The 141225-nt window shown below is 30.5% G+C and overlaps 18 protein-coding genes and 1 long non-coding RNA gene across 44 annotated transcripts; 13 read left to right on the top strand and 6 right to left on the bottom strand.

The window, feature by feature from the left end:
* The first annotated feature begins 27909 nt into the window (after window positions 1-27909).
* Window positions 27910-34394, top strand: Mnr (Membrane-bound Notch regulator). Its single transcript, XM_088182357.1, has 5 exons — window positions 27910-28018; window positions 31328-31392; window positions 31702-31845; window positions 33005-33707; window positions 34089-34394. The coding sequence occupies exons 2-5, from the start codon at window positions 31335-31337 to the stop codon at window positions 34141-34143; spliced, it is 960 nt and encodes a 319-aa protein (XP_088038483.1). The 5' UTR covers window positions 27910-28018; window positions 31328-31334; the 3' UTR covers window positions 34144-34394.
* Window positions 34395-35173: 779 nt separating this feature from the next.
* On the bottom strand, window positions 35174-37487 carry LOC148238706 (membrane-bound acylglycerophosphatidylinositol O-acyltransferase frj-like). The gene is made up of 4 exons (XM_088205453.1): window positions 37284-37487; window positions 36206-36497; window positions 35982-36136; window positions 35174-35543 (listed from the first exon to the last, which is right to left on the bottom strand). Exons 1-4 carry the CDS (start codon window positions 37485-37487, stop codon window positions 35319-35321), a joined length of 876 nt encoding a protein of 291 aa, XP_088061579.1. The 3' UTR covers window positions 35174-35318.
* Window positions 37488-39184: 1697 nt separating this feature from the next.
* Window positions 39185-49983, bottom strand: LOC148238705 (membrane-bound acylglycerophosphatidylinositol O-acyltransferase frj-like). 4 transcript variants are annotated; one of them, XM_088182328.1, is made up of 10 exons: window positions 49631-49938; window positions 47050-47315; window positions 46833-46981; window positions 46263-46474; window positions 45569-45754; window positions 45369-45504; window positions 40267-40678; window positions 39985-40196; window positions 39544-39919; window positions 39185-39465 (listed from the first exon to the last, which is right to left on the bottom strand). In XM_088182328.1, exons 1-7 carry the CDS (start codon window positions 49897-49899, stop codon window positions 40625-40627), a joined length of 1272 nt encoding a protein of 423 aa, XP_088038454.1. In that variant the 5' UTR covers window positions 49900-49938; the 3' UTR covers window positions 39185-39465; window positions 39544-39919; window positions 39985-40196; window positions 40267-40624. The 4 variants fall into 4 exon arrangements, with proteins under 4 accessions (XP_088038454.1, XP_088038443.1, XP_088038471.1 ...); XM_088182317.1 differs by lacking the exons at window positions 39185-39465; window positions 39544-39919; window positions 39985-40196; window positions 40267-40678 and adding an exon at window positions 43663-43921 and having other exon boundaries at window positions 49631-49983; XM_088182345.1 differs by lacking the exons at window positions 39185-39465; window positions 39544-39919; window positions 39985-40196; window positions 40267-40678 and adding an exon at window positions 43663-43921 and having other exon boundaries at window positions 46263-46461.
* A 2900-nt stretch (window positions 49984-52883) lies between these two features.
* On the top strand, window positions 52884-57161 carry LOC148238704 (acylamino-acid-releasing enzyme-like). Its single transcript, XM_088201324.1, has 15 exons — window positions 52884-52970; window positions 53128-53210; window positions 53281-53492; window positions 53553-53719; window positions 53793-53944; window positions 54004-54141; window positions 54204-54333; window positions 55265-55410; window positions 55478-55655; window positions 55720-55835; window positions 55899-56049; window positions 56139-56276; window positions 56345-56642; window positions 56708-56920; window positions 56990-57161. The coding sequence occupies exons 2-15, from the start codon at window positions 53199-53201 to the stop codon at window positions 57087-57089; spliced, it is 2151 nt and encodes a 716-aa protein (XP_088057450.1). The 5' UTR covers window positions 52884-52970; window positions 53128-53198; the 3' UTR covers window positions 57090-57161.
* An 8-nt stretch (window positions 57162-57169) lies between these two features.
* Window positions 57170-63807, bottom strand: l(2)41Ab (lethal (2) 41Ab). Its single transcript, XM_088201310.1, has 17 exons — window positions 62713-63807; window positions 62507-62645; window positions 62235-62324; window positions 62039-62171; window positions 61821-61978; window positions 61508-61752; window positions 59962-60104; window positions 59800-59900; window positions 59550-59732; window positions 59247-59492; window positions 59013-59187; window positions 58737-58945; window positions 58548-58667; window positions 58391-58486; window positions 58150-58329; window positions 57926-58084; window positions 57170-57864 (listed from the first exon to the last, which is right to left on the bottom strand). Exons 1-17 carry the CDS (start codon window positions 62811-62813, stop codon window positions 57625-57627), a joined length of 2718 nt encoding a protein of 905 aa, XP_088057436.1. The 5' UTR covers window positions 62814-63807; the 3' UTR covers window positions 57170-57624.
* Ttc26 (tetratricopeptide repeat domain 26) lies at window positions 62991-66621 on the top strand. Its single transcript, XM_088201337.1, has 10 exons — window positions 62991-63016; window positions 63090-63230; window positions 63288-63530; window positions 63591-63766; window positions 63829-63975; window positions 64063-64186; window positions 65444-65623; window positions 65706-66059; window positions 66125-66231; window positions 66294-66621. Exons 1-10 carry the CDS (start codon window positions 63014-63016, stop codon window positions 66496-66498), a joined length of 1680 nt encoding a protein of 559 aa, XP_088057463.1. The 5' UTR covers window positions 62991-63013; the 3' UTR covers window positions 66499-66621.
* Window positions 66622-66873: 252 nt separating this feature from the next.
* LOC148238701 (uncharacterized) lies at window positions 66874-69281 on the bottom strand. Of its 3 annotated transcripts, none has more exons than XM_088201364.1 (5): window positions 69214-69281; window positions 68377-68441; window positions 68240-68326; window positions 68101-68183; window positions 66874-68023 (listed from the first exon to the last, which is right to left on the bottom strand). In XM_088201364.1, the coding sequence occupies exons 4-5, from the start codon at window positions 68179-68181 to the stop codon at window positions 67040-67042; spliced, it is 1065 nt and encodes a 354-aa protein (XP_088057490.1). In that variant the 5' UTR covers window positions 68182-68183; window positions 68240-68326; window positions 68377-68441; window positions 69214-69281; the 3' UTR covers window positions 66874-67039. The 3 variants fall into 3 exon arrangements, with proteins under 3 accessions (XP_088057490.1, XP_088057479.1, XP_088057501.1); XM_088201353.1 differs by having other exon boundaries at window positions 68240-68315; XM_088201375.1 differs by lacking the exon at window positions 66874-68023 and having other exon boundaries at window positions 68101-68315.
* Window positions 69282-70060: 779 nt separating this feature from the next.
* Window positions 70061-74391, top strand: LOC148238700 (uncharacterized). Of its 2 annotated transcripts, none has more exons than XM_088200822.1 (5): window positions 70061-70129; window positions 72289-72353; window positions 72417-72483; window positions 72545-72627; window positions 72705-74391. In XM_088200822.1, the coding sequence occupies exons 1-5, from the start codon at window positions 70111-70113 to the stop codon at window positions 74274-74276; spliced, it is 1806 nt and encodes a 601-aa protein (XP_088056948.1). In that variant the 5' UTR covers window positions 70061-70110; the 3' UTR covers window positions 74277-74391. The 2 variants fall into 2 exon arrangements, with proteins under 2 accessions (XP_088056948.1, XP_088056956.1); XM_088200830.1 differs by having other exon boundaries at window positions 72404-72483.
* A 1548-nt stretch (window positions 74392-75939) lies between these two features.
* On the top strand, window positions 75940-78869 carry LOC148238699 (uncharacterized). Of its 4 annotated transcripts, none has more exons than XM_088200858.1 (5): window positions 75940-75983; window positions 76977-77041; window positions 77111-77179; window positions 77238-77320; window positions 77395-78869. In XM_088200858.1, the coding sequence occupies exons 3-5, from the start codon at window positions 77143-77145 to the stop codon at window positions 78562-78564; spliced, it is 1290 nt and encodes a 429-aa protein (XP_088056984.1). In that variant the 5' UTR covers window positions 75940-75983; window positions 76977-77041; window positions 77111-77142; the 3' UTR covers window positions 78565-78869. The 4 variants fall into 4 exon arrangements, with proteins under 4 accessions (XP_088056984.1, XP_088056966.1, XP_088056992.1 ...); XM_088200840.1 differs by having other exon boundaries at window positions 77104-77179; XM_088200866.1 differs by having other exon boundaries at window positions 75940-76131.
* Window positions 78870-81697: 2828 nt separating this feature from the next.
* On the top strand, window positions 81698-84415 carry LOC148238698 (uncharacterized). Its single transcript, XR_015811745.1, has 2 exons — window positions 81698-82196; window positions 83727-84415. It is a non-coding gene; the product is annotated as an uncharacterized LOC148238698 (long non-coding RNA).
* Window positions 84416-86187: 1772 nt separating this feature from the next.
* On the top strand, window positions 86188-91060 carry LOC148238697 (uncharacterized). The gene is made up of 6 exons (XM_088200802.1): window positions 86188-86231; window positions 87287-87351; window positions 87410-87485; window positions 87548-87630; window positions 87708-89454; window positions 90469-91060. The coding sequence occupies exons 1-5, from the start codon at window positions 86213-86215 to the stop codon at window positions 89025-89027; spliced, it is 1563 nt and encodes a 520-aa protein (XP_088056928.1). The 5' UTR covers window positions 86188-86212; the 3' UTR covers window positions 89028-89454; window positions 90469-91060.
* An 874-nt stretch (window positions 91061-91934) lies between these two features.
* LOC148238696 (uncharacterized) lies at window positions 91935-97494 on the top strand. Of its 6 annotated transcripts, none has more exons than XM_088200772.1 (6): window positions 91950-91991; window positions 92962-93129; window positions 94072-94136; window positions 94199-94274; window positions 94337-94419; window positions 94495-97494. In XM_088200772.1, exons 3-6 carry the CDS (start codon window positions 94116-94118, stop codon window positions 95128-95130), a joined length of 816 nt encoding a protein of 271 aa, XP_088056898.1. In that variant the 5' UTR covers window positions 91950-91991; window positions 92962-93129; window positions 94072-94115; the 3' UTR covers window positions 95131-97494. The 6 variants fall into 6 exon arrangements, with proteins under 6 accessions (XP_088056875.1, XP_088056898.1, XP_088056908.1 ...); XM_088200782.1 differs by having other exon boundaries at window positions 91977-91991; window positions 93020-93129; XM_088200765.1 differs by lacking the exon at window positions 91950-91991 and adding an exon at window positions 92374-92789 and having other exon boundaries at window positions 92861-93129.
* A 2844-nt stretch (window positions 97495-100338) lies between these two features.
* Window positions 100339-105775, top strand: LOC148238695 (uncharacterized). 9 transcript variants are annotated; one of them, XM_088200727.1, is made up of 9 exons: window positions 100339-100382; window positions 100776-100840; window positions 100905-100983; window positions 101047-101129; window positions 101207-101266; window positions 104437-104501; window positions 105044-105119; window positions 105192-105266; window positions 105354-105775. In XM_088200727.1, exons 1-7 carry the CDS (start codon window positions 100364-100366, stop codon window positions 105048-105050), a joined length of 378 nt encoding a protein of 125 aa, XP_088056853.1. In that variant the 5' UTR covers window positions 100339-100363; the 3' UTR covers window positions 105051-105119; window positions 105192-105266; window positions 105354-105775. The 9 variants fall into 9 exon arrangements, with proteins under 9 accessions (XP_088056853.1, XP_088056842.1, XP_088056860.1 ...); XM_088200716.1 differs by having other exon boundaries at window positions 105192-105271; XM_088200734.1 differs by having other exon boundaries at window positions 100339-100403; window positions 105192-105271.
* Window positions 105776-108880: 3105 nt separating this feature from the next.
* LOC148238694 (uncharacterized) lies at window positions 108881-112040 on the top strand. The gene is made up of 5 exons (XM_088200666.1): window positions 108881-108949; window positions 109169-109233; window positions 109299-109374; window positions 109445-109524; window positions 109590-112040. The coding sequence occupies exons 1-5, from the start codon at window positions 108931-108933 to the stop codon at window positions 111828-111830; spliced, it is 2481 nt and encodes an 826-aa protein (XP_088056792.1). The 5' UTR covers window positions 108881-108930; the 3' UTR covers window positions 111831-112040.
* A 1569-nt stretch (window positions 112041-113609) lies between these two features.
* RpL29 (ribosomal protein L29) lies at window positions 113610-114326 on the top strand. Its single transcript, XM_088200653.1, has 4 exons — window positions 113610-113650; window positions 113807-113865; window positions 114007-114071; window positions 114146-114326. The coding sequence occupies exons 2-4, from the start codon at window positions 113829-113831 to the stop codon at window positions 114284-114286; spliced, it is 243 nt and encodes an 80-aa protein (XP_088056779.1). The 5' UTR covers window positions 113610-113650; window positions 113807-113828; the 3' UTR covers window positions 114287-114326.
* Window positions 114327-115206: 880 nt separating this feature from the next.
* Window positions 115207-116988, bottom strand: Nthl1 (Nth-like DNA glycosylase 1). 2 transcript variants are annotated; one of them, XM_088200641.1, is made up of 6 exons: window positions 116368-116988; window positions 116241-116303; window positions 116033-116179; window positions 115754-115924; window positions 115526-115685; window positions 115207-115464 (listed from the first exon to the last, which is right to left on the bottom strand). In XM_088200641.1, exons 1-6 carry the CDS (start codon window positions 116746-116748, stop codon window positions 115235-115237), a joined length of 1152 nt encoding a protein of 383 aa, XP_088056767.1. In that variant the 5' UTR covers window positions 116749-116988; the 3' UTR covers window positions 115207-115234. The 2 variants fall into 2 exon arrangements, with proteins under 2 accessions (XP_088056767.1, XP_088056758.1); XM_088200632.1 differs by having other exon boundaries at window positions 116386-116855.
* A 2128-nt stretch (window positions 116989-119116) lies between these two features.
* Window positions 119117-123008, top strand: LOC148238691 (uncharacterized). The gene is made up of 12 exons (XM_088190605.1): window positions 119117-119281; window positions 119390-119500; window positions 119636-119726; window positions 119796-120524; window positions 120828-121179; window positions 121325-121516; window positions 121580-121728; window positions 121788-121928; window positions 121991-122180; window positions 122240-122447; window positions 122505-122724; window positions 122791-123008. Exons 1-12 carry the CDS (start codon window positions 119205-119207, stop codon window positions 122890-122892), a joined length of 2562 nt encoding a protein of 853 aa, XP_088046731.1. The 5' UTR covers window positions 119117-119204; the 3' UTR covers window positions 122893-123008.
* Window positions 123009-130230: 7222 nt separating this feature from the next.
* Window positions 130231-133719, top strand: Sqor (Sulfide quinone oxidoreductase). The gene is made up of 8 exons (XM_088191343.1): window positions 130231-130459; window positions 131002-131107; window positions 131174-131398; window positions 131461-131661; window positions 131738-131947; window positions 132771-132957; window positions 133025-133197; window positions 133260-133719. Exons 1-8 carry the CDS (start codon window positions 130356-130358, stop codon window positions 133392-133394), a joined length of 1341 nt encoding a protein of 446 aa, XP_088047469.1. The 5' UTR covers window positions 130231-130355; the 3' UTR covers window positions 133395-133719.
* An 87-nt stretch (window positions 133720-133806) lies between these two features.
* Window positions 133807-137957, bottom strand: LOC148238689 (uncharacterized). Of its 3 annotated transcripts, none has more exons than XM_088191315.1 (8): window positions 137740-137957; window positions 137343-137636; window positions 136674-137135; window positions 136336-136603; window positions 135884-136276; window positions 135635-135816; window positions 134259-134370; window positions 133807-134184 (listed from the first exon to the last, which is right to left on the bottom strand). In XM_088191315.1, exons 2-8 carry the CDS (start codon window positions 137570-137572, stop codon window positions 133954-133956), a joined length of 1878 nt encoding a protein of 625 aa, XP_088047441.1. In that variant the 5' UTR covers window positions 137573-137636; window positions 137740-137957; the 3' UTR covers window positions 133807-133953. The 3 variants fall into 3 exon arrangements, with proteins under 3 accessions (XP_088047441.1, XP_088047450.1, XP_088047458.1); XM_088191324.1 differs by having other exon boundaries at window positions 137343-137651; window positions 137925-137957; XM_088191332.1 differs by having other exon boundaries at window positions 137343-137651; window positions 137801-137927.
* Between the last annotated feature and the right edge of the window lie 3268 nt (window positions 137958-141225).

Genomic DNA, 141225 nt, shown 5'->3' with positions numbered 1-141225 from the left:
GCTTCTGTGTGCCGGCGAAGGGGTTAAATAAATAAGCTGCCATTACGTGCAGGTCCGCCGGTGACATTACGTCCACGTGCGCTCACCGATGGAGAGCTAGTGCTTAATTTTCAGAGGGCTGGAAAGAATAATTAAATCAAAATGCGACTAGTTTATTTTAACTCCTCTTCTGTGACCTGTGGGGTCAGAAATCTTTTTTATTTAATCTTTGATCTTATTTTTTGACAATCTACTACTTTCACTGTTTCTATTAATGATAAGTATAGTGCGTTCTTTATCAGGTCCCTGTATTTTATGTCAGTAATTACTATTTATATATTATAATTGATAACCTTAAATAACTATTTTTAGTGTTTGCTACTAATTTTAACTTCAAGGTTCATAATTATAAAACACAAACTGAAGAGTTCATTATATGAAAAAACAGTTTTTCGCTTGATCTTTATATTTATACATTTACCATACACTAAACCCCCAATAACACGGTAAATTGGAGACGTGCTATTTGGGTGCCCGTTACATTATATGTGAGCGAGACAAAGAGACAATAACTCAGTACACTCGCCTGATTCGTTAGTCTGTCCAAGATATGAACGCTCATTGCTACAGTATTGGTGAGAGAATATAATAGGGTGACCTTGTGAAATTTAACGTTCAATTATTTTTTCCTATTTTAATTGAATTTGTTGAAGATAATGTAAAATATCACTTGATAGCAGTTTTGGAATCACTCTCCAGGTTGAATATCTGTGTAATATAATATTTTTAATAAATACCAATAGAATATTACAGGAATTGTTCTATTGATTACAAAATAACACAACATGACAATAATTTAAAATAAAAATATAACATATTATAATTTTTAATTCAATTTCCAACGTATGGTCACCCTACCATTAAAACAGCCCGAATTTAGTACTGGTAACGTTCTCCTATCAGTGTAAGCAAATTCGCGGAAAACTGTATATGTATGCATGCATGCGTACACGCACCCTTGTTTCCAACACAATGATGATGAGCGTTAACATCTTGGACAGACTATACGTATTGCAAAAAAATTGTATGAGTACTTTCTAGTCTCCCAACTATACGCACCCAAATAGCATGTTCCTAATTGAAATTATTAAATAAACCTAATAAAATAATTCGCGCGTTCAATTTAGAATATTTCCTACCCTTAATATTATTAAATGAAAACATCTAATATTTGACATACTAACAATATTATGGCTTAAGTTAATAAATGTTTACTGACTCACGCATAGACATTGAAAATATGATCCATATAACAACACATGATTGCCTAAATCTAGCTGGCATAAATATCAGATTTAAAAAGAATCAGTGATCAACCAATCCAAATAAAAAAAAATGTATTTTGGCGTTGTTTTCAGCACCTGCAAAATTATTTTAAATTGTATTGCATAAATACATTTTTAATCATTGCAGGTGTATGCTTCTCGAGCAACAACATGATTTCCGTCAATCTCGATCTACTGTCACTAATTTTATGATTTTTTCTAACTTTGTTTCAAGATCATTGGACTATGGTGTACAAATAGACGTTTTAAACACAGATTTTAAAAAAGCATTCGATAAAGTTAATCATGCTTTACTTGTAAAAAATGATCTAATTTCGGGTTTTCTGAAGATTTTTACACCTATTTTTATTTACATCTATTTTTATTTACACCTATTTTTATTTACACCTATTTTTATTATTTTTTTTTTGTTTATTTATTTTTTTATTACTTTTTTTTATTATTTACACCTATTTTTTTACACCTATTTTTATTTTTTCCTGTTTTTTACACCTATTCTCAGATTACTTGAACGATATAAGACCTCTACTGGAATACCTCAAGAATCCAACTTGGGTCAATTGCTGTTTCTTTTGTTCATTAATGACATAGAAACAGCAATGTATCATTCAAATCTTTTATTTTATGCAGATGACTTGAAAATGTTCAAGAAAGTGTGGTGGATTTCGGATTCCCTCGACCTGCAGGAGGATCTCAATTCTTCATCCATAAAGAATTGAGATCCTCCTGCCAACCTTTGAAAGCCCATTTCCAAGTGGGCTTTCAGAGGCATTTCAGTGTAAAAAAATGTCACACAATTTAATTTTCAAGGTCGTCAGTGCCGGCAAAATATTCCTACCATCTCGGCGGATATATTCTAGACAGGTCTTCTTTTATTAAGGATTTAGGTGTTGCTTTCGAATAATGTTGGAAATCATTAAAAATGTTTGGTTTTATCTTAAGAAATGCGCGCTACTTCAGAAATTTAGTATTGCGCACTCTTTATGATGCTCTAGTCCGCAGCATACTAGCTCTATTATTTGAATTGTAATGAGTCAATGTAATGAATTAAAGCTGGAAAAAGTACAGCATTAATTCCTTCGATATATATACTTGAAAGGGCAAGTTTACTTCATAAAAATGTACTTCTTTGATTAATGAATTTGTGCCTATGGGTAAATAATATGGTTTTAGGAAAAAATCTTATCCCTCGAAATGAAATTTCGAATCATTATTGCGGAGAAATTATTCACAATAAACTAATTGATTTTTTTGCGGAAAATGTGAATAACGTATTTATAAATAAAAGACTTAAAGGCTATTTATTATTCTATCATAGCTCATTGCACACTTGATATTTCTCGTAAAGAACAATAGTCCCTGACTATCAAATTTGTTAACTCATCATTAGTGACTCAACAGGTTTTTGGTCTTAGCAAAATGTTAATTGAAATTTATAATAAACATAATCTTGAACTTGTAGGAATCAATGTTATGATAATGGATCAAATATAAAAGGGAAAATGATGGAATTTAAAATTGAAATCCCTTAGCATTTTATATGCCTTGTGGTAGCCACAATTTATATATTATTTATGAGTCTTTAACTTCAAAAGATTATTCGTATTATTTTTTAGTATCAGTAAATCAACGAAAAAAATTGTGCAACACGCGCTAGAAGGTAAAAGTAAACAATGTAAAAGCAGTTCGATATCAAATTGCCAAAATTTAATCACTTTATCTGAGACTGAGAAATGTGATCCAAACATTAAACAGTTAGCAATTACATTAGCAGACAGAGCAATTAAAAGATTTTAGTTTTCACATTGCTTTAGTTGTTTGATACAACGTCCTTTTTCCGATAACTGTAGTTTCTAAAGCTCTTCAAGCAAAGGAAATGGAAATATCGGAATGCACTGGTATGTTCATTTTTTTTGTTTTTTCTGAATGAATATAAAAAAATAGGTTTAAAAAGCCATTACAGATTTAGCCAATATGCCCTAAAAAATAATTAATCTAGTGAAACGTAAATTTGATGAGAATGCAATAGATGGACTAATCGTTTGTGCGGGAAAAAAATTAGGAGTTAAATTTTTGAACTCATTTTTGGATACACCATTGTGTCAATAAGAAAAAGGTTTTAGCAATTATACAAATTGAGGTTTTTGTATAATGTAAAAATAATACTAAAAAAAGGAGAGCTTCTTAAGTTTTGTATGAATGTACAGGTTGAATCACATTCAATTTAAAATATATTATTTATGGTACTCTACGTGATAAATTAATTAGTATACGTAGTTTTCTTTCAAATAAAGTGGTTGCGATGAATTAATTTTATTAAAATTTATAAACCAGCACAGCTCGCAAGATTTATTTTATATCTAAATATTTAGATTGTTATGCTAATTTTATTGACGCTGGATTCTCAATTATTTGTACTTTTTAACTATTATAATATATTTGTAATTATTTTCTCGATTTCTACCAATAATTATTTATTCAATCAAAAATTTAAAAAAAAATACATATTATTTTCTTTAATATAATAAATATTGATAAACAAAAATTATTTTAATTAATTAATAATCGCTATCGCTAACTATTTTAATTTTATAAAATATGCAAAATACAATGCTATATAAATTACTTAAAAGTGAGGGCATCAAAAAATAAATGTTAAATTTATTATTACATCATTTTTAATCAGGGACTTTCAGCTTTTTCAAATCATCAGAATTAAGATCAGCTGCTATTGAACTATTATTATTACATCAATGATTTGCACATAAATTAAAGAACCAAAAATAATTTAACTGCGATAGAATTATTGAACTAATTAAAATAAAATCCTTACACAAAATTGTAACCGAACTTTATAAAAATTTGCGTATTACATCTGTTTTTGAGATGACAATTATATTTTTTAAATGATGGCCCAATTTTTTCGAATCTTCATATATGTAGTGTAGGAACGATACAGGCTCTCGTTTATGGGTACCTCTATCTTGAAACTCGCATAATTACTGTGACCAAAAGTGATTATTTAACAATAGTGCGATTACACAAAAGCTTTCGTTACGGCTAGAACTAAAGGGTTTCTTCAAAAATAACACGCAAAGATTCTCTGCTGCATTGAATGAAAATTTCTTTGTTATGAAACGGTCACGGAAAACAATATATCACTGGAAGACAAATAGCACCGTATTGATACAATACGATCTCGGGGATATCAATCAAGCAATTGTCACGATTGTGATTGGTCAGCAAACTTTGCAGGACTGAATACATAAGGGCAGTCACAGGCTTCAGCAGACTATAATAAATCACCAGATCCAGAAGATTCCCGTTGCAGTATTCAACCTTGAACAATGCCTTTCAAGCAAATGTCGCTTTCTAAAGGCGTATACTTATTTCGCTGTTCTAAGAAACGAGTAAATCTATCGGCTTAATGATCGCTGCATGATTGTGATTGGTCAACGAGCTTTGCAGACTTTGACTGCTATGAGGAGAAGGCAGTCATAAGCAGTCACTTGCAGACTCGGGCAGAGACTCGAAGAGACTAGCAGTCATAAGGGCTCACATCCTGACTTCACCATACAAGCACCGTAGCAGAGAGGGATCCATTCCGCTACACTGTCACTGCCACGTTACCTACAAGACCTCTGAGAATTTTACACTGACAACATTCCTGCGCCAGCTTCTTTGTCACTGTGTTGTCTGTCGCAATATATAACATGGAGCTTTTGAATCAAAAAGTCGCTGAATAATTCATTCTAGTTTTTTAGTTTTCCATATTTTGCATCTTTTATTTTATTTTCGCATATTTATCTTAAAATTTATTTTTGCATATTTCTCTTGAATTATGTTTTCGCATATTTATCTTTAATTTTATTTTTTTATAAAACGTCATAATCAATAATGTTGATTTATTCGTGTGTATACAAATTATTTATTACGATATGTATGTATGATGTATACATACCATGCAAAAGTTAATTCCAAACCAAGTTGCTCATTTTCACGCTCTAATACAAATAACATAAGGAAAGTTTATTATATTACGTTTACCAACACATGTTTATATTTTTTCAAGGTAACTAACTCCCAGCGGCCCAACAGCGCAGTTTCCCCCGTGTTCAGATAGGTGAAAAATATTATTCTTGTTATTGTGTGTTTTGTCGAAAGCGATGAGATGAAGAAGATGTAGCAAGAGAAAAGGCACAACAAGACTTCAAAGAAAATAAGAAAAAGATAGAGATCGTTGCCTCACAACGAGAAGGTGCGTAATTGCGCGTTTGGCCTTTGTTCACCCGTATCGCGTTTTATCCCCTACCTGTGTGTGCGAAAAAGTCCATTAAAAGGCAGGTCAAAGTTTACAAGATGAAAAATTGGCGACGATAATCCGCTTTTAAACTTTCTCGCGTCTCACGCCCCGGTCGCTTATTTTGCATGGAAGCCGCGGCCTCTGCATCGTTTTCCGAATAAACTTACTTCGGAAGCTGCAAAATTGCTCTCTTTTGTTAGCATGTTTAGTCCATTAAAATATAGAAATTCAAGGTGACGATGATTACTTTAACTAAGTACCCTTCATGGATAATCGTCTCATAACAGCCGCTAATTTAAATAATATAATATAAAATGAATACTAATTATAATATCTAACTTAAGAATATTTATTTTTATTCAAATAAAACGTTTATAAATATTGTCTCTCTTGAGTTTCTTGTCTACTAAAGTAAAAGTCACTCGTCAAAAGTACTATGTAACGTAAAAGTTGAAGAAAAAAATTAGGTCGTCGATAAGAAAACTCTCAGGGTCTTCGCCCGCCCAACGAGTTTTCTTATCACCGCAACCCTCCAGCTGCTTTAAAATTCGGACACTCCTTTGCTGAAACCTTCCCCGATGACACATTACGACAGTGGCGTCCGTGGGCGTCGGCAATGTTGAATAATTTATCCGTGAAAAGTCACCCTCCATCATCAGGGATGAGGGTTCGAAGGAGTCGACCCTCGGATTTATGGTGGTTAGGTGGTTTGTCCGCTGAAAAATGACAAAGGGACAGACGACGGCAATTACGCGGCAAGCAGCTAAAAAACACAGAGACAAAAGCGTTAATGTAAAGATGTGTATTTTTTGCCTTGTTTATCGCCATTGTAGATGTTGTGATTTTTTGCATGAAAGTTTCCGAGGACAAAAAGCCCTTTGTGTCGCTGGAACAGATTTTCGCGCGTTATCGCAGTTTTATCTGGGAAGGCGTTAACGTTGGTAATTTTAACTTTTATTTGATATAAATTGCTCGACCTGATAATATTTTATTTAAAAAATATAGAAGTCTACTTATATTTTCTGTTGAATATATGTAACTCATCGAAGTAATATTTTTGCCACAAAAGAAGCTCTTATTACATATAGAATTACATACTCTATTTTTGCCTTTTTTGTTTACATTTTGTTTAAATTTTCAAATTTAAATTATAGACCTTAAAAGTCACAGAGTCTTCGCTGGAATGTCTAGGTGTATTATTGTCAACTGTAATGTGTCGTTATTTGGGTTTGCAATACCAGTAATATCGGTATTATGGTAAAAATCGACCTTTGATACTACCGGTAGTACCAAAAAAAAATATTTTTTTAATCCGTACATTGTATTTGTTAAAAACAATATATTCTTGGCTTAGATACAATAAATTATGCCTACTGTAGGATATCAGTGTTATCGACATAGGATATCAAAGAATAATATATTGGTTAGAAACTTAGGAGGCATACAAAAGCGGTAGATAAAAACATAATCTTTGATATTTTTCTTGACGTATTGTTTCAAAAGTAGAAAGATTTGCCGTCCGCATTTTTAAAAATATTTTTTTCGACAATGTAATGATTTAATAAAAAGTGAAAAAATAAATGGGATGAAAAAGTTTTTGTATACAGTCATATGATTGATTTTTATTGGTACTCGTAGATGACACAATAAAAGATCAGCGTATAAAGTATTTTTAAAAGTACCTGAAAGTAAGAAAGATTGTGCAGAAAGTTAAATGCTCCTATATGTCAGCAACTTAAATTGATATTTCCCCTGTTTGTTTATTATATTCCAAAAAAATTAAGACGACAATAGTTACCACAGTAATATATTCAAAGAAAATGTTGGTTTTTTTCATAAAATTCGCAAGTATGTATTAACATTCAACAATATATTACAGAATAAACTAAATTCCTTCGCATATCAAATATTTGTACATGTTATAAATAACATTGATATATGTGACACTATTTTATTACAAATTTCAATAAAACTCCTGATTTGTCAATATGACACATACAAAGAAATTTCCATCGAAATTCACATGAAACTCGCCGCCTGTTTCTATTAGTGTGTTTTATGCAGAATAATAATTGAACAGATGACACCCTGCAGCTGAGAGTTGCATTCGTAGCTCGTTCACTGGACATATTCATAATTGCACTTTCATTTTGCTTTGACTACGAAATTTCGCGTTAATATTAAATTTGACTCCCGTTCTGTTCACCAACCTCCATTAGGCTAAAGCATGTATTATTATTTAGGTTAAATCTTAAAAATCTTTGAAAAAATCGTAGGTACATATATATTAAATAACATGTTACAGTGGTTGCCAAATTGTTTTTTGTCATCGGAATCGACTTTTTACATACTAAAATATTCACAAGCTACCTATCAAATTCACCAAATATTTGGCAAATCCTTCTGAGCTAATCGGGTATAAAATCATTTATATTAAAATCGTTAACATTTGTAACAAGAAAAACAATATCAATAGTTTTTCGAAACTTGCTTTTACTAATTTTGATTCTTTCATCGATTCTGTGGTTGGTTTAATGGAAAGTTTGTACTTTTATTTATTATGCCAAATCAATAAAATCAGGGGGGAAATTTGATAATGCTTGAGGTATTTTTGGTGTGAATATTTGCCAAGCTCACTTATTTTTTATTTTATCATTTTAAGATAAGCAAGCTGACTCACACAAACACGTGGATCCTAAACAGAAAATCAAATATTCAAGGCATATCTTTAATTTTTAATATTCATTGTCAAAAAAATCTGACTTTCAATGAAATTTCATTTTCAAAAGCTAAATTGTCCAAATAAATTAGATCTGGAAATTACCTAGCAATTGTCCTCATATTCATGCTATTCTTAAATGGAATTATAATACTTCAATTTGTATATATATATAGTGAAACGTTCTGAATTTCAAAACCATGCATTTTTCCAGATTTTTTGTGAATGGTTTCTAATGTTTGGGAATATGCCAAAGCGTTTAACCATAAGGTCTCGGATCATAACTAACTCCTGTTTTTTTTAATATATAAATACTACTAATCAAAAAAGCGATTGTATTATATTCATATTCTCGTCCGACAAATCTCGAAATCTTTACAAAACTAACTTCCGCATTAACCACCTTACATCTGTGTGTAAAATCAGGTCTTGTTTTTTTTTGTCTAATTTCATTTGAAAAAGTCGCCGTTGATAATACTTTTTTTTTCAATATTTGTAATAAATATCTTGGTAAAGTAAACTAATTGAAGAATAACGCAGTGATAGCTCAAAATAATTGGCAAATCCTCTATTAACAGGGCATGTCAATAATTGAAACAAGGGACAATAGCCAAGCACACACGTACAGATCTGCCCGTCGGACATCTGACGGATCTGTCCGGGCTTGACCACAGACGCAAAATGTCTGAGCTCGGACAAATTCATATCGGACACCAGATTTACGTGTTTTTAGGTGAAATTTAGTTTACAATATATAATGTCTCACTGTGTTTGATAATAAAAATGGCAAAAATACATATTCAACGGTTATATTGAGTGACCGATGGGTCATAAAGTAATAAAACCTTATTTAGATCTTTTAGACCGAGAATTTATTGAACAAAGTTGACTTTAGAAAATAATTTGCATCGTTTAGATATTTGATAGCTTGCTCAAAAAGAAGCGAATTAATCCATATTTTAGTTATTGCAACTTTTATTTTTCATATTTCACTATTAATTTGAAATCGTTAAAACCCAAAAATATTTATTTAAAATGATTTATAAAAATCGACCTATATTTTTTTATCAAAAATCGAATAAAATACATCTAAACCAAAAAAGACGCAAAAAACAATTATCACTTCTCAGAAGTCAAAAATCCACGTCAAAAGCAATAAAATCGCACCGTCTCCGTCGGAGTGGGAACGCTCAGCAACGAGGGTTCCATGGTTTTATTGCTTTTGACGTGAATTTTTGCCTTCTGAGAAATTATAATTGATTTTGCGCTCTCCTATTGACCAAAATTTGGTTTCGAAATACTTTGTTCAGCCCTTTTATATTGAAAGTCTATAGATATATTGGTAAGGAAAGCTATCATATTTTTAAGCATAGTGTAATATCGAAATGCAGACACACTGTGGCTTATTTTCCCTTGAGAGATGAGTTGCACTTGTGCTAATGAAAGTTCTAAAATTATAATTAGTTTTAAAACTTTTTCTAGGGTTTGGGTTTGAACAGCAAATGAGCGTTTCGCAACTGTCAAATTGAATTTCATAGATATTTTAGAGCAGCATATTAGCGCCTATCAGTTAAATTATATTTTCGCTAGTAGAAATATATATACTGGTGAAAATGTATTTGGACTTAATTAGTGAAAATATAACTTTACCAATTACCAAAATTAATTGCCTTGGGCAAACAATTGCTGATGATAAATGTTTTTAGACCTGATCTAACTTGAGAGCAAAAAATAGATCAGGATCAAACATAGCTTATTTTAAAACAGTTCATGTAAATGTAAATCTAGACTAAATCAAAAATCTGCCCACATTGACTTTTTAAGCTGAGGTTTTGATATTTACATTATATATCTGAGCTTTGGTTATTTACATCATATATCAAGAAGGTTCACAATTCTTTTATAGTTTTTAAAAAATAATGAGAAATCCCTTGGGACAAGGATACTTCCTAAAACAATGAAATTAAACAACGCAAAACAGCAAATATTGGGTCACCGCACCTAGACGTGGCGGCGTCATTGTTTTTTGGGTCACTTCCTGTAGGGAGCTTTCCCCGTGTATGAAACATTGCGGAAGAATATAACGACCCTTGAGCCTATACACGACTATCCATAATGGATTGTTATGTTTCGTATATCTCAGCCGTCGGTGCGTAATTCGAAATCGATTCTCAGCCACTTTGGGCATATATCAAACGAAAAGATGTGACGCGAGCAAGCAAAACACGTGCCACTGACACATGTTCGGAAAAATCTTAAAATTGCTTATGATACACACTTTATGTCTCAAAACTTTTCTGTCATTAGTACTGGCGTCGAGATTGAGAGAAGTTGTTTGATCAAAGTAGTAAAAACGAGATGGAGTGAGTAGCCGACAAAAAAATAGATAACAAAAATTAGTTACAAGGGTCTATCTTCAGTACCGCGATAAAAAAGAAAACCTCTTTGAAGGGTGAAAACTCATTTACGACTTTTTACAATTTCGATGAGTCGTTTAATTACGTTTTGACAGTCGCATTTTATATCAAACAGTATTTCTTCGTTTCATCTTAGCATCATTACGTTGATTTCATAAATAAATCAAGTGGCTGTTTTATAAACGACTAATTTTTAATATGATCACACAAATAATAATTAAAAATATATTTAATACTTCTAGGAACATAATTTGATAGTACTACATAAATTTAATGCAATTGCTTGATAATTTTTCTTTCTCTCCGAATGAACTCTTCGTGGTAGGTGTAATTCTTCGATTTGGACTTTAAAATCATTATGAATGTATTTTTTATATAAATACAGAGACTATTATCGTATATTAAATAAAATTTTATATTGTAATTATCTTATTACTTTTTTTATTTACAAACATCTGTGGCTAAAGTAACCGATCGCAAACAAGACCAAAAGCTTTTCATTAAGCTTTGAGGGCTTCATCCGAGAGTCGCGAAATTCGCTCTTTCCATCGGGACCTTTGCCTGGCTTGTAGGAAAAAAATCTCTACCATCCACACCCTTTTTTCTTTGTTCTATCACAGTGACTGTCTCCACTCGTAAACGTTGAATTTTTTAATATTCCCCTAAGTGTTGTTTGACGGGCGAGTTGATGAGGCGCTTTAAAACGGACGCTCCTGTCGATTTAATCGCCGGGATTTGGCCCTTTGGACCTTTGGTCCGACAAATGCAAATGTTCGACGATCAGAAGACAATGTCGATTGTCATTTTCAAATTAACACGTCGATGTTGGCGCTTAGCAGCTAGCTATTAACATTTTCAAGTGAAGATACATTGATTGTAAAACATTGATTTCAAAATGCTTTAACATGTTATATTTTTTTGACTCTTTTGACTTTTTAACTCAAGATTCCTAATCCAGGATAAAAAATATATAATAAATTCATGGTTAAGGTTATATAGTTTAATATATGATTCTCAAATATCTTAAATGTATGATTATACATTTTTGTTCGCATTATCATTTTAGGTTTTTAGCAAGACTATGATGATTATAAAAAAATATAATCTTGCAAATTTAAAAATATGGTTCTTAATCACATTAAAAATAAATTATTGCGGGTTATTGATTATGAAAATAAGATATAGATGGAAAAATTAAAATCAAAGAGATTTTACAAAATAAGGTTTATTAGAATCAGTGTCAGCGATTTATAAGATATTGCCTATCTATTTTTTATATAAAATATTGCAGTAACACTGATAATGAAACGAAAAAGATATGTTCAAATAAAGTTAAAAGCATATAAAAATACAATTTATTACTAACACGATCATAAAAATGTAGCCTTATTTTTAAGATATTTTACATTAGATCAAAAATTATCCAGTTATTAATTAATCATTTTTTAATTTGTTTTTTACTCTTAATAAGTTATTTCAAACATAGATTTTGTCAGATTTTAAAGCTTTTATATTTAAAAAAAATATTTAATATTTTATTAATTTATTTAGCTAAAATAGCTAATTTATTCAAATAAAATAAACATATAAAAAATAACATATGTAAATAAAACTTTAATATTATAATTTATTTTTTAATGCATAATGGTATTCTCTTATTTTTTTTGCTCAGGAGAAACACATATATCTCTAATAACATATTTAGTACTACGAGGGAACCCGGCTGTCATAAGCTGGGTGCCCACCCGAAGGGTTGGACTCGTAAAACATTATTACCGGTAACGGCAGTGGTGCACGCAATTGATTTCATGTAGTTATACTTCTGTCCTTTGAATATTATTATACAAATTCACACCTCCGTACAATTTTCTCCTGGCCGTACTCGTTTTCTTATACCTATTTATCCTGAAATTACTTCAATTTCTAATATTAAATCTATGTATATCTATATTTATTGTAATACTAAGGTAACATATTATTTTCTAACTTGTATATTAATACTTAAAGATTCAGCTTTAATAATCCTTGAATATTCAACCATTCCAATATTTTAATCGTACTACTACAGCTACTGAATCTATTTTTTATTTAAAATTACTCCCATTTCCCTAATTTGTAATATTTTTTAATGTTTTTATTTTTTAAAGCTATTTTTTTCTTAATATAAAGTTATTCTTGCTATTATTATTAGGAGCTTTTATATTTAATAAAAAAAATATTAGCAATTACTAGTTTCTGATTAATTATTTTATTAATTCATTATTTACCTTACAATTTAAATTTATTTTTAAAAATTTGGTTTAAAATACAGTTGTCTAACTTTCAAAGCTTTTTTAAGCAAAAAAAATCCTGTTAAAAACAATTTATATTACTAGAAAAATAATTTGAAAACAATATATAGTTTTCTGCATGTATTAAGTGATAAGTGTACTTTTAAGAAAGTGTTAAGGAGCTTTTCGGGGTTTTTCGTACTAATTTATTTTTTATTTGTTTGGTGGACGGGAGGTGTCAGGTGGTAATTAGACACAAATTGAGCCACTGCAGGAGTATTTATTAAAGTTTATAGAGTTTCTGAATGATATAAATGAGTGGTCGGAAGATGAGGCACTGCCGGTTGTCGTCTTTCCTTTTTGTTTAGCCAAAGAACGCGTTGCCCTCTACCGCCGTTACATCAGTGTTACCAGAGTGCCACTTAGTTTTGGCCATAATGAATAAATAAATAAATAAATATGATCATTTGTAACATATTTATTTATTAATATAATCTGTCCCTTTTAATAATAATGTTTATTGTGAGTGTAAATAAGTGGGTGCTTTTGAAGGCAATGTTCCGTATAACTGCTGAAGGAACTTATACCTGAAATAAATTGGTACATTCAACTTAAGCTACTGTAGTTTGGTTCAGATTCATTGTTGGAAGTCAATTTTTTTTTATAAATATATTCTTGCTATGATTTTTCCTTCCCCCCCCCCCCCCATCTAACCACTCCCTCTCGGCAGGCCCGTACTTTACTGGTAGTGAAGTGCAGGATCTGAACTCTCGTTCTAATAAATTATATGAAAAGTCAATTTTCTTTCACTTACTATAATAGCTGATTTTTGTGGTACTAAAATTCTTATCTCACAAGTTTTAGTTTTTATTAGTCTCACGACCTGTTTTTTTCTTGGGACTTATCAAAAAATATAGTTAGATATTGTTTTTTAAATTTTGCATTTGTACTTATTTAAAAACATTCATTGTAATAAAATTAAATTAACTGTCTATTGTCCTTAAAACAATTTTTTGTGTATAAAAAAATCCATTAAAATTTAAATCTTGGATAGACTTTTCATTCATAAAATATATAAACCACGCCTCACAGCGAGATGTTTTGTATTTATTTTTCATTAAAAACTTAATATGAATGAAATAAAATATATTTTTTTACTATTTTAGTAACTAATGACTTAAGGTAGTAGAAAACCGCAGAAAAAATCTCTGCAATACTCAATAAATAGTGAACCTAAAAGAGAATCTCGTCTCAAAGTATGACCAAGATTGTATTGTGCATAATTAGCAAACTTTTCAATTAACTTTTAAAAATCATTTAGATGGAAATGCATCAAAGGAACAAACTTGAAAAGGAGCTCCGAGTAGGGAGGTAATATACGCTTTTCTTTTGTGTCGTGTACATTTGAAAAGCGCCTACCAAGATTGCACTTTTAATTAGATATTCATTAAGTGAATAGAGTCCTGTGGACGAGAGACGGTCTTATTTGAATTAAAAAATAGCACCGTAGAGTTTTAAATCTAAATTTTCAATAAGTTCTATCGGCAAACATTGAATAATGGAATTTAATAATGTTTTTACTGAAAAATGAAAATATCTCTTACGTAGATTTTTAATATGCTGTGGAAGAAAAGTGTCGCATTTGCGGCGATTAGGCACTCGGTACCTCCAGGCAAAACCTTTGCCTAATGACGGTTAATGGGAATTAGGTATTCCATTATCATAAAACATTCATTTCGGCAATCTAGCGAAGGCCGGGCAGCGGGACTTCGCAGTCAGAAAAGGGAAAGCGCAAAATTAAGTCATTTTTTCACAGCCACCAAATTATGCCGCGGCATTTGAGCGCGTTAAGGTGTAATTTTTTTCGGGCTCTAATAGAATGGCCGTTTTCTTTATCAAATTCGCTTCGGCGATAGCAGAAATAAAATTAATTTTTGCGTTTATTTCCGAGCACTTCAAAGGCGCCAAAAATAAAAAAAAAACGTCGAGATAAAGCGCGAGAATAACCATTGTTCGGACGTAATGTTTTCAAAAATAATATTTGCCAAACGAATATATTATGGTAATGAAAATTATTTTTTATTTGTAGAATGAACTTTATAGAATAATATTACACTTAATATATTAACTGTAAAAACCTAAGCGACTATGTATTAAATTACTAGGAAAGTAACTGGTTTCGTATTATTTTTTTCATTTCATTGTATCCAAGTGAATTTTTATTTTATTTTAATATTTTATTACAAATCTGATTTTCTAGGTTTCCCTAATGTGTCATGATGACAACTATACAAACAAGTATTATACAATTAAACCATGTATTTATTATCCATTTACAAAATAAACAGAAATATTAGTATATGTTTGAGATCAAAAAAACGTAAACACAGAGTGATATCATTCGCTCTCTGGCACAATGACTTAAGTTTATATTTATTTAAAATCTCTCTTTGCTTACTAAATAACTTACTTTAATAAATCATTATGGCAATTTATTTTAAACAAAAATGTAGAACTCAAATAAGTTTTTAGTTATCTTTGATTTATTTTTTATAATATTTATATAACTTTTACATAATAAATGTAAGTAAATAAATAAAGATAAAATAAAATCAATTTCGCAGCAGAAATATATGAACGAAAAATTGTGTATATTTCGTTTAGAAGTCAGATTGCTCTCGTTATAGTCAAATTTAACGACATGCTTTCGCAAAGGTGAATCGAAACAGTATGAAAAAAAAAGATCAGCGAATATATATTATAACAGAAGGATAATGAATGATGTATTTTTTCAGAAAAAATATATAACAATAACATTACTAAGGTAAATTATATTATGTTCGTACTACAATAATATAATTATATTTATATTATTGTGAATTTATATTTTAATAACTCTTAAGATTTATATTTTTCTTTGGTCCATAAATGAAACTAAAGTAGATAGAAATCATTGAAGTTATAATTAATTTTTTTTATTTAAAACTTATGCTAGACGATTGTACAATTATCTTCACTAATTAAATTACCAGCATGGCGCGATAAGGGATAACTCATCGATTGAAGTTTCTGTTCTACCTCTCAGCCTATTTTGATATTTTGAAATAATTAGTTATAACTAAGAATTTCGCTTTCCAGAATTAATAACTTCGTACTGGTTTACCATAAGTTTCTACACTTTTTGTATCGCTTCTAAGTGAGAACCACAAGAAAGAGGTGCGCGGGTAACAACGCGTGGGAGTTGGTCCTTGGAAATTTAGTCGCAATGTATCCCTTAACGGGGGAACAACGCATGTTCTGCGTAAAACAGTTTTACAGAAACAACGATTATGATGTTATTTTCGGCACCTGTTTTGTGCTAACTGGTGATTACACCGTGTGATCAGTATCAATCAAATTATGGCTTAGGAAATTTAACTTTAAGTAAAAATAAAACCGGGCGTACACGAAGTAGGAGAGGGAAAGATAATGTCGTGCAGGTAACGAATCTGTACGAGAAGATCCGTACTTGTCGACTCGCAAGCATTCTGCTGCTATAGCGATAGCTAGAGCAAATTTGCGTCGAATTATGAAACTTTTTGTATCGCTTCTAAAGTGGATTTTGCAACGCCGATAAAAACCGATAATTAGATTTTACGAAAAAAATTCTTTAAAACGATGTTCGAACGGTTCACAAATTTGTTGACCTTTTTTCTTGAATTTTTAAAAGTGCACAAACTTTTGGCTCACCCTGTAAAATATCGAGCTTTAAATTCCTGAATATTATTGAGAAATCTCAAAAAAATGTTAAAAACTACGCCTCATAGGGCCAGCCGCCGGAGCTTCGCCCTTGGATGGCTAATCCCACTAAAAATGAGATTCAGCGGTGACTAAAGCTTTACTTTAAAAACTAGGCACTTAAAATGATTGATGTCACTATGGTGTCCAAGTGGTTGTTTTTTTATAATTATTATAAAAATTTTAAAAAAAAATATTATAAAATGATTTTCAAATAAATACTTCTTTTGACCCTGCGCATTACTTTTCTTTCAAGTTTCTATTGTACATAAACTATGAAAATCTCACATCTTTGAAATTAAACGTAATCATAAAGCAACACATCAAAATGTATAACAATATCTATCTGGAATATATCATACTTCATCAAATCAATCAATTATTTATAAGCAGATTCCTTTAGTCAATAATTTGTTTCTTTTACAAGCCTTTCAGTGTTTATATATTTAATATATGTTACAGAGAAGGTATATTCTCATTGGTGTTTTAGTTAAATCATATCCGAATACATTTTTACAGTAGATATAATACTGCTAGCTGAAATGTAATTTAACTGAGCAAATAAAATAATATGCTTCTCTGAACTATCGTTAAAACTTAATTTAACAATTGCGAAACGTTCATAAAATTTCGTTTAAATCCAAACCTAACCTAAGCATAATAACCATTATATCAGTATTATATTCATTTAGGTTCGCTATGGCGACAGTATAATGACACATTTTTAATGATAAAATAAATTGTTTAATACAATTTAATTGGCTTTGTAAGTTGTAAGTGAAATTAAATTTTTACTAGTAAAAATATGATTTTACTGAAGAGCATATCATCTGTAATTGTTTCTATGAGTATCATTTTCTATTGTTACGTATTTATAGACACGTATGCTTGGTCTCCTTTAAACCATAATATTTCAGGACTAAGAAATATTAGAGAGACTAAGGATTAAATTTGTAATTTTAATATTACTTTTATCGCTAAACCAATTTATTTTAATTTAAGTTTATTCTTAAGAAGCCATGAGCTCTAATTATTGTATTAAAAAATCTCAAATTCTATCAAAAGGTTCAGGTTATCAAAATGGAAAACCACGTATTTTGTGCCATGTGATACATTCCTTTTTTACTCCCCTTTTGCCTGTCAGTGTGTTTGACAGTATCGGTAACGAGTTTTGATATTTGATCACATGCAAAAAAAATGAAATTTTGTATAAAAGTCTATTCAAATCAGAAAGGCAAAACTCTAAAACAAAAGCGAATGTAAAACATTTACGTCACTGAAAAAAATACTGTATGAACTGAAACTTTTTATTATAGTTCTTGAATCAGTTCCAAAATTAGCTATTCATGTATTATGTGCGAAGTTTTAATAATTACGAGGAAGTAATTAAATTTATTAGTTAAACAATTTTTAATATTTACCAAAAACTTTTTTTTAACATCTTTTGAATAATAATAAACCAAACACAATATTGTATATAAATATTTCAAGTGCTTATTCCATATTTTTTATATTTTTTTTTATGTGTGGTTGATTCAACTAACTCTTTACCGATTAAAAAAGAACGCATGCGACCTTTTTTGTCTTCAATAGTTAAACTTTTTTTAGCATCCTAATATAATAATAAAAAATAAATTCATATTTTTAACTTTCTTTCCCCCTCAACGCTATGCCTGTGCACCTGTTGCACAAATTGCAATGGCCCCTTTACGCCAATGAACATACAACTTAAATGTTATTAAAACGACGTAATTAATTGAGGTTCAATCAGTGATCAATCTCAACAAAAACCTTCTCAAATCGATCAACAGTTGTTTCCTCTTGGCAGACAATAAAAACACCGAAGACAATCAAACTTTTCATCAGCCGAAACACAAAAGAAAAAAAGAAAATTATACCATTTTTATCCGGAGGTGTGTTTTTTTTATTCACCGTTGATGGATACATTTGTTTGAAAATTTTCGGCATAATAACCCCATTTATTACCCTCGTCCATTGAATTTGACGATGCTTCGTGGGTGAAATTGTTATTATTTGGCTGGGTCATCCATCACGCGCCACTGACACCGCGGCCGTGACATGAAAAAGAACCGAAAGACAAGGATAGAGCATACGCTTCTCTAGGACGAAGGAGAGAGACGGACATACGAAAGATCGGCGATGGGTGGCAGTCTCGGTTTACGTTTACGCTATTATTTGTCGTTATCGTATTTATTTGCAACCTGCCAAATTTACATCGTTAATTTGAAATAAACGACGCGATAATTACTGAAAGTTTAGACCGAGAGGGAGAACTGACGAGATTAAGATTTGCAACATCATTGAGATTCATTAGAAGGAATCTGGAGATAAATGTGAATTAATGAAAAAGCATAACGTAGTTTTGTGCTAATTATCATTTTGAAGACTGATTTAATAAATATAACTACTTATATTTTTAAGTTTATAATGCGTCACAGTTAATGGCTTATAATGAAAAAAATAGAATTTCAACATATAATATAACATAAGAGAGGGAAAATGTCAAATAATTAAATGCAATAATACGAATCGAGCTAGCTCCTCGTAGTTGACATTAAATATATCTGAAGTGTACAGTTTCATTGCGTTGGTAGGTCCTTCTTAAAATCGTCGGTACTTGTTCTTGAACGTGTGTCCTGGAGTTAATGCTCAAATAGGGGGCGAGGTAGTAGTCTGAGCGTCATTGTATAGTAGTGTCGAGGGTATCTAGTCTAGTTTTGTACCGCGTTATATACACCGTCGTGCGAGTATTTACACCCGGTACTTTAAAGGGGATTATACGTATGCAAGCGTACTTCTCGATCCGCGGACACGGTTCGCGGGACTTCAGACACGCTTGAGCCGTATCTTTTGGCTTGTGACAAAATGCCAGTCGACCACACGCTGGATGAGCATAGTGTGGTAGAGCGGGGGCGGAACATATGAGGTTAAAACTCAAACCCTTGAGGGAGTGATCTCTCGGGCGAGCAAATTTCTAAAATATGTTTATTAAATTTAATATTAAAGTTCAGTTGTAAGTCCAGATATTTAACGCTTGTTTTCTAACTCTAGCTGGAATTTCACGCGGTATCAAGTTCTCAATATTTAGTGAAACAATATAGCGTTTACTTCTCAGGTATGAGCGTATTAGGCGCAACAGATATTTAGGGGTTTTACATTTGTATAGTTTATGAATCAAACCGTCATGCCATTCTGTGTCGAAAGCTTTTTCTATATCTAACATTAAAAAACCCGTAATATTTTTTATATTAAAATAAGCGTATATATGCTCTGTCAAATTATTAAGTAAATGTGTTTTTGAGTGATTTTTGCGGAAACCAAACTGTTCGTTAGTAATTTTATTACTCAAAGATTATTTTAAACGAATTTTTTTTTTAATTTACTAAATGACGGTATTAAACTGATTTTTTGGATCTTTATCGAGTTTTTTATTAGATGAAGACCCAAAAGACAGGCAGGTGTTAAGAGTATGTGATTGCTTTGCGCTATCTATACACATACATACTTTTAGTTAAGATACAGGAGATTATTTTGCTTGCCTACTCTCGACGCAGCAACCAAGTAGTTAGATTAGATTTATTATCAACATATTTTGGATTTTAAGCAGGTGTAGATTTGGCAACACTGCATTATTCGTATGCCACTTACTGCGCTTATCAATGCGATACAAAAATCATATCCCCTGAACGGCTGTTGGTATGATAATCTCACATAAAAATTCACTTGTCAGTGAGTCGTAAAAACTAATTGCATTTTCGTTTATTGCGCTTTTAACGCGTATATGCAACAAGTCAATACATATCTCTGGCTAGATGATCACACATTTTATTTTTGAGTATAATATCTGAAGCACGGTGTGAAACCAAAATAGACTATGTAGTGGTCCATTGCTAGTATCGATTGATCAATCGATCACAGCGATATTTACTCTAAAGATTGAGCGAATGAGTGAGCATCCTAAATTGGACAATATAGATAGACCAAATATTTTGCAAGGCAACACTCAAATAAATTTCTACTACTTTCACCAATCATGAGACAAAATATTAAATTATCGACAAGCTGTGGGTAACGCCTTATGTGATTTCATTGTCATTCGCTTTCACAGTTATTCGCTGCTAGGATAAACAAGCTATAGTCAAGAGTTTTAGTTCAGACGCATACTTTGATTTACTCAACTGCTTCTTTTTTGAGATACCTATATTAAACCAAATCAGACATTTTATATTTAATGACCTAATACGTTAATTATAAATAAAATATATTTTTAATTATATTTCTGCTTTGAATTAACTTTTTCATAAGACGTTATCAAGAAATTTTAATAGACTCTTAGCGTTACGTGTTACTTTTTTTAATTTTATATTTTTATATTAAACAAAATAAATAAACAAAAAACGATCCTACTGCAATCTCCCTCGCCTTGATCAAACTACTCGAGCCGTCTCGGTTCCGATTCGCGCCGTGAACTTTTCTTCCCTTTTTTCCGGCGCGGAAAAGCAAAAGCAAAGAAAAAACTGGTAAAAGGGCACGGCGGAAGAAAAAAGTGTCGGGTCGATATCTTTTTTATAAATCACGCTCATTTCCTGCTGCGAAAAATTCAAAGCCGCGAAAAAAGCCATTACGGCGCCAGTCAAAATATTCGCGTAATATTCGCTAGGAATGATGTTCGAAATTTATTCGGTCCGCGAGGGGGAATAAATCTTGGCAACACCTCGCCGAGAGCCGAGTCTCTCAGGTGGTGTGTGGGTGTATCCGATACGATGGGTCCATTTTTGCATGCAGGGGTCGGCGGTAATCGGCTCGCGAGCCCCCAGAGGAGACCATCGCTCAATCCTACTTTGTACGTGCCAATAGGAATAAGGGCGTTTTTGTGATAGACTACATCGAATACCTGTCAAATGTATAAAAGGTGGGATAAATCAAAAGTGCAAATGTACAATGTATGTTGAAGAAAATGGGAAATTTTCCTATGAAACGTTACTATTTGTAAGAATGTAGTTGCGTTAACAATACAAAAACAAACTATTATGAAAATCTGTTTATCTTAGATATATTTTTTGATAGCACTAATCAAGTGACCTAAAGTTGAGTTGGACTTCTCTTGGTTAAATTCCAGGTTAGAGAGCGCTTGAAGATCTGATACTGTAAGCTCTAAAGTGGACGTTCAAGTGTGAATTCCAATAGAATTGTACCTAGGAAAGTCTCAGAGGAATACTCAGACGAAGTTTACAAAAAGAATGATTTTTTGCTGCCCACGTTCCCATATTTATATCCACGGCCTCTTCAATAGAAGATTTTATTGTTTGCCTCTTTTCGGTGGGAAGACCAATTACAGAAGGGTGACGAATTTTTTCGAAACAAATTGCCGTTGGCCTATGAATAAATTACGATTGACTATTTTGAGGATTTTTGAGCCACCAGGCTTTCCAAAACCACAAACAAAAATAAATGTGGCAAAAACTTCGATAACCGTTTATCACCACTAAACAATGTATCACACCTATTGAAATAATAACATTGTTTGATGGACAAATAATCATTATAATTAATACCACACCACAATAGATTCTTTAATGCATACTTATGCTTCAATAAAGGGGAAATTTGACTTCGTTTATTGACTCAATTTGAGAATCACTCACTTCAGCTCTTCAAGGACTCCAGTGCTATTTCAGCGTCTTACTGGCTAATAAAGTGACACTATTAAGCATCACAATCCAAAAATCTGATAGGTCCTTGACATCCGTTACCATTATTATTCTGATTAGTCTGTTATTTTTCGATCATATCACTTAGTATGTAATTTTATAATAACATTAACAACATTATACACTCAGGAGAGTTAACTGTCGAGTGTTCTTAAAAGCAAGTCAAATAATGTATGTATGCGCACTTGAGCGCCGATGTTAAGCTTTTGAAATATGGCTTTGAGTATTTCGTTCGCGCTGAGAGCACTTCACATTTTTCTCATCATACAACGGTGTCTTCACACACTCTTATAATCTCTTCAGCGAAAATACGGACGTAATTTGATTCCCGCCACCCCTGCCTACCGGCTTTTGTCTCGAGAGATTCTGGAAGAAAAGTCGACGTAATAAAGGGGGGTCGGGGCCCGGCGAAGAAAGCTCCGAAAGCCCCGGAGGTCCCCTTAGGTGCTCCTGCTGTTTCGAATCCGGCGTTGAATACCGATTTTTGGAATTGTCGGCGGTAGGTGGAAAGGTCCCAGCGGTTGAGAGCCGATATTGGTTTAATAATGATGTCGGGAACGTGTCTCCCCGAGCCGTGGCGGAAACAGCGATATGAGATTTCCGTGGCGAGTGCTCCCCCCGATGTCGAATATTATGCTGGTTATGGTTATGAAAATGTAATATGAGAGAGAATATTGTCACGAGTAAATATGCTGCGAGAAAGTAAACGCTTTCTGTGAATACTTTACATTGATATAATCATCGAATTATAGATAATTAAAAAAAAAAGTTTTTAATCTACAAATATCAATTTAACACTTTTTTCCACAACTTGCTGGCATTTTTAAAAATTATATGACAACCAAATGTTATTTTATGCATTATTATTCAAAGCGTATTACATAAAAAAATTTTCATGTATAAGATATTCTCCAAAGAGAAATTCATCTCGTTTAGAGACACATATTATAATCATACAATTATATATTTAATTTCACAGAGGAAAAAACTTTATTCTACATGTTACCTAAACATGTCTAAAGAAAAAAATATTTGATAAGTTTATGTTTCCTCATCCAGGTGATTACTGCTGTGACACCTGTCACTGGAGAACGTATGTGTGCCAAATGCTCGGTTTTGAATCTGCGCATGATTCGCTCGCCATTAGGCCCGGCACTCATTTATAAACTTTTCTTTAAATTAAATAAACCTCTTTAAGTAAACCTGTTTATCTAAATAAATGTGGGGCCAGATCATCAACGTTCTACTTATCTCTGCAGTAAAGTGATAATTCTGTGGTTAATTCTGACAAGTTCCTAACATAAGTGTTCTGCCCTATTTTCTCAGATTGCGAGTAACTTGGATTAATTTAACTTGATAAATCAGCAATATCTCGCAATGATTCTTCTTGCAATAAAGACATACCTTTTGGAAAATAATGCTCTAGATAATGCTCATTCCCATTCTTTAGAGCAGTGTTCTTAACCGGTGCTCCGCAAGCTTATTGTCAAAAATTAATGCCGATACACTGTCATCAAGAACACACAAGAAACGCCAAGAACGAAAGTGTGACACGCTTCATTGTTCTTGCAGCGTTCTCGTTCTCGTTCGTTCCCGGATCGGTGTCTATATTTTGTGCCAGAAAACAATAGGGTTTCTCACTTTTTCAATTGTTTTTTGGAATACGGTCGAATTGAAAACGAATCGTAGTGTTTTCTCAATATTTCAGTATCGCTATCAGATTCTGATTTAGTAATCTTATATGTGCTATTTATAACAGTATAATTGAAAACATATTTAATTCAGATAAGTGAAATATTTTCTATTAATAAATCACTTATTTTATAAAATTATAAGTATAATATTAATTTCAAAGAAATACATTTTTTTTGTTTTTTTTTGTACCGAAAATAATATATCTTATTTGTTGAAAACGATATCTTCATAACTTAGAATCACGAAAAAAAAAAAGCAAAGAATAAAATTATGCTTATTCTAGGATATTAACATGTGTAGTTTTTTGTCTAACGTCACAATCTAACAGTCACAGTAATTTTGCTAAGTAATAGAGATCGGCCCCATTTTTTGACAGGGATGACTGGCGAAGTGAAAACAAAAACTGGTATTACATAAACGAAATTCTTCTACTATTTGTACATTTTTATCTTAATTCAGATATATGTTTCAATAATTATATTTTAATAAATTAATGTATTTAAAAAAATATATTTTTTTTTTGGAAAATGTATTTTATTTTTAAAAACATTTTTTTATTGGAGAATAATGCAATGTTATTTTTTTCTGTTACCAACTAAAGAACGGTTGTACTAGACGATATAATTAAAATAAGTAATAAATCAAATGTGTTGACTGGAGTTTTTTACACCAAACTTGATTTATCTTTTATGTTTTTAAGTAAATAAATATGAAAAATATAATCTTTTTTTTTAATGTTTTAACAAATAAATAATTTTGCTTTTTATTACCTTACATAATTGAGAATACACAAAAAAATCCAAATTTTTTTTAACACCTTTAACATAATTTATTTAGAAAATGCAAATCTCATTGAAAGGATTTGTGCCCCTTGTCAAGAAAACTACTCACAGTTTTTTGCACCAAAAATCTCTAATGTCAAAACATTACCAGCAGTAATAAAACTTGTACTAGACCAAATTTTAAATATTATAAACTACATAAAAACGAGACTTTCAAAAACACGTCTTTTAAAAAAACTTTGCATATCTATGGAAGCAAAGTACGAATGTTTGCTTTTGCACACAATTGTTAACTTTTTTGAATTACACAAAACATTTTTTATAAATTAAAATAATATTCTACTACAAATATAAACGAATACTTAGAGTTGGACTAATTTTCGAATAACGAATGAACGATATTCGGATATACGAATATTCAGATTAAAATCTTTAATATTAACCGTATTTTGACAAAGTGGCCTAAACAATTACATTCTAAATGATTATATGATAATAATTACTAAATCCAATTTTTCTAAAATATGTTAAAAAGGATTTTGGTTGTTATATTATATATATAGTACATACATATATAAATATACAGTCAAGACTGAAATGAATACGAAAACAACAGCAAATACTTGATATTTTATTGGTTGTACGAACCTGAAAATATAATTTATCGTCTCTTATGGCATTACCTTATCTCTGTTGCTACCTCTGTAGTGTCTTCTTTAAACTGAAAACATTGCACCCCAGAGGCTCGCGGGAATAGGAAAACTTCAAGTCGAAACAAATCTGAGAAGTCTAGCGATTTTAAAACAACTGTCAATTATTTATTTCTCCGAACCAAGTTAATACACATTTTCTCAACAAATAATCTACATTCAATTTTAAAATGTAAGATTCTTAAACCCTATGTATAAATTATATAAAAAATGAAAAGGAAAGAACAATTTTATATGATTATGCTAGCAAACGATACTGCGTATCGCCTCCGTACAAAAATCTCCGTGTCGTAGGGCAAATTCAGTGGGAAAACTCGATCAAATTCATATAAAGCCGACGACGGGTGGGAAGAGTACGTTAAAAGCTTTTCCCAATAATCTGGTTTAACACTGCAGGAAAATAATTGCAGCCTCCAGCGGGGGGTCCAACGGAAAAACTTTAAAGTGCGTCAACTCCCCTCTGCGCAGCATTGTAATCGTGCATATCCACAAATAGTGCTATTGTTCACTGGATAAAAGCTTTCGATTTCAATGGAGAATTTCAAATATGCATCAATAGATATAGTATGATACATATGTTTGAAGATAAAAGCGACTGTCAACCTTTCGAACCTCATGGATCATAAACTCAAATGTTTTCATCTTGCGGACCACTACCATGATTTTTATACAAGTAACATTTTAACTATATATTTTTTTTGTGTGAAGGATGTTATTTTGTTTACAATTGATATTTGTGCAAAAAATATACGATAATAAAATATTAACCTATTTTCAATTCTACTATATTAGGTTTAATAAAAAATCTAATATATAAAGTTGATTTATTAAAATTGAATATATATTTCTTTATCTTCTAATAGATGTCACTAATACAGAAAACATAACCTTATATTTTTATTATTAAAATAATAAATTTAATTTTATATTACATAAGTACACTAAATTTAATAAAAACGTATTAGTTTATTTATTATTTTTTTAATAAAAAATATACAATTAACAATGCATATTGATTTTTAGTAAAGTTTTAAACCAATACTCCTAATAAATTATATCAGTATTTCCGATTAAATATTTTTATATTTACAATATTTATTATGATATATTCATTTGCATTTAAAAATTGTGTTGCATAAAGATATATAAACAAAAGTAGAGAATTTTCCATTCGGATTACAGCCATAACATATTTTAACTTTTCAAGTGCCGAAATTCTTTTACGTTATCTATACCTAATGGTTTTTGGCATATTATAAATGATATTCATAAACACTAGTATGTATACGTTCACTAAAAACATTCTAAATATATAAAAATTAATTTAGTTGGACGTAGACGCATTCTGACGATTTTTATACTCCCTTATTGGATCTTTGCCAAATATAGCATTTCATAAAAGGTGTGTCCAAACTGTTTACTTTATAAAATTGACGGATATATTTTTAAATACATATAATATCAACGTCGCAATAATCAGAAATCTGTTGAACTTTATAAATAGAAATAAAAATTCACGATTTGCCATTTTTCTCGAGAATTTCTTGAGAAATAATTGTCGAGAAGAAGCACTAGGAACATACAAAAATGAATCTAGAAAGTACCGCAAAAAATATGAGTTTACCTACAAATATATTTTGTTTATTAAGAGTTTTGGTTTGCCATGGGTGAAAAAAAAAAGTTGGCGAGCACTGATTTATCGAGATATTTTCCTTCTTGGTTTATTCTATACATTGCATTATTGAATTAACACACAATAAGTACATATAATTGATTTATAACAGCAGTTTTTTGCATTTATTATAGATTCCGGTTTTGATTTGCAGTCGTTTTAAATCTTTTTTTGCCTACTTTTAATCAGACTAAATTGCTGAAAACTGAGGTTGTATATGTAGCGTGGGCATTAGCTAAATTTTACTTATGAACTATGCAAAGTACAAATAAAGTATAGCTATTTTGAAAATACGGCATTCAAACAATAAAAAGTGTCAATTCCATTTTAGTACCTATGCATTTGTTTTATAGTATCAAGTAAAACGCTAATTTATTTTTAAATATAATAAGCTGAGTACGCGAATGTCGATTGTGAAACTCTGCTGGATGATCTCAGACGCCTTCTCCCACCACCAGATGCTTCGATTCAAGAACTGTGTCACGTGGTGCACAACATTGGAACCGCAGTTCGCGTTGAGTGTGTTGTCGATTGTACAACAGCAATGGTAGTTCAGTAAACAAATATCCATTCGAACGCGATCGCCATTTAGAAAGTGTAGTGCCGGCGTTGCAAGGTGTGTGCCATTGTGTCTATTTTTGGATAATAGTTCTACAAACTACGATTGATTTTTCTAATCTCCTGTGGGTAAAAAACAACCTTCTACGCTACGGCATTGATCCGTGACGTAGCAATGTAGCGGATGTGACCATGGAAGTGACCCCTACACTTTTGCTGAACTCCAAATATGTTTATTCTGGTTCCATCTCAAAATACCCATAAACTGATACAGAGACGAGTGCGTCATTTTAACCCAAGAAGTCCCGTTTTTTTATGAATTTTATTCACTTCAATATCTATTAGTCAGCTTTGCTTATAACAGTAATTAGTGATGGAAATATGGTACAAATAATATAACTGTGCGATATTTTCTAAAATTAAAAAGGTTAGCAATCATCTAATTAAAAATCAATATATTAACGCGAATGACGTGACTAATTATAAATTGAGTCATGATTAAGTCAAGTATATTTTCCAGCAAGAACATCATATTATTTTTTATGTCAGAAACGTAAACAAAATTGAGCGCTTTCGATTGTTGCATAAATCAGTTTGTTTAAAGAAAAAGTGTGTCAAAGTTTTCTAAAAAAATATGTGGGAGTTAAAATCCTATCGATAAAAAATAATATTTTAGTTAAATCAATGTAACAATAACATTACATTAGCTATATAGATTTTTGTCAAAAACGAGTATAACTACGACTTAATTTATTTTGTGTGTCAGTAATGAAAATGTTAATTGTACTTTTAATGTGTGCTAAACAAAAATATTTATGGTAGCAATGATTTTAATATGGGTGAAAATTATGTTATGTTTTATGCATCTGTGGAAAAATTAGATAAGGGTTTTATTAAAATTAAATCTTATCTTTATGAAAAAATATTAGAGACTGGCATGTATAAAAAAAATGTTAGCTACATATGTCTAATGAAAATTGTCTATTTATTTAAGAAAGATGTTCAAATGGCTAAACTAAATATTGAACAGATTAATGATTAAATTGTATTTTCTTCTCGTATTTTAGCATTAAATATCTACATATGCGTGTACTTATATATTAGTTAACACTAACAATTATAATTTCTTAATATTTCCCATTTTCGAGATTTTTCGAGAATGCTTAAGAATGCTTTGATAATTTTATCAAAACAATAATAATTTCTAATTGAAAACATACAGATACTATGTATTTACATACATATTTATTTATTTATTCTTAAAATCTCACATAGCAATACAGCTTATCTTTATAAAATATGCAAATAAAACTCATTCACAAGTATAAACAATATATTTATATTAAATACATAGTTTTCAACAGATATCTATTCAAATTTTCTAAAAAATAAACCTTATAAAAATCTCTAATAATGAGCAAGACTATTCTGCCATCTTATTTTAAAATAGCAATTATTCAGAGAAAAAAATTGATTGAAAAAATTATTTATCCAAATTTGCTTTAGTAAAAAAATTAACTTTGATAAAAAAAGTATTGAGAGGAAACCGAAGAGACTATGTTTTATAACACATTCAATAACTAAAAATATGTATTTAAAACTTAAAATAACATACAAAGTATATATTACAATGAGCAAATAGGTTAAACTCAGCAAAATTTGTTCATGTATTAATCAATTATTATTATTATCCACAACCATGAAGGTTCAAGTTGCTTTACATATTAAAAATATAATGTATTACAGTATACAATACATACTATTTATATACAACAACATTTTCACTACCGGCTTTTAGCAATTAGCAAATTTGTACCTAGCTATGTCATAACTGAGATAACTTCAAAAATTAACATATAAGAATGCGTCACCTTCTTTTTTTCAATGCCATGATTATCAATAGCTAATTTTATCAATGAGACTTTTTGTTTGTAAATGGTCGTATATATTAAATTTGTATCAAAATATGTGTCGCACTTAATAAATATGATTAAAATACACAGGTCATTAGATAATAATTAGGTCATCTATTTATCACAAAGTTTAAAAATATATATACATATCTATGTTATGTTATAATTCTCACTATTATCTAGTATTTTATTCACTCATTTATATGTTTTTCTTTCAATAATAAGTTTATTTTTTACAAATTACAGCGATAAGCCACTCGGTGATTAAATTTATGATTCCTATATATTTAAAGGAAAAAATTACAGTGATACTTGAAAATATCAATATACATACTGGCATATATATTGTCTGTGTGTTACATTTTTAAAATATTTTGATATTTAAAAATTTAGGCAAAAATCGTTTGTCCCATTCCTGACGTTCGCAACATTTCATGAATAAATAAATAATGATATAATTATAAATCAAAATACGTTTAAACTATTATGCTGTCCTGTTTACAATTATTTACTGGAACTGCGTTCTGGAGAGTTTCTATTTACTTGATTTTAATTATATTAATAACATTGTAGCTTAATCTTAGCGAGAAAATTTATATTTTCTTCTAACAATTTAAGTATATATATAATTAAAAGCAAATATCTTATAATAATGGGTTAAAAGTTGACCATTAAATTTACTTCTGCAATCGTTTATTTACCATTGTTGTCACAAACTATTGATAATTGATCCACGGCCATAAAATTGACAAGCATAACCAAATTTTCAACCATAAAAAAATAATTGCAGGTTCACGACTGAGCTTCGATATACCAAACAAGTTTTTCTGTTTTGACCTTCTATATATTGTAGACGTATTCTCCTCATACAAAATTCGCAATAATGCGGAACAATTATCTTAACATTCACAGATCGTATCCAATGTAAAATACAAAATAAAACTGAACAACGTAATCATTATATACAAACAATAACTCGTTAAAATGAAAACTAGTTTACTTTAGTCACAATGAAAATTTATATATGGAATTTTCATTGACGTATTTTTCAAAGAATTGTTAAATTTTATTCTACGGGTTTATATTTCTTGGTCACCGTCCAAACCAATTCGCTCTAACATAAGAACAAATTTAAACATTCCATTTGATTCGAACCATTAAATAGAAAACAATTTTGTGTGTGGTTTATTTCTATAGTGTAAAATTGCCCTTGGGTAATTTATTCATTGTAACATATGCAATTGTGTTCCATTATTGCGCTCAACAGGATGACAACAATTATTCTATAGAATTCAAGCTAAAGATTTGAGGTGCTAAAGTTTCATTCTAAATATATTTATAAGGCATATTTTTTATCATTTCATATAATCGGTTAACTAAATTGTACAATTATACAATGTAAATTATATTAAAATTATATATACCACAAATAAATATTTCTTTATCAATTTCAGATTAACGATGTGGTCAACGTTGATTGTTTGCGTTTTGACGGTGCTTTCTGTTAACGGATACTCAAGTAAGTATTTTTATAATTACATATGGTTAATTAATGTATCTAATCAACAAGTAATTCAAGTTTATGAATTTTTATAGTATTGTGTTTTTTATAAATATACAATTTACAATATAAAACTTCTATAAATATAAGATATTTTTACATATATGTATGTAGACTATAAATATTACAATAAACCAATTTATCAAACTTTAAAACCATTCAACAGTTATCTGCGTGTTTATTTAATAAAACAACCAGATTAAAATGTTAATATATATATATATAATACTTGTTAAGATGTATACATCTATTTCTTTAATTTTACAGAATATGGTAGAACATGTAAAGACATTGGATGTCTCAGTAGAGAAGTGTGCATTTTAGCTGAAGATCCTTGTTCGTTGGGAAGAACTTCAGACTGCGGTTCATATCCAACTTGTGTGAAAAAAACGGCTGCTGATGGAGGCGGAGGTTAGTTTTTCATAAATAGCACATAATCAAAAAAGGTTGATTCTAAAATATATAAAATTATACACAAATCATTATATTATATACACTGTACAGTTAATTTAAAATCACTTTTTACACTATTTAACGAAAAATCACTTCCATGTTAAAGTAGATTACTCAAAAATCCTATGAATTATTAATATACTTGTAATGTATTGTATTTATTTTTTATAATTCGTACTATAAAATTATGTAAGTGTTATTCATTACAGTTAACAGCTGAGTGAAATATTGTATACCTTGTAATGAAATACAAAGCTTAAGCAGGGATGTATTGGAATTTCAGCTATTAAATTGTTGGCTGGCGTAAATATACTTCGTACGTCAACCAGCTTAAATCTTTAAAACAACGTTTCTTCGCCGGTTGACTGTTAAACCAATATTAGAGCTCTTAGGATGGAGTTCATGTTTTTCTTTTAGAACTTTGATTGTGCAATAACCCACAATATTTCTTAAATCATTTTGGGCTCTGTTACATATTATATTTATTGGGCTCTGTTACATATTATATTTATTAAAATATATTTTTTACTGCGGGTCTTTTGAAATTAGTTTATGCTGATGTCTGAAAATACTTAATCCACAACTTAAGCTAGATATAAATGTGTTTTTAAAGTATTCAACTGCTTTAACGGTCGAAAGAAAGCGGCTACTTTTTTTGGTCTTTTAAGCGTTATCTTGGTAGTTCATATTCAGTTTGGTGCAAGTTCGGCAGAACTTGTTTATTCTAAGTTGAAAGCGAAGTGGTAGTTCTGGATGAAGTACCTGAATAAAGTGTCTGAAGACAGTTATTTAATACGGCAGTGTCCTTACGTATTAACCCTTGAAGAAATTAAGAATTTTAACGTGTCATCGGTCCTTTGCCCAATGTTAATTGTATAATACAGATATTACTAGACTTTATAAATGTAATGATAAAAAATATTTCATCTTTTAAACATTTATTAGATACCGTTTGTTGAACGTCTGTTAAACTGTTGAACGTTTATCGAACTATTGTTCATGCCGGCAAAGGAAAAAGTTTTTTCCATCACTGTGATACTTTTGGACTTAACAATACATATTTAATTAATCTCATGTGTGAATTGTGTATTTATAACTTGATTATTTATTATTTCAGATAACCAGAATGTGCCTGTAGTAAAACCAACGACACCTAAACCCATAGCAGAGTTAAAACCGCAGGCTCCTAAATTTGACGACATCCCCAACTATCCACCTCCACCTCCTCCCAGAAACCCATATGGAGGCTCTAGCAATGGTGGTTACGGTTCAAACTCCGGTGGCGGAGGATATGGTTCGAACAACGGTGGCGGAGGATATGGTTCAAACAACGGTGGCGGAGGATACGGCTCCAACACCGGAGGTGGTGGATTCGGATCTAACCCTGGTGGCACTGGAGGCTTTGGAGGTTTCTCCAATCCGTTTAGTGGATTCAATTTTGGTGGGTCAAACACCGGTGACAAGAACTCTAATCCCCTTACTTCTTTCCTTGGCGGAATATTAAGCAACTTCACCAAAGGCATCCCAGCACTGAATCCAGGTCTTACCAGACCTGGACTAATAGATAACCGCAACTCGAACAACAATCCTTATAATCCTACGTATTCTAACAACCCAAGCAACGGACAAGCGTATCCTGGAAATCCAGGGTATAATAACCCGTACCAAAGACCTGGTAGTTACTACCCATCTTACAGTCAACCCAATCAAGGGCAAGCAACTCAACAGAATGGCTACATTGCTAAAAACTACGGTCAAAACAACGCTCAAAAGAGTGCAGCGACTACAACAAGACCTTCATACGGATGGGTTTTCAAAGGGTAACTATCCTTGCCATATATTTGTAGTGATTCTTTCTTCTATTAAACTATTTTAACCAAAAATATTAATATATCACATTAATGTACGAACAAAATATAATATTAAAGTACAAATACAGTATTAAAAATTTGTTCATTTTACACATGTATATATTATTAAACCACTGAGCTGTGTATTGCTTATATTTTGTAAATAAACTAATAATGCTTTTTATATATTTATTTTTTTAACCTGCTTTTTATTAATCTGTAGAATTGGTGAATGGAAACCATACTTACTACTGATATAATTTTTACACTAATATATTTAATTAGTTCTGCACCCTACTATATATACTATCAATACATAAGAGTTATTAAATTTTCTATATTTTTTTTCAGATTTACAATCTTCTCCATGGCCATAATAAGTTTATTAACAAACAAAATTTTATAAACCCTCATTGTATATTATGATCAATATTAATAGTATAATTTTAAGTTCTTTGTTACCATTTATTATTAAATATTAAAAATATGTTACATCTTTTATTGTTTATACAGTTCCAAAGCTCTTTTTAAACTCATAGTTTTATTTGTATATATCAGGAAGGAAACTTTACAATCATGTTAGCGATAAAACCAATTATGTAAAAATACCTAATTGGTTGATAAAGTAACCACAAATAAAATATTTTGGAAGAGTGATGTATTACTATTTTTTATAATATACATATATCATATATCAAACATATATATTCCATATTTTTTAATAAAATTATATTTTACTTAAATTTTCCATAGCAATCAATAGAATCACTTCTGTAATATGAACTACAATGTGAATAAAAACTGGTAGGTAATATATAGAGTTAAAATAATAAATAATATATTTAAAGTCATATAGCAAAAATGGCATTCCCAAATATCCAAGAGATAGCATTCGCATAATCCAGATTGATAATAAAAATAACTTCAAAGCCTAAAAATTAGATAATAAAATAATATATTTAATTACATCAATATTTACAATATATTAATAACAATGTATAAAATTCTTATGCCACAAGCATTTTTAATCCAAATTTTGACTTTCTTACTATAAAAATCCATTTTTTTTACTTTGTTGAAAATAATTTTAATAAATTGTATTTCGTATTATTAATCATAATCAGTAGTTTAATGCACAATGAAAAGTATTTACCATTCCTTTGAAATATTTTTTCATCTTCCAAAAATAGTTCATGCTGCTAGCATACAAATTAATTAACATAGCTGTTATATAAAATCCAGGATTTATTCCATGCCATAAAGCGCTAAATAAAAATGTAGCTATCACACTAAAAATGTTGTTATTATATCAAATATGTTAAAAAATACTGCATCTTACAAAAATATACTCACGCTGTACTTTTTCCCTTTGAGCTTTTCAATAAGTTTTTATATATCAACGACATCAACCAATATTGGTAAGTCATATTCCAAGTCCTTATAAATACAGCTATCCATGGAGTTGCTAAATTTTTGCTTACATCAACACATTGTATAGTTTTAAAATCATAATCTTGTTTTTCATATTCCTCTTTTGGGCTAAAAATCATTATGTTTTATATAATTTAAAATCGATTTATTTCATGTTACTAACATATTTTTAAGCTTGACATAATTTTCTGTTGGTCCATGGCCACATTTATTTTTTCCCTGAACTGGATAAGCCCCAAATCCTGAACAGCAGCACACAAGTTCAGATATCATAAACACAGAATACATCCATAAAGAGTAGTACTGTATTTGTAGAACGCCATACATGATTTTGTACCATAAATGTCTACTTGTAAACTCTTCGGTAAGTATGTACTAAAAAACCGTATTGAATTATATTATAAATTATTTAATTATCAGGCCATTCATTTTGAAATTTCCGATTTCTAATCAAAAGTTTAGTTTTGTGAGATCCACCCACTATAATTGGGCAAGCATTGTAACCTCCTTCAACTACTACGCGTTTATAAGCGCAAACTTAGGGCACAACATATTTTTCAGAATAATAATTTACAAGCTTAGGCTACAGCTACGAACAGCCGCTTCCCTCTTCACATCAACCTTGGTCCATCCAAAAAGACCGAAATCAATAGATCATCCTGACCTTGAAAACAATTTAAAACACAAGCAAAAACATACGTTTAAAAAATGATCAAAGGGAAATATCAGAGATATCGACTCTCAAATGTAATAAATTATTTATAATACAAAGAAATCGGATATTTTGTACTTAATCATTTTATATTAAATTACCTCGATTGACCATATACGACCATGCATAAAAAAATGTATAACCAAACACAATCCAATCTTCCAACTCCTTGATAAACTATAGTGCCAGATATTGGAATTTGAAACAAATTTAGTATTAATGAAGTCATCGTAAGTTCTATATCGATAAAACACTCCTGTAAAAGAAAATATTGTTTGTAAAAAATATTTTTTGGAATGAATAATATATAAAATAATATTCTCACCTGCAAGTATTCCAATGTGACAAAATGAAAAATGAAGAATATCTTCAACATTAGGATCGGTAATATAGTCAAAATTTTCGTCTGATCTTAGGAGTTTTTGTGTGGTAGAGCATTTATCAAAGGATAATCCAATAATTTTGGCAGAATAGGTCAAATGTATCAACGTTATTGGCAAATAAATATTTGTACACTCTTCGTTATATATTAATTTAAATAAAGTAATGTAGGAGATTGAAACAACGGTTGTGGCTATGTGACATTTCCTGAAATCATAAATATTACTTACAGTAGTCTGCAAAAACCTTTACAAAAAATCACTTCTCGAAATCATAGGAATTTAAAATAATTATTGTTTGAAATTTCTTCTTGGAACAAGTTTGTCGTTAAAGAGGCGAAATATACAGCGAAAAATGTCTCCAAACAACTGTGTGAGATCCAGAGAAAAAAATGATCTAGGGGTACTTCATATATTCCGGAGTGGAAGGTATCCACTTTTACAACTGATTTTTTTCTGGATGGAAGAGCACATTAGACCAATTCATGACTACAACATGATGAAGGTTTTTGTACCCTGTTAATATATATCATGTATATGAAAATAGTCTGTAATGATTTTATTTAATCAATGTAAATAATTAAATAAAATTAAAAATATAGAGTATAAGTAAAAATACGATGAAAGTCTTAAATTGGCCCTGGTATAGTACTTAATACAATATCCTTGAAACATTATTTAAAAAAACTGATTTCACTACCCAACAAGCATGCAAAAAATTATAAAAGTGGCCGAAAGAGTTTACCACGACGGGGTGCAAAAAAAACTAATATTTTACCTTATTACTATTTAATAGTAGTAATTTTTGATTTTAAATTAATACAAAAATTTAATAATAAGTTTGAAAAATATTTTTTGAGCAAATTTTACTGTTTTATCTTTAATTTTGTTTTTTTTACTTACTCATTTTTAAAAAGTATAGTTTTTTTTAAAATACAACATATCTATAGTTGTACACAAAATATTATAATTTTACAAAATATGTTTATTACATACTCACCGAAAATTAAGTTTAATTAATACAGCGTTCATGATAATGCACACCAAAAAATGCCATATTTGCCATTGATGCCTGTGTAAAATCAATAAAAATCCAAAAATGCTGGAGCTCCATTTTCTGATTTTTACGTTATTAATTTTTCTGTGCAGAAGTCCAAAAATTATATTAAACACTAAAAGATATATTCCGTCCGATGAACTGTTCGCTATCTTGTGTATGTTCAACATTTTTGACTGTCCAGGTTGTTTTGACTCAACTTATATAAAAATCTATAAGGATATTTTATATAACTCGTTTTTAATATTAATTAAACAACCTTTAAGAATTTTAACACCTTTTATGTATATAATAAAATAATATAAAATAAAATGTTTTCACACCTCATAATAAAATCTTGCATGCATAAAAGCTATAGAAAATATTAATAAATCACTGCTGAAATATTGTCTCATAATAGTCTTACTATGAGACAATAAAACCTGTTTTCCAAATAAAAAAAATTTTCGTTTTTTTTAAATATTTTAGTAACAATAAAAATTAAACTTCATAAAATATAATTTATATAAATAATATCAATGAAATCAAGTTTTAAGTTTAAAGTGGACTATATGATTAAAAAGATAAGCTTTAAAATTTCTCAAGAATTTCGTATATATGATTTTAAACATGTAAATTAAAAATTGCGTAGAACCAAAACAAGACCTTTGGGTTATTTCCAAACACAATTTATAGATTTTAATTATAAGTAATTTTAAAGTGTGATTAAAACAAATTTTATTTCTACATGACTTACTTAAAATATTGTAGATGTATGATTTTGCTCATTGATTATTATAAAGTCACTCTAACAACCATTTAAATAAACGAAAGAGATCAAAAGTTTCGATAGTCAAGCCAGACAGTATTTTCACAACAATGGAAAAGAGATCTTGTGACCAAACACCTGCATAAATAATCAGAAATATTTCACAGACCATCTAATAGCATATCCGTTCCAAGACGTTAATCGCCCACAATTACTGCTGAAAAAACTATTTTTGCTTTGAAAGGATGCGTACGAGACAATAGTTTTTACCCTGCGCATATTACTATAGTTATTCACCTTTAGGTTACCGATCGCTGGAGTGACCATCTTGATCCAACATTTCGTGGGTATCTCCAAAAAACGTGGGTGTCTTCTTTTGCGATTCACCAGAGTTGTCTCGAACCAGCATTATAAAATATGTGACATTTAGTTACAATTTTAACAATTAATATTAAAAAAAATACATTTGTTCATTCAATTCATTATAATATGTACATAACCACATGGGCGCAAGCTGGCGAACAGTTATTCATAAACTGAATACTTACCCTACGCTTATCGTATCGTATCAAATGTTCTATTATTTTTTTTCAAATCGGTGACTTAAAAATTACCTGGCTTGAAAAACCCTCAACCGAACTGAGCTGCAGCTGACAGTTATTGCGTGTATTCTCTGGCAGGCTTCTCTAATATTTGGATGATTTATCGGAATTTCTAATAGTGTATCTTCTTTTATTTCTCAGACCTGCTGCGCTATTTAAATCACTTTATGTGTCACATATTCCCCGCCACAAAACTATGATCTACTAAACTCAATAAAAATATTATATAATAATGATGTAGCGATTCATAAACAACACCAGTCAAGAGACACGAGACAAGCACATCTGAAGTCTTGCGAACTATGCCCACGAACCTAGCAGCTGTCAAAAGAACGCCGCATTCCAAACACTCCCTCCAACGTGCGAAGTGAGTATACAGACGATGTATATTATGCGGTACAAAACCGAGCTATACATAGTTCCAAGAACTTCTTCGTACAATTAATTTACTGATGCCACCAAAGCCCAATATATATAATATAAAAGTGGAGAAAATTTTTGAAAAATAAAAAAGCGATTGATTTAATTTAAAGTTTATTTTTGAAAGTAAATGTTATTTTTTTATTAAACCATACAATACCATTATCTTTTTTAATCTCATCAGTCACTTTTTCTTTTTATGATATTTAAAGTCATAATTCCAATTACGTGAATTATAGCATGAATTATTAGTAGCGCAAAATTTGTAGTTAGAAGATATCTTTCTATATCTTCATAATCATGAATCAAAAGGAAGGACATTGAATAACCAAATAGGTATATTCTCATGACAACCATAATCATTAAATATACACCATTCTAAAGAAAAATAAATAAAATTATATATTATAATAAATAATAATATAAAACATATTTATAAATAAATATAATTAATACCCATTTTTCATTAATGCATTGTGAGATTTTCCAATAAACCCTAGAAGTTAACGTAGATAAAACGATTAAAACACCAGCCAGATAATAACCTGGAGCTGTAGAATGCCACAAACAGCTAAACATTATAGTTACAGTCATTCTAGAAACATAAGTTACACTTAATTATAATGTACATCTGTATAATGTTTTAATAAGATAGGAATAATACGCCATTGTTTTGTTGTAAATCTTCAAATTGTCATATATACAAAAATGTAACCAATATTGACAAGTCATGTTCCAAGACTTGACCATTGTTGCTACCCACGGTGTTGCTATAACTTTGTGAAGATCTATATTTTGTATAGTTTTTGAGTCATAGTCAGTTTCTGAAAGCCTAAAGTAGTAATTTTAAAATGTTAGCTTTAGAATGTATATTTTTTTAGTATATACACTACTTACTCTTCCTCCAATTTATTATAGTTTTCAGTGGGTCCATGTCCGCTTTTATTTGCCCAAGTTTTAGGATACACTCCTAAACCAGACATAATACAAACTGATTCGCCCAGCATAAAATAAGCAATCATCATCCACTGATAAGCTTGATATTGCAACAGAATATAAAAATTTTTATAAAGCAAATTTCTCTGAGTGAACTCTTCGGTGGACATGTACTGTAATATTAACACAAAAGCTCAAATCTTCTTGAATTATTTATTAAATAATTAATTAATAATTACTCACGTTCAAAGGCCAGACTTCACCGTGTACTTTGAGGTAAATAGCATAACAAATGCACCCAACGAGAGCCCTGAGCATCAAGGATTTTAGGGGATTTACTTTATTCACAAACCGAGCTTTGATAAAATCGTCGAAGGTCCTGAGCCTGTAAAACACCCCTCCGCAGAAACCTACATAGCAAAAAGTGAAATGGAACAGATCCTCCATTCCAGGAGAGATAATTTTACTATTGCGATCTTCTTTGGTTTTGGTGAAAGAATTGTGGATCTCGAACGCTACACCAATCAATTTGGCCATCAAGGCCATGTGTATCAGGTTCATTTCTGCATATTCGAATTTGAGTTTATCATGGTTTTTGTATTTAAAAATCGTCATGTATGTAACCATCATCAGCATTGCCACTATATGGCATACCCTGGAAAAAGAAATGTATTTGAGTATGTGTTTATAATAAGAAGATATGCGTTGATATATTATAAAGTTAAATATAACAGTAACTGATACTGTTGAAGAGTTCGACATTAACAGGTGTTAATTGCTTAACCTGTTCAACGCCCAAAAATTATATTCTTTAGAAAATTATATTAATATACTAGTTCACTTTATACATACATATTATATTCAAGCAAAAGCTAAATGTCAACAACCTAAATGCACTATATATTTATTAGTGTACAAAAGTGAATTTTAGTTGTTTATATTTATTTTCCTATTATTATAATATTTTATCCAACAATTTTATGTTTTTTGAGAACCCTAAAAAAACATTTAGTGACTACTTAATACATTGATTAATAACTATTTAAGTTGTTTTATATTTTTTAATTTTGTATATAAAAAATATTTATTATTATTATTATTATTATTATTTTATTAATTTATTTAGCTTAATAGCTAATCTTTACATCTAACACATTTAGTAAACATATATAAAAATATATAAAAAATACATAACAGAAAGAAAAAATAAAAATATACAATAATAAAGTCTTAATATTATAATTTATTTCTATATGTACGAAGGTGTTTTTTTATTCCATTTATGAAACCCGTTATATTTTTGCTGTTTCGGATTTCTCTTGGAAGGCTATTATATAAATCAAAACCTCCGTACATAATTCCCCTAGCCGTACTCGTTTTCTTATACTTAATTATCTTTAAATTTTCTCTATTTCTAGTATTATATTTATGTACATCTTTATTTCTTATTAAATACTTATTAAAATATTCTGGTAACATATTATTTTCTAACTTATATATAAATACTAAAACATTCATACTCAGTATTTCTTGAACATTCAACCATTCTAATCTATCAATCATACTTTTACAATTAGTTAATCTATTTTTATTTAAGATTACTCTCATTGCCCTATTTTGTAATTTTTGCAACATTTGTTTATCTAATTTATTTAACATATTTAATAGTGTTGCACAATAATTAAAATGGGGCAATATTATACTATTGTAAATTATTTTTTTTGTATTTATACTTAATATATTTCTTAATCTAGATAATAAACCTATTTTTCTACTAATTCTTTTTAATATGTAATTACAATGTTCTTTAAAATTTAATTTTGTATCAACAATTACTCCTAAATATTTTATATTATCCACTATTTCTATACTAGAGTTATTTATTACTATTTTGGTACTATTATCTAACACATTTTTATAATTAATAAACATACATTTAGTTTTATTCTCATTTAATTTAAGTACATTATTCTTTAACCATATTTCTAATATACTTAATTCATTATTTAAATTATTTACAATTTCTTTAATGTTATCACCTATGCAATACATTAATGTGTCATCCGCAAATAGATGAATTTTACATTTTTTCACGTTATTAACTATATCATTAATATACAAAACAAATAACAATGGTCCCAATTTAGACCCTTGTGGTACTCCATAAGACACTAATTTCTCTTCAGAATATACATTATTTAATTTAACTTTTTGTTTTCTTTTAAGTAATTATTAAACCATCTTAAAACTATATCACTTATACCTATACTCTCCAATTTCTTTAACATTATTTTTCTGTCTATTGTTTCGAAAAAATATTTATAAAAATAAATATTTTTTGTGAAATATTGTTGGTATTTAGAACAACGATTTTTTTCATTATTTCATATGTATATCAGCCATTTAATACTTAATAGTAATAATATGGTAATTAAAAATAAATAAAAATATATCATCTTCCTTACATTCAGTATAACGAATTTTTTTCTTCGATCCTGTGAGCTTCGCTATACTGAGGTTTCACTGTATCAGCTTTAATATAATTTGAATAAATCGTTTAATATATCAGCTGTAATATAATTTTATTTTTTCAACAGGGTTTTTCGATATATGGTTTCAAATGCCTTTTCTAAATCTATAATCACTGTTTATATATCTATTATATTTCATTTTTATCGTGTTTCTTGTGATAAAATAAGTTTTATGGCTTCGTATTCGTTTAATACTCCTCTCAGAATCCAGATTAAACGGATTTCAGTACTCCGAATCTTTCAGTTGACGCGTCACTACATCCTCAACGATTTATGTTATTGGTAGGATAATTCACATGATTCAGGTTCACTCATGGTACTAATAAAACCATTGATCAAAAAAAAAATTTGTAAAGCCGGACAAAACTGTAAAATTATCTTACTCTATACTGTAAAAGTTTGTTATTTAAATTCTTTAATATTATAATATTAGTAAAATTGACGAGGGAATAATTAATTATAAATTATTGAATTGTACATTTGCCTAATCCAAAATTGCCAATAACTAAATTATCTCCATCGATAGATAATAAGAACTTAATATACAAAATGGTTGCTTGAAAAACCTTATATATTTTCATATGACATATATATAAAAATATTTATTACATGAATTATTTGCTTTAGTTTTTATTTACACCGTTATGAATGGATGAATTCTGAAGCAACACTTCTATCGATCCACTTGAACATTATTTATTATCAGATATTCAATTTATGATAAGAAACCTCTACATCGATAAATTATATAATGATGCCGTTTTACTTACTTGTGTCCGGCAATGCTAATCGCACCGATAACCAAAACGCTAAATATATAAGTGCTCCAAAATTGTTGACCGCACACAAGTTTCAAGATCAGAATTCCAAAAAGCGTCGACGACCATTTCCTGCAGGTCTCATCTTTGATATTCCTATGAATGAGTCCGAAGAATATGACGCTGATTCCATTGGAATTATTTAATACTGACTGAGCAGCACAACGATACAAATCCAACATTTCAGAACCGAAACTGACTACCGTTAGCGTCGGTCCTCTAATATGTAAGAACGTTTTCTTTTTTGATTAACACTAAACGCCTTGCAGCAAATGAAAGAAGTCGTTGTAAACATTTAACAAATTTATTTATTATAAAAATACAAAAATAGTGGAACTATGTCTAATATGTCTTTATCTTATTATTAATTATTGACAATATCAGCAAACCAGACAAGTGCATAATCATAATGAAAAAATATGGCAAGTACATCACCGACGACTGATATATTATTATTTTGTCCAAATCCAAAAGCAGGAACGACATTGTGCCGAATCCGATTATGTAAAATTGTATTACGTACATCACTAGTGATAATACATTTTTCTTCTGCAAAAATACATTTTAATAAATTAAAAAATTATATACAATATGTATATACATTACATTAAAGATACACTGCTAATAAAAACACTATCGCAAATTTAAATCAATAAAATTCTATGTTAATTTTGAACGAAAAGTGCAACCACTTCCCATGAATGGTTTATACGTAATTCAGAAATCACAGTCAGTGCAGCATCATCTTACGAAAAATGTTAATATATAGGTTACACACTTATAAATTATCTTGCAAGTCGGGTCACGTTTATATAATACAATCAAATCATCCATTTAATAATTGTACCACTCAATGAAGGGAGGTCTAAAAACAATCAAAATTTCAAAAGCGTGGATGCAGATATAATCAATGACAAATTCAATTTCGGCATATGATACACAAAGTTGGGTTTTATATGTCTAAAACAATTGATTTTTATGTCAAAATGAGCATTCGGGATTGCCGTCCAAATGGCCGTTTGTAATTTGGTCTAGTGGCCAATGGCAACCTTTTCTAAAACTTGCTGCACTTTTGTAATTGGCCGTTCTATCGAAATATCAAACTATCAACAACAACCAACAATCACTTTCTCTGACACTGCTACTGACGTTCACACTACAACATCCACTTCTGAGTTCAAAGCATCGAAATTTCAAGAGCTCTTCAACTAGGATTAATATCGTATGAATTTCAACCAAAAGAAGGTTGATCTAAATTCAGACCATTGCAGATTGCAGACGCCGCCGCTTCTCTCTTCGCATCCTCCGCTCAAGCTCGACGCATTATTAACACATATTATTTAATTGCATAAATCACGATAAATAACGATAATATCAACGAATAATACGATAAATAACTTAATAAGAATAAGTTAAAAGTATCCCAAGGCAACTAAATTAAGAACTATGTTACATATATATATATAAAACGAAGCTTATTACATTTATTCGTCTTATTAGATTATGTTGACTTTTTGTGTTATATACTTTAAAGATCAGTTCACGTACTTACCAATTAAATATCTGTTATTAAATATGTAGTGAACCTTTTAAACCCTTATTTTCATATGTTATATATAAAAAGATTGTCACGTGCAAATTTTTTTATGTCTATTACAACACTTTACTGGCGTAAACGATCGCTTCGTTTGTGATTATATCTCCCTACGCCATTATTTGACACAGATTATCAACGTCAAGTGTGATACTATATAAGTTTATACGAATTTATTGGGTTAGAATATCAAACTATCTACAGAGCCAATTATTGCTCCTTTCATCACAATATACAGTCTATTACATATTATAGCTTCATCATCCTGATAATAAATTAACTTCACTCTCAGTCACTTACATCTCCTAATGCATTATTTTGACTAATGTAGATGTATTAATATATTATTAAATCAATCTTTGAGATAATTATATTACCAAGAATAAAAAATAAAGAACTTACTATTCCACCGATCCTCTCGTGAATATCTAAAAATATTTTTTCAGTAGGAGCATACATAGGCAGCATCAGCATTGAACTTTGATACCCAAAATCAATTCCGTGCCAAAGAGCACAAAATATTATAGTTAAGAAAGGTCTGTAAAAAATATTATTTCAGAAACAGCATGACAAAATTAATACGCATATAAATTCACAAATACCTTAAAGGGCCTAGAATTTTAGTTTTCGGAATAGATCTATAAACATACACCCCCATGAAATATTGTATGCATTTATTCCACTCCATTGTGTATTTAGTGATCCACGGTGAAAACTGAATATAACGCGGATTAACGTTACTGATGGTTTTAAAGTCGTACTCCAACTCCTTAGCCTCTTCGTAAGATCTGAAATTTGGCAAAAAAAAATATGTCTTAAATGAAGGTTGGAGTACAGAGATTTAATATATGCTTTGCTAAGTTTGCGACTAGGCGTCATAGATGCTCGCCCTTGTTGTGCGGAACGCGAGTAACTTTTACGATAAGTATTCTAGAATATTGAAATTAGATTTTTTCTTGCTACTAGAGATGATTCAGATAAGAGAAAATACGTATCGTGTCAGTATTTATATTGAGTATTTAATATAACGCTTTTTAGAGTTTCTGAGGGGTGGTGTCGACAATCCGTCGATGGTCAGCGATTTTGATTGCACCCCTATACGTAAGCGCTCGTGTATGTTTTTCTTACAGCTTCTTAACGATATTGCCTTACCCAATGATGATTTTGGCATTAGTTATGTTGCTATGTTATAAGCTGGAACAATTTATATGATTCAATCTAGCTGACCAAATATTTCATGCACATTTTTAATAATAATTGTCGGTTGATTCAAAATAAATATAAGGCTTATCTCACGTTTGAACCAGTTTGGTGTAGTTTTTCGATGGTCCGTGTGCACTTTTGTTATGTCCTTCGACTGGATAAGCTCCAAATCCTGAAGCTATGCAAATACATTCGGACAATACTAGACCGCAATACATCCAAAATCTGAACTTTTGAAATTGTAAAACAGCAAATGTCAATTTGTAAAGTAAACTCCTTGTGCGAAACTCGTCTGAAATGGCGTACTGGAAATTATTATAATTTATTAAATAATGTAAGTTTTAGACGGATTTTATATTTATTTTTATCACCGGTTTAGTACTTAGCTAAATTATTTTTTGTTCAAATTAAGACCTCAAAGTAATAATACTACAGAAATATTTATGAATATCTCAATAAACAGATGTTTTAGAAGTCATTCACTTCATTATCATTAAAAAGTTATGTCATTGCTTATCAAGCTATATTTTTAATGAAATAGAATACGAAAACAACACGGTTTTATAAATAATGGAATAACCCATTAGTATAGTAAATATTTTGTTATTATTCCTCAATCATTCGCTTATTTACATCCTTATGTGTCAGAAAATCATCACTCACCTCAAGAGGCCAATTATTTTGAAACAGGGCAAACATGATCACGTAGAAAGGCATCAACATCAGCTTTTTCTTGTATTCGTCATTATTTGAACATTTCGCAAACGGCAGTCTGATGAAGTCGTCATAAGTGCGATATCTCACATATGGACCTAAAATAAAGAACTTTCACTTAGTCGATACAAACCATCAACTTTTCCTTGTCGTTCTGATAACCCACCGAATATGGCACCAAAGAAAGAAAACGTATAATGAAGCAAGTCGTTAAAACTCGGATCCACGGGCAACGGATCTTCAGACTCATACAGCTTCTTGACATTCTCTTGAGAGTTGTATATTTCGAACGCAACTCCGCATATCTTGACAGTGGCCATCATAACTATCAGACCCATGAAGGTATAGTTCTTGCGATCTTCGTTGTGTATGCAAATTCTGAAGATTGTGCTATACGCCATCATATAAGCGAGAGCGATGAGGTGACATTTTCTGAAAGGATAAAACGTCATTCATTCATAAGTATATTTATGGCCGTTAATCAATCAAGGTTCCTTTCGTGGTTTCCGTGTATCATTGAAACTTTTAGCACTTTTTCATAGCCTCACAAAGAAATATTAGCAACTGCAGCTGCATTACTTTATTTTCATAATCAATGCTACATGTATAAAAATAGAAAAGGTCATTTTAAAGTGACTGTCAATGCCGTTGACAAATTATTCAATTACAATAGTTAAATTATGAATTGTATACTACAGATAAAAAAATTAGCATCTTCAATTTACGTGTGATCACTCACATTTCACTACTAATTGGTTTAGGACGATAATGACACTGTATTACTAGATATGGCTCATTGCAACTTTTTTATTCTTTTTTGTGAAGGTAAAGAAAATAATTTGACATGTAGTAAGCATTAAATATAAGCTTTTTAGAAAATGATAATAATTTACGCTATGAATTATAATCTTTCATTGCCAAAGAAATCTTTTTAAATTGATTAATATACCAAATGTTAATATGAACCATAAAAAAACAAAACTATAATTCAATATAAAAAATATGATATTATTACTGATACATTTTATAATAAATAAATATTATTATATTTTATACAAATTACTATGTATTTAGAAATCTATGAACATGCAACGATATAGTCAGTTATTTGAAAATAAATTAAATTATATTTGCTTTTAATCATATTTTTCTGACTCACGCTGTTCAATCGATTTGTAAACACTGCTGATCGTCATATGAACTTGAAATTTTGTGTAACAGCAGGTGTGTAACAGAACTAATCCGGTTTCGAAAATTACATCATAGTGTAAACTAAAGAAACGTTTACTTTATATATATTAATTTACTCTTGTAAGCTAAAAAATTTAAAAGGCAGTAAAGTATAATTAATTTCAAAGTTTGTATTTTTCTATATTTTATGTGTGGTTTAATCCTTCTTTTATCATTTCTATAAATAGAATTGTTCGATATGTTGATTATAAGCAATTTCTCAACAAAAACAATAGTTGTTTATTATAATATAATATAAAGTTAGGTAATATTTTTTTGTAATATTTATGAAAATTCATTATCTTTAAAAAAAATTAAATTATGATTGCAATAAAATTATTTGCAATATCAATTATAACAGATATAAGATCATTGTAGATAATATATTTTTTGTAATCAATATTGATAATACAATTATAAGCGATGAATTATGTTATTGTATTAAAATACAATCAATAACTTCTACTAAAAATGATCAGAAATAACAAAAATAATCAAAATCATCTGACATATGTACAAATCGAACATTAATAATAAGATAAGATAGAATAAAATATTAAGAAATAAAAAAACAACGTACATTGTTTCTAATAATATCATAAGTATATAAGATGAAGAGGAACAGTCCGATAAAATTGCCCTGCGGGACTCCAGTTGTTAAAAATATATTGTATCTATAAAGCTATAAAATAAATGTCTGGTATTATCCGAATTAAGTTAATTTAATGGAGAACCACCGCATCTGCATTTAACTCTTGACAATCACTTCAATAGAAGTAGCAATTTAACATAACAAATACGTGATTAAAAATTTTGGCTTTCTAAGAAGTTGGTGTGATATAATCGTATCTATCCATAAAACTGTGTAAGAACACTCAAAAAGAGTACCTGTACAAATACAATTAAATGCGTTGCATATCCACAAAAAATCCATAAAAAATATATAATTTCCAAATCTACATATTTTTTAATCACCGTAAGCAAATAGTCTAACTAAATATTTATTAGACAATAATCAAAGAGAAAATAATATTTCACTGTATACCACAGCAGTTCAACATAGGACCGTTTTTGTTTATAAAAGTGACGCACCATCTGAAGTTATGTACCTGCATCTCTGCATCTTCTTAAGAAAATACCTATTTCTAATAAAAAATATTTGAAAATAATGTGATATACATCGTAAATTTGATTCTAAAAAGATTGGGAAACATTTTATAGAAAAACCTATACAATGTATTACTTCACAGCTAATATAAAGGTAGATATAATTAATATATCCATAAAAATAAATTCCGCGTATTATAGGTACTAGATTATAGAAGGTCATTAGAAATCATAGTAGCGCCGAAGAATTTTAGTAAGATTCACAAATACTTCCGTAATATATTGATAGCACATAAGATCAAGGAATAAAAATTATATAAACAAAAATGCTATCTTTTATATTATATAATGTGAAGCAGTAACAGCCTTAATGCAATATATTATATATTATAAAATGACTTTCATCTTACCGTTTTCCAGTGATTTTTATTATGAAAGCTCCACCGATCACAGCTATAAATAAATGGATAAAATGCCATCCCATTATGTAGCACATGGTTAGCACTCCTAATACAGTCCCGATCCATTTTCTCAATTCAATTCCTTCGACTTTCTTGTAGAACAACGATCCAAATAACACAAAACATATGCCTATTACGATATGGACAGAATCTGCAACGTCGTTTTTGTATCCCTCGTACTCAATACCCAACTTTTGAAATATTCTCTCACCGTCCATATTGGACGGTCCACACGACCATAGATCTCAATCGACACTGAAGTAAATTTATTATAGCGGCGATTGTGAAGTGTGCCAATTGGAGAATAACTCGAATGGTTCTATAATAGCTAATCTCCAAAATACGAGGTCGAGAGTGAGATAAACAAAATACGAGTAAAACAAAGGTTGCATTTAGTTTTTTTTTTAAACATATTTAATGGGTCGCTTAGCGACCATTCATAACAAAACCTTTGATGTTTTTGTATCCTAAACTTTAGTCATAGGCTATTATCCTTAGTTTGAAGAAAGCCATTTTTTATAGTATTGTAAAAAAATGTGTATAATGTGGTTGTGAATTTTTGTATAACGTTTAAAAGTTCACTTGCAATGGAAAATCAATATAAAAAACATTTATCATTGGCAAATTTATTTTTACAGATATGTTGTTTTTTATAGAAATAATTAATATATCCGCCAACAGCTTTAAATTTAGGTACAGTTTATGCAAATACTAGATACAGGGCTCGGCAACCTATGACCCGCGGGTCACCAAGTGACCCGTTTGATGATTTGAAGTGACCCATTTCAGTTCTGCAAATATAATTTTTTTAACGTGTTACGATGTCACGACTAGACCACATATATGGTTGTTAGGACCAAAAATATTCACTGACCCGAATAGTCTTTTTCATAGTTACATTTTAATTACTTTGACCCGCAGCCAAAAAAGGTTGCCGAGACCTGTACTAGAACATACTAGTTTATTCGTTGTCTCTGTCGCAGTCTCCAAGATCACAGACTGCTTCTAAGCTAGACCTCGTCTAACGTGAAATGGATAGCGGCTACTATATCGATCTTCTACGGATCAACTTGGTCGATACTCGGCGTAGCTCCGCTTGGTGCGAGTCCGTCTAAAATTGTGGGTTCTTCGCTACCCTTACTCTCGATCATTGGGCCAATGCGATAATTCTGAGCGGAAAAAGAATATTTGTTACTATCTGTTTACCATCTTGTTATAATATTTTGCGTAGATTTAGCAATGCTGTTGCTTCATTAAATGCGTCTGTGGGGTATAGATACTAGTAGTCGAATTCTATCGCAATCTACGGCGCATTACAGTGCATTTCTACAAGTGCTTCTAATCCGCTCTCGTGACTAATTTAATCATTGCAACAATCTGGGATATTATCAAGATAGCTTAACAACAGGAATCTTCAAACTCTTAAAGTAGTTACCCCAACATCAATTTTATTGCAACGATGCTAATATTAAAATTTAAAATTTTGCATCCCCAGAAAAATATTTTAATTAATTTTTACTATGTAATGCACATTGGAAACAAACGTGCTTTATGTTAAACGGTGATTTTCACTGGTCCTTCGAAGCCCCATTAAGAGAATTTTGGCGCCCGCCCTCCAGGGGACGCTATTTTTAGCGGAAATAATACGAGGGTAATTCTAGCGATTGATCGACTTTGATTGAGTACTGTTTTTTAACTGTTTTTGTGTACTTAATCACTCCATTTCTACAGTATAAATAGAATTCGATACACGTGTGTCCTAACAGAATCAATGTTGAGGTTAGGAGGAAGAACATCGACTATTCATCGATTAGAGAAGTTAAAATAAGTGGCTATGGCACTTCCTATCCGTATTATTTATTTAAAAAAATATATATTAATCACTTGATAATGTTTTTTTCATTTGCTTAATAAACTTTTATTACTACTAACAACTACCTAAAAAGGAGGCGTACCTAAAAAAGATATCCTGGAACCGAAATTTTCTTTAGATGTAATTTCGGCAAAAATAGAAATACAATATTTTATAAAACAAGAAAACGCTTTGCTTATTAATATTAATTTTCCGTGCTATCCTTAATAAAATACACAGAGAAAGACAAAAACGATTGCTAGTGGGTAATATCAACTGATAATACCATAAAAAATATTTATTTATTGAAAAACTTCTTGCAACATGACATGCGCTAGCCCAATACGTTACAACAGGAAAACATAATCAGCAATTACAAGTAAGTAGTAAGACAACAGACTGAAATCATAGTATGTAAATCGGTAACATAATAATGCCACTATGCATGTCTTTAATATAATAATATTTATATGTAAGATTTGGAAAATCTATGATTTGCTGATCGATAAGAATTATATATATATTTTTGGGTTAGAATTTTAATACGGTTGTGCTCAGAATTTACATTAGATGGGTCCGAATTTATATTAAAAGATAAGAATTCGTCGATCAGAATATTAACGCCCAGAATATATATTAGATGGGCATAAATTATATTAAATGGTTAGAATTGTATTGACAGATAGTCAGAATCTTTTTTTTTTTAATTGACAATAGTGTTCTCTTAATCTTATTGCTGTAGCACGGAAGATTGTTACAACGTTACAGCAGTTCATTACCATTATCATTTTCAAAGTGTTTAAGGCCAACTTGCTTGGTTGGACTCGCAACATTGTCAGATGTCAACACAACAAGCAAATCGTGCTCTTCGCCACCGCTCTGTCGTTATTCCAGCTTCGTTTGTCACTCTGAATACCTTCGTGTCCTACATACAATTAAATAGCTTCATTAAGAGTTATTTATGGGGTGTTCAATGTTCTGACCAACGCACGCTCGCACCTAACCCGTCTTAACAGTTTTTCTGCGAGCGAGATATTTTATACGATATTTCTAAAATAAATAATTTATTTATCATTTATATTGGATAAATGTTACAATATTTTTTTAAAAAACATGATCTTCCTATATTTTTATTCTGAGATTATGAATTAATAATTAATATTAAAAAATAATAAAACAGTGTAAGATATTTTTTAACGTGTGTAAAAATTACCCCACATACTGACCTTTTTACACATACTTAAAAATAAATGTTATAATAACAAATAATTTTAATATTAATAAAAAAAATATTAAGAACTTTCACTTATGGCCATTACGTAACGTTTTATGGCCAAGTCATCACCTAGCAGTACTTTTTAATGTTTTATTTGACAGATGATTCTGCGTTTTGTCGTGAGAGTAAATCCTGTTTAGTTTAATATTATTACATTGAAAGTAAGTTTTTCTATTGAATTGTTACATTATAATTTATTATTGCCATATTTTAATTTATTGTTGTCATAATTTGCGGCTTTGTCCATAAAAATAACACTTATCATTATTTAAACACCGCATATCATATATATTTAGATTTTTGTTGTTATCTTTCTAGCTGATATAATACGATAAAAAGTGACCACTTATTGTTAGTGTTTTCCAATATTTTCACTGAACAACAACAAAATGTCTTCTCAGGTATGTATTTAGAAAAAATTCAATAAATAAATTTGAATTTATTAATTATATAAATGTGTATTTATTTCAGCTTGATAAAATTGTATCCATATACCGGAGCTTAGCTCAGATTCCTGTTTTGGCTGGTGCCAAAATAATGAAAAACGGTACTTCGATAGTATCCAATTGGACCGAAAGAAACATAGAGACCAGCAAGAGTACGAAAATACTGTTTAGCCAAGTAATAGATGAAGACTTTAACATTGTAACAGACTTGGGCTTTGGCATTGATGTCAGCAAGGAGTGAGTAATAATTGACTATGACAATCTTGCGCAGTATAATAATCGTTAAAATGTTTACAGGTTAATTGCGGCTTTGTCGCCGCATGAGAACTTTAGAGCGTGCATTAGAGAAGATAAAGATTTAAAAGATAATAAAAAGCAATACCTAGAAGTGTGGAGGTCGAGACAATTGCAACATTGTGTCAATTTAACAGCTTTGGAAATACACGGAGATGTTTACGTTGACTGTAAAATATTTCACATAGTATGTATATTTAATGAGTTGATTGACTACAAAAATTATATACATTGCATTTTTAGCTGAATTTGGTAGTTTAAATTGGAACAACGCTGAGAGTAAAATAGTTTACATAGCCGAAAGAAAACTCCCAAAATCTGAGCCTTTTTATAAAAGACAGTCTATTAAATCGAACAATAAAGCAGCAAATGACGATGATTCACCTCCTTCGAAGGTTATTTCATTAAAAATAATCATAAGTGTGCATTTTTTTTAATTTACTATACTTTTTAGGGTACGGAGTATGATTATAAAGTAGAATGGGGAGAACAATTGGTTGGAAAACATTTATCTACTACGGTGGTTTGCGATATCAACACTGAAGATTTCACAGTAGTCGACTGGATTCCTGATTCATTGTCTCCCGGACAAGTATGATAATAAACTGTGAGAGAAATGGTTTTAGTCATTCAATGTTAATTATATTATTACAGGTTATTTGGTCACCAGATGACTCGTCTATGATAGGAGTAGCATGGGAGACTGAACCGAGAAGATTCGGATTGATATTCTGCACAAATAGGCCTAGTTTTATATTTATGACAAACTTGGATAAGATGTTTGGTAAGTTAAGATTTGAAATATAATAAAAGTAAATTATTTGCATAAAAAAAATTAAATTATGGTCATAATTTCTTGAGAAATAGAAAATTATATTTTATTTTATCTCATGAAAATGAGACCACTTTACTGCTTATTTTTTAATTGAATTTCTCCAAATAATTCACAACAATAGTTAACAAAAAATAGTAACGGAGCAATTTTATTCCTACTGCATTTCAGATATTTCTGAGAATATTTTATTTGACAAATCATATCAGGTTGTCTCATAAGTCTTAATAGATGATAGTCGTTTGTAGCAATGTCTGAAAAATACGGTGGGTGAGAAAAGAGTTCCCAAGAAAATCCATTGTTTTTTTTCTATTGTCTTCATGGATACATGTGGACTTAAATTACCCTTCTTTAATTTATAAAGAAAGATCGTTTTTATGGTCTGAGTCGCTTTTAAACAAATTAGTTGGGCACACTATGTGCTGTCGTAATTGCCTACCTATAATTCAATAACTCATAATGAATTACGCCCTTTATATTCCACCAGATGCATAACACTATCTTATTGGGATGTAATCCTGTTCTTGGGGTTGGAATTGTGGGTTAATTGCCGCCCAACCACTGCCTTTTACATTGCGTGTTAGAGTAAAGGATCCATTTCTCATCTTCAGTAACAATTCACTACACAAGATTTTCCTCAGGCAAATTATATAGATACCTATATTCTGCAAATTAACACCTGTGACATGTTGAGCTTGTTCTAGCTTCTGTGTCGTTAATCTGATTTTATGGCAGCCCTAATTCCTCACTAACAACCCGTAAAAAAAAGTTTTAGCTATTATACAAGGATCTCAAAGAAGCTTGCTTCTAGAACTTCATAAGCATCCATCGTATGAATACTTTTTTTCCAGCTAACCAATATGTTATATATCTATTATTATAGTTGTAATATCAAAGAAGGGGAAAGCTGTTCGTTCTCCTAGATTCAGCAGCGATGGTAAATATTTAATGTGGATTCAACGGGATGTAGGAGGACCTCATCACGGATGCCACGAGCTCGTTAAAACAGCTTGGCCATTATCGGAAGAAGTATATAATTATTAAATACATAATGTAATATTATAAAGTGTATCTATTTAGATATATTATATTTTAGCCAACGATTGAAACTGTGATTGATATTGTCCATAATGAAGTTACAATTGAAAGTGGTGAAGAGTTTACTGGTATATATTCTCAAGCTTTACCAAAGAGATTGTTTGCAATGGATGGAAGAAGAGCACTGTTTTCATCTCCTCAAAAAACTGAAGTTCGTTCATACGTCATAGATATCGGTATATAAATCAAATTATAAACTTTAATATTCAGTGAATGTGTATTAAATTATTATCATTTCAGAGAGTAAAAAAATGATTGATATATCCGATAAATCGTCTAGTTACAGCACTACCATAATTGACGTGCATCAAGATATAATTTTGGCATCTAGGAGCTCACTCAGAGAGCCTTCTCATGTAAGCTTATTACATATATACTCGGACTGGTCAAATATAATAATTTATGTATTATCGTTTTAGATTATTATTGCAAAATTGCCGGAAGCTGGAAAAGAACACAGTATTGTATGGAAACGTCTTGAAGAAAACCCTATATCTGTTCCAGAGCCTATTAGATCAGCAAAAATTGAATTGCTACATTTGGAGCATGAAAACTCAGAGGATGCCGTCAGTTTGTATCTTTTTATTTTTTTGAAATACGAGGGCGAATAAAAAATCGATATTTTTTGCTTTTATTGACATGTTTGTGTTTGTTTACAGAAACTTTTACTGCTTTATATTTCGGCAATGCCAATAAAGATAGTACTCTTTCTCCGTTGGTTGTATGGCCTCATGGTGGACCGCATTCTGGCTTTGTAAATAGCTACAGTTTAGAAGCTGCCTTATTTTGTATGTTAGGTACGTATGACAGATTTTATCATTTATACTATCTATCAAACACATTTAACCGTCGATTTACGTTATAGGATTTTCAACTCTACAGATTAATTTTCGAGGATCTACAGGTGCAGGTCAAAATTCAATTATGTTTCTGCCAGGAAAAATCGGAAACGCTGACGTAAAAGATTGTGTGTTGGCGACAAAAGAGGTGATAGAAAAGTTTTCAGTCGATGCCGAAAAATGTGTGCTCCTTGGCGGCTCTCACGGCGGATTCCTAGTCACGCATCTGAGTGGTCAATATCCGGATCTTTATAAAGCAGTAGTATCAAGAAACCCCGTTATAGATATAGCATCAATGAATAATTCCACAGATATTCCCGATTGGTAAGATAGTAGATTATCGTGTTTTTATTGTTCGATATGCTGTAAAGCCTACTTTCTTTATTCAGGTGTCACTTTGAAGCTAGACAAAAAGATTTCAACGATGTGGGACCGATCGACGAAGAACTTTTGATCAAGATGAGAAAAGTATCGCCACTGGTTCATTCGCATAAAGTGAAAGCTCCTACTCTTATGTGTTTGGGATCGAAGGATAAGCGTGTCCCTTATTATCAAGGAATCGAATACTATCATAAGATTAAGTCGAATGGATGCAAAGCTCGGTATAATAGCTTAGATGAAACTTAGATTCACAAAAATATTAAATATTAACTTTTTAATCACTCTTTCAGGATGATCGTGTATGAAGATAACCACTCTTTGTCCACTGGAGTCGTTGAAATTGACTATATGATAAATAGTGCAATGTGGTTCATTGAAAATTTAAAATAAGATTATTCGATCGATTTTTATATAACATTGTATGTTTTTACTTATTATCCTCAAATAAAGTGATTTAATAAATAATATTATTTTTTCATTTAGTTTCAATAATTTATTTTGATTACATATTTTTATTAGAACACATTCTGAGAGAACATTATAATTTTTAACTCCCCTATGGAAATGGTTTTCGTTTTTTAAATTGTTAGAGAGGGGTAACGAAATAACTTGCTCTAATCCCAAATTTAAAGTCACATTTCTATATACCCCAAAGCTAATATAAAATAAAGTTATCGGTCTTAAAAAATTGCATGTGAGTTATATTATATTTAATTATAATTTGGACAATTTAAATTTTTATCAATTATTATACATTACAATTTTTCCTGACTAGTATGTTTAACATTTTAAATACAGTATCTTTTAATATAATAGAAATGCAAATCTAGACGAAGTGCCACTAAATACAAAACTGACGGTATAGAGAATTTTAAATCTATTTTCAATACAGGGGCATTAAATTTTCTCAAAAAATACTTATACACTATTCATCATCATAAACATTCAACGTATTGATTATACGCATCAATTGTAAATAATGTTCTGGCATATCTTGCAAAAGCTTATGAACAAACGTTATCAGCTGAGAGTTTATATTTTTCTGTTTTTCATGCTCATTGTTGATATTTGGTTCAGATTTCACGTTGCAAAGCCTCGTTTGTCCACTTAATATCGCAGAACAGTGCTGTCCGTATCTTTGAAGCCGAATAATTCTCTCCAAATTCTGAACAAACAATACATAAACCGAAATTCAAAAATAAAGTCATTAACAATATCATACAAACCTTTTGCTTGAGAAGCTGTCCGTCTTCTATCTGCTTTTGTAAATTATTTATATCGTTTTGCAACTCAAAGAAGTTCTCTTTGTTCTCACTCATCTCTTTCAAAAGTTGCTCTTTTTCGTTTATCATTGCTTCTATCTTATTTTTATTTACTTCTATTTCCTATAAGACAAAATATATTTCTTTGCAATCTTAAAAAAGATAATAAAAAATATCTTAAAAAATACTTGTGTGATTCTTCTTATATCAGAGCGTTTCTCTTTAATTTTTGCCACAAATGTGTGCCTCGAAGCTAACGATTGTGGACAAGCCCTGGCTCTATTTGCAGCTGCTGCTCTTCTCCAAACGGACTGAGCCAAATCATTAGCTAATTTAGATGCCGTTGAAGATAACTGTTGCTCTCTAACCTAAAATACCATAAATAAAGCATAACATTACATTATTATTATTTATTTAAAAAAACAATACCTGCATTCTATGTATTTCAGTTTTCATTCTTCCAACAACGCCTGTTGTACTCTTCTCTTCGTCTACCTTCTGCTTGGTTTCAACTGCCATAATACCCTATATCAATGAACACATTTTTTAACAATTAAATATAAAAAAATATAAACAGAATAAATACCATCTTTTGCCACGATATAGTTTCTCTTTTAAGTTTGCGTATATCTTGCGCTAATTGTACTTTTTCATCCTCTAAGCTTGCAATTTCTTCCTCCAAAGACATTGCTGCGATTTCAGCATCCTATATTTTCAATAATATATCTGAATACATTATAATTTGATTAAATATTGATGATAATAATATAAATACTTTTAGTTTTGCGGTATACTCCAAAGTGAGGTTGTGAAATTTTTTTTCTAAATCTTCATTATGCTCCCTATCCTCGAACATTTGCTTTGAAAGCTGGTCGATTCTATTTTGTAAAACATCAATGGTTCTTTGCATTGTATTAGCCTCTTGTCTTTGATTATTGACAACGTTCTCCAGCTTCATTAACTTATGATCCAATACCTCAATTTCTGTAATAATATTTATACACACGTTTAATTTTAATTTACTCTATAAATATTTTCGACGAGTACTTACGTTCTCTAGCTAAATTATTCTCAGACTCCAACATCTGAAACTGTTTCGTATACTGTACCAAACATTCTTGCATCCTCAACCAGCTCTGCTGTATCTGCTTTGATCTTTTGGTATAATCTTGAATTTGCTCTTCATATTCCATTATTTTCCATTCAACGGGAGAGATTTCTTTACCCTAATTAATTCAAAATTTACATAAATAAATACAAATTTGCAACCATAAGATACATGTACCTCCATCTTGTCGACCAGTGGTGCAATTTTCTTATTGATCGACTCCAAATTATTCTGTTTTCGACCCAGAATAAAAATGCTTTCTTTCACATTACTCTCCATTATATCAATTTCATTCTGTTTTTCCTTAGTTTCCTTTTTTTCTTCTTCCAATTCAGACGTTTTTTGGTGGTTGCTGTTCTTCTGTCTTTCAATTTTCAACAAAATTTTAGCAAACTGATTTTCGCTTTTAAGTACGTTAATTTCCTAAAACATTTTTTTTTTAATATGAATCACAAATTAAAATATACATTATGGCAATACCTCTTTACGAGAACACTCCTTTAGTTGTTTGATCTTTGAAGCTATAGCACTCGCCGTTACATTATAAACCAGCCTGCCTTGCAATTTATCGAGAGTTTCATTCTCCAGTCTCGTCTTCTCATCAATCATTTTCACAAATTGCATTTCATAACTCTTCATCGTATCACTTTTCTGTCTATTTTCCTAAAAATACAAATATCAATAATTTGACATCTAATCAACTATAAATATTAATAAATATTTAGAATACATTATTCGCTTGGTTTAATTGCTTTTCAGTCATTTCAATGATTGACGTTAACTCCATTAAAGCAGCTTCTGTATTGTTCTTCTTAGCTTCTTCGTTCTCAACTACAAACAAAAAAATATTTTTATTATTCTGTTTATAATGGTAAACATTTTAAGCATGCACCTGCTCTAGCACATTCTGCTAATTCGTAAGCCAGTTTATCTTTCATCATTGTTAATTTCTCGTGTTTTTGCATTTCTATGCCCGTTTCTTTCTCGCACAATTCTATTGAAGTGCAAAGGGTTTTAATCTCCATCTGTACTTTTCTATAAAATCAACAAGAACCACATTAACATAAAATTCTTATTATATATACAACTAATAAGTTGTTTGTTACTTTTGTATATATGTATTTTATAGAAAAGAAGCTTTATTTAATTAATGACTTTATCAACTGCTTTAATAAGTAATGTAGGTTTTTCTAAATTTCCAGTAAAAAAACGTCCATTGAACAAAGCTGCTTTACAAAAAAAAACCTTGAGAGAAATCGTTTTATTAGAACAACACAAACAAAGCCCACAATGTACCATGAAAAAACATAAACATTACTAATCAAAAATTCTGAACTGCTTGTCATCACTAAGTATTTTTTTTTCATCGAAACAATATGCATAACTTCGCTTAACGAATAGTTATTTTATTCGTTATCATTTGTGTTACCATCAAGAAGCGACCATGATGATTTTGTTTATAGAAGGCCATCTGGAAGACATACTCATGCTTCATTAATGGGAGTAGACATTATATAGGCCGAGATAATGCAGCCTAATTACTCTAAATAAGTCAGTTTTTTTTAAATTCAAATTCATCCAAGCCTTCGTGAGAGAAAATATGTAAAGCTTATAATTGCTCACTGAAGAGCATATCAGCGACACAGAACAAAGAAATCTCTTCGATACACATTCACGCATATCAAAAGGCACCAACAAGGACTTCCTCAGAGACTATATTGAATCCGACCGCCTGCTACAATTTTTTGATCTACACCGCCACCGCCGCCCGATACCGACTTCTAAATTATATCTATATATTGGAATAAATAATTAGTTGTCGAGACTTTCGAGGTGAGTCTTAAGCTTTTTACGACTTTATTAATGAAGCTTATTCTCGTAAACTTTATACAAGCACATGTACTTATCAGCTATTTGAGCGTATTATAAGCACTCGCAAAATTCACCTAAACAGAAGGTATCCATTAACGGACTTTGAAAAGGTACAATCTTTGGCATTGAATAATATCTGTTACGCAAAAAAGTATTTTTATTAGATATTTAATACGATAACTGTTTCTGCTCCAAATCATCTTCGGCCATCAAAAATAGGAAGGATGAAGGATTTCCCCTATCTCTTATAGAGTATGTTAGATGAATCCACTACCACCAAGAATACACTTCCGAAAAGGAATTTTCACAAATCAGAACTTGACTTTTCTACCACTTCGCATCTGACTTGTAACTCACACCAAGTGGAGCTATGCCGAGAATCGACTGAGACGATCCTTAAGAAAATTTAAAGAAAGCAGCCATCATTCACTCACGTTGGACTGGGTTCAGGTCAGAAAAAAACGGATCCATGAGTTCAACCAGATTGTTGCAGTATATAGCATAAAAAAAGTATTTTACGCATGTAACAGCAAGCTATTTATATAAAGTATTAATGATATTCTTACTCCATATCGGCATTTAGTTCTGAATAAATTTTATCTCTCTTCTGTATGTTTAAAATAACTGAATTCCACAACTGAACCAAACGCTTCTGCTCCATGCATAGAGCTTCTAAATCTGTTGCATTATCGGCTGATTTATTCTTTATTATCTCCAGTTCGTCGGATTTTATTCTAATCTGTTCACTGAGTAGTTCAATTTGCGCCTCCAAGTTCCAAACCTCAGTTGTCAATTTGTAAATCAGCAAGTCCTAGAAGTAAATTTATTTCATCATGTAAGTTTGATATTGACAAGTATATAAATTCAAGAAAATCCTACTGATTTTTTCTTCTCTTGTGAAAGATTTTTCTTCTCGATTGACAATTTTTCTGAAATCCTTTGATTTACAGTCAGTTCTGAATCAGTTTCTTTCTGCCATGCTTCATATTGCTTGCAAAGCAACGACAAGGCTTCCAATTCGCTCAAAAGTTCAACATCTAAAATTCACCTTTTTATTAACAAGGTTACTTTTAAACATATTTTTTTTATTGAACAACCTTTCTTTTTCTCTATGTTCAGCTTATTCGATTGATCTTTGTATGTTTCTCTGCACTTTTTGACATAATCTTCTTTTTCGGATCTGAGTTTAATTACGCTGTCCAATGCTTCTCCATATTCTTGAATGGTTTTCTGTTGCATAATAAAACATTGAAGCATATTTCACATTTTTACAAATTTAGTATTATAGATTACCCGCTGATTAGTAACTTCTTGCTCCAAAATGTACATCTGATTGCTCATTTGGTATTCATAATCATGCCTTCTTCTTTTTAAGCTTTCTTTCTACAAAGAAAGAAATCAAAAATACTAAATTTGTTAGGCTGTTAAATTAGACAGGAATGTAATTTGGGGGGGCAGGTGGGACTATTTGCCCCCCTCCCCTTGAATTTGGCCAGAAAAATGCATTAAATTTAATGAAATACTATTCAATGAAAATAACTAAATATATTTAATACTCGATATACCAATTCTATTAGTTCAGCATTAACTCGATTACTCTCCTTGTCTAAACATTCTTTATAAGTGGCTTGAAACTTTTTCATCAACGGATGATCTGGATCCAATAGCACAGGAGGATCATTTGTTTCACTATAAACCTGCCACCTAAAATTATAAAAATAAATTAGTAATAAAAAAATATTAACAATTTCATCTATAAATTATACAATACCTCTTTCTATCAGATTCCATCTTATCGGTGTTGCTCTCATTTTCTAAAGATTCAGAACTGATGTCTCGTTCCGGATATTCTATATCGTACATCTGATCCATTTTTGTGATACCAGTTAAACGTTAATTTGACTCTTCTTTAGATTAACATAAACATGTGATTATGTAAGACGTCTCAAGTAAAAAACTCTATTGATCATAAATAATAACAAACCATGGTAACGTCATATCATTAATTTTCATATTGGTATTTATGTTTTGACATAGGTTACTATGGTAACAAATTTAGAAACACTGATATCATGGTGAAGATCAGTTTATAAAATACGTTGCATATTAAAATGATATATTAAAGAGTAATGTTATGTTTTTGATTAGATTTTATCACGCTCTAAGCCGGCGAATAGTCTTCAATCGTCAGACTATGGCAAATCGTCACAGAATAAGAAAGGAGGATTTCCCGAAGTGGAAGATTTCATTGAAAAAAGAGATTACACTGGAGCTCTAACGTTATTAGAGGTGATAATTAAAAAATAACCACATTTTTAAGTCAATATTTAATATATCAATTTTTAGTTCTTACAAAATGCATCAAATGAACCGAACATTTGGTTAGACTTGTGGAGTGGATATTGTGCTTTTCACCTTGGTGATTATAAAAAGGCGTTAGAAATATACGATAGTATCCAAGATATGAGACCGAAATCCAAATCTGCAACTTCAGATATTGACCTCAACAAAGCAGTCTGCTACTTTTACTTGGGCATGTATAACGAATCGCAAGAATTGGCAAGCAAATCCGATGAAAGCCCTTTAAAGGTTAGTTAATTTATGTATAGCTATATATTTGATTAAATAATAAACTACTTTTTCTTTAAGAATCGGCTGCTGTTCCATTTGGCACATAAATTGGGCGACGAAGCTGCTTTGATGGACCGTCATCAAAAATTAAGAGACGTAGCCGATGATCAATTGAGTTTGGCTTCTATACACTATCTGAGAGCGCATTACCAAGAAGCCATCGATATATATAAGAAGCTTTTACTTGAAAATAGGTAATATATTTTTAATATAAAAGCTATAATGTTACTGACTTATTAATTAATAAATTTTTCAGAAATCAGATGGCACTCAATGTATACGTCGCCCTTTGCTATTATAAATTAGATTATTATGATGTATCACAAGAAGTTCTAAGTGTATATCTAAACCAACATCCAAATTCAACTATTGCTATCAATTTAAAAGCATGTAACTTATTCAGGTATTATTTTAAGAAACTTTTATATTTAAGGACATGCATATATGTACGTATATATATAAAAAATAACTTGATTGTTACTTTATTTAGACTTTATAATGGAAAAGCTGCTGAAAATGAACTAAAAAACATTGCAACAGATCAACATACTTTCGGTCATGATTTAGTAAAACACAATTTAGTGATATTCAGAAACGGCGAAAGTGCATTAAAAGTAAGTATTGTACAACTATAAGACTATGAGTGTACAGACTGGAGTAATCCTGAATAACAGGCTATTTGTAGCTTATACATATAATCAAAACCAGCAAATAAAATATATCTATTAAACCATTGATCCACTGTTGCTGGATGTTCTAGTTCTCGCTGTAAATCTGTCTCCGAGCTCCGAGCTCTGTACTTGAAGATTACCTGCTGATCTTTTATTCCACTGCACATATTTTTAACTCGACTCTGTGAAGCCATAGAACAATCACAATTTGGTTGTTTTAACGATAAATTCATTGCTTTGAAAATTAGACGGTTTTAGGATTCAAAATGAATCTTTAAAAAATTTCAATGTCATATCATGGACTAACCTAACAATAGGACCCCAAAACCACCTTCAATCATGCAACTTTTTTTAAACATAACTCATAAAAATCTTGGTTAAATTATATAACCAGCATGATCATGTTTCAAAATGGCGACTTATTAAAAAGTTTAAAAACAGTAGCTCTACTAAAAAAACTTCTAGAGAAAAATGTATGGAGGTTAAAAACATTCTATAATGTAAACTCAAATAAAATTTAAATAAAAAAATATAATTTTTACATTTTTTTGTCATTTATGTTTGAATTATATCGACATGAAACTTATCTTAAAAATAGCTCTAGTGAATATTTCAGCTAAGTTTGTAAGCCAGTCTGATTTGTCATCTTGTTTCAAAATTGTGGGTAGCAAAAAAATGCAAACTTCGTATCTACGTTGAACAAAATCTTAGAGAAAAAAGTATAGAGGTCATAAACGTTTTATAATAGAAATTGAAATAAAATTAAAATAAGAAATATATCCCATTTTTACGTTATGTTGTCATTTATGTGGGATATTAGTAAGGTGACCATATTTTGAAAATAACAAAGGACACTAGAAATAAAAAGGCCATATTAAAACTTCTTAAAGACTTTTTTCTTCTTATCCTTCCACTAATACAACGTTCTAGATGTATTGCTTATATCATTCCGCTTAATTATTACGCCGGTCGAATATTTTTTTAAATGGTTACTTAACAAATCTTTTATTTTCTCAAAAGTAGTTTTCTTTAAAGGTATTTATGGATTTTCTGTTTTCAAGTTTTCTTTAAAGGTATTTATGGATTTTCATCTTTCACTGAAGATTTATATTGTTCAGAATATTTATTAATAGTATGTTTGAAATAGACCTCCACAGTATCCATTAAACATTTATAATTACGATATTAATTTATGTATAGGTTTTGCCAGCTTTAGTCGGTGTTGTTGGAGAAGCTCGTCTAAATCTTGTTGCACGAAGACTACGTGGAGGAGAACCCAAAGAAGCTTTGGAACTACTCGGAGACTTAGAACCAGCAGTACCTTTAGAATACATATTAAAAGGTGTAGTTCATGCGGCGCTTGGTCAAGAAATAGATTCGGTATAATAATATTAGATCATACAATACTCGTACAATATAAAATAAAACCTTATTTTTAAAAACTACTGATCTATTAAAATAGGAAGAACATATTAAAATCGCTCAGCAATGCCTTCATTTGGTCGGAAGTTCGGCGAGTGAATGTGATACTATTCCAGGCCGACAATGCATGGCTTCATCGTATTTTCTGTACGGACAATTCGAAGAAGTTCTCGTATATCTTAATTCCATAAAGAGCTTTTTCGTAAACGATGATAACTTCAATTATAACTACGGACAAGCTAAATGTGCGACCGGTTATTATCGAGAAGCTGAAGAATCTCTATTGATTGTCCAAGACGAAAGCATAAAAAATTCGTTTACATACGCCGCTTGCCTTTGCAGATGCCACATTATGAACAAGCACGCACAAATGGCGTGGGATGTTTGCCAAAAGGTAATATGATCCTATTCTTTATTATAATAAAAACAAAAATATTAATCATAAAGTTTTTTTACTAGTTTTCTGGTACTTCTGATTACTTCAGTTTGTTGCAAATCGTCGGCAATGATTCTTACAGAATGGGAGAGTTTATCATATCAGTCAAAGCGTTTCATATGCTGGATAGGTATAAAAATTGTTTATATTATATTTTAATTAAGAATATCATCCTGGTTTTCATTGTTTAAGATTGGAACCGAATCCGGAATTTTGGGAAGGAATGCGAGGAGCTTGTGCAGGTGTTGCTCAAGCGGTAGCTGCTGCTAAAGAATCTCCCATAAGTTTGCGAGAAGTACTACATCTTTTACGCACGTCTCCTAATCCACAAGCAGATTCTATCATACGAGTGATTGCTAATTGGGCAGAAGACATGCATTTTAACGTTATTAACTAAGATTGTGATTTATATAATCCATAACTTGGCCAATGGCATCAGTCGTGTGGCTGTGATTCGGCTCGATTGTATTTATTGTAACTTATCGGGCGACAAGTGGGTAAATAAACTTATTTAAAGATATACGTTGACTCTTCACTGGTCCTTCGAAGTGACGTTAAGACGGCCTTCACAAGAGAGTCATGGTCATATTTGAACAGAAAGAACGATAACTCCTCTTGAGGAAGATGTTCAGCATTTGGATTTACATTGGTTAAAACAACACTATTTGCATGACTGTCATTACTAATATCAGATAAGAAAATGAAAAGAATAATATTATAAATAAATATATAATTTTATTAAATATTTTTGTAGGATAAATAATACATTAAATAAAATTTAAATCTATTTAATAAAACCACGGCATGCATACTACTTCGCTGACAATTCATATTATATACAAGAACAAAAAACACTATGATACTGATACAAAATTAATATCTAGCATTAAGATATACTTGCGTGACTTCATATTTTAATGCGTTATAATTTTTTTTTTTTAGTCATGTACATCATTATGCATTTGCATATGTTGTGAAAGGGATGATTTATATTTGAATACTTTTCCACATTTTTCACATTCAAAGTTACGAGCATTGCTATGAATTTGCATATGTTGTGAAAGATACCCTTGACATTTAAATGCTTTTCCACATTTTTCACATTTAAAGTTACGAACATCACCGTGAGTTTGCATATGTATTGAAAGATTGTGTTGAGTTTTGAACGCTTTTCCACATTTTTCACATTCAAAGTCACGAACATCGCTATGAGTTCGCATATGTGTTGAGAGATTGTGTTTAGCTTTGAATGCTTTTCCACATTTTTCACATTCATAGTCACAAACATCTCTATGAATTGTCATATGTTCTGTGAGTGTTTCTTTGATTTTAAATGCTTTTCCACATTTTTCACATTCAAAGTCACGGACATCACTATGACTTCGCATATGTATTGAAAGATTGTGTTGCACTTTAAATGCTTTCCCACATTTTTTACATTCAAAGTCACGAACATCGCTATGAGTTCGCATATGTATTGAAAGATTGTATTGAGATTTAAATGCTTTCCCACATTTTTCACATTCAAAGTCACGAACATCGCTATGAGATCGCATATGTTTTGAAAGATGGTGTTGAGCTTTAAATGCTTTTCCACATTTTCCACATTCAAAATCACGAACATCGCTATGAGTTCGCATATGTAATGAAAGATTGTATTGAGCTATGAAAGCTTTTCCACATTTTTCACATTCAAAGTCACGGTCATCTCTATGAATTTTCATATGCTTTGAGAGTCTTTCTTTAATTTTAAATGCTTTTCCACATTTTTCACATTTAAAGTTCAAAACATCGATATGTATTAGTATATGTCGTCTGAGACATTTTTTAGAATTAAATGCTTTTCCACATGTCCCACACTCATTTTTGTAAGAATCGCCATGCATGTGTTGAACTCTGGAAAGTTTTTCCTTTTCTGGTTTCTAAAATTAAATTTGAATTTGTGAGATAAATTGCAAATGTTGAAATACGCATAAATCGAAATATATTCGACTATTACTTTAGCAGCATTGTAAATTTCGTGAGATAAAACGTCCGCATGGATAGTATTCGCCCTAAGTATATCTTTCACATCGTGCATTTCTGAAAGTAAATAATAATTTAAATATATTGTTACAAAATACCGTATAAAATCTAACCTATTTCGATTTTGTCGTCTACGACGTCTATGTTTGTATCTTCGGTGCTATCATATTCGCATTTTACATTTGCAAACTGAAAAATTGCTACTTTTAGATTATATGCGTTAACAAGAATAATATAATAGGTGTGTTACCTCAACTTGACATTGAATTGTGTCAACGGAAGAAAATGTTTCATGGTCGTTTTCTACATCAGTTTCTGCAAAGTTAATAATAAATACTTAAAAGTAATATCTAATTAACTAGTAAACAATTTAGTGGTGAGTGAAATTTGTCATTGATGAAAATACAATAAGTTTCGTTTCTAACTAATATTCTTAACATAAATCACTCGCTTTTTTGTCACTCAACAAGGGTGGTTGTGCTATAAATATTATAATAAAAACATATCATTCTTATAACTAAATCACTAATTAGATTGCTGGTCACGTATGGAGCCCCTGTCTGGTCTAGTATATGAGACAGACAATATATGGCACAAGTAATGCAGATTAAGACTGATTGCACAAAATGCGCATCCCAAAGTAATTACACTAGTTTACAGCGATTTTGACCCATGACATGTATATAAAATCGCACGCTGAATCCGGAAATGAAAAATGACAACTATCAACAATTTTGTAACGATGCGATGAAGAGTAACTTTTTTTGCTTTCTCACCCGATAAACTAACAATACACAAAGAAGAATGAGCAAATTTAACCTAGACCTAATAGAAAATGAATTACCTTTAATTCGATATAAAATACTTTGCAATCGGCTAACTAGAACCGTAAATATTTGCAATTTAGTAAAAACAGTTTTTTCAGAAATAAAAATTTAGCAATACAAATAAAGGATTTTTTTCGAAGAAATAGGTTCCTTTTTTGGATTGCATAAATAAATTTTATAGATAAGTTGTATTAACTGTCAATTAAAAACTTATTTTACAATTGCATCCAGAAAAAGTAATATAATAAAATTAGCCATACCGGTTTTTATAAACGCCATCGTAACTCAGCGTCAGTCTGACAGTCGACTTTAAATCATTCACAACAATGGTTGGTCCAAATACGACGAATTGTCAAGCATCACCAAAATATAAAAAGAGGGGAGGAATTGGATACGATTACATATTTTTAAGCGCGCATTCAATAATTCATACTTTTTAATTTACGCTTGTAAATTGCATGTTTTAATGGGAATTTGTCGTTCAATTGGGGTGAAACATATAATATCATATGTCTTAATTGAGAAATTTAATTTTAAATATAAAGGTATAATATTAGAAAGTGTGGTAAATAATTAAATTTAAACTAAAATTTACCTTATCAACTTATAGAAAAACAAATTTGTTAAAAGTAGTGCCAATTTAAGAAAATATAGTGTGGGCGGCCAATATAGCTTGAAATTTAAAATTGCGATTGATTACAATGAGAAGCAGGTAAGCTGCTTCAAATAATTTAATTTATGTTTAGGATTACATACATAGTTGACATATATTCACGAAGTTGATCGCTGACCAATAAAAGAGGTCCTTCCAATCGAGTAACTCTCCCGCTCCTGCTCCGCCTCGGCGCTGTGTACGTAACTCGAGTACCGCTAGTTGTTAAGCTTTCGCTTTTCTACATTACATGTATTTAGATCGGCATAGCTTTGAACAAATGCGTTTCTCGGAAAGTTAAGAAGTTGAATGTTTATAATATATTTTATATATATATGTTGTGATTATACTCTGAAACAGATTAATTCTGAAGATTTTCACCTTTCTCTCCCCTCTCCTGCACTCCCATTTTATAATTGATTGATGCTCGATAATTCCTCATATCTGGACCAACCATTGTTATGAATGATTTTATTATCGACTGTCAACTTGACGCCGAGTTACAATGGCGTTTATCAAAACCGGTAATATAACTTGTCCATGCAATTAATTTATGTTAAGCATATCAGCTAGAAACGAACCTTTTGTATTTTCATCAATGACACACATTTGTTATAGACGCGACCATACACAACCCAAAATCACAATTCATACAATAACATTACACTAACAATCCTAGATACAGTGCTAGTTAAGGAAAATGACATCGACGTCATTGAATTTAAATAAGGATATTTTTTTATTTCTTGTTATTTTTTTTAACCCTCCTCTTTCTTGGCAAAATCCTGGCTACGCCGCTGCTTACATTTCAAGCAACAAATATACACTGCGCAAGTCACTAAAAGAGTCGACGGTGATAATATTTTTTTACTTATGTAATTGAACAATCATAAATATCTTTCGTTCTGACTCGTAAACATACTTCAAATTAAATTGAACTAACCCTGCCGACTATTGAATATAGTATATTATAAATAAAATCAGAAAGCAATGGAAACAAATTATAAAACTCTGATAAATAAATTGATCTACGATATTGGCGTTTAAATTAAATGAATTAAAAAGACATGTAGTTGTGTAAACTTGAAAATCTAACTCGGCTGATGATTCCTTGTGGATAATAACAAAATTTACACTTAAAAGAATATCTCGGTAGTAAGATTATTTCAGAAACATAAAAGAACCATTCGACACAGTGTGGTACAACTGCTTGACATATAAATTATCTAAATATAAAGCCCCTGATTATATTATGCACATTATACTCATACCTGAAAGATTAAAGCCATGTTGTTTTGCTAAATAATGAACTCACGATACTGCGTAAAATTCCATCTAGAGCATAGTTTCTTAACCTTTTTACATCCATAGACCACCAAAAAAATCAAAAAATGTTTTGCGGACCATCAACATTGGAATAAAATAATAAATATTTATATAATTGATTTTTTATTCAAAACAATTAATTTTGCAACACAGTATGCTGATATAACCATATCAGCATATTAAAACAGTCAGTAACAAGAAATATAATTTAAAAATCCATAAAATACATCATAAAATTAGATTGTTTATCGAAATAATAAAAATCAATTATTATATGAGTTTTCAGTATTATTTTAGATCTTCCAGATTTCCTATAGGGCTATTTAGAACGATTTCTAAATAGCCCTATGCAAATACAAGCAAATACAGAAAAAACGTGAAATTAATTTTATTACTTGCGGCCCACCCAAAAATCTTCGCGGACCACCGGTTAAGAAACTATGATCTAGAGCACAGCAGGGAATTTAATCTAGTTTACTAATGCTCTTCCTCTTCATTCTATATACTAATGACATTATTATCTTAAAAAATACGCTGACCTTACCTGAAACCTAAGTAATTATTTTATTACATACAAAATTAAAATAAATCAAGAGAAAACTAAAGCAATAATTCTTAAAACTCGAAAACAACCCTTGCTTCACCTATTAAAAGTAAACAAGAAAACCGTATTATATAGAGGACGAGCATCAAGCTTAAATTTACTAAACCTATCGCAGAACTAAGGTTCGAAAGGCTTACTGCCATTGCGACCGTAAAACCTATATTTAATAGAAGCGCATTAAAAAAAATTACTGTATTAACAATTAAATTCAATTAAAAATTACTATAAAAAGGTGAGGTAACATCAATGATACAATTTTTTCTAAACTCCGAATGATTTAAAATAAAGCGTTAAAAATTATAACACTTTTTTATATTAACCTTAAAAAACTTTTAAGTAGTTTTCTAACACCAATATTTATAGAACATTGCCTTAAATATACCAAAAAAATATGACGAGACGATATTAATACACTAATCTTCATAATCGGTGACTACAGCAAGACCAAACTAAAATTTATGTATAAACCTAAAATACCGAAATGCACTTTTCTTAGATACATAAACTTAATTTTTAATAGTTCCAGGTCCCCAAGTTATTAAATAGTTTTAACCTTAAAATTTAAATAATTAATTTATGTATTTTCTATTTTACTCTTTTTTTTGTGTATTCACTTAAATTATCATATATTCTTATTACTAATAATATTTTTTTAGTTTAATGTATGATTTTCTTGTGTTATTTATTTTTCAAGAAACATTTATAAATGAAAATGACACAAATTGTCTACTGAATTATTTTAATATTTTGCAGAACCTGGCATAGAAATGGGAGCAGGAACATTTACTTCCAATAGCACAGTTCAATGTACATTCGAGGTAACAAAATATAATATGTTACATTTGTTAACGCATATAATTCTAAATAGTATATTTTTTCAGTTCTTAAATGTAAAACGCGAAAATCATAGCAGTGAAGAAACATACATAGATGACATGCTCGAAATAAGTTAGATTTTATTTGTCATTCTGTTTCATTTTAACATATTTTAATTATCATTTGATTTCAGAAATGCATGATGTTAAAGATATACTTAGGGCGAATACTATTGATGTGGACGTTTCACCTTACGGAATTTACAACGCTGCCAAAGTAATAGTCTAATATATTTTGGTTTTTATGTATCTCAATATTTTCAATTTATATAACAAATACAATTTTAATTTTAGAAACCAAAAAAGGTAATATGTTCCAAAGTACAACATGTGCATGGGAATACTTTCAAAAATGAGTGTGGCAAATGTGGAAAAGCATTTAGTTTCAAAAGATATCTTAAAAGACATATGCTAACCCATAACGACGTTTTAAACTTTGAATGTGAAAAATGCGGAAAAGCATTTAAAATTAAAGAAAGACTCTCAAGGCATATGAAAATTCATATAGATATTCGTGACTTTGAATGTGAAAAATGTGGAAAAACGTTTAAAATCAAAGGCGCTCTATCACGACATATTCGAAATCATAGCAATGTGCGTGACTTTGAATGTGAAAAATGTGGAAAAACATTTATAGCTCAATACAATCTTTCAATACATATGCAAACTCATAGCAATGTTCGAGAATTTAAATGTGATAATTGTAGAAAAGCATTCAAATCTCAATACAATCTTACAATACATATACGAACTCATAGCGATGTTCGCAACTTTAGATGTGAAAAATGTGGAAAATCTTTTAAATTTAAAGAAAAACTATCAGAGCATTTCAAAATTCATTCAGATGTTCGTGACTTTGAATGTGAAAAATGTGGAAAAACGTTCAAAAATAAAACCCATCTTTCACGACATATTCAAACCCATAGCAATGTACGAGACTTTGAATGTGAAAAATGTGGGAAAACATTCATTGCTCAAAACAATCTTTCAATACATATGCGAACTCATAGTGACGTTCGTGACTTTGAATGTAAAAAATGTGGAAAAGCATTCAAAGCTCAATACAATCTTTCAATACATATGCAAACTCATAGCAATGTTCGTGACTTTGAGTGTGACAAATGTGGAAAAACATTTAATTCTAAACGATATCTTAGCCGACATATGCTATCCCATAACAATCTTTATGTCTTTGAATGTAAAAAATGTGGAAAAGTATTCATAGCTCGTCACAATCTTTTAAGACATATGCGAATTCATAACAATAGTTTTGCCTTTGAATGTGATAAATGTGGGAAAACGTTTAAAAACAAAATTTATCTTTCACGACATATTCAAACTCATAGCAATGTTCGTGACTTTGAATGTGAAAAATGTTGTAAAGCATTCTTAACACAACACAATCTTTCAATACACATGCAAACTCATAGCGATGTTCGTGATTTTAAATGTGAAAAATGTGGAAAAGCATTCAAAGCTCAATACAATCTTTCAATACATATGCGAACTCATAACCATGTTCGAGATTTTGAATGTGGAAACTGTGGAAAAGCATTTAATTCCAAAAAATATCTTAAGCGGCATATCCTTACCCACAGGGATGCTCGTGATTTTGAATGTCAAAAATGTGGAAAAGTATTCAAGGCTCAAAACAATCTTTCAATGCACATGCGAACTCATAATAATATTTGTGACTTTAAATGTGAAAAATGTGGAAAAGCATTCAAATGCCAAGGATATCTTTCACAACATATGCAAACTCATAGCAATACTCGGAACTTTGAATGTAAGGAATGTGGAAAAGTATTCAAACATAAAACGACACTTTCTCAACATATGCAAATGCATATTGCTTTGAGTGACTAAAAGATAAAAATGTGAAATCACCAGCAAATGATAAAGCTGCACCAGGAGTATATCTAAATAAATTATAATTTTTGTATCAGCATCTTGTAAACAAATTGTTGATAGATCCGAAAAAGATGAAAAGGAAAAGAGAGATATATGTACAATAAAAGCAGGTTTTTTCTGAGCTGATCTTAACATCTTTATTAATATGTGCATCGTAAAATCAGTTCAACAAAAAATGTATGAATAAAATATACTTTATAAAATAATTATGAAAAGCAACAATGAGTGCCTTAATAAAAAAAAATTTCCTCTCGTAATTTATTCCTAGGGAATAAAATTATATTTTATACTTTTTATTAAATATCATGGCGTTGCAAATATATAATAACAATTCAGATCAATAGTCACTAAACTTAAAAACAATGTAAGCTACATTATAAATAGAAAATAATCTGATACACCATCAAACATTTTTTTTAGTTATCTGTCCATACAGCGACGTATACATATTTTTTATTTTATTTAAAAATCTTATTTTTTTATGAAACACATGACTTAATCTATTTAGTCTGGCGATTAAATAATCGCAAAATGTTCTAAAACCTTCAAATTTAAAATGTAATTTCTTGTATGACCACTTATTGAAAAACTCAAGAATGTTTCTTGAAGCCTTCAAGTAATTTCATGATTATTCGTTAAGTTGAAAATAAAATTAAAATTGCATTATCTAATTTTAAAATTGACAGAACGTGAAATTTTATTGACGTAATACAAAATCAACATGAGTTTATTAATTACATGTGTACCATGCAGCTTCCGAAAAATAAAGTACATATTGAACTGCCAAAATATGTGTGTATTTTTTTATCCTTTATTCAATTTATATCCATACAAATCAAGTCTCTGCTTTGTTGGCTCAGGGACGAGCTGTACGGGCGGTCGCTCGGGGCGTCAATTACTCCGAATGCTGAAGCCTTTGATTATAAGATGACCGGACGCTCTCTATGAACAAAAATTATCAAGAGGACCTTTTTTAAGCTCCTGTAGCATTTTCTTTCCCTCAAAATAATTGTAAATATGCAAAATTGTTTTTGGATCTAAAAATACTTGCAGACAATCTACAATGCGTTGCTGAAATAGAAAGCGTACATATGGTGAATGTAAAGTATTAGTATTGTAGAAGGCCTATTTATATGCGTATTTTTTAGATTTATTATGGCTAAAACTTGGCACCACTCAGGTAACAATAACGTGACGGACTCTCTTCAGTTGGTAAACTTTGGTGGGTTCGCAACGGCCGGTTGCGAGCCAGGCCTGCTATCTCGTTCATCGAACATCATTTCATATTCTACATACTATGTGAAACTGTAATAAATACTCAATAAAATACTACTGCAGCGGCTCAATCTGTGTCTAATTGTCACCCGTCAACCCCGTCGCTAAAGTATATTATATGCAAAGGGTCCTCACTGTCACTTAAAATATTTATTTAAAAACAAATATGCCAATATTATAATTTAATTTTAATAATTGTATGATAAATCGTTTTATTGGTATAATTTGATAATTTACTCAGTATTTATATTTATTATAATAATTATTTATAGTTTGCTATTAAAATCTGAAAAATTCTAAATCTCTTATGCTCGATAACTCGTCGTATTTGGACCAAACAACTACTGTCAACTTATCGTTGAATTACAATGGCGATTATCAAAACCGGTATAATCAATTTTTCCACTTTGCATCGAGAAACGAAATTCTTCGTTTCTCGACGCTCATTGATTGAAAGCGAACGAAAAATGAAACGAGGATAAAACTTTTTGTACAGCGATTTTGGAATTTGGTTTATAAATGCCAGTACTAAAAGGTGGTCCGCACATTAACTTAAATATATTAGCAATTTTCGTGTTTACTGAAATTTTTTAATATATTCTTATTCGACTTTTTTTAATTTTGCTTTATTACGTTAATTAATAATCTCAGTGGGATTGTTCTTGGTAAAGAAACTTCCACTAAAGATCTCAGAATCACTTTTGAAGATTCTCAGCACATGTAAACGACCTCTACGAAAATCAAAGATACTGGGCTTTGTTATTAAGTTGGCTTACCATACGTCTCGATTTCACACATTGGTCCTGGTCGTTGTGATATTTTGCTCCAGCCGTTGCAGATGCGGTGCGAGAGCACCTAGCTAACATATAGGTGGCATAGCTAGTGCTGTGCTAGGTTGGAAAGAAAGATGCTGGTGGGAACTAAAAAAACGCATTATGAAGATAAAATTCATAAATGAAGCAACTGGCTCGCACTTTTCATGAATCAGGCAAATTTTGGCCCAATTCACGTAATATGCGATTTCACTGATTTGGTGTAACGTATGTATCATAAATTCAAGATAATATCTGCCTTGCCAATGTCTACATTGAAAGGCTTGACGTATTAGTATGTTTGTTTATTTGGAATCTTATAAATGCAAAAATGATGTCAGCACCGAGACTAGCGTGAGACTAATTTTAGCCAACAAGTGTATATTTTTCGGCACAGGCACTTTATATTTAGATAAACTAAATACACATCTATAACGAGTCCTGGTATACAGTGTGATTAAGTGTGACTGTAAGGTCTAAAATGTTAGCGACCGATGATTTCATACGTAGAATATTGCTTACTAGTTAATTGGATATTACCTATAAGTATTAAAATTCATCTTTGCAGAACCAGACATAGAAATGGGCGAAGAAACATTTACTTACGTTAACATGATTCAATGTAAAGTCGAGGTAATATGGAAACTTAATATGTTACATTGCTAACATGTCTAACTTTAAATATTTTTTTTAAGTTCTCAGATCTAAAATGCGAATATGATAGCAGCAAAGATATGCATATAAACGACAGAGATGATATGCTCCAAATTGGTTAGATTTAATAACATTTTGTTACTTTTCAATATATTAAATTATTATTTGCTTTCAGAAACGCACGATATTAAAGATACACTTATGGCGAATTCTACCAGTGTTGACGTTTTACCTAACCAAATTTACAATGCTACCAAAGTAAGTGTAATAGATATTGTTTTTATGTTTTTCAATATTTACAACTTATCAAACGAATATAATTTTCATTTTAGAAACCGGAATATGAAAAGCGTGCTAGAGCTCAACATATGAATGACAATTCTTATAAAAATGAGTGCAGCAAATGTGGAAAAGATTATAAACATAAAAGATATCTTAGACAACATATGTTAACTCATAAAGATGTTTGTGACTTTGAATGTGCAACATGTAAAAAAACATTTAAATGTAGAGATTATTTAACAACACATATGCTAACTCATAGTGATGTACGTGACTTTAAATGTGAACAATGTGGAAAAGCATTTAATACTCAATACAATCTTTCACGACATATAAAAATTCATAGAGATGTTTATGAATTTGAATGTGGAAAATGTGGAAAACCATTTAAAATTAAAGAAAGACTCTCAAGGCATATGAAAATTCATACCGATATTCGTGACTTTGGATGTGAAAAATGTGGAAAAACGTTCAAAATTAAAGCGGCTCTTTCACGACATATTCAAAATCATAGTACTGTGCGTGACTTTGAATGTGAAAAATGTGGAAAAACATACATAAATCAATATAATCTTTCATTACATATGCAAACTCATAGTGATGTTTGTGACTTTGAATGTAAAAAATGCGGAAAAACATTCAAAGCTAAATACAATCTTTCAATACATATGCAAACTCATAACAAGGTTCGTGACTTTGAATGTGACAAATGTGGAAAAGCGTTTAATTCCAAACGAAATCTAAGCCGACATATGCTGTCCCATAACAATCTTTATGACTTTGAATGTAAAAAATGTGGAAAAGCATTCACAGCTAGACACAAACTTTTATGTCATATGCAAATTCATAACAATATCTTCGACTTTGAGTGTGATAAATGTGGAAAAACGTTCAAAAACAAAATTTATCTCGCACGACATATTCAAACTCATAGCAGCGTTCGTGACTTTGAATGTGATAAATGTGGGAAAACGTTCAATTCTAAACTATATATTTTTCGACATATGCTGTCCCATAATAATCTCTATGACTTTGAATGTGAAAAATGTGGAAAAGCATTCAAAGCTCAACACAATCTTTCAAAACATATGCGAACTCATATCAATGTACGTGACTTTGAATGTGACAAATGTGGAAAAACATTCAAAGCGCAATACAATCTTTTAAGACATATGCAAACTCATAGTGATGTTCGTGACTTGGAATGTAAGAAATGTTGAAAAGCATTCAAAGATCAATACATAAATAAACTCATAGCAATATTTGTGATTGAATGAAACAAATGTTAAAAACGTTTAATTCTTAACGAAATCTAAGCCGAAATATGTTGTCCCATAACAATATGACTATGAATGTGAAAAATGTGGAGAGTATTTTTCACAACACATGCAAACTCACAGCAATGCTCGTAACTTGCGAAATTTTATCAACTGCAAATACAAAATCATCATACTTTTATTAGTATTACATGTGTATCATACAGCATCCAGTTTTCGAAAAATAAAGTACATATGAATTGCCAGAGTGTGCTCGTATTTTTTATCCTAAATTCAAATTGAATCAAAACAAATCATATCCTTCCTTTGTAGGTTCATGCTTGATTTTTATATTAATCTAATTTATGATGATAAAAAATGTTCTGTTAAAGAATTAGACTTGGCATTTGATATCAGAAAAAATATGTACGAAGAATATGTTTTAGTGGATGGATGCTAGCAGGTGGCAATTACCCAAAGATTGAGCTGGTGTAGTAGTATTTATTGAAAGTTCACGTGGTTAACAGTTAAGTTACAATTTCATACAAAAGAAACCAACGGGAGAATCACCGACAGTCACATTTCGCCAAAGAACGTGCTGCCATCATGTCGGTGCTACCAGAGTTCCGCATAGTTTTGCCCATAATAAATAAAGAAATAAATAGCTCCTCCCCTAGATGCTTATCACGGTAGAAAATAAAAACGAAAAATACACGTTTGCAATATCGGAAATAATAACTCAAATCATTGTTAAAAAAAATAGAAATAGTCCAACAGTTTAATTCAAAATCATTAATATGTATAACACGAATCGCATAGATATGCTTCATCGAACTTGGCGACAGGATGTTACAGGTGTCAATTAGACATTGATTGAGCCGCTGCAGTAGGATTTTATTGAGAGTTAATGAACTTATATGTTAGAATATTATTATATAACCCCCCCTCCCCCCCCCATACAGAATTATTAGTGAGAAGACGGTACACTCTATTTTAAATACATTACGACCAAGTTGTCTCGCTAGCTCTTACAACAATCGGAAGGTTAAATAAAAATCTACTTAGTTCTTGAATCTTCTACCAGGCAGAAATTTTTACTTTTCTATTCGGCATCAGGAATATCTTTATCTCCACCATATGAAGAATTGTTTTCGTCATTTAAATAAAACACTAACACAGACAAATTATTTTAGGTATTGTTGTAATTTAATAAGTAACTTATTTTTTTTTATTTAATACAATAATTACTTTCGTATTGAAATAATCCAAACACATGATTAAAATCTGAAAAATTTCTAAATACATTATGCTCGATAATTCGTCGTATTTGGACCAAATAACTACTGTCAACTTATCGTTGGTTACGATGGCGTTTATCAAAACCGGTATAATCAATTTTTTCACTTTGTATTCGAGAAACGAGATTCTTCGTTTCGCGACTCTTATCGATTAAAAGCGGGAGACAAGGACTAGGAAACTTTTTTTTACCGCAATGTTGGAATGTAGTTAATATATTCTAGTGGTCGCTAAAAGGTTTCCGCATATTAACTCTCTAAACGCAATGTGACCAGACGTCATCGTGAAGAGGATTGAAGGATTGAACATTTCAAAAAATTATCTTCATTTGTACACCTTTTGTGGCTCTTTGACCTACTTGAGTAAACAAATTTCCAAAATTACTCTGAACCCCTGCAGCAATTTCTCTTTCTCAAAATAAAATTAAAATTCGAAGGTGGCCTTTGAATACAAAATTTCGATTTTTATTATTTTTTTAGCTCACAAAAATTTGTCCTCAAACAAATATTTCCGTGTTATTACTTTTATTTTTTACGTGTTACAATTAATAACTTTTGCTTGAAGACTAATATAACTTCCCCAATAGAATATATTTAATCATTGAATACTGTTATGTAGTTAATTGTATATTCCCTATAAGTATTAAAATTCATCTATGCAGAACCGGACATTGAAACGGGGGAAGAAAATTTTGCTTACAATGCCATGATTCAGTGTAAAGTTGAGGTAATGAAACCTAATATGTTACATTATTAACATGTGTAATCTTAAACATCTTTTTTTTCAAGTTTTCAAACATTAAAAGCGAATACGATAGCAGCGAAGATACACATATAAACGACGTAGACGACATGCTCCAAATCGGTTAGATTTTTAAAAGCATTTTTCCGACTTTTCAATATTATTAAATTATTATTTGGTTTCAGAAATGCACGATGTTAAAGATATACTTATCGCAAATACTATCGATGTCGACGTTATACCTTACCAAATTTACAATACTGTCAAAGTAATAGTCAAATAGATTTTGATTTTCATGTGTTTCAATACTTACAACTTATCAAATGAATACAATTTTGTTTTTAGAAACAAGAAATGGAAGAAGTTCAACGTATGAATGACATTTCTTACAAAAATGTGTGTGACAAATGTGGAAAAGAATTTAAACATAAAAGATATCTCAGACGACATACGCTAATTCATAAACATGTGTTTGACTTTGAATGTATAGTATGTGGAAAAGTTTTTAATATTAAAGAAAGACTCTCAGAACATATAAAAATTCATAGAGTTGTCCGTGACTTTGAATGTGAAAAATGTGGAAAAGCATTTAAAATTAAAGAAAGTCTTTCAAGGCATATGAAAATTCATAGAGATGTTCATGACTTTGAATGTGAAAAGTGTGGGAAAACGTTTAAAATTAAGGCTGCTCTTTCAAGACACATTCAAAATCATAGCAATATGCGTGGCTTTAAATGTAAAAAATGTGGAAAAGCATTTAAAATCAAAGAAAGACTCTCAAAGCATATGATGATTCATAAAGATTTTCGTGACTTTGAATGTGAAAAATGTGGAAAATCGTTTAAAATGAAAGCAATACTCTTAAGGCATATGAAAATTCATACAGATACTTGTGCCTTTAAATGTGATAAATGCGGAAAAGCATTCAAATGTCAAGGGTATCTTTCACAACATATCCAAACCCATAGCAGAGTCCGTAACTTTGAATGTAAAAAATGTGGAAAAGCATTTAAATATAAAAGGATACTTTCACAACATATGCAAGTACATATTGCTGTAAATTAATAAAAGTAAAAAATGTGGAAAAGCATTAAAGTATGATATCACTCGCAAATGTCGGAGCTGTGCTGGAAGTAATATATGAGTCGATAAATATCAAAAGCTTATAGGTCTACATCAAGTCTTTTTCAGATTTTTTTTTTGTTTTTGTTACTATTAAAGCGAAATATTTTTAAACAATATTAATAAAATAATTAAGGCAGGTTTATACAAAACTAGTAGCAGAAATTCTCAGCAAAATAGTAAAATATATTTAAAGTTTGGACCTATGGGTATTCGATGAGCATCATTTGGACCGTAGTTTAAAGTATACTGTGTATACTTTAAACTACGTAGTTTAAAGTATACTGTGATGGACTTACTTGAATTCGAATTAGAAAATCTAATTAAACTTGTTCGCCAATATGAAGCATTATATAATCCTAGATATAAGAAATACAATAACCAAACAGTAAGAACTGCAGCTTGGAAAGAAATTGCTCAAAAATTTACGGAATCAGGTTAGTTTTCAATCATTTATTGTATGTATTTTGTTAACATGTTTTATGAATTTAGTTTGGATACATGTTTTATGAATCTATCATTATATTTCACTTCTAGTATTTGTGTATCTAATCCTAGAGTCTTCTAGCACTAGGTACACTGTCGCGTCTCTAAACTGTAGCTAGGCACTCGAGAAGCTACAAAGTACAAATCTATATTCTACCCCGATTAGTACTTTGCATTTACTATGACACATCCCCCTCTAGGCTAACAAAATATTGTTTATATTTCTCTCTAAAATAAATAGCGTCTTGAGATGAATTTCTTGAAAGAGAGTCAACATCAATGAAAGCGCCTGAAGAACTGCTGTTTTTTGAATTTATCAAACTTTTTTTAGATTCATTTATGCTTTGGGTACACAGGTAGTTATGAAGAGCACAAGCGGCTAATATTATCCTCTTCGCCATATCCGGTTGCACTTGCAAAGGTCCTTGGAAAACTCGAGATTGTGTTCTTAAAATTCCGAACGTATTTTCCACAGCTTGTCAAGCTCGTGATAAGCGATAATTAAATATTTTATTCGATCTATTCACCAGTAACTGTAAGGTTTTAACAAAGAAGTTTTACAGGGATGGCTGCATCAGCGACAATGGCATAGGGCAGTGATGGCGAACCTATGACCCGCAGGCCAAACACTGACCCAAGCGTTGATTTTTATAAACTTATTTCTTATATCATAAAAAAGAGAACAGGCAATTATAAATATTAAAAAAATAAAGTATATATATCTAATGTCGAATTTATAAAAAAATATTTCCAAGTGGACATTGGCTAGCTGATTTTCTATCGTATCACCACCTGTGTAAGATTTTCTATCGTATTAATGCACCTGTGCCCTGTAAAACGTCGTGTTCCGTAGTAAAAAGTAGTTTTTAACCATTCTCTCCTCTTACTTTCCAAGTGACACCACTGACATAGTGACCTACGAACTAGTACTAAAAATAAATAATGAACAAAATTAGACCCGCTTCTCAAAAAGCTTCGCCATCACTGGTATAGGGCATAGGTTCTGAATTTGGGTATAATGGTTTGTTTTATGGAACATTCAGTGCAAACATTTTTCCGATCATGGATTTATAATATATACCACCATCACTGTTTCGACCATAGACGCCTACGTCTATCATAATAAATCTGCATTTAGCGTCAGAAAGAGCAAGCAGTACGATTGAATGTTCTCGCTTATAATTAATAAAAGTTGATCCGGCATTTATTTAACAAATTAGGTTTATATGCTTGCCATCCAATGATCCAATGCAATTTGGAAAGTACCAATAAGTTTCGAAATCTTTCACAATCGCTTTTCATTTCTCTTCTGATGGCTGAGGCATTACAATTGATGCCATATTTTCCCAGATCATACACTTCTCTTACTATAGTCCTTACTGTAGAAAATCCCAGATGATAATTGAATCCCAGTGAACAGAAAGAGATTCCAGTAGCCAAAAATCTGTAATAAATTATAAAAATTGTTACTATTGTTTCAGTCGAAAAGTGCAAAAATGACGAGAAAGCTGTGGAATGCATATACCAGTGCGATACATCGACGTAAAAATAAAAAAGTGTCAAGCTGCCACAATAGAGATGTCATGGAAATACGGAGAGCAATTGAGTTTTTTAATGAATTGAAAAGTACGAAAAGAAATCAAATGGTACCACCAGAATTGTCAGTATCCGATAACTGCTGAAAGTTTATTTACATTCAACCAATTCCAAAGGAGCACAGGGACGCATTATCCACCTGGTCCATTGTCATCGACAAGTGGAGAGTCACAAATGACTTTGCGTCGTCCAAAAAATCGTATTTTCAAGAGATCTTGGATTTGATGAAGATATCAAACGATTTAAAATGAGAAAGACTATGTAGAACTCAGAATTTGGATGAAATAGATTTATTTTTTATGAGTGTAGCAAATCAGTAAAAGCGCTATCAAAAATAGACATAATAACTATTGTATCTAAAGCAGAAATGGAAAATATTCAAAAAAGAAAAGCTATTTTAAGGACACCGATTCGCATTATCAATTCAACCCCTTCTACATCCTCGTCGCATTCCTATCAAGAGTTGACTCAATCACCCCCAACCACCCAAGAATGGACGACTTATTATAACAACATAATTTATGAATATAATGATGCCTGAATAATTAAATAAAATATTTATGCAACACACAAAGTTCATTTTTTTCGAAATTGAGTTAATGATGCCATTCGTCTGGCAATACAGAGCTCTACATTAGACTTCCATTAACACATCAAAAGTCCATTACTCTTCAACTTGTCTAAATTTGATAAGTTATTGCAACAACGCATGTCCTGAACATCTAAGGTTACAACAATAAATAGACTCCCATCCTAGATGTTTATCACGGTTGAAAAGAAAACCGAAAAATATAAGTTTGCCATTTCAAAAATGGTAACTCAAATCATTGTTGAAAAAAAAAATAGAGATGATCCTAAAGCTTAAATCAAAAGCAATGATATGTATAATATGAGTTTCAAAAATATGCTTAATCAAACTTATAGCATGGATGCTTTCCTGGGGGTTCGCGCGAAACCTTTGATGTGAATGCTATGGTTCGTGCGAACCCCCAGAAATATTAATCAGAAAAAAATTACTTTCGATTTTTATGATTATCGGTGATTTTCTACTACTCTATCGATTTTAACTGTTTCTTTAAAATATTATTATATTTCGTCATTTACGGCGCCAATATTTAAATTTCGTTGGTAAATTTTTTATGTCGATAAAATCGATCCCTACGAAGACGGCGGCATTAGTTTTTGGTAACCATGCGCACATTTTTCGTCTAACCTCCAAACTTCTTGTGCAGTGGTGAATATGCTGAAGTTTCCTCCTAGGCCTCGAACTAGCCACTCTCAAGTGATTTCTAATAAAATCGAATATTTAAAAAAAATTAAAGATAAGTTCATTTAAGCAATTTCATATTTTACCTTACATAATTTCATTTTTCAAAAATGAAGAGGCAAAATACGTTAACTACATATTTCTCAGTAACTGATGAAAGCAAACTTATCACCTAACTCAGTCGTGATCGTCGATAATGCGCCATATCATAACAAGCAATATGACTGCATCAACATCCAATTCAAATAAAGCAGTTATGCAAACCTGGTTGATCCAAAAAGGGATACAATTCGATGAAAGGCTTTTGAAATCCCAGTTGTACAAATTGATTATCCGACATAAGGATGAATACAAAAAATTAAATAATGACGGGGTTTTATCTGAAAAGGTTCATACTGTCCTCCGTTTACCTTCTTACCATCCGAATCTCAATCCCATAGAAATGGTATGGTCAGAAATCAAAGGGTACGTGGCCAGTAAAAATGTTAGTTGGAATATTTACCGCGTGATAGAACTCGTGAATGAAAAGGTAAATTTAATGGGAGCGAATGAATAGAAAAAATTGTGCAGAAAAGTAAAAGATATAGAAGAAGAATACAGTAAAAATTAATATGTGGTGGACATGATGAAAGAAACATTTGTAATTCGAGTTAATGATGATGAATATACTACTGATTCGAATGCTAGCTCAAGCGATGACAACGATGTTGTAATGGATACCACTAGCACCAACACCGCAGCCTCATCTGATTTCCATGTGACCCATGACGATCTAATGGAAGGCGTGTCACCCTTATTTTTTTTTTTATAAATCATGTATAAATGTGTAATAATATTAAATTGTATTAAAATTATATCAGAAAACTTTTTTTTTAATTTCAAACAGACCTTTAAAATATATTATTGAAATATAATAACCAAAACAATAAGTAACTTTATACGCAGATTGTATATGCGAAGACCTACCCTTCTTACATTATGGGACCTGTACTTATTATTCGCTATGAAATAATCAAAACGGATGAAAAAATTTATAATCCCTCATGCTCGATAATTCGTCGTATTTGGACCTAATAACTACTGTCAATTTGGCATTGAGTTGCGATGGCGTCTATCAAAACCGGTATGATCCATTTATCTACTTTGTGTGAGAGAAACGAGAATCTTCGTTTCGCAACGCTTATCGGTTTTAAACAGGAGACTAGGACGAAACTTTTTTTGTACTGCTAAGTTGGAATTTCGTTCCTTTATGCCAGTGGTCGTAAGTGTAAGGCCAGACGTCATCCTTTCAGGGTGATGTCTTCCTTTTTCCCATTTTGCCTTTTTTTAACCTACTTAAATAAAAAATTCAGAAATGACTTTTTGAGCTTCCATAGAAATTTCTTCTATCCTGGTATAAAGTGTGATTTGACGTGGGTATGATAATCCGTGAGGTCGAAAACTTTGTGACCGCTAATCTACTTCCATTTGTAGTCTTTAATATTTACTATTTAGAGCTAGAATCTATTTTACTACTTCACACAGTTGACCAATTTTTGTAACTAAAACAAAGTAGAATAATACATATTATATTTGTCTCATCTATAGAATTTTTTTTTTAATTGCGCCACACTCAAAAATCACCAGTTGTTACTCCATACTGTGTTTCCTGTGCTGTTTAAACCCATACCTAAACTAAACAAATTAGCCATAATAGCGGTATTATATTCGTATAGGTTAGGTTTGGGTTTCAACAGCAAATGGACGTTTCGCAACTGTCAAATTTAATCATAGCGCCGAGCTAACTGACAAATACCCAATTTTATGACAAGGTTTTAATAAATTCATTTCTGAATTTTTGCTTCCAAAGCAACTCATAGCGGTCACTTTCAATTTTTTATGCAAAGAATTATATAAATTTAAAAAAAAAATGGATTCCACCATTGAAATTCGAAGAAAAATTTTATATGATAAACAATTAGTTTTTGTTTTGAAATTTTTGAACTATTAATTATATTTTCATTTGGCTGCATACTCCACAAGTAATTAGTATCAATATTTTTAATTTTTACTTGTCATAATTAATATTTTTTGCTTGAAGACTAATAAAATTTCCATACTGAGATATATTTGAAACATTGAATATTGTTGTGTAGTTAATTGGATAGTCCCTATAAGTATTAAAATTCATCATTGCAGAACCGGATGTAGAAACGAGCGAAGAAAATTTTGCTTCCAATGACATGATTCACTGTAAAGTTGAGGTAATGAAACCTAATATGTTGCATTGGTAACATGTATAATCTTTAATTTTTTTTCAAGTTCTTAAACATAAATAGCGAATATGATAGCGGCGAAGATACACATATAAACGACGTAGACGACATGATCCAAATCGGTTAGATTTTTATAAGCACTTTTCCTACTTTTCAATATTATTAAATTATTATTTGGTTTCAGAAATGCACGATGTTAAAGATATACTTATCGCAAATACTATCGGTGCTGATGTTATACCTTACCAAATTTACAATACTGTCAAAGTAATAGTCAAATAGATTTTGATTTTTATGTGTTTCAATATTTACAACTTATTACATGAATACAATTTTGATTTTAGAATCCAGAAATGGAAGAATATACCGAAGTTCAATCTATTAATGACATATCATACAAAAATGTGTGTGACAAATGTGGGAAAGAATTTAAACATCAAAAATATCTCAGACGACATAAGCTAACTCATAAAGATGTATTTGACTTTAAATGTAAAATATGTGAAAAAGCATTTAATGTTAAAGAAAGACTCTCGGAACATATAAAAATTCATAGAGATGTCCGTGACTTTGAATGTGAAAAATGTGGAAAAGCATTTAAAATGAAAGAAAGACTTTCAAGGCATATGAAAATTCATGGAGATGTTCATGACTTTGAATGTGAAAAGTGTGGAAAAATGTTTAAAATTAAAGCTGCTCTTTCAAGACACATTCGAAATCATAGCAATGTGCTTGGCTTTAAATGTAAAAAATGTGGAAAAGCATTTAAAATCAAAGAAAGACTTTCAAGGCATATGTTAATTCATAAAGATGTTCGTGACTTTGAATGTGAAAAATGTGAAAAGACGTTTAAAATTAAAGCTGCTCTTTCACGACATATTCTAAATCATAGCAATTTACGTGACTTTGAATGTGAAAAATGTGGAAAAGCATTTAAAATTAAAGAAAGACTTTCAAGGCATATGAAAATTCATAGAGATGTTCGTGACTTTGAATGTGAAAAGTGTGGAAAATCGTTTAAAATTAAACCTGCTCTTTCAAGACACATTCAAAATCACAGCAATGTGTGTGGCTTTAAATGTAAAAAATGTGGAAAAGCATTTAAAATCAAAGAAAGACTCGCAAGGCATATGATAATTCATAAAGATGTTCGTGACTTTCAATGTGAAAAATGTGAAAAGACGTTTAAAATTAAAGCTGCTCTTTCACGACATATTCTAAATCATAGCAAAGTGCGTAACTTTGAATGTGACAAATGTGGAAAAGTATTCATAGCTCGACACAGACTTATAACTCATATTCGAATTCATAACAATATTTTAGACTTTCAATGTAAAAAATGTGGAAAATCGTTTAAAATTAAAGCAGGACTCTTAAGGCATATGAAAATTCATACAGATACTTGTGGCTTTAAATGTGTAAAATGTGGAAAAGCATTCAAATGTCAAGGGTATCTTTCACAACATATGCAAACCCATAGCAATGCTTGTAACTTCGAATGTAAAAAATGTGGAAATGCATTCAAATATAAAAGGACACTTTCACAACATATGCAAATACATAGCAATGCTTGTAACTTTGAATGTAAAAAATGTGGAAAAGCATTCAAATATAAAAGGACACTTTCACAACATATGCAAATACATATTGCCGTGAATAAGTAAAAGTAAAAAATGTGCAAAAACATTAAAATATGATATCACTCGCAGATGTCGGAGCTGTGCTGGAAGTAATATATGAGTCGATAAATATCAAAAGCTTATAAGTCTTTTTCAGAATTTTTTTTTGTTTTCGTTACTATTAGAGCGAAATATTTTTAAACAATATTAATCAAATAATTAAGGCAGACTTATACAAAACTAGTAGCAAAAAATTCTCAGCAAAATAGAAAAATATATTTAAAGTTTGGACCTATGGGTTACTGTAATTTGAAGAATACCCTGATGGACTTACTTGAATTCGAATTAGAAAATGTAATTAAACTTGTTCGCCAATATGAAGCCAAATATAATCATAGATATAAAAAATACTAAGACCAAACAGTAAGAACTGCAGCATGGAAAGAAATTGCTCAAAAATTGCCAGAACCAGGTTAGTTTTCAATCATTTATTGTATGTATTTTGTGAACATGTTTTATGAATTTTATGTGGGTACATGTTTAATGAATCTATCATTATACTTCACTTCTAGGATTTGTGTACCTAATTCGAGTCTTCTAGCATTAGGTACACTGTCGCGTCTAAACTGTAGCTAGGCACTCGAGAAGCTACAAAGTACAAATCTATATTCTACACCGATCAATACTTTGCATTTGCTATGATAGATCCCCCTCTGGGTTAATAAAATATTGTTTATATTTCTCTCTAAAATAAATAGCGTCTTGCGATGAATTTCTTGAAAGAGCGTCAACATCAATGAAGGCGCCTGAAGAACTGTTGTTTTCAGTTAAATTTATCAAACTTTCTCAGATTCCTTGACGCTTTGGGTACGCATGTAGTTATGAAGAGCACAAGCAGCTAATAGTATCCTCTCCGCCATATCCGGTTGCACTCGCAAAGGTCCTTGGAAAACTCGAAATCGTGATCTAAAAATTCCGAACGTATTTTCCACAGTTTGTCAAACTCGTGATAAGCGATAATTAAATATTTTATTTGATCTATTGTTCACCAGTCTATCCTTACTGTAAAGTTTTAACAAACAAGTTTTTAAAGGAAATGCTGCATCAGCTACAATGATAATAATAATACTGCATTTAGCGTCAGAAAAAGCAAGCAGCACGATTGAATGTTCTCGCTTATAATTTTAAAAAGTTAATACGGCATTTATTGGACAAATTAGGTTTATATGCTTGCCATCCAATGATCTAATGCAATTTGGAAAGTGCCAATAAGTTTCTAAATCTTTCGCAATCGCTTTTCATTTCTCTTCTGATGGCTGAGGCATTACAATTGGTGCCATATTTTCCCAGATCGCATCATATACTTCTCTTACTATAGTCCTTACTGTAGAAAATCCCAGATGATAATTGAATCCCAGTGAACGGAAAGAGTTTCCAGTAGCCAAAAATCTGTAATAAATTATAAAAATTGCTACTATTGTTTCAGTTGAAAAGTGCAAAAATGACGAGAAAGCTGTGGAATGCACATGCCAGTGCGATACATCGACGTAAAAATAAAAAAAGTGGTCAAGCTTCCACAAAAGATGCCATGGAAATACGAAGAGCAAATGAGTTTTTTTAATTAATTGAGGAGTACGAAAACAAATCTGATGGTGCCACCAGAATCATCAGTATCCGATAACTCTGCTGAGGGTTTATTTACATCCAACAAGTTCCAAAAGAGCTCAGGGGCGCATTATCCACCTGGCCTATTGTCATTGACCAGTGGAGAATCACAAAGGACTGCGTCATCCAAAAAACCGGATTTCCAAGAGATTTTCGACATGATGAGGACATCAAACGATTTAATTAGCCATACTAACTATTGTATCTAAAGCAGAAATGGAAAATATACAACAAAGAGAAGCCCTTTTAAGGACGCCGATTCGCATAATCAATCCAACCCTTTCTACATCCTCGCCTCGCCGCATTTCTATCAAGAGTACTCAATCATCCTCAGAATTGACGATTTATTATAACAAAATAACTTATGAATATAATGATGTCTGAATAATTGAATAAAATATTTTTGCAACACATCAAGTCCATTTTTTCGAAATTGAGTTAATGATGCCATTCGTCTGGAAATACAGAGCTCTACATTAGACTTCCATTAACACAACAAAAGTCTACTATTCCTCTTAGATATCAACTTGTCTATAATTTGATAAGTTATTGCAACAACGCATGTCCTGGACATCTAAGGTTACAACAATAAATAGACCTCCACCTCCCATCGTAGATGTTTATCACGGTTGAAAAGAAAACCGAAAAATATAAGTTTACCATTTTCAAAATGGTAACTCAAATCATTGTTGAAAAAAAAAATAGAAATGATCCAAAAGCTTAAATCAAACGCATTGATATGCATAAAAAAAAGCTACATCGAAGTAATAGTGGGAGGGCGGTACAGTAAATTTTACATACATTACTAGCAACGATTTATCACTGGATCTTACGACAATCGGAAGGTTAAATAAATATACCTTATTCTTGAATCTTTTGACGAGGTGGATATTTTTGCTTTTTTATTCAGCATCAGCAACATATTTTTCGCTACCATATGCAAATTTGTTTTTGTCATCTAAATAAAGCACTTATACGGACAACTTACAGTGCATAGCTCAAATAGAAAACGTAATGTTATAGTACAGTAATATTTGCATTTTTTCACAGCCCCTTACCATATTTATTTAAAATTAAATATGCCTTTAATATAATTTCATTTTAATTATAATAATTGCATTAAAATTGTTTAAATCTTTATATTTTAGGCATTGATGTCATTTCATAAGTAATTTAGTATTGTAAGTTGATACAATAATTACTTATTATTCTCTATGAAATAATCCAAAGGCATGAAAAAATGTGAAAAATTTCATAATCCCTCATGCTCGATAATTCATTGTATTTGGACCTAATAACTACTGTCAACTTGGCATTGAGTTGCGATGGCGTTTATCAAAACCGGTATAATCCATTTATCTACTTTGTATGAGAGAAACGAGAATCTTCGTTTCGCAACGCTGGTCGGTTTTAAACAGGAGACTAGGACGAAACTTTTTTGTACTGCTAAGTTGGAATTTCGTTAATTTATGCAAGTGGTCGTAAGCGTGAGGCCAGACGTCCTCCTTTCAGGATAATGTCTTCTTTTGTCTTTTTTTTTTTAACCTACTTGAATGAAAAAATCCGAAATGACTGAGCTTCCATAACAATTTCTTCTCAAAATATTATTCGATGATTCCCTTTGAATAAAAAGTTTCGACCTTTTCTATTTTTAGTGTCCTCCTTTGATATTTTCAAAATCTGGTTACCTTACTAAACGGCAGTCCGCAGATAAACTTGAGTATATTTGAAATTTTCGTTATTCTTAAAATGTTCTTATTTATTCCTATTCGTCTTTATTTGCATGTTTGCCTTATTACGTTAATTAATAAAGCCTCGGTTGTTACAAATACGTGTAGATATTTCAAGAAATATTAATATTTGCGTTGAATGATGGAATGTGGAATGTTCTGGCTAAAGAAGCAACCACTAAAGATTTCGGAATCACTTGAAAGCATGTAAAGGTTCTCTCTAGATGTAAACAACGTCTGCGAAAAATAAAAGATGCTCAGCATTGCTATGAGGAACTGATACACTTTGCTAATCCGTCAGTTTTTAGTGTCCACTATGATACTTTAGTTCGCAGCATTCTTGAATTGAAACTATAATATTAAATACCCGAGTATTTAAATACTCATTCTTAATCGAAAGAGTTCAGAAAAGGTTCTTTACATAACCTATTTTGAGGATATTTGGTTATAATCCATTCTTATATTCCAATGCCTTTCTTTTAGAAGTGTTGGTATTCGATACATTGAGTTCTCATAGAAAGTTGTATGCTGCTACGCATTATTCAAACTACCAAAGAATGCTGTTGACAATCCGATTATTCCAGAGGAATTCTAGTTTTGCGTTCCGGATCATCTTCGAAAACCTATTCTTGTCCTCGTTAGAACCAGAACGTCCGCACTAGCTGACTTGCCAGTGACTGTCGCTACTCAGCTCCTCAAGTCAAGATAATATCCGTCTTGCCGATGTCTGCATTGACAGGCTTGACGAGTTGGTATGTTCATTTATTTAGAATCTCTCATGAATGCAAAAATTATGTCAACGCCGAGTTTGCCATAAGACTAATTTCAACCAACAAGTGTTTTTTTGACTTCACAGGCACTTTGTATTTAGAAAAACTAAATACGCGTCTATAACCAGTCCTGGTATAAAGTGTGATTTGGTGTGTGTATGATAGTCTGTGAGGTCGAAAACTTTGCGACCGCTAATCTACTTTCATTTGTTGTTTTTAATATTTACTATTTAGAGCCGAAATTTATTTTACTACTTCACAGTTTACCAAGTTTTGTAACTAAAACAAAATAGAATAACACACATATTTTTATATTTGTTTCATCTTTAGGAACTTTTTTGGTTTAATGGCGCCACAATACAAAAACGCCAGTTGTTACTCCATACTGCGTTTCCTGTGCTGTTTAAACCCATACCTAACCTAAACAAATTAATCATAATACTGGTATTATATTTGTATAGGTTAGGTTTGGGTTTCAACAGCAAATGGACGTTCCGCAACTGTCAAATTTAAGCATAGCGCCGTGCTAACTGACAAGTACCCATTTTTATGAAAAGGTTTTAATAAATTAATTTCTGAATTTTTGCTTCCAAAGCAACCCATTACGGTCACTTCCAATTTTTTACGCAAAGAATTAAATAAATTAAAAAAAAAATGGATTCCAATTGAAATTCGAAGAAAAATTTTATATAATACACAATTAGTTTATTGTTTCGAAATTTTAATTTATTTTTAATTATTTTTTCATTTAGCTGCATACTCCACGAGTAATTAGTGTCAATATTTTTATTTTTGACTTGTCACAATTAATATTTTTTGCTTGAAGACTAATAAAACTTCCGCAATGAGATTTATTTGAAACACTGAATGTTGTTGTGTAGTTAATTGGATATTCCCTATTACAATTAAAATTCATCTTTGCAGAACTGGACATAGAACCGAGCGACGATAATTTTGGTTCCAATGGCATGATTCAATGTAAAGTTGAGGTAATGAAACCTAATATGTTACATTGTTTACATGTGTAATCTTAAATATCTTTTTTTTCAAGTACTCAAACGTAAAATGCGAATATGATAGTAGCGAAGATACACATATAGACGACGTAGACGACATGCTCCAAATCGGTTAGATTTTTAAAAGCATTTTTCCTACTTTTCAATATTATTAAATTATTATTTGCTTTCAGAAATGCACGATGTTAAAGATATACTTATCGCAAATACTATCAATGTTGATGTTATACCTTACCAAATCTACAATGCTGTCAAAGTAATAATCGAATAGATTTTGATTTTTATGTTTCAATATTTACAACATATCAAATAAATACAATTTTGTTTTTAGAAACCAGAAATGAAAGAATATACCGAAGTTCAACGTATGAATGACATATCTTACAAACATGTGTGTGGCAAATGTGGAAAAGAATTTAAACATAAAAGATATCTCAGACGACATACGCTAACTCATAAAGATGTATTTGACTTTGAATGTAAAATATGTGGAAAAGCATTTAATGTTAAAGAAAGACTATCAGAGCATATAAAAATTCATAGAGATGTCCGTGACTTTAAATGTGAAAAATGTGGAAAAGCATTCAATATTCAATACAATCTTTCAAAACATATGCTAACCCATATCAATGTTTTCAACTTTGAATGTGAAAAATGTGGAAAAGTTTTTAAAATTAAAGAAAGACTTTCGAGGCATATGAAAATTCATAGAGATGTTCGTGACTTTGAATGTGAAAAGTGTGGAAAAACGTTTAAGATTAAGGCTGGTCTTTCAAGACACATTCAAATTCATAGTAATGTGCGTGACTTTGAATGTAAAAAATGTGGAAAAGCATTTAAAGTCAAGGAAAGACTCTCAAAGCATATGATAATTCATAGAGATGTTCGTGACTTTGAATGTGAAAAGACGTTTAAAATTAAAGCCACTCTTTCACGACATATTCTAAATCATAGCAATGTGCGTTGACATTGAATGTAAAAAATGTGAAAAGTATTTATAACTCGATACAATATTTTACTTGTATACGAATTTATAACAATATTTTAGACTTTTAACCACTTCACCCTTTTACACGCACAGGCGCGTTCAAAATGTTTTTGGCTTTAGACGCATACACGCACGGGCGCGTGTGAACTCTATATTAAAAAAAAATCGTTCTGCATAATACCTTGCGTTACTACGCATTCTCTCATATGTGCGTTTGTATCGAAGACATTTGATCCTCATAAATTAAATTTAAAAAATGACACTTTACGACAGGGGTGGCTAACCCGCGGCTTGCTTTGAACATTTTTATTTATATATTTTTTATATTTCATTTTTAGTATTATATATTTTTTTACAATTAACGTTTAGTATCATTATTATTATATTATCTATGTTTACATGTAAGAATAATACTAAACACAATAATAATAACTCATTACGTTTTAATTTTTCACTCCAAAAAATGTCTATAGTGTATCAAAATCTAATATGGGGATATATAATTTTATACGTGGTTCGCATTTCCGTTATGATGCATTTCCAAAGTGGTAGCAAGATCATTTGGGTTGGCTACCCCTGCTTTACGATGCTAGTATTTTTTTACACGTTTCTATCTATGCATTCTCTCACATGTGCATTTATATTGAAGACATTTACCCCTCATAAATCAAATAAAAAAACTGACACTTTATGATGCTAGTATTTATTTTACACGATCAGGTTGCTTTCATTTAGATTGCTTTCATTTCACCCACTTCCATGGAATGCGGAAATTATCAGACAATTCGAATATATTTACTTTATTTCTGGATGTCATCATAAATTAGGTAACAAAACAGAAACCATAAGTTTCAAATATTTTCTCAGAAGATCTATTCATTCAGAACTGCGTATTATAACCAGATGGTAAAATATATTCGTGTAAAATCCACAAAAATCAGAACCAAAATTTAGTTTGTTTGACGCGAATGGGGAAAAAATAAGAAGAGACGCGCAATTCCATTGTCCAGAATGCATGGTTGCTATATGCGTTACACATTGTTTCAAAAATCACCATACTGTATTATAAGGTATTTTTTTTTTATTTGACAACAAACATTACGTAACATACACACATACATATGTATTTCTCTGTAATGTTTAGAGTTTGGATGAAAAGAAACAGCAAAGGAGGCAACTTACAATTTTTATTAATTTAAAAAAAAAAATTTTAAAAGTGTAATAATAATAATAATTATGAATAAATAATTTTAAACTGATTTTTTTCATCATTCTCATAACACATCACATAATAAATCGCAATAAAAAAAGGTGATTATTTTTGACCATTTTTTTAAAATAAACCCGAGGATGAAGTGGTTAATGTGAACAATGTGGAAAATCATTTAAAATTAAAGTAAGACTCACAAGGTATATGAAAATTCATACAAATGTTTGGTTTTAAATGTAAAAAATGTGAAAAAGCATTCAAATATAAAACGACTCTTTCACAATATATGCAAATACATATTGCCGTGAATTAGTAAAAGTTAAAAATGTATAAAAGCATTAAAATATGTAGTAGCAAAAATGTCTCAGCAGAATAGAAAAAAATAATTAATGTTTGGACTTATGGGTATTTGATGAGCACCATTTGTACTTACCATAGTTTGAAGATTAACCTGATGGAATTACATGAATTTGATAAAACAACACATGTACTTAATGTAATCTGCTACTCTTGAAATGGGACTGACAAAGGAAAAATATAATCTATTGATGTTTTATTTTTATTTATAAATGAAAATTACTATTTTTACAATCATCACCTCTTACAATAAAAACACAAAAATTATAATAACAAAATAAATATGCAATATTATTTATAGACAAAATTAGACGAAATTTCTTCTATTAAATAATTCTCCTTATTTGATGTGTTTTCTTCACAATCTACATTATTTTTAATTATGCCATATTTGTTAAAAACATTGATGTAGTATTTTAATTCTGATAATGTCTGCCAATTTTCTTCATAGTGTGTCATAAGTAATTTCTGAACATCGGACATTTTAGCTAGTTTTACAATATTTTTACATATGATTGCTTGTGGTATAAGGTCAGTTACTTTCATTACTTTTTTAGTATTATTTTTGTCAATTGCTAAATCACTTGTACTATATTTCCCTACTTATATGAAAGCCGCAAGAAGAACGAGTAAGTGTAATCCGTTTACATTTCCTAACTTCGAAATCCCATGATTTTAGAGAACTTTTACAAGCGGATTTTCAACATTTTAATATTCAAATTATTAGCATGTAACTATTATACTATCTACAATAAAATACTACTGCAACGACTCAATCTGTGTCTAATTGCCACCATTCACCATCTATCGCCCAAGACTCATATCTGTATGACAGTTATAAATTTATTATCAGAATCTTTAAAACAAATTGTTGATGGATCCGAAAAAGAAAAAAGATATTTACAAAGAAAGCAGCTATTTTATAATGTGTATCGTAAAATCAATGCAACTAAACATCTATAAATAAGAATAAATCATATTTTACAAAATAATTGTGAAAGGCAAAAATGAATGTTTATATGAGTATAATTATTTTCTCCTTTGAATTTTTTTGCTAAGGAATAAAATTATATAACTTTTCATTAAATATCATAGCGTTGCAGATATATAATGAAACTTAATAACAATGTGAGTTACATTCTAAATATAAAATATCCAAAGTCTGGTACTACCTCAAACATTTTTTTAAAGTTATTTACCCATACAGCGACGTATACGTAGGGTTTTTATTTTACTTTCACGCGCCCATGCTATACCGCTTCATCAGAGAATTTCACAAGAGAGATGGGTGAGTATATCCCCTTTTCTCTCACACGGATTCGCTTGTATATACGTGTGCGAGTGACAGAGCGAGAGAGCTAGGGCAAGGTGCCTCGCGTTCTGACAAACCCATCAGACGGCGTTTCAAACGTACGTCAGTATTTGTTTACCTGTCTGCGGGAGGCAAATTTACTTCGAAGCGCAGAATATTACTGCGCTTCTCATTTGAAGGTGTAGAATTTCTCTTGGACAACGAAAACGTTATTGAAATGTTCGAATCAGAGAAAGATTATTGCTATTACGATGTAAGTACTCTTCACATTTACATTTGAAATTATTGTTTATTATAAAAGCAGCAATACCAAATTCTCATTATTTTATACAATAGTTCAAATATGTCAGATTTATCGGAATGTAATGAAAACACGAAACATCCGAATAAAGTAAGTATGATATCAACATTTTGTTATGATAAAAAATGACTAATATATATTATTTTGCAGAAAGATTTTATAAATCAAGGTCGGGGTATATTTGGAACTCACGTTTTTTTGTTTGTTTGGTGTTATTTCATAAATTTCAAACGGTTCTTTAGCTCGGTACAACCGTTTTTAACACAGATAGTGAAGGCAGCAAAAACAAAGGACCACCAATGATTCATTTTTATAACAGAACAAAAGGCGAAGTTGATCTAGGAGACAAAATGACTTGTGAATATTCTTGAGTACATGCGACAAGGCGGTGGGCATTCAGAATATTTATGGAGTTCATTGATAGTATGGCTTTCAGTGCTTTCAAGATATTGTTTCATAAATATTCTGAGTTGCGAATCAATGATCGATGCCGTCTAAAGTATTCCATACGCCTCTAATCGGTAGATTTAGTAAAAAAAATCTGTAATTGAACGACAGGAGAACAATTATTTTTAAAAATTGCAAAAATCAGCGAAAGAATTATTTGTGAAAACTTTTGCTCCTGAAGATCTACCTACGTCGTCTTCGCACAGCAAACAGTATTTTCGTAATATATTGGACGAAAACGTACGTGTAACTTTTGTTCTGGTAATAAAATTATGCGTGTATCGTGCTATGTTTGTCACAGAGCTGTGTGTCAAATGCATAATGTATTTATTATTGCTACGTATTTAGAATTCTTATAATTTATTATTTTTATATGCTATATTTTTATAGATGTATGTTTTATTTTAAGTAATTTAGGTTTAATTTTTATCATTTATTTTTTTATGTTATTATTAATAAAGAAAATTTGTAAAAAAATATATTGCATTTATTGCTAACGTTTGAGAAGCCGCGCGTGCTTAACGCAGGGCCGGCCTGAGGGGCAGGCAGTACAGGCGATCGCCTGGGGCGCTAGATCTTGTGGGGCGCCGTGATACCAAATAAAGGTGCAATATTCTCTCAAAATTATCAAACAATATTGTTAAAGAATATAATCCGATATTATTTTTTGTATACACTATTGTGCATTCTTTAGATTATTTCACGCGTAAAATAATCTAAATAATCTAATCACAATGGCAAAAAATATTATGGTGTCAAATATAATATTAAATTACTTTAATTTGAATTATATTTTTGCGCTCATGTAATGAGTTATTAAAGTATTAATAGGGGGGGGGGGGGGCGCAAATTATTTTTTTGCCTGGGGCGCCAAGTAACCTAGGGCCGGCCCTGGCTTAACGTCATTGGGTTTGATGAGTAGGAAACGCGTTTATATGCGTGCATAAACAATGACAAAAAGGCATAACATGGTCTCGTTCTACGCTCGATTAAAATATTTTGGTCTGTCTACAGTTAAAAAGCTTATTTTATATGAAAGACATGATATGCTTTATTTAGTCAGGCGGTTTTATAATCGCAGAATTTTTTAAAACCTTTGAATTTTAAGTAATTCCTTGTATGACTACTTAATGAAAAACTATAGGTTGTTTCACACAAAAAAATACTAAATTTAGTGTCAGCACTAGATTTTTCGCCACAATATGCAAAATTGTTTTTGTGGTCTAAAAATACTTTTGCTGTCAATTCACAATGCGTAATGCAAATAGAAAACATACCCTATGTCGTATGTAGTGTAATAGTATAATATATGCAAAGGGTTTCTATAGCCCCTTAACATATTTATTGAAAAATATATATGGTAATATAATTTTCTTTTAATTCTAATAAGTGTATTAGAAATTGTTAAAATTTTTGTAATTTAATAATTTACTTTATATATAAAATGAATACAAGAAATATTTATTACTTGTTATGAAATAATGCAAGCGCATGATTAAAATCTGAATTAATTCTAATTCTTTCATGCTCAATAATTCATCGCATTTGGACCAAACAACTACTGTCAACTTGGCGTTGAGTTATAATGGCGTTTATCAAAATCGGTATAATCCGTTCTTAACTATGTATGCGAGAAACGAGAATCTTCGTTATCGGTTATAAGCGGGAGTTGAAAACGAAACTTTTTTTGTACTGGGATGTTTTGTTTGGTTTTTAATACAATAATATAAATAATTATACGAACATATTAATTATTTACAATATACGTGTTACTGGTTTATAACCATTTTCATTTATTAGCTATTTATTTTTGTTTCGAAATTTTTGGACTTGATTTTTTTTATTTAGCCGCCTGCTCTAAGTGTAATCATGGTTGATATTTTAATTTTGTTCTTAAAGATTAATATAACTTATCCAATAACATATATTTGAAACATTGAATATTGTTTTCTAGTTAATTAGATATTCCCTATAAATATTAAAATTCATTTTTGCAGAACCAGAACTTAATATGGGTGAAGGAATATTTGCTTCCGTTGACATGATTCAATGTAAAGTTGAGGTAATATAGAATCTTAATATGTTACATTGTTAACACGGGTAATCTTAAATATATTTTTTTCAAGGTATCAAATGTAAAATGTGAATACGATAGCAGCGAAGATACACGTGTACGACACGACGTAGATGACATGCTCCAAATCGGTTAGATTTTATAAACATTTTCTTTTTCTTTTTCAATATATTTAAATTATTATTTGGTTTCAGAAACGCACGATGTTAAAGATACACTTATGGCGAATACCATCAGTGTTGACGTTTTACCTTACCAAATTTACAATGCTGCCAAAGTAATAGCCAAATAGATTTTGATTTTTATATATTTTAATTTATATAACTTATAAAATGAATACAATTTTAATTTTAGAAACCAGAAAAGAAAAAACGTATCAGAGTTCAACGTATGAGTGACATTTCTTACAAAAATGTATGTGGTAAATGTGGAAAAGAATTTAAACATAAAAGATATCTCAGACGACATACGCTAACTCATAAAGATGTATTTGACTTTGAATGTGAAGTATGTGGAAAAGCATTTAACGTTAAAGAAAGACTCTCAGAGCACATGAAAATTCATAGAGATGTCCGTGACTTTGAATGTGAAAAATGTGGAAAAACTTTCAAAATTAAAGCTGCTCTTTCCCGCCATATTCAAAATCATAACAATGTTCATGACTTAGAATGTGAAGAATGTGGTAAAACATTATCAAATAAATATAGTCTTTCAATTCATATGCGTACACATAGCAATGTTTGCGATTTTGAATGTGAAATATGTGGAAAAGCATTCAAAACCAAAAACCACCTTTTAAAGCATATGTTATCCCATAGCGATGTTTGTGACTTTGAATGTGCAACATGTAAAAAAACATTTAAATGTAGAGAGTATTTAACAACACATATGAAAACTCATAGCGATGTTCGTGACTTTAAATGTGAACAATGTGGAAAAGCATTCAATACACAATACAGTCTTTCAAAACATATGCTAACTCATAGCGATAGTTGTGACTTTGAATGTGCAACATGTAAAAAAACATTTAAATGTAAAGAGTATCTTACAACACATATGAAAACGCATAGCAATGTTTGTGACATTGGATGTATACAATGTGGAAAAACATTCATAAATAAACGCAATCTTTCACGGCATATGAAAATTCATAGAGTTGTTTGTGAATTTGAATGTGAAAAATGTGGAAAAGCATTTAAAGATAAAAAGTCTATTGTAACGCATATGATAGCTCATAGTAATTTTCGAGGCTTTGAATGTAAAATATGTGAAAAAACGTTTAAAAATAAATTCCATCTTTCACGACATATTCAAACTCATAGCAATGTTCGTGAGTTTGAATGTGAGAAATGTGGTAAAGCATTCATAGCGCAATACAATCTTTTAAGACATATGCAAACTCATAGTGATGTTTGCGACTTTGAATGTGAAAAATGTGGAAAAGCTTTCAAAGCTCAATACAATCTTTCAATGCATATGCGAACTCATAGCGGCGTTCATGATTTTGAATGTGAACAATGTGGAAAAGCATTCATAGATAAACGCAATTTTTCAAGGCATATACAAACTCATAGCGATATTCGTAACTTTGAATGTGAAATATGTGGAAAAGCATTCATAGCTCAATATAACCTTTCTAAACATATGAAAATTCATAGTGATGTTTGCGACTTTAAATGTGAAAAATGTGGAAAAGCTTTTAAATATAAAGCATCACTTTCACTACATATGCAAACTCATAAAGATGGTGGTGATTTTGAGTGTAAAATTTGTGGAAAAGTATTTAAATATAAAAACAGTCTTTACGGACATATGCAAACCCATAGTGATGTTCGTGACTTTGAATGTGAAAAATGTGGAAAAGCATTTAATACTCAATACAATCTCTCAAAACATATGCAAACTCATAGCGATGTTCGTGATTTTAAATGTGAGCAATGTGAAAAAACATTTAAAATTAAAGGCACTCTTCAGCGACATATGCAATCTCATAGCGATGTTCGCGACTTTAAATGTGAACAATGTGGAAAAGCATTCATAAATAAATGCAATCTTTCAAGTCATTTACAAACTCATAGTGATGTTCGTGACTTTAAATGTGAACTATGTGGAAAAGCATTTGTAATTAAACGCAATCTTTCAAAACATATGCGAACTCATAACGACGTTCGTGGCTTTAATGTGAACAATGTTAAAAAGCATTTAAAATAAAATCCCTAAATATAATATAAATATCTGACTAATTCATTTAATTCAACATCATTGTTTAAATACGAATCAAATCCAAAAAAAAGTTGATTTTTTGAAATATTTTTGTATAACAGAACGTATTTGTGTTTGACTTATAATCGTATTACATATAACATAAAATATGTTTATACAAAAATGAATCAATATTGTTTTTTATTTAATTTGGTTGAAATAAAAAATAATTTTCAATTTGTTCATGAAATTTTATTTGAGTATGTCTTTTAATTTTAAATCACTTTTCTATAATGTTTTTTATGTTTTTCTTTGCCACCAAAGTAAAAATCATGTTGTATTTAACTACCTAGCTCATTTTTAGTTTCTGTATTATTTTTTATATAAGTTTAATAGCAATAAATTATGTCTAAATAAAACAATGCAAGATGATTAAAATTTTATTATTTCACTTTTTGTATCGGTAAGTTACCAATACAAAAAAAATGACCGAGCCCTAGGGCCTAAGCGAAAAAACGGACCGCTCCATATGAATCTTGGGCGTTTCAATTCCAATAACATCGTGGAGATCGGAATTTGTAATTATTATTTAACTATAATTCCAATCGAATATTAAAAATTAGGTTTACCTAATTTTTTTATTCTCACGAATGAATATTGTAAAAATTATTAAAAATCGAGCTAGGTATTGATATTCTTTTATAACTACTTTACCTTATAGATATTATCGTATATGTATTTAACAACAAAAATAGATAAACTACTTAATATTTGTTTTACATTAACAAACTAAAATAATATTAAATTCTGAAAATATTTCGCTCCCTCCCTACCCCTCACCTTTCTTCACTCCATATATATCTGCCATGCTCAACAATTCATGGTATTAGGTCCAACTATTGCTACGAATAATTTCAACGTAACTGTCAACTTGACGCTGAGTTTCAATGGCTTTTATCAAAACCGGTGTGTATCAATACCCGAGCACAATGTCGTCGTATTTACATTTAAATTTAGATTTTTTATGGACAAAACTTTGCGGCACTTGGATAACACTGGCGTGATCGTTATTCTTGTCACAGGCAATCTTCCAGGTATTCTGACGCGTCGTCTCGCGTCCGCTTGGTAAACATGTAAACAACTTTAATATCACAATAAAATATTACCGCAGCGGCTCAATCTGTGTCTAATTGCCACCCGTCACCATCCCGTTGCCAAAGTTGATTTTGCTATAATTAGAAATTGAGTTTTCTTCAAAAAATTGTTTTATGTTAAACATATTAGCTAGAAACGAAATCTATTGTATTTTTATCAATGACACATTACATTCGTCGCTTAATTGCTTACCAATTAGTTTAATTTTTAAATATTAAACCTTGCAGAAGCTGATATGGAAAACGAAGATGAAATGTTTGCCTCCATTGACACGATTCAGTGCAAAGTCGAGGTAATGAAACGATTTATCCCCCAAAGTTTCTTCAAGTATAAGAAATTACATATAAATTTAAATAATTAAGAATATTTGCAAATCATGAAAAATAAATTTTAAACTAATTGTACATATTTTCATTCAAAAGCTACAGATATAAATAATTCATTCTTATCCATACGTAAGTTTCCCAAATTTATAAATAAATAAATAAAAGACAGAGCCACCATCTCAAGATATATCTTTAAGAAAGAAAAATTGTAATGTTATATTATAATAAATAAAAATTAAAATACAATTAAAAAAGTAACAGTTTTTATATATGAAAAAAATTATTAATTATATGTTATTTCGTACGAGAGCAATATATTTATAAATTTGCTCCCATTTTATTTTTATATAATATATATTTATAACTTTCATGGATGCTGGTATTTACAAATATAAAGACTGAAAGAAACTTTAGGGAATTGATTGTCAAGGGCATTAATAATCAGTGTCCCAATGAAACGCAGTATGTATGTAACGCATGTGATCTTAAATAGTGTTTTTTTTTCAAGTTTTTAAATGTAAAAAATGAATACGATAGCAGCGAAGACACATACATCAAGGATGTAAATGACATGTTCGAAACAGGTTAGATATACTTAGATATTCACAAACACTTCTAATTACAATTTATTTTAATTATTGAATATATGATTTCAGAAATACATGATGTCAAAGATATACTTAAGACAAATACTCTTGGAGTGGACGTTTTACCTTCCCAAATTGACATCAGTGAAGTAATAATCAAATAAGTTGTAAATGCTGTAAATGTATTTACAGCATTTACAACTTATCTAATAAATAAAATTTGAATTTTAGACACGGAAAATGGATGAATCTCTCAGAACTCAGCGTATGCATGGCGATTATTATAAAAGTGAAAAAGCTTTTAATAATAAAAACTCGATTTTAACACATAGCAATTTTCGTTGCTTTAAATGTAAAACATGCGGAAAAACTTTCACTACTCAAAAATATCTTTCAAAACATATAATGACTCATAGCAAAACTCGTAACTATAAATGTGAACAATGTGGAAAAGGATTCGTATGTCAATGGTATCTTTCAAAACATTTGAAAAGTCATAGCAGCGCTCTTAATTTTAAATGTGAAAAATGCGGGAAAAGGTTCAAATATAAGTCTACATTAACATCACATATGCAAACGTGTAGCGATTTTCTTGATTTTAAATGTGAAAAATGTGGAAAATATTTAAAATATAAGTATTCATTTAAAACACATATGCGAAACTGTATCAATTCCCCTGATTTCAAATGTGAAAAATGTGGAAAAATATTTAAATGTCAATTCTACCTTTCACAACATATCCTAATTCATTGTGCTGCTCGTGACTTTCAATGTGAAAAATGTGGAAAAGCTTTCAAATACAAAAGCATACTTTTTGATCATTTAAAACTTCATAGCGATGTTTATGACTTAATATGTGATAAATGTGGAAAAGCATTCAAATGTCAAGCTTATCTTTTACAGCATATGTCAACTCATAATAATTTTGAATGTAAATAATGTGAAAAAATATTTAAATTCATAAATGATATACATGACTTATAAAATTAAAAATGCTGAACAGCACTCATATATAACTTAAGATCCGTAAAATAAAAAATGAATAAACAAAATTAAGTGTAAAATATTGTTTAATACAAAATTGAAAAAATCTTTATTTTTAATATGTGAAATTCACCAATTAACCACTATCCAAATTTATACACAGATGCGTGTTAACACCAATTTTATAAAAAACACTACAAGGAATACTTTTTAATTCTACGCATTCTTACATATGTGTGTTTAATTCTCATTTTTTTTCTTCAGCGCTACAATCGGTGGTCAGTTTTGGCCTAGTCCGTTAAAATCCTCGACCCTTTCCAACTTATGCCCAGCGTCTTATAGTCTATCTATGCACTCTTATTAATCTGCCCTGTGGACGTTTTTGTCTGTGGTTTCCACTGGATCATTATCCTTGGTGCTCTGTTAGTTGGCAGTCTGAGATTTACAGAAGCGTACAATGGTTTCTTACTCGAAACTAATTTTATGTATCATCTTATCGCTTCTTTAGTTGGACTGAATATTGTTCTTCAATTTTTTCTTAAGCTAGCTTACTTTCCTCTGAGTGGTTGTCCACGTTTCACTGCCATAGGTAATGATGGGGCGGGGCAGGTGGAAGCAAAATATGAGCTAGGCCTTATTATCGAGGTGGGCTTACTTTTCACGTATAATAAGTAAATTTATATATTTTCGGTTAATATTTATTTTTATATAGGAATTTTACATTTATTTCAAATTTATTCGAATACAGTCATCTCATCTTCTGGAACATCGTCACAACTAATCAAATTCTGAATTTCAATTAAGTACATTTTCTGTTGAATCATTGGTCCGAATCTCTCATGTCCTGCAATATAGTTATCCTTAAACGAGTATTTCTTGTCTAAGTAGCTTGTTCGAAGTGCATTGGAAACACAACTGTCACTTATTTTATCCCATGAATTCTTTACCCAATTCACAACTTCTTGTAGACCAGGCTTCACAAAATTCCCATTTTGATTTCTCACCATTCTGTTTTCAATGTATTCATTAATTTTCACGCGTAAATTATCCTTAAATGGTTTGTTTATTGCGATATCGAGTCTGGAGATAGGCAGTCATTCCCGCTGGAATCATTATTTGATCAATCCACTCAGCAAGGAAGTTTTTCATCTCTTTAGCGCAGTGAGTACTGGCTGAATCCCAAATTAGTAAACCTCTTTGGCGACCCATAAACATCTTGCCATCCAGACGAATCGCCAAAATACAGGTAACACGTGCACTTTCGTAACCAGTAGAAGGAACGTAGATTGATGAGGAACCCCTGTGGTAAATCGTCGTTTGAGATCTTTGGCCTAGAAATGCTGCAGTTTCATCCATAGCTTGTTGGAGAGTTGGTATTTAGAAAAGTCGATACCATCAATAAAAAGCCTTAATGCAAGTGCACGTTTAACAACTTTATTGTCTTCCAGCTTAAACATTGTTATTGATCTCCTTAAAGACAATTCATGTCGTTGAAGGAAGTTATCCAGCCAGTGTGATAACGCTCTAAATTCTTCTGTGGATGTATCAAATTTTATTGCCATTTCGAGGGCAAATTTTTGTATATCAACCCTGCGCACAACCAAAGCCATTTCTCTCTTGTCAACAATCCATTCCCAGATGCTTTCTTTCAGCTCAGAAAATAACGGTTGTCGACCTGATCCAACCTTGCGTTTCTTCTCATTTCCCTGGGCCATCAGTTGACACAGGTTATCGTAGTCTACTCGCCATTTTCGAGCCATAGCACGTCCTCAACAAGTAGGCGGCGGCAACCAGGGCCGGCCCGCAATAATAATAATCTATTTATGTCAATTACTAAATAATGCTAATAAATATTAATTGTAAATATGTTTTACTCACTGCTTTCTAAAAGCAACATTTCGTTGTAATAGCAAAGTAGAGGCGCCAGAACATTATTTTATTGATGTCGGTTCCTAGTGTTAATTTTTCAATAGTTCTTCCGTATATTCCGGTTTATAAGTATGTAATATTTTTGTAATGCCATGGTTGTCTTTCCACGATACATGAAAATCTTTATACAGCAATATAAGCAACAATACAAAATCGCGTTCGGGCATGACCGCCGTTCATGCAAACGCGTCCCAGACAAAAAACAATTTCATAGCGCAAGCGCACAATCCCGTCGATCAAAATTTCTAGTATCTCGTCAATAATTCAAGAAACAATTGACAATCGCTTTAATTGCATCTGTAAACAGTCAATTGGTCGCATCAATATCCGTCAAATCACGTGACGATTGACAGCCTCGGGCGACTTTGGCGAGCTCGCACGGCCAATGCGGCCTCGCGCACTGTCTACTCATTTGAATATCAAATATGTAACTATTATAAACATTTAATAAAATACTACTGCCGCGGCTGAATCTGTGTATAATTGCTTCACTTCACAATCCGTCGCCAAAATACCACAAAATATTACGTTATATCCTCATAAGTAAAATTGAACTTTTCAATTATGCCGTTAGTATCTTTCCATCTTAATCGAACGACCAATCTTTATTATTATAGTTGCCCGAAAATAATACACGTGTGTGTGTGTGTGTGTGTGTATATATATATGTTCAAAAATATAACGCAAAAGGGTGAATTAAAAAACGAATTTAAAATATTTAATATTAGCTTAATAATGACACAATGAATACAATTGAACAGATAAACACTACAATATTTTTACCTCCCCACCTTCTCATATTATATAAAAGCCATGCTTGATAATTAATCGTATTTGGACCAACCATTGTTGTGGACGTTTTTAACGTCAACTGTCAACTTGACGCTTTGTTATAATGGCGTTTATCAAAACCGGTATAATTCATTTTATTATTTGAGTTTTAATGGATGCAATTAGATATTGAAATAAGAGTTTCTTGACAGCTAATATCACTTCTCCAAGAAACTGATTTATGTTAAGCATATCAGCTAAAAACGAAATCTATTGAATTTTCATCAATGACACATATTACATTCGTAGCTTAATTGCTTACTAAACAGTTTCTTTTTAAATATTCAACTTCAACTTTGCAGAAGCTGACATAGAAAACGACGATGAAAATTTTGCTTCTATTGAGACGATTCAATGCAAAGTCGAGGTAATGAAACGTAGTATGTAACGTCTGTTAACGCATGTGATTTTAAATATTGTTTTCTTTTCAAGTTTTCAAATGTCAAATGTGAAGACAATAGCAGCGAAGACACACACATAAATGATGTAGACGACATGTTCGAAATAGGTTAGACATACTTAACACAGACACTGTTAGTTTCAATATATTTTAATTATTGAATATTATATGATTTCAGAAATACATGACGTTAAAGATGTACTTAAGGCGAATACTCTCGGAGTGGACGTTTTATCTTACCAAATTGACGTCAATAAAGTAATAATGAAAAAAACATATTTCAATATTTGTAAATTTTTTAATGAATAAAATTTAAATTTTAGAAACCAGAAATAGATAAATCTCTCAAAGGTAATGACGATTCTTATAAAAATGAGTGTGACCAATGTGGAAAAGCGTTCAAACATAAGAGCACACTATTAAGGCACATGAAAAATCATAGCGATAAACGTGATTTTAAATGTATAAAGTGTGAAAAAGGATTCACACGTCAAGAGTATCTTTTACAGCATATGGAAACTCATAACGACACTTGTAACTTTAAATGTGAAACATGTGGAAAAACATTCAAGCGTCAATGCTATCTTTTAAAACATATGCAAACTCATAGCAATCGTGACTTTGAGTGTAAAAAATGTGGAAAAGTATTAAAATGTTCAAGTTTACTTTCACAACATATGCAAATTCATAGCGATATTTGCGACTTTAAGTGTAATAAATGTGGAAAAGTATTCATAACCAAATCATCACTTTTACAACATATGCGAATTCATAATGATGTCCGTTGCTTTGAATGTGAAGATTGTGGAAAATCATTCAAATATAAATCGATACTCTCAAAACATATGCGAGTACATGTCAAAGTTCGTGACTTTGAATGTAAAACATGTAGAAAATCATTCAATTGTCAAGATTATCTTAAACAACATATGCGAATTCATAACGATGCTCGTAAATTTGAATGTGAAAAATGTGGTTTAATATTCAAATCTAAGACTTCACTCTTACAACATTTAAAAATGCATAGCGAAATTTATGACTTTGAATGTGAAATATGTGGAAAAGCATTTAATAATAAAAAATCTCTTTTTATACATATGTTAGCTCATAGCAATTTTCGTGGCTTTGAATGTGAAACATGTGGAAAAGCCTTTAATAGTCAAAGGTATCTTACAAAACATATACAAACCCATAGTAATGCTCGGAACTTTGAATGCGAACAATGTGGAAAAGCATTCATATGTCAATGGTATCTTTCAAAACATTTGAAAACGCATAGTGATGCTCGTAACTTTGAATGTGAAAAATGCGAAAAAGTTTTCAAGTATAAAATGTCACTTTCAAAACATATGCAAACCCATATCAATGCTCTTGATTTTGAATGTGAAAAGTTTGGAAAAATATTCAAAGATCAAAACAATCTTTCAATGCATATGCAAACTCATAGTGATGTTCTTAACTTGAAATATGAAAAATGTGGGAAAATATTTGATGATCAAAATAATCTTTCAATGCATATGCAGACTCATAGCAATGTTCTTAACTTTAAATGTGAAAAATGTAAAAAAATATTCAATGCCCAAACCAATCTTTCAATGCATATGCGAACTCATAGCGATGTTCTTAACTTTAAATGTAAAAAATGTGGAAAAATATTTAAAGCGCAAAACAATCTTTCAATACATATGCGAACTCATAGAGATATTCTTACTTATAAATGCGAAAAATGTGGGAAAGCATTCAAATGTCAAGGGTATCTTTCACAACATATGCAATCCCATAGCAATGCTCGTAACTTTAAATGTAAAGAATGTGGAAAATTATTTAAATATAAAAGATACCTTTCAATACATATGCAAATTCATAGCGATGTTAATGACTTTGAATGTGAAAAATGTGGAAAAGCATTTAAAAATAAAAAATCATTTTTAACGCATATCATAGCTCATAACAATTTTCGTGGCTTTAAATGTGAAAAATGTGAAAAAACATTCAATAATCAAAACTATCTTACAAAACATATGCAAATTCATTTCAAAGCTCATAACTTTGAATGTGAAAAATGTGGAAAATCGTTTAATTGTCAAGAATATCTTTCGAGACATATGAAAACTCATAGCAATGCTTTTGAATGTGAATGTAAAAAATGTGGTAAAACATTCAAAACTAAAATGTATCTTTCAAGACATATGTTAACTCATTATGATATTTGTGATTTTAAATGTCCAACATGTGAAAAATCATTTAAATGTAAACAGTACCTCACAAAACATATGAAAGCTCATAGCGATGTGTGTGACTTTGAATGTATACAATGTGGAAAAGTATTCATAAATAAACACAACCTTTCACGACATAAGAAAATTCATAGAGATATTTGTGAATTTGAATGTGAAATGTGTGGAAAAGCATTTAAGAATAAAAAGTCAATTTTAAAGCATATTATAGCTCATAGCAATTTTCGTAACTTTGAATGTGAAAAATGTGGAAAAGCATTTAATTGTCAAGAATATCTTTCAAGACATATGAAATCTCATAGCAATGTTCCTGAATATAAATTATGAATGTGAAAAATGTGGGAAAAAATTCAAAACTAATATGTATCTTTCACAACATATAAAAACTCATATTGAGCATTCAAATATTAAATCACATGCAAATGATGGAGCTACACCATAAGTACACGTGAGTATTTTTAATACTGGAAACTGCACATTATTTATCATTATGTTACTTAATTTTCTTTGTATAAATAAAATACTTTTTGAAGTGACGAGAACTGAATTTTCATTTATATACCCTCTTACTTGGCACACAGAAAAATAATTTGTTCAGAGCTTGTATAACGAATTCAAAAAATATATTGTTCTTTTTATACAATATAACACATATACTTGCCTACGAAACAACAATTCTAGTTAAGTCAGTTTCAACATTGTTCATGTTAATATTTCGAGAACATCACACCAATTTCTTTTTCCCATTTTTTTTATTTAGTCGTTTTTTTAATAGTTTCAACTAATCAATAATGTAAAATTATAAAATGGATAAGAATGTGCTTAATCACGCAGAAGTACCTAGTAACCGATTTGCGAGTCATATTTCAAGAAGACTACAAATTCCATCAACATGGTAAAACTTACTAGAGTTGGGATTTGCATTATCACCTTTTTTTATCAAAATATTTTATGTGTTTTGCAGTTTATATACCATGATCTGCTTATGTATAAACTGGAAATTATTTTTTTCATTATTAGTTAATAAAAAAAGAGAAAAATATTATTATTGATTGTAATTTCTCGTATACTTTTCTAATAATGAGTTTTTTATCTGTTTTAATTCTCTCGCGGTGCCTTACATTTTATTTACGAGTTTTCAAATAGGGCATGTATTTTTAATTAATGGTGTAACATCGAGTTGCAAACGAACCATGGAGTATTTAACGCGATTCTTACCGAAGAATTTTGTTGTGACTGAAGTTTTATTAGGTACTTACGAGTATTAACTATATATTTTCAAACTGGAGGTAATGTACGAAATTGCAGGACTTGTTATAGATTTAAAGATAGAACGTAGAATTGTTGACATGTTCCACGGAGAATTGTCCTCTGGATTAAAGTCGCTTAGTTTATTTTCCCAATATTGATTAGAGTATGCTTAGCAGTGGCTATTTCAATTTTGTTTCGTAATTTATTATGTCATTTTTTCACTATTTTTTCCATAAGATTTTTGTTGACGGGTGGCAATTAAACACAGATTGATCCGCTGAAGTAGTATTTTATTGAGAATTAACGAAGTTACATGCTAGATCATACAACGTGTGAGCGGACGGTGTGTGGGAGGAACGCACCGGCGTGCGAACCCACCAGAGTTGCCACGAGAAGAGTATGTCCGTTACGCCAGTGCTACCCGAGTACCGGCAAGTTTTGCCCATAAGAAAATTTAAATGAAAATATAAATAAATAGACCCCCTACAGATTGTTTGATAGTATACATTTGCAGCTGAAATAATTTCACCGTTGATATATATTTCATTGTATTGTTGGCAAGTTGTTTTGATTCTAGAATAAGTTGCGGTCCCGGGTATTGTTTGAATTATTGTTGCAAAAACAGGAATATATTTAACAACTCTCCAATAATCACAACTATCTAACGTTTTTTAACCATCTGTCGGAGTCAGATAGAATTGTAATAGTAGTTAATAGATGCATTTTTCTCTAACCGTTAAAATATGTAATATGATCTAATTGTTCTATAAATATTTTTTTATATATTTTGTTAAAATATAACGTCTGATATTACCCCAATGTGTGTATTTTTTGACATGGCTACACAGGTTGTTTCTTTCGGCCTTTAGCTGTCATCTGCGTGTTTTGTCCTGCGGGTAATCCATCGTCTTCTATTTAATCCTCATATATTTATACCATTTCTTAATCAGAACGAATTCTATAAGATCCGTTTTATATAATTATAAAATTTTGCTACATCCGCCATACATTTATAATTGACAGTTACCAATTGTACATTTTTATGTTTATAGGTAAGAAAGACCATTCGTCGCCATGGCCAAGTCCAAGAATCACACAAATCATAACCAAAGTGAGTATTATATAGTGATAAACGTGTGGATAATAACTGGAATGTTTGGTCGACCGTCGTTATAAAACATAACCTCAAACTTTTTGAGATTGAAGTTGGCCATATTTTATTTATATTTACCAATTTTATTTATGTTTGTAGACAGAAAGGCGCATCGCAATGGAATCAAGCGTCCAAAGAAGACCAGGTTCGAATCCACCCTCGGTGTAAGTTTTGAAATAAATTGTAGTACCTATTAATCAGTTTGTGTTTGCGTATTTTTATTGAATCTTTTTTGCAGATGGATGCTAAATTTTTGAAAAACCTCAGATTTTCAAAGAAGCATAATCTGAAGTCAAATAAGCAGGCTGCGAAGACAGCGCGCAATCTTGCTCTCAAGTCCAAGAAGACTGTGAAGGCAGCGGCACCCGCGACAAAATAGATTTTTGTAACGATAAGGAATAAATAATTTAAAAAACAAAGATACGAATGTTTTCAATGTCCCATTCAAAACAATACAGGCGATCCTCGACTTTCGCACATAATTGGTTCCTGAAAATGTGTGCGAATGTTGAATGTTCGAAAGTAGAGGGAAGTAAAAAAAATTTGAAATTGTTTGTATCTTAAAATATTTATTAATCAAGTAAATTAAGTGGGGTTTGCTGGTGATTCATTTGAAAAGTTATTAAGAGTTACCTGTTTTCCACTATTCTTTTTCTTTTCTTCATATAGTATTTTATAACATGCTGTCTTTATTGATCGCCCTGCGCACTTGAGATATGCGTTCTCCATTGGGATCCACAATCTTCCAAAATATTTAAAAAATTGTCTGGATGCGTGAAGACTTCATTCATATTTTTCATTGTTAAAGAGTTTTCCAAAATAAACCTGTCTCGTCTACATTAAATATTCTCCATCTTCAATAATTTTGGATAATAAGAAAATAAATTCTTTTACAATAGTGAACAATTAACTAAATATTATTTACAAGGATAGAGCGAAACTTTCTTTTGTCATTGCATTCTTGGGTGTTTTTTCAGATAGTAGTCCATACATCTAGAACGGATACAAGATTTATTATACTAGTTTATTAATAAATTGGACCGGGAAAAATGTTTTTGTCCAGTAAAGATTAATAATGGGATTTAAATTCCCATTTGGCGTGAGAATCTCGTTTCAGATTATTCTTCATCAATGGCTAGATATTTTATTTAATTATACTTTGAAAAACAGTTATTTTTAACAAAGTGTGAAATAGAATGCAAATATACACAGTTACCAGACGTCCTCAAAAATTTCGTCCTTCTCTAAATTATTATCGAATAATTTTATCTAAGACCTTGTAAAATAAGAAAACAGATATTTAAGTGAAAATAAATGAGATTTTTATTTATTTATTTTTTTCATAAGGACAAATAGTATTACTGAGACACGATTCACAATGAGGTTTAACAGGCGCACAAATCGTCTGGCCGAAACCAACGAGCAAGTGATTCACTTCCGACCACAAGTCGTACGGCAGCCAAGATTGTAATAATGCTCTAGTCGCTTCTGGTGTTTTTGTTTTTTTAGGTAACCAACCGATCCGATTGCTTATTCTATGAACATGCGTATCAACACCTATAAGAAAAAAAATATTACAAACATCAAAGTATATTATTATACACAAAATAAATGTTACCAATTCCTGTCACTTTATTCCAAGCGACGCTCATGCAAATATGAGCCATTTTTGGACCAACGCCTGTCAAACGGCAAAGTTCCTCGGCCGTGCTAGGAATGTCGTCGTTGTATTCATCTTTCAATGTTTGAGTGGTCTTCTTTATATATTTGACTTTAGTCTGAATTAGATTAAACGTTAAATTAAATTTACATTTCTCTAGTTTCTTAATTATGATCGAACACTCACTTTCCAAAATCCGACAGGATAGATGAGTTTCCCTAATTCTTCATCAGATGTATTTAGAATGTTTTCTATAGTTAATCCGTGCGTTTTTAATCGTTGCATGGCAGCATAAGTGACTTGGTCTTTCGTCTGGCTCGATAGCATAAGTGCAATAAGATTTTGATACCTCATGATCTAAAATATACACAAGGCGACTGGAATTATTCCAATATTTTTATGACAAAGAAAGAAGTTAGATGTATTTGACTTTAATCAGTGTTTAAGAAAAATTATAAAACTAACATGGGGCGGAGCCGCTTCATCGTGGCACATATGACAACCCATGTTATCAACGGGAGCAACTTGGGCAGATCTCATTTGGCGTATGTTTGACAGCATTTCTTCCCAATGCGGTGGCCTCCAATCGCTCTTTTCTTGTTTTATATCAATCTAGTAAAATAATAAATAACTTATTTTATAAAGAATAATTAAACACTTGATCACTTTTTACCTTTATATGTTTCCTAGATGTTTGAGACTCTTCTTTAAGCTTAACTTCAATTTTCGCGTCAATCTAAAAGTATAATTATATTCATTATATTATTTAAAATATGTAATAAGTTCATAAAAGAACAAACTTTATCAGTAGACGCAACTTCATATTCAACTTTTATTTGTTTCCTCAGTTTCTTTGGAGGCGTTTGAGGCTCTTGTTTAATCTCAACTTCTGGTTCTACTTTAATGTTATCCATAGAATCTAAGAATCTTTGATTCTCAATCTTAACTTGAATATTGGTTTCAATTTCTTGTTTATCTACATTTTTTCGCTTATTCGTTACCTTTATACGCGATTTATTCTCCTTGCGTTCAAAGTCCACTTTCAATATTTTTTCTGTAGATTTGATTGTTGCATTTTTATCATTTTTATCATTAGAGCATGTGACACTCGTCATTGTACGCAGTGAAAATAAGTAGAGGCCAGATAAATATGAACTATTATGTATCCGCTTTAAAAACATGTAATTTCAAGTTAAAACAAACAAATATTCGTGGTACTACAAGACAATTGTCAATGAAATGACAAACAACGCGCCTTAGTAAATTGTTGCCATACTAAAAAAAGTCTATATACTTTTTAAATAATATTGCAGTAATGGAAATTTAATTTAACGTGTTAAGGATATTTAGTTCAAAAACAATACTTAGGGCGTTGAGAATAAGTGCAAACTTAACATAGGACGTCATAAACGCTTTTAAGCGCTTTAGTAACGGTGGCAGCACTGACTACTAATTTCGACTACAATTTATCAATATAAAACTAACCAAAAGCGTAATAAATCCAATTATCATATTGGTAAATGCATATTATATTAATTCAATGTACGGCACACACAAGCGCCATAAATAAAAAGACGGCTATGATATTTTGAAAAATATGTGACAATTTTTTGCTAATACATATTTAATGCAATTTCATCATCAAAGCTTCAAATTATTCATTATATGCGACAAAAATTAATATTTTATTATATTGCATTTCGAGGATTTTCAGATAAATTGTTTACCAAAAATAATAACGAATTCCTTAAAATTATCGAGCTATTATAAAAATCCATATAAAACGTATTTTTAGCCAATTTTATGGCTATAAGCGTTCACGACACTATTTCCGTGGACGACTTTTATGCCATTTACCAAAAAACTTATTTACGCTTATACATAATAATAAAAGTCTATTTAGGTAAATAGTGACATCTCTGAAGAAATATTTAAAATTGTAACCTCTTGAATAAATATTTTAAGATCAGCTAAAATTATTTTTTTCTTTTCAGCGTCGCCAGGGCTGGCAATGCGCCTTTGTATAAAACGTATAAACAACAATTGATAATTGATGCGGAACTTGACTTATATGATTTGTGTTAGTAGCTAACGAATAAAAAAAGGTTTGTAACGTACGAATGCCTCTCGGTTTTTAGGTTTGTAATATGAAATTGCTCGACCCTCATTAAACTGAAATAAACGTGGTTATAATTATTATTAACGGTAATTTTATTATTTTTATATTGATTGTTATTACTTTATAACAAAATGTATTTATTACTTTTTATTTTGCTAACAAGGAAAAAAAATAATTCATAATTGTTTCGTTGTGATAACCCTAGCACTTTGGTTTTTAACTGTCAAGAATGGACATCAAATGCACCTGTAACGTCGCCAAGAAGCCCTTATGGGGTATAAAGTTCATTGATCTGTTTCTTGACTCTTGACATATATTTTTTTAAATCTAAAAATATGCGGCATAGGGCAAGATATTAGGTACATCTGGTTCAGCAGGTGAACAAAAATCCATAGCCGTTGTTCATTACATGTGTCCAGTGACAGATTTACGCACAGGTAAGGAAGGCGCTCGCCTCAGAGCCCCTGGTTGAACTGGAGCCCCGAAGGGGTCTTAGCAAGAATATTCACGAGTCATTTACTCTCCTAGATCCACTACGCATTGTGTTCTGAAATAAAAAGTAATCACTGATGGTCGTTTGTTTTTTCTGTTTCACTATCTGCGCTAAAAACTTTTGAACTGAGCAACAGAACCGAGTGAATTTTTTTGAAACATAAGACACCAAGCACATGCTATCACCAAAACCAAATATACTACATAGCTCCAAACATGCCCCGACTTCGATATATTAAAAGTTTCCTGCAAAATATATAATATATTTGTCATATTTTTTTATCATAACAAAATGTCGATATCATACTTACATTATACTGATGTTCCGTGTTTTTATTCACTTGGATGAATCTTACACATTTGATACAAACTATAAATAAATAATGAAAATTTGTTATTACTGCTTTTATAATAAATACTAATTTCAAATTTAAATGTGATAACTACTAACTTCGAAATTACAATAATCTTCGTCAGATTCTGATTCATATTCATTGTGTCTTTCGGCCATCGCTATAAAGATTAATTGAACTGAATTTAGTTTATATTAAAATTATTTAACGAAGTAAAAATATTAAATATACTTGTTAAGTCTAAAAAGAATTAAGAAGTGCAAGAATATTCTGCGCTTCGGCGTAACTCTCCCGACGACAAGCAAATACTGACGCACGATTGTAACGCCAATGAGTCAGAGCGTAAGGCACCTTGCCCTAGTTTTTTCGCTCTATCACACGCACTTGTGCAAGTGAATCCGTGCGATAGAAAAGAGAATATACTCACCCACCTCTCTCTTGCAAAATTCTGTGACAAAGCTGTAGAGCAAAACAAGAAGATAACATAAAAACGATAAAATAAATTGTGAAACTAACATAAACAATATTTTATATACGCATAACGAGCAATTTGACTATTATATCAATTTGAGTAATTTCAGAGTGGCAACATTACGCAAAGCGACGCTCAATGGCAACATCACCCCGATACATCTGATTGTTTTGGCGTTTTGTGTACAAAATCCAATCATAAATGTCGAGTTCTGATGACGAAGTCGACATTCTGGGTGTGCTTCCCCCGTCGCCGTCTTCGCCTCCTCACACGCCAATGTTCGTATATTCTCCAACGCCTTATTACCTTACGTATTTCAATTCATCCGCAACTGTCAAAACAAAGCAATCATATAACGAATTGAATTTGTTTTTATTCTATTATAGATGTTCTTATTCGGAATTATTGAAATGTGACTATACTGTGCATCCTCAATGGCTCTTGGATTCTGCGACGACTGCTTGTTGGTATGACAATCCCCAAAACGATAATGCAATGTAAGTTTACTTTTATGTGATGAGTGAAAATTGGAATATCTGTCAATTATAGCGATTCAAATAATTATTCTTTCAATACAACTTCACAAAACGCAATTTATAATACAAACTGTTTATACATATTTTTCACTACAGAAATGACAGTGAAGACGATGAACAACCTTCTACTAGTAACGACATAATAAAATGGTCAAACTCTGAAAAAGACAAGCTACAAAAAGGAATGGTAATAATTGCAATTTTTTCGATTAATATTATTATTTCATATTCTATTCATAACTTTGAATGTTTTTAGGAAATGTACGGACAAGACGTACAAAGACTTTCTAATTTTGTAGGTACTAAAAGTCCTTCAGAAATAAGAAATTTCATCGAAACCGAATATGGAATAGATATGGACTCGCAAGTTTTGGGAATCGAGTCTCACATCGTTGACGAGACTAACAAACAGGATCTCGAGTACGGTGACATTCTGGCCGATAATGAGATTCCGGCTTCTATGGAGGAAGTCATATGTATGGTGAACACTGCGGAGCCCACCGTGCCCAACATTAAAAAAGCTATCAACGATGCCAAAAATAAAAATCAGACATCTTGCAATAAAGCCAGAGGCTTAAAGAATTCGCAAATTGTAGACAACATCACTATGGATCAGAAAAACTTTAACAAGCTACAATCCGATACGCTGTCGGTGATAAACGAAGTTTGCAACGATAACGGGGAGAGCCTGCTGTACGGTATTCCGAAAAAATCTAGTTGTTCTAAAAGCAGGAATAGAAATGCACGCGAACGTAATAAGTCAACGGGCGATCGGTTTGATGTGAAGAAAGAAAAGAAGATCAATTTCGGTAATCTGATGTATAAATCGTCGGGGCTGAGTCGTTTTTCAGACAGGAAGAGGACAGCTAGATCGCCGAAGCAGAGACACGTTAGATCTTCGAGCTTTTCTAAAGCTAAGGCCGTTCAAATGGAGATTGTGACGGGATCTGGTCAAGCGGTGCCACTCAGCGAAGGAGAACAAGTGGTTAGGTTAATCATCATAAATTCGGTTCCACGAATAAACTTAAAATCTGTCCATTTCATCATTATTCATAATTGAGAAAGAGATGGCAATCATATTACTCTTATATTTATCAATCAATCGAATCAATATCGAACGTATATCCGTATTGTGTGCTTTCGAGCTAGTAGCGTAAAACAAAGTTGCCATCTCTTTCTCAATTATGAATAATGACTGTGTTAACTACTGTATCTGATTTTTCGTATAATCAAAAACTAAGATTTGATTTAATATGTCTTCATATATAATATTATTATCGAATTTCAGATAAAAATTGAGAAATGTGTACAACCCGGTGAAGAAAGTGACATTGAGATTGATATCGATAGTGAAAACGACAACCCACCAAAGAATTGGAGCAACTCTAAAGCCGATTTGGAATTGATCAATTTCAAGACTGAACTTAAAGATGAGTCAACTAGTGTTTCCGACGAAAAAGACGATATTTTAACAAGCGATGAAGTTTGTGAGGTTAAAAGAGAAGATGTTAAAACACTCGAAATACCCGACTCTCTCAAGTCTGATATGGAATGTTTGGACATACCGAATAAAGAATATGTAATTGCTCAAGGCGAAATAACTCATTTGGAAAAGATTTTATATCCCGAGTTTTTTGAAGGTAAAATTAAACGTTTTATTTTTATTATCAATATAACATCTATTTACTCGTATATTACGACTTAAAAACTTTTGGTTGTGGCTCTTCTTAATGGAATCCATATAAAACAGGAATCACCTGACAATACATTGTTTTTAAATTACAGGAAGAGTATCAAAGACTCCAGAACGATACATTCTAATAAGATCTCACATTTTCAACTGTTGGAATCAATGTCGGCCATTTTATCTTACCAAGACGGCAGCGAGACACGGTTTAAAAAATTGTGGCGATGTTAACTGCATTGGAAGAATACACATGATATTGGAACAAATTGGTGCTATAAATTTTGGATGCGGTAAATTACTATAATGCAGTAAATATTATGTATAGTTAAAATTAATATTGACTTTAATTTCAGAACAAACTTCTTATATACGTCCACTCATTGAGATATTTAATAAACCGAATACGTCTTCAAACATGATGGATAGTCTACCTGCTGCAGTAGAAACGATCGATACTAGTATTTGCGATTTGCCTAGACAGAGGAAAAAGAAAATTGTCGTTGTGAGTGTTTATATTTTATTGTTTCCCTAAATTATGAATAAAAAATATTTTGATACTAGGACGGAGCTGGTGGTTATACAATAACTCACACTGAATTAGGTGAAATATGTCATGCTATATCCGAACCGAAACAACATCGTCCAAACAGAAAGAAACCCGTAAATTTGATATATTGCGAAGTTTTTACAGAAGACAATCCGGTAGGTTAATATAAAATTATTTAAAATAACTTTTATTTATTTTCGTTAATTATTTATTTCAGGCACCGTTCCATGTTCAGCTTTCGTTATCGGCTTTAATCTTAATGGATTTGCATTCTTACACGTCTCGCGCAGAAGTGATGGGCTTACTAGGCGGTCATTATTCGACTATCAAAAAAACGGTATCAATCAAAAAGTACGTACCGTGCAATAGCTTGGAAGACAGCGGAACTCATTGCGATATGTGTCCAGGTAAGTCGAATCTTCGAATCGTTATCTTTCGGGCGACTATAATTATAATCGTTTTTCAGTATCGCAGAGTGCAGCTTCTGAATTGCTGACCGAGTCAGGATACGAAACTGTCGGATGGCACCACAGTCATCCATTGTTTCCTCCTCAACCGTCCGGTCAAGATATTCTCTCACAAGCCGACCTGCAAACGGCGTTTTCTCCGCAACCTTTTCTAGCGCTGATCATATCTCCGTATTGGCCTCCCGGTAGAACGGCATCTCAATTAAGGTAAGAATGACAAGACAGCAACGTGAGAAAATGTTTTGCTCAAATGAATTTTTATAGGTGCTTCTTCACAAAAAAAGAAATATGCGACAGTGGATACTATAATGTGGCTTATAAATTTAAAACATATTTACATTGCGATATTAACGATAAGAGCGACGTCGATACTCTTCTCAGTTCTGTCGATGAAATATACGACAAGATTACAACGAGTCCTGGAAAATTTGCGATTAATATGAATGACGTGTGTCATACGACAAACATGTCTTACATAGAAAAGGTTTATTTCAAATTTGTTATAATAGTATTTTCTATAAACAAAATAATAAAAACTATTTATTTTTAGTGCCTTTCCAGTATTAGACATCATCTTTGCGGATGCGATGTCAAAATGGATCCCGCGATATACGATAGTATATTAAATGGAATCCGCAATGTTTTTCGATAACATTATTTTAATGAATTATTTATAATATATTTATAATGATATTAAATAAATTAATTTATATATTTCTTTCTGATTTATGTATATAATGAAGCATTCTTTGCATTTGTATTTTAAATAAATTTTATATGTTAACAAATTGCTTTTATTTATAAAAATATAAAAAAATGTTGATTAATTTGACTTATTAAAACATTAATTCCACGAAAAGTAATCCTGGTTTGTTTTAAACCGTTTTTTAATTATCTTTCAGGAATCAAAAAACAATGACAAATATGTGTGTTTTTGATATACAGTAGCCCCCCAATAACACGGTAAATTGGGAACGTGCTATTTGGGTGCGTGTAGTTGGGGGACTAAAATATTAATATTTTTTTGCAATACGTACGTACAACTCGCATGCGTGTGGTGAGATATCCTCCCTTTGGCTCGCTCACACGGGGAGTGCGAGGAGACAAGACGTCGCAGTTATTGGTGAGTTTGGTTGATGTTTTAACAACTCCCATTTATAGGGTTTTGTAAAAATTAAAGTGGATTATACCGAGAACGGTCCGTAATTTTTATTCAATGCAATTTTAGTTTTTCGGAATGTTTTATGACTTAATAAGTATGTGCGGCACCCATTTGTCAAACTTTTTTGAGTTGCTAAGCTGTTTAATTATTAACACCAAACTCTTGAATTGCTGTGTGTGATTCTGATTCTGATTAACTTGTTCATTTTTAATGCTCTCATTTCCAGCACGATCATTTTTTTGGAATTGTATTGTACACTTTTCAAAGTACTCACATCAAAAGCATTGTTTAGTATATGAGCGATTTATACTGCTTTACCTATTTAGAATTCATACAAAAAATAATGCTCTTATTTATTTATTTTCCATCTTTAACTCAATAGCTAACTTTATAAACTTGAAAATTATATTAGCATGAATACGATGAAAGTTAAAATTCGAGAAACACATATTAGTTTTCAACTAATTTGTCGACAGCGAAAATATTGTCTTTCTACAGTAGTACATTGACTTACGAACCGCTTTACTTACGAACTTTTTTCATATTTCATTTTAACCTCTACATATGAATCTACAATAGATTCGAGTGGTGTGTGCCACTCACGCAGCACGTACATATTTGCTTTTTTGTGTATATATTTCGGTATTAAAATAATCAATAATATTGGATTTCGAGAAATGAACTATTCGAGATACGAACCACGGACGGAAACGAATTAAGTTCGTAAGTCGAGGTACCGCTGTACCTAAAATATTAATGCATCGGATTTGCAGTGACTAGCCATTTTAATAGGGACATGTAATGAGATGTGTTGTCATCGATTAGAACGAAATCAATCGTGATTATTGTAAATAGCAAAGGATCTTTAATTGAACCTTGGCTAACACCACCAGATAAGGTTTGATTTTATAGTTTGTAATTTGAATTACGTTTTTTTGCTAATAACTGAAATAACTAACGGTCTCTCATTATTCATTGTAATATAACATAATACATACTAGCTGTCGGTACCTCACTATCGTGAGGTACCGATAGCTAGCGAGTGTGCGAATACCGGACCCTCAACTTTTTGGGTTTTAAATATAATTTTTGCTTCGTTCTGATTTTTTTAAATATTTTTTAAAATTTAATGGTTCAAATTGGACATTACTATTTAGGATTTTCAATGATAGACAAAATAGTTCAATCTATAAAAAACTACTTAACATTTTCAATTCATTTGAAAATAGGTTTACAACTTGACTAAATATTTCCAGAAGAAAACATTTTATATTATTTATTAGATTTACAACGTTCGATTTTTTCGTTATATTGAAACTTAGATATTTAATGATAAATCTAAATATTGTATATAATTTATGAATAGGTTTAAAACTTGGCTAGATAATAATAAATTAAAAATTGTACTATGAAATTTCAATACAGCGAAGCTCACGAAACCAATGAATAAATTTTGGTGTACTGAAAATTCGTTATATTGAATGTAAGGAAGATGATATATTTTTATTTTATTTTTAATTACCATATTACTACAGCATCAAAATAACCTCTTATAAGGTTGACAGGTCGTTTTTTGTCCTTGTTTAAGGAAAATGTATGAAACACAATAAAATTTGTGAAAAAAATGTTTTATAAAAAAAGTTTGAGGGTCAACGAAACACCTATGTAATGTCGCTTTTGAACACATCTGGCACACGCAAAGTCAATGATGAACTGAATTCTTAGAAATATTTTGTCAAGTTATAACGTCATTCTTAAATTCGGAGCAAAATATTTTGTTATACTGAGATTAGTCTTCATTACAATGAAAACATTTTGTATGAAAGTTTTTCGGGGACAAATTAAAGATTCGTTATACTGGGAATTTCGTTATTTCGGTATTCGTTACAAAAAAATATCATTGTATTATTTTTTAAAATAGGTTTGTAACTCTACTAAATATTAATAAAACAAAAAATATCAAAATGTTTTCAACATAAAAAATAATATTAAAACGTGACATTTTTTATCATTTAAAAGTAGGTTTACAGTTTAATAAATAATAATAATAAATAGCATCGGTTACACATCCGCTCAAAAATATTACTGATATGAAAAAATATTTTGTTACACCTTACTAACGCAACAACACAATCGATCATATATAGTTAGTGCAATGTGAGTGATTATAAGTCATTGATTGTGTTTTAGCGTATTTTAGGTGTTTGAGTGTCAGTTTTAACGCTGCATAACACAATTTTATCATAAATTTAAATTTTCGTAACAAAACAGTTTTTTGGTGACAACATAAGTTACTTTATAATTAAAAAAATATTTCTATGTTTTATGTGTAAATATAAAAGTTAGTTTTTATTTATATTTACTAATTAGAAAGAAACAATAAACTAAAAATATCAAGCATCAAATCTGTTACTTTAGACCAAAAGTGCGCTTTAAAAATATTAATAATTTTGAAACCTTTGTCTTTTTTGATTAAAAAATATTTTGATTTACATATTTTTTAAAGTAAATGTTTTTCTGCGCAGCATTATATATTTTAATAATTAATGAGTGTTAAAAGTTTTCACTATATTTAAAATTAATAATAAGCTAAAGATATTTAAAATCTATAATAAATTAATAATATTTAAAATCCATAATAAAATAAAAAATATTTTTAATGTTGAAAAAAATATTTTGAATAAATCTTGAAATTTTATTCTGAAACTTTTAATTTAAAAAATATTTAAATTAGTGTTATACATTTTTGTGTAGTTTACTTTCAAAGGCGTCAGTAAGAGGGATTTTTGCAATACTGTGCGCTTAGTTGTTGGTTGGTAATGAATAGTACTTATTTTGAAATTTTGCCCCTTTTTATTGAAAATATTTTTTAAAGCAAAGTTTTAAAAATTCTCTAAAAACTAAAACTTTAAATTGCCAACGTTCGCCAAAATTTAGGTACATATTTTTTCTGTATAGAGAAGCTAATACATATCCACATTATTTATATTATATTTTAAATCTATAAACTAAAAAAATATTTTAAAAAACATTTTTTTTTGTATTTGATGATTTTTATACATATTTTAATAAATTTTATACAATTTAAATCGTTAAAATAAATTTCGCTCGTTAAAATCAATTTCGCTCGTTAAAATCAATTTAGTTCGTACTCAAGCGCGGGACTTCCCAAATTTGCTTTGACAGTTCTCTGTCACATCTGGCAAAAAATATGTTATAATCGCGGCATATTTGTTACAAAGTGACAATTGAAGATGATTCAAGTGATGCAGCATTTGAAATTATAGACAAAACTATAAACTGCGGGTGTGCCAGTAAGTGTTTAGTTATAAATGAATAATATAACACGGTTATTCTAACAAAATTACTATTGACTTTCCAGGATCTAATATTAAAAGACAAACAGCGGTGATTTGGCAATTAAAGGTATACATACCGAAGTTAATTAAACATATTACAATGCTAGTAATAATCAAAAATATATGACATATTGTGACAATTTTGTAGAAGATGAAAAGATGCCAATCTACGTGTTTAATCCTCTACAGTACATCCATCAATTGTGTTCTTTGGTTGTCGTTTAAATTTAATTTATGGATTATATTAGTAGTAATAATGTGTTCAATGTTTACTCTTGATAGGAGTCTTATTGTTTTTTAATTATTTTTCAGAAGCAATGATGGAACAATTTGATGACCTATATGGCTACAACGTAGAATTGGTATATATAAACAAAGAGACCGACAGCGCCGATTTGATCGACATTAACTTTCAATCCTCACATACTAAGGATATATTACACGTTCATGTTTAAAACATAACTGGTTAATTTAAAATTCTTAAAATCTAACGTATATGTGTATTAAATCAGCAAGCAATGATAATGTTAATGTAATATAAAAGTAAAACTCACTTTTCGGCCTCGGAGCCCGGCGACGGGATTTCAAAATTTGAAGATTTCATTACAAAGATTGTTTTATGATCGTTTATCTAATTTAATCAATGTATTCTTCTTATCCTCAACACATTATGTATATATTTAATTTTCATAGTTATAACACACCTAGTTAATTTGCAATCCGATTATTTATAAAAGCAAAAACTCACTTTTAGGCCTCGGAGCCCGTCGCCGGGAATTCAAAATATGAAAATTTCATTACGAAGATTATTTTATGATTGTTTATCTAGTTTAATCAATGTATTCTTCTAATCCTCAACGCATTATGTTTATATTTCATTTTTATTCAGTCAAATGACGAATTAATGAAAATTATTGTCGCGTAGCAAAATTTTATTATTAAATAATAATTATTTAAAAGTGTTGTCACGGTACTATCTATTTGAATTTGAATGCTTATTTTTCATTGGTCGACGCTATTTGAATATTTGAATGCTTATTTTTGATTGGTCGAAACAACAGAACGCATTACCGGCGGCTCGAAAATCAATCGGAACAAATTCAATTTTAATTTTTATTATTATTCATTATTATAATTAAATATATTTCCTTTGTTTACGTGTATTGTTACACACTGTTAATACAAAGCGATACAATTTACAGAGTAGATAATTGAACGGAGAATGTTTCGTTTAAAGTTATGCGCGTCCGGAAGCGGAAGCGACGGCGGCGGCTTAGAACAATTATATATAAGATTGGCAATATATAATAGTAATACAAATTCAAATAACGCATTTATTATACAATAAATCTTTTCTCTCTACAACTTTAACGTCAATTGATTATTCACGAGCAATGACTGTGCATTTTTCAATTTTAAGAATCGACTCCGATATCTTTTGAAATAGACGGTAACTGGAAAAGGAATGTTTTGCGTACGTGACTTTTTGTGATTTTACGTCAACTCATATTCCTCCGCTTCCATCAGAGTAAAATAAGCTTTTATTTTGTTTGCAAAACGTTGATATATAAAAATATATATTGTGCCATATCAATAATCCCGAGACTTTATTGGCTATTAATCAATTACAAGGTCAATCGATCCCTGATAAACATGACATCACGAATTTAATTTCGGTAGAAGCTTACTTCTCAAACTGTGGCGCGGGTTTTATATTTATATCATAATAGTTAACAATTTACATTTAAAATGGTATAAACTTCTATACTTATTATATTATTCGTTTAGTTTATGTTATAACCAAACTCTTTGTTATTATATTTTCATGTTCTGAATATTCAGTTTTTAATGTTGTATTTTATAAAATAATCAATAATAAATGCCTATAAGGATAATTTATTTTTTGATAAACGTGCATGAATAATATTGATGTATTTATCACTTCTAATTATAGAATGCTAACTAACATATATTTACATAGCAGTTCTGATCTAAGGATGAGAGACATAGACACCGAGCACCAGTGTTTATCAGCGGCTGCAGGTTTTTAAACAAAAAATCTTAAATAAAATTTTTACACAGACTTGTGACGTTGATATAAGAACGAATTATATGAGCTGTATCAAAATATATAAAATTATTTACTCGATGGATATATATGCTTAAAATTAAATTATTATAGAGGAATATGCTAGAAAAATATCAATAAATATAAGCTTGACAAAGTTGCGTTTTCAGTCAATAATAAGATAATTTATATTCAACGTTCGATAAACAGAGACATCATTTTGGGGAAGTCATTTTAACTAAGGAAACGCATGGAAACTTTAGTGTGTAATGCTACGATAGAAACAAACTAAAGAGATTAAATTATATTAAATATTTTGCTGATCATTCGATCTTCGGTAATACGTAAGGTGACCATTTTTTCTAGAGTACAATTTAATTGCTTTTATAAGTATTTTGTGACAGAATCAATTTTTGAAGGACTTCATCACAGTTTTCTATTTGCTGCTTGAAGTCCTCGCAACTATTGCATTCGAAATTACACTTTGTTATAACTATTGCCTTCAAAGTAGCAATATTCAATTGCGATTTATCTGCTGTCCACATATTATTAGTAATTGAAATAACTATTTCAGTGCAAATTCCATATTTATTATTAAATTACCACAAGGAATATGATTTTCGTTGAAATGTTTAAAAATTTGAATCCATCGCTTATCGGTACATCTAATGCAAAATAATTTTGGTTTACAATGTTGTCAATATAAAACTCTAAAAATAATTCGATCTGTACGTAAAAATATAACATAAAATAAATTTATTTTGATATTATACGAATCTCTAATTCCGGGACATTTTCGGGACATATATTCGGTAGGATTAGATATTATTAGGAGTTAGAATACGCCACTGTCCCACTGTCACTCTAGTAATACGACCTTCCAACTTTGACTTCTCCTGGAGAGAAAAAGTTAAGCACATGCTCTGAATACTATTGTCGTTTCTTAAAGTGAATGTAATTAAAACTTTAACAGTTTTGGCCCTTTTCTTAATAAAATTTGATATGTGATTACTCAGAGGATATTTATTCATAAACACAAAGAATAAAATAAGATCGTATATGGAGAAAGTTAGTTGAATGAATACAATGAGTGATAAATCAAAAATATTTGTTTTCAAGCGTTACAATTATATACTAGTAATATCGAAGTTGTAAGTTTTCAATTAATTTTATATAAATTGAGGAATTAACATATTATTTGTATAAAAAATGATATTGAGTCCTTTTCTACATGTTTCGTTCAATAAATTACGGGATAAAAACTATTTAAGATTTTCATTTGCCCCTAATTAATATATAAATTAATTAAAAAAATATCATTCAATATTTTATTACTTAAGCATTTTATATTACAGCATTAATAAAACAGTTTGACATCTGCTGAAGATTGATAATTAATGTCTTATGGCAACACTGTTTTACCTTTCGTTTGACTTTTCGGCACTTCCGTCAGTTTTGACCGAGTAGTCGTTGTTATGATAGTTTTAATATTTCTTAAACATAGATTATTTTGACAAATACGCAAAATGCTAAATATCACCGGGAAACAAGTTTTGCGGCTGCACAAAGTTACTTCTACTTCAGTTCTTCGCAACTTTTCAGTGACTTCCGTCAATAGCGACAGTTATGAGTGAGAAATATATAATTGATCAATAAGTGCTGTAATACCGTTTTAATATGTAGTTGTTTATTCAGTAAATTATATACATATGTATAATATTAACTGAATCTATTTTATATTATTAAACATTGATTTATTTTGGTAGTTATATATTGAAAAATTTTCAATATATAACCCAAAAATATATTACAAATAATATTAATCTTTAATGTAAATTAACCGTTTGTCTTATCGTTGATACATTCATTTTAGTTTTCTGTTTAGATTAATTTAACATTTTTTAAATGAGAATTTCTTAAATATAGATTAGCAAAAATATCAAAAAATAATTGAATAACAATGAACAGTTGATCGTAAAGATGAACTTAGGTTACAGTAAAGTATACTTTTATTTAAGAATATCCGAAAGTGTTTTCCTATTTTAGATGAATGCAACTTTTCAGTACTTTTAGTGACTACTCAAATCAAATTTGCATAAACAAATTAGAATTGACTTTTTCTAAAAAAGATGGTAGATCAAATTCACTTTAGTTATTTTATATTTGTCATAGCTGCAAATTCCTCGTCATCGGAGGCGGAACTGCCGGCTGTGCAATGGCATCAAAGATCACAAACAACTTTGGCTCTGATAAAGTCATCATTCTTGAACCCAACAATGTAATCTTATAATATGAAAACAAGATCTTTATATTATATAATTTTCAAACCGTGAATATATTGTAGTTACATTACTATCAACCACTATTCACACTGATCGGAGCCGGTATTAAAAAATTAAAACACAGTCACAGAGATATGAAAGACGTTCTGCCCAAAAAAGCAAAATGGATCAAAGATTCTGTAGCAACGTTTGAACCGAACGAAGATAAAGTAATATCTAAAGAGGGACACATAATTAATTATAAATACATGATCATAGCGACCGGTCTACAGCTCAATTATGATGCGGTAATATTTAAAATAATAACCTTATCACATTCGTAAATTATTGCTTAACGTTTTATTTTTAGATACCTGGTTTACAAAATGCAATCGAAGATAAAAACTCGACAGTGTGTTCAATATATTCTCCAAAGTATGTGTCTAAGACTTGGGATTGTATTAAAAATTTAAAATCCGGTAATGTTATCTTCACATATCCGAATTCTCCAGTCAAATGTCCCGGTGCGCCACAAAAGATCATGTATTTGACCGAAGATCACTTTAGGAGGGTAAGTATTATATTTAAAAAAATTTAATATGTGCAACGTGATAGAATGTTTTGTTATAAAAATAAATATTTTTCAGAGCAATTTACACGATAAAGTAAACATCACATACAATTCATCTTTACCGGTGATATTCGGCGTTAAAAAATACGCTGATGCTCTTTGGCAGATAGTCAAAGGCAGGAATATAAACGTTAACTTAAGAAGAAATCTGATTGAAGTGAATAGTGATAAAAAAGAAGCAATTTTCCAAAATTTGGATAATACTGATGAAAAATTTGTTGTTAAAGTAAGTTGAAATAATTAAATATAAAAAAAGAAAGTAAAATTATATCATTACATGCTGTGAACTATCAAAGAAAAATTTCAGCTAACGCCAATAGTTTTTTGTGAATTCACTGAAAAAAAGCGTAAATTTATTAAATAACTCGACAAGCTATTATTTTTTATCTGAAAATTTAACTGGATATTCATTAAATCATATATTTTCTATCCATTAGTTTTGATATTCAATAACTTTCGCATCTGTGTTGAAAACAAGTTTGACAAGGTTAAAAATATAATTTTTTGGTCAATAATGTTGTAAATAATAAATTCAGAAAACTAACCCAAATAAAGCAAACTTAAAAAAGTTTACGAGCCAAGATCTTAATATTTTTCAATTTTTATTTTCATTTTCATGCATTTACTTCAATAAAATTGAATGAAATGCATGAAAATTAAAATTAAAAAAAAATACACAGTTTACAGCTTAGTGAGAAATTTTCGGATTTTTTAAAAAAATGTTAAAAATAATATCTACCATAAAAAAAGTATAATTTAATTGTATAAAAGACGTATTTTATTTGTCCATGCAGTGAGAAAGTGGGATTATGAAATATATGGTAAAAGTTGCTGAATAAATCCTAAAAGACCTGGGTTCAAATCATGTTTTCCAATTTCTATCACGTCTGGAAGATCGAAATTAGTGATTCCGATCGATCTTTATAGGTTAGGTTTTCTCAGATTTTCCTTACCTCAAGGATGAATTTCATAATGAATAATTAAAATCGAGCTAGATCATTTTTATCCATGAATATTCATACAAATAATTCCATATCCATGATTTTCAGTATGACATTCTCCACGTAACTCCTCCAATGGGTCCAGTAAACATGATGTTAAATGCCAAGTCTATCACAAACGCAGCCGGTTTCGTAGAAGTTGACAAACTCACAATGCAGCACAAGAAATTTCCAAACATCTTTGCATTGGGCGATTGCACTGATTCTCCAAACTCAAAAACGGCAGCCGCCGCCGGTATTAATAATGATTTTTGCAACAATAATTATCGTCGAATATACTTGTTCAAATGTATTCATTTCAGCTGCTCAATCGCAAGTCATCGAGAAGAATCTGATCAATCTGATCGCTAAGAAGCCGTTGAACGCTAAATATAATGGATATGCCTCGTGTCCATTGGTGACATCTTACAACAAGTGTATCTTGGCTGAGTTCAACTATGATCTTCAACCGATGGAGACCTTCCCATTTAACCAGGTATTTATGAATACACATAGAAAATCATGTTTTTATATTTAATAAAAATTATATTCTTTTAGGCAAAGGAGAGACGTACAATGTTTATAATGAAGAAAGACGCTATGCCGATTTTGTACTGGAATCTGATGACCAAAGGATACTGGAATGGCCCTCAGATAATGAGGACGTTTATGAATCCTTTCAAATTTGACTAATAAACCAAGTCACATGTATTTAAAAAAATACTTTGTATCCAGTTTTTCTTCCTTTGATAATATGAAATTATTATTTTTTTATTTTAATTACGTCATAAATGCTGTAATTTTATGCTGTTAACAAAGTTAAGTTTGATCATTCTACACGATAGTTTTTTAAAATAATAAATAAATAAATCTATTTACTTTTTTATGCGAGCTTAAAAAATACTTGTATAAATTCTTTAACAGTACGCAATTTAAATGTATTTGTCGTTTAATTATTGTTATAGTTAAACATCATATTATTTATTGTTGTTTTATCAAAGCTTGTGCTTTTTAAAAATATATGTATTTAATAAATATATAATTAAAAAAACTTTTGTACATATATCAATTACCCAGTTTAAAAAATGGTCTATTACAATAATTATATACTATAATAAACTTTTATTTGAAATAATTCGTCATCATTTTAAGTACAATAATCTTACATTTACAGTATTATTTATTCAATTTGAACTATATTTTTAATGGTCATGTTAGTTCACCGACAATGTTTATCACAACTACTAAGTAGTTAAACTCCCGTGAGTGCAATGTTTTGTCCATTGCCATTCTGTCCATCTTTCGGCGTCTGCCTCTTGCGTTTCGCCAACTGCGCTGCTCTTTGGTTCTGTTGGTACCTTCCTCTAGCCAAATAGACAATCAACGAGAATATTATGATTACAAAAACTGTTATTATGACATACAACACAATCGATAACACGTAATTTTCAGGTAACGTCTCCTCAGATACGGATGCTTGCAGCTGAAATTAAAGATAATCTTTAGTAGCACGTGAAGTATTGTCTATTTTAATATATTATTACAGTTTTATCATACCACATAATCTGAATTTTTTCTTAATATAAGTGCATTTACACAAAATGCTCTTTCGGTGTGTTGATACCAATGTACGAAGCGAAGACGCTTATAATGTCTGGGTGTTTCACATCTAAAAGATAATAATAACAATTCAATCAGTGAATTTGATAATAGTCACTGTCTTTCAACGATTTTAAAATGTTCTTTTGTTGCAACAAGATAACTGCCGTAGTTTTAACTAAATTATTCTAAATGGTTAATTCGTTAGCCAGTTTGGCTGTCACTTTTAAAAAACGGTGGCTATTTAAAAAGTAAAAAATCGTAACTTTGATTAAAAAAAGTTAAGCGCAAAAACGTTCTATAATTAAATTTAAAAAAAAAATTGCATGGAATAAAAAATATTTTGCCAGATGGTCAGAATTATTTTTTTCAATTGGCAATAATGTTACCATATAGTGTTGTTATTGCTATAACGCTGAAGAATAGTACAACGGGCCGATCTGTCGTTTGCATGTCGGCAGTATATTATTATTATCAATGTGTTTTAGGGCACATTTGTTTGGTTGGGCTCGCAACATTGTCAGATGTTAACACAACAAGCCAAGCGTGCTCTCCGCCACCGCTCTGTCGTTATTCCCGTTTCGTGCATTATTTTAATACATTCGCATCCTACATAAATAGATTCGTTGATAGTTATTCGTGGGCCGTTTAATGTTCTGACTAATGCTCGCAATATTAAAATATTTTTTTAATTCACATAATCGTCCTATATTTTAATTCCGAACGCCCTATATTTTTATTCTGGCCGTATGCTATTTTTATTCCAACCAAATGGTATTTATTCTGACCATGAACAATATGGTTATGATCAGGCTGGTAAAATTCTAGCTGTGGTTTGATTTTTTTCTTCGATTCTCGCTTATTTTGAATCGTAATATTTCGCGCTTTCACTGCGACGGCGGTGGCAGGATTTTATTGCTTTTGACGTGAACTCTAAACAGAGATATCATTTGGATGAGGGGGGGCAGGTGAGGGAACCTCCCCTTTAAATTTGATCAGAAAAATGGCTTTTAACGAAATATCATGAATCTTAATGAAATCGAAACATTATAAAAAGGAACACTTAATGACCAATTTTTGTCCCCCCTTGGAAAAATCTGAAACGAAATCTCTGTATTTTTAACAGTTTTTTTAGAAAACGATAACTGCCATAATTTCAATCTGATCGCCATCAAACATTTCTTAAACATAACATGACCTGAAATTGAAAGAGCTGCTTAGAAGAACCTTACTATTTATAATTCTACTATATGACATATATCTTACATTCTTTATATGGGTAAATGGTAATTTGGTTGGCTCATAGTTAACAATAGGCAAAATGTTATGTATACCTTAATTCATTAAGTAATGAAGGGTGTGTTTTATAAAATAGTTCCAATACATCTCCCAACATCCATTGAATATGACATTCACAATCCCATGGGTTTCCTTGTAAATTCACTCCGTGCTTAACCGATGTCCAATCAGCAATGTTTTGAGGAAGAGTACTAATATTGTTGTAACTGATGTCCAACTAAAATAATAAACACACGAGCATATAAAATACAAATAAAATATAATTAAAAAAATGAAATACTTACATAACATAAAGGGATTCCAATAAAAACTTCACTTTCAATCGTATGCAATCTTTTACAATGCGATATATGAATTTCAATGCAAATATCATCTGTATTCATATGCTCTCCATCATTGACATCAATACTTCTCTCAAACAAATTGAGAGACTTTATGGTTGTTATTTTGGGCAAATTATTAGCTGAAAAATATTTCAACTTTAAGCTATCCTCAAATTTAAGCTCAATCAGTGGATTCCCATCTACGTATAATTCTTCCAACATCGGTATATTTTTAGTACTAAAGTACTTTGGTAAGAATTCTAAATAATTATTTGATACGTCCAAAACACGTAAATTGTTCAAAGGCTTAGTCGCATCATATTTTAAAATTTGGTTGTTAGATATGTTTAAGAACTGAAAATAATGCATAATAAGTCTATTGTTTCGTTGTTAAATAATATCATCTAACAAACCTCTATTTTATCGAAAAATATCTTATTTTCATCATATATTGTATATAGATCGTTCTGAGACATGTCTAATTCTTTAATATTATCAGGAAAAGCTGGCCATTCTTTAAACTTATTATGACTCAAATATAAGATTTCGATGGTAAGTGAAAGACCGTCAATAGAAGATATCTCATTGAACGATAAGTCAAGTTTTTTTAAAGATTTTATACCGGTAAATGTACTTTGATCGATGTTTTTAATGTTGTTGTTTGATAAGTTCAACTCTTCTCTGTAGATGAATGAGAAAAACATTAATTAATGAATAGAATTACAAATTGTATTGATACACTATAACTTACAATACTAAAGCATTTTCAAACATATCCTTCACAATCACTGTCAATTTGTTGTTGCTTAGGTCTAAAAGTTTCAAGGTTTGCATAAACAGCTGCTTGTTAACATCTCCCAAATCCAAAAAGATAAACTGATTTTTGCTTAATAATAAAGACTGCAACGATGGTAACTTATTTAGTGATTCGGTGGGTACATGTGTCATTAAATTTCCGTTCAGATTTAATATCTCCAAGTTAACGAGTTCTTGGAAATCCAAGGAATTGAACTCTTTCAATTTATTCTCAGATAAATCTAATTCTCTTAGATTGACAAGCTTCGTAAACATATCTTGCTTGATCTCCTGTAATGAATTATATGCAAGAGATAAATATTGTAAATTTTTTAGATTTGAAAACGCTTCAGGCCATATGTTTATTATTTTGTTGTTGTTGAAGTCTAAAGATACAACTTTATCACTCTCTGGTAACCTGAAATATAAATTAATATAAATTCTCCTCCCCTTTTAAATTTAAATAAATTATTTATAATTCATGTAGTTTAGTTACTTCAATAATATTTACACGTTATATGTTATTAGCAATATATTTATTGACTAATAATATGGATACTATGGCAAATTTTTCGCGGTCTATTTAAAATCGCAATGAATCAATAAAACGTCATTTAATACTCACAAGTGGACAGTAGTCAATCCAAGGCCTTGGAACGAGGCGTATATAGCTTTTTCAGTCTTAGGCCATTTTATCGTGTTTAAATCTATGACGTCAAATGAAAAAACGCATATAATATCAAATCGATTGTCTTCCGTCGAATCACATTTGCACTTGTCACAGATTTTGTCTATATTTTGCGCCAGACTCACGGCCGCAAAACAGAACAGAAGAACAATTTTTAACACCTCCATTTTCAATCACACCATAACTGACGAATGTTCCTTGGCGTTCATAATCTTATCAGCGTTTAATCACCTTTGATAACGAACCCTCATTGAAAGAGAGAAAGAGATACAAATTATGAATAATATCACAATGGTGCAAATATATAATAGATAAATGTAAGCTTTCTACGAACAAATAAATTTGCGAAATGATCCAAATGAGTCAACAGTTGCATTTATGCTTGCATTTTATACTTTGTAAATTCATAGTTGATGTTTCTAATACATTATCTTATCTTGAAGAAATAACGGTAAAAATGACTAAGCGTTATAATCGATATTTTAAGGATCGGTTAAGTTAAAACATGTTCATTCATACAGCACAGAACATCTGAACGTCACAAACGGTACTGCTTGTGGAATGCATTACATTCGAAACAATACATACTTAGGATTCTCAAACTGTGAATCAATAAAATATTTTTATTATAATAAATCGATGGCTTTGAAAGTAATAAATAATATACTAATCGCTTCATGTTTATTTATATATAGTATATGTACATTAGTTATCAAACTGATTATAAAGAGTAAATAGTGTGAAAAATAAAATACCCGATCAATATTTATTCTAAAAATTTGAGGTAATGTGTTTGAACATAAATTTAATGGTAATATTTAACTGCGTTAGTTTCACAATAACAATAACGACTTAATGAAGCATGCTATAAACAAGTTTAAAGCTTAATACTTAATGCCTCATATATTTAATAAAAACAATTCACCGGTTATCATGCAATTACAAATTAAATTTTAATAAAATGTTATTGTAAGGGTAATTGACACATTTGTTGAGCTTATGAGCAATCATTTTTCACACTAACTTATCGGATGATTCACTCGTTTGACTAACATAGCTAAAAAAATATTGTATTGATATTCATAGTTATGTGGGAAACTTAGAATAAATCTAGAGCAAGGGTATGTAATCTACACGTACTTTATATGGTCAAAAGCGAGTTCAAGTTTTCGCCAATTTAGTAAAACCTGTTTATATTCACACGAACATAAAAATAACAAACTTAAAACTCTTCACGATTAATTTGACTGTGGTTTCGAAAGCCAAATTCTCCAATATCATTTCTTGAGATTTCTTTACAATTATTGATACATCAGATGATTACCTAATCGTAATAAGTTGAATAAAAACCTTAAAAGTGCGATGAAAATTTAAAACACCAATTATAAGCAGTAGCTTAACTGAGAGATCCACGCCCCCATTTTGTTATTATCACTTCACGAGTTTATGTTTGGTGGAGTCCTCCCTCTTCTATCTTCCTACTAGGAAGAGTGATACATGCCACTGCATTAGTTATCTCTGCGTGGTGCATGGTATCTTCGTTTTATGCCGGTGTATTCCTGCCACCAAATAAATACATTTTCTCAATTATTTCGATTTTTTAATTTTGACATATATTTTTGTATTACGTATGTGCATTTATTTAGTGAAGTCATTTTTAATGTTGTACATTATTTTGATTCTGCATGTTGGACTGGATCCCACAGATCCTGTAAGAAATGGAGGAGATCAATCCGAGATTGGTAGTAGCGGCGAAACCTCATGCAGGATCTCCAACATAAAAAAGCGCTGCCGCCTTTGTTTATTGAAGACGAAAGGACTGAATAAATATAATTGTAAATTATGTGACCAATATTTATGCCTACAGCGTTGTTTGCTCTAAGAATGACTGTTTTGAGAGTTAAAAAAACTAGGAGGAACACTGACTGATAGTCATGAATGTTTTAGTATTCATATATGTGACTTTTTAAAAATTTAAAATGAACTACCAATCTTCTTCTTTTATATCATTAGAAAGCGATAGTATTGTTGGAACGAAACCGAAGAAAACTAACTTAAAAAATAGTATTTTTACTTCTAAATTAACTGTGATTTAATTTTGAATTTTTTAAATGTAATAATTGTATTTTAAAATATATGTATATTTTCTATGTATATAAATTTATATATATATATTATATGTATGTAATTTGTATCACTATACTATTATATAACAAAAATATTTTATTAATTTTTGAAATGTTTTTAATTTTATTTTTCAAATAATATATCATATGTGTAAAATTGTTATCGATCTCTACTAAATTCTCCAAAGTATGCCGATACGCTGCAATTTCCTGATAATAACCGTTATTGAAGTGCAGGTAGAAACAAAAACAACACACAATCGTTTTTCGTGCGACGTATACGACTTTATTCTTGTGACTCAGCTGTAACACGCGCGAATGTATATATAAAAATTGGAAGTCTGACGTTCACTGCTTTAGAGGCTAAAGGCAACATATATATTGATAGTTCCAGTTTTCCAATGAAATGTACCCAAATTATCACTTAATTTATTGTTTTGTATTATTGAAATAAACGTACCAAAAAAAGCTCATTTAAATAGTGTAATCAGAGTTATGATGTATGTCTGTCAAACCAGCGAGTGTAGGAGTAAGCATACAAATATCATCAACCAATACCATCAACCAATTAAAAAATAAAAAGTCAAGCAAACCTATGCTATTATTTGCAGTCTCGCTAAAAAAAAGCGAGCACAATAAATCAATATACAATTTGGGATATCTCCTGCACCAGCGTATTACGGTGGAGCAGCAGAATAGACCAAAAGGCATTCTCCAGTGCCACCGTTGCCAATTGTTCGGCCACTCTGCGATTAATTGCAGAGCTACTCCTGCATGCGTAAAATGTGCCGGTCCCCATCTCACCAGAGATTGCTCCCACGAGGAAAAAATTGATAAGCCCTTATGCAGTAACTGCGCCGGTTCTCATCCTGCGAATTACGGGGGATGTGCTAAAAACCCAAACAATAAAAAAAATATAGATTACAAGAAACCGCGAGATAATAAAAAACCCCATAACCATATTAATAATAAAATAAACGGCTGCTCATTCGCCGAAAAACTTAAAGGAAACCCGGAAGTGACTCCTATCAATAATGTGACAACAGAGAACCCCTCCAATCGCGACGTCATAATCAAGATGCTTATGGAATTAAGTGAAAAAATGAAATTTATCAGTTCCCACCTATTGCCAACATTATGATGTGCGAAAAAAAAGGGAAAACCCACCACCGCAAAATTTTAAGGATATTAGCGTGGAATGCTAATGGCCTTCGCGATAAAAAAATTCGAACTTAATCAATTCCTCATAGATCAAAACATAGATATAGCTCTTATTTCCGAAACACACCTAAAAGAATCGATAAAAATTAACTTTTTTAATTACAAAACCTATCGCTCGGACAGGCAAATCGGTGCCGGGGGAGGAACTGCAATTTACATTAAAAACGAGATAAAGCATAATGATGCGCTTAGAAAAACATTTAATAAGCTTGAAGTTACAACTTTAGAAGTTAAAGCTGATGCTCGATCGCCCATAATTATTCATTCTGTATATACCCCACCGAAACCGGCGTATCCCATTGAAGATTTACAACATTTATTTAACTATTCGCAACCTATTTTTGCTGCAGGGGACTTTAACTCCAAACATAGAGAATGGAATTGCAGGGCGACTAACAAAAATGGTAGAACGCTAAATAAATATGCCAAAGATAATAATAACATAAACTTAGAAATCCCAACAGATCCAACCC

The sequence above is a fragment of the Plectrocnemia conspersa genome, unplaced genomic scaffold, assembly GCF_051122295.1.
Source record: "Plectrocnemia conspersa isolate PC_06_02 unplaced genomic scaffold, ASM5112229v1 ptg000001l, whole genome shotgun sequence".
NCBI classification, from domain to species: Eukaryota; Metazoa; Arthropoda; class Insecta; order Trichoptera; family Polycentropodidae; genus Plectrocnemia; species Plectrocnemia conspersa.
The sequence above is the reverse complement of the archived record's forward strand: the minus strand, read 5'-3'. Positions and strand labels throughout refer to the sequence as shown.

Excerpts from the sequence above, each read along its gene's own strand:
- LOC148238697 (XM_088200802.1), top strand. Across the intron at positions 87,486-87,547 it reads AGACGACATGATCCAAATCG|AAATGCACGATGTTAAAGAT; the intron begins GTTAGATTTTTA and ends ATTTGGTTTCAG. Across the intron at positions 87,631-87,707 it reads AAATTTACAATACTGTCAAA|AATCCAGAAATGGAAGAATA; the intron begins GTAATAGTCAAA and ends TTTTGATTTTAG.
- LOC148238701 (XM_088201353.1), bottom strand. Across the intron at positions 68,316-68,376 it reads CAATTCAATGTCAAGTTGAG|TTTGCAAATGTAAAATGCGA; the intron begins GTAACACACCTA and ends GCAATTTTTCAG. Across the intron at positions 68,024-68,100 it reads AAATTTACAATGCTGCTAAA|AAACCAGAAAAGGAAAAACT; the intron begins GTAATAGTCGAA and ends ATTTAATTTTAG.
- LOC148238705 (XM_088182317.1), bottom strand. The coding sequence starts at position 49,899 with ATGGACGGTGAGAGAATATTTCAAAAGTTGGGTATTGAGTACGAGGGA. Across the intron at positions 47,316-49,630 it reads ATAAAAATCACTGGAAAACG|AAAATGTCACCTCATCGCTC; the intron begins GTAAGATGAAAG and ends TTATCCTTTCAG. Across the intron at positions 46,475-46,832 it reads AAAATAATTGGCCTCTTGAG|TACGCCATTTCAGACGAGTT; the intron begins GTGAGTGATGAT and ends AATAATTTCCAG.
- LOC148238706 (XM_088205453.1), bottom strand. The coding sequence starts at position 37,487 with ATGTTGAACATACACAAGATAGCGAACAGTTCATCGGACGGAATATAT. Across the intron at positions 36,498-37,283 it reads TGTGCATTATCATGAACGCT|ACTACTGTAAGTAATATTTA; the intron begins GTATTAATTAAA and ends AGGTTTTTGCAG. Across the intron at positions 35,544-35,981 it reads GTCGTATATGGTCAATCGAG|TACATACTTACCGAAGAGTT; the intron begins GTAATTTAATAT and ends ACGGTTTTTTAG.
- LOC148238694 (XM_088200666.1), top strand. Across the intron at positions 109,234-109,298 it reads CGATTCAATGCAAAGTCGAG|TTTTCAAATGTCAAATGTGA; the intron begins GTAATGAAACGT and ends TTTCTTTTCAAG. Across the intron at positions 109,525-109,589 it reads ACCAAATTGACGTCAATAAA|AAACCAGAAATAGATAAATC; the intron begins GTAATAATGAAA and ends TTTAAATTTTAG.
- LOC148238699 (XM_088200840.1), top strand. Across the intron at positions 77,042-77,103 it reads TGATTCAATGTAAAGTCGAG|TTCTCAGATCTAAAATGCGA; the intron begins GTAATATGGAAA and ends ATTTTTTTTAAG. Across the intron at positions 77,180-77,237 it reads AGATGATATGCTCCAAATTG|AAACGCACGATATTAAAGAT; the intron begins GTTAGATTTAAT and ends ATTTGCTTTCAG.
- LOC148238689 (XM_088191315.1), bottom strand. The coding sequence starts at position 137,572 with ATGGAGGTGTTAAAAATTGTTCTTCTGTTCTGTTTTGCGGCCGTGAGT. Across the intron at positions 137,136-137,342 it reads GGATTGACTACTGTCCACTT|GTTACCAGAGAGTGATAAAG; the intron begins GTGAGTATTAAA and ends TTTATATTTCAG. Across the intron at positions 134,185-134,258 it reads GAAAAAATTCAGATTATGTG|CTGCAAGCATCCGTATCTGA; the intron begins GTATGATAAAAC and ends CTTTAATTTCAG.
- Sqor (XM_088191343.1), top strand. The coding sequence starts at position 130,356 with ATGCTAAATATCACCGGGAAACAAGTTTTGCGGCTGCACAAAGTTACT. Across the intron at positions 131,108-131,173 it reads TCATTCTTGAACCCAACAAT|TTACATTACTATCAACCACT; the intron begins GTAATCTTATAA and ends AATATATTGTAG. Across the intron at positions 132,958-133,024 it reads AAAAACGGCAGCCGCCGCCG|CTGCTCAATCGCAAGTCATC; the intron begins GTATTAATAATG and ends TATTCATTTCAG.
- Nthl1 (XM_088200641.1), bottom strand. The coding sequence starts at position 116,748 with ATGTTTTTAAAGCGGATACATAATAGTTCATATTTATCTGGCCTCTAC. Across the intron at positions 116,304-116,367 it reads AAGTTGCGTCTACTGATAAA|ATTGACGCGAAAATTGAAGT; the intron begins GTTTGTTCTTTT and ends TTATACTTTTAG. Across the intron at positions 116,180-116,240 it reads CATCTAGGAAACATATAAAG|ATTGATATAAAACAAGAAAA; the intron begins GTAAAAAGTGAT and ends TTATTTTACTAG.
- Mnr (XM_088182357.1), top strand. The coding sequence starts at position 31,335 with ATGTGGTCAACGTTGATTGTTTGCGTTTTGACGGTGCTTTCTGTTAAC. Across the intron at positions 31,846-33,004 it reads GGCTGCTGATGGAGGCGGAG|ATAACCAGAATGTGCCTGTA; the intron begins GTTAGTTTTTCA and ends TTATTATTTCAG. Across the intron at positions 33,708-34,088 it reads TACGGATGGGTTTTCAAAGG|ATTTACAATCTTCTCCATGG; the intron begins GTAACTATCCTT and ends ATTTTTTTTCAG.
- LOC148238695 (XM_088200676.1), top strand. The coding sequence starts at position 100,406 with ATGCGAGAAACGAGAATCTTCGTTATCG. Across the intron at positions 100,434-100,775 it reads AACGAGAATCTTCGTTATCG|AACCAGAACTTAATATGGGT; the intron begins GTTATAAGCGGG and ends TCATTTTTGCAG. Across the intron at positions 100,841-100,904 it reads TGATTCAATGTAAAGTTGAG|GTATCAAATGTAAAATGTGA; the intron begins GTAATATAGAAT and ends ATTTTTTTCAAG.
- RpL29 (XM_088200653.1), top strand. The coding sequence starts at position 113,829 with ATGGCCAAGTCCAAGAATCACACAAATCATAACCAAA. Across the intron at positions 113,866-114,006 it reads TCACACAAATCATAACCAAA|ACAGAAAGGCGCATCGCAAT; the intron begins GTGAGTATTATA and ends TTATGTTTGTAG. Across the intron at positions 114,072-114,145 it reads GGTTCGAATCCACCCTCGGT|ATGGATGCTAAATTTTTGAA; the intron begins GTAAGTTTTGAA and ends TCTTTTTTGCAG.
- LOC148238704 (XM_088201324.1), top strand. Across the intron at positions 53,720-53,792 it reads CGGAGATGTTTACGTTGACT|CTGAATTTGGTAGTTTAAAT; the intron begins GTAAAATATTTC and ends TTGCATTTTTAG. Across the intron at positions 55,656-55,719 it reads TTCATACGTCATAGATATCG|AGAGTAAAAAAATGATTGAT; the intron begins GTATATAAATCA and ends TTATCATTTCAG.
- LOC148238696 (XM_088200749.1), top strand. Across the intron at positions 94,137-94,198 it reads TGATTCAATGTAAAGTTGAG|TACTCAAACGTAAAATGCGA; the intron begins GTAATGAAACCT and ends TTTTTTTTCAAG. Across the intron at positions 94,275-94,336 it reads AGACGACATGCTCCAAATCG|AAATGCACGATGTTAAAGAT; the intron begins GTTAGATTTTTA and ends ATTTGCTTTCAG.
- LOC148238700 (XM_088200822.1), top strand. Across the intron at positions 72,484-72,544 it reads AGATGACATGCTCGAAATAA|AAATGCATGATGTTAAAGAT; the intron begins GTTAGATTTTAT and ends ATTTGATTTCAG. Across the intron at positions 72,628-72,704 it reads GAATTTACAACGCTGCCAAA|AAACCAAAAAAGGTAATATG; the intron begins GTAATAGTCTAA and ends TTTTAATTTTAG.
- Ttc26 (XM_088201337.1), top strand. Across the intron at positions 63,767-63,828 it reads AAGCTTTTACTTGAAAATAG|AAATCAGATGGCACTCAATG; the intron begins GTAATATATTTT and ends TAAATTTTTCAG. Across the intron at positions 66,060-66,124 it reads CGTGGGATGTTTGCCAAAAG|TTTTCTGGTACTTCTGATTA; the intron begins GTAATATGATCC and ends TTTTTTTACTAG.
- LOC148238691 (XM_088190605.1), top strand. The coding sequence starts at position 119,205 with ATGTCGAGTTCTGATGACGAAGTCGACATTCTGGGTGTGCTTCCCCCG. Across the intron at positions 119,282-119,389 it reads TCGCCTCCTCACACGCCAAT|ATGTTCTTATTCGGAATTAT; the intron begins GTTCGTATATTC and ends ATTCTATTATAG. Across the intron at positions 121,729-121,787 it reads GGAAAAAGAAAATTGTCGTT|GACGGAGCTGGTGGTTATAC; the intron begins GTGAGTGTTTAT and ends TTTTGATACTAG.